Raw genomic sequence first — 144,179 nt, forward strand, 5'->3', positions numbered from 1 at the left:
GTCATCTCTGTATGTTAGGTGAGTATTTCTCAAATGCAATCTTTAAATGGTTAAAGATGATGAAGGTGTGGATGATGGCAAACCACTTTTGGTAACTGAATGCTACTTATATTTCTTTTACGGTGTGCTAAAAGTCTTTTTATGGTGTAATCTTAGAGCAGTTTCATTTTATATGATGAGGTTTCTGAAATGATGCATTCTCTGCAGAGCGCATTATGACAAAAAACGGATGACAAATTCTTTTGTCATAGAGGTAACTTTTACCTAAGAAACACATCAGAACAAAGCACAAGGTGTGAGAAGAGATTAATCCGGTAACATAACTCAGCTCTCAGAAATCCAGCTTCACATTTTTGTATCAGTAAACAAATTTTCAGCTACCTCCTGTGGAAAAAACATCAATTTTCAACATGTCGTAAGTATGATTGAAGGACTGAAATGTGACAAAAGGCTGGAATTGGGTTGTTTTATAATAATACATATGAAGAATAATATATGTTGAGAGAGTCAGTAGAGAATTATATATCTGAGGGAACTGTGAACATATACCTAAAGCTTACAGCATTCCTGCTTAAAACATTTTCTGACATTTTTGCATAATTACCCTCTTTCCTTCCATCCAAAGGTGATCACACCATTTCAATTTCTCTTGTAAAGTCCAGAGTTTTAAATCTTGCCTGGTGATTCTATCTACATCCTCAAAGACCCACCACGATGAGTTACTATGGCATTCCTGTGAAACACAATATCTTTCTAGTACTTCGGACTTTGCGAAGAGATTAGAGGTGGCACACAGAAAGGAGATTTGGACTCCAGCGATGCCTCCCTGCAAAACTTGGACATCCTAGGGGTCTGAATATTTCTGTCATGGCATGGTGGGTACCTTCATCAGATGTTATTTGGGAGGTGAGGGCAACAACTTTACGAGGGCAGCTTAGGAGTTGGTAGCCTTCCATTAGTATCTCATTGAGCGTCGTACATCTTCAGAGAGAGGACAGGGTGAGGCTGCATTTCATTTCTTACTGGGAAGTCTCCCTCAGTAGTATCACCTACTGGGGGTCTCCAAAAGTGCAATGACTATTTCTTGCACATCTTCTCCACAGGAAAAATGTTGTTTTCTCTCATCCCAGTAGAAGTGCTCTCCAGGCAGCTCATCACAAAAAAAGCAGGGAGCCTTATTGTCACTCAGGGGTGCTCACCCTACACCCCAGATCCAGAAGTGGGGTTTTGTCATGAGAAGCTGTTCTCAAATACCACAAAAACAGAAGATGCATATCAAAGGAAAAGAGCATGAGACAGCTGTAAAAAATAATTCTGCAGCTGTTGGTCTCAGTTCCCAGCTTTCTACCATTTCCCCCTACTTCAGAACAGCTGCTGCGTAGACCTTGTGGCAGATTTCCAAAGTCTTCAAGAGAAGCTGTTTTACCCTATAAGAAAATCACAATTTCATTCTTATTTCCAGTTGCAGAAGAAAACAACACCAGCTTCTGGGCTATTTAATCCATAGCCTCCTAAATCCTGAGAAGGCTTTCTAAAATCAGCTGGAATTTGCCATGGAGAGAGTTGTACTCAAAGTTCAGTGCGACTGCAGCGGCGTAACCCAGAGCAGTGAGGACATGAGGCAATAGTGCAGTTAAAACTGCTCAGCTGTGACATAAACATTGCACTTCCCGTACTCTGATGGATGGTAGCCCTTCAGACTACTCAAGTTGGGGGCAAAATCTGAATACAGGTCAGCAGCAACTAACAGAGTGGAGGACCACTGAAATTCTCTTAACTGACCAGTTCCTGCAGGCATTCCAAACTTCACATGCCTCAGATATATCAGTATGGGACGAGAGCAGTAGCTGCTCATTTCATGTGTGATGAGTGATTTTACACTTATTCCTGGTGCTTTGAATAGTTATGCCATCCATTTAACTAATCAGCAGTATCAGTCATCAGGGGAAGGGCCAATGATCAGTAGCAATGCTTTGACTTGGAGATCCTTCTTAAACATTGTCAGTGTCCTACCAGAAGCCAATTACAGGAAGATTATTTATTTCCATAAAATGAGAATGGTGACAGTATGGCACAAAAGGACATTAGCAGAAAAACCTTTAAGGAAAAAATCCAAGATCCTTAAGAATGATGCTAAAAAGGATTGTATGTTAAAGCAGACACTCAAATGCTCCTTAAGAACTGATGCTTATTATTACTTAAACTGTCATTTATCATTACTTTAGGTTTATGATTAACTATTAAATTATAGGATGAAGTATGTTGGAATCATATAGAAACACAATAGACTTAATCTTAAAAATCTTCATTGACAAAACACCAAAAAATACTATTTATATGATTCTGTTCTGCTATAAGGATTTTCAAATGCTACAGCAGATAAAAATGAGAGAAGAGGACAAGAGTGCTTAGAAATGGCAGCTTGAGACCAAATACACAGAAAAATCAAAACATGCACATTAGAGAAAATTATCTGAATGCATAAATTGGTGGCTGCTTGGAAAACAGTCAGGCTTCTCCAAAGTGTCCCAGTGTCATATCCCCAAAGAACACAGAGACCTGTGTTTGTTTCCTCTCTCTGTCATAACAATGCTGAATATCTCATCTTTGGGTAGTTTATTTACTCTTTAATCTCCCAAGTATCTTTCCCTTCCCTTCCCTTCCCTTCCCTTCCCTTCCCTTCCCTTCCCTTCCCTTCCCCTCACTCTTCATTTTCCTCCTTTCTGTGATCTCTTGCTCTTTCCCAGCACCTTGCATTCCCAAAGCCAACATGTACCTCCTACTCCAACACTTTAATACTTTTCCTCATTTGCTTGCCCAGCAGTTTGTACCTCCTTTTGGTCCATCCTCTAACTTTGGCAATGCTTTTGGTGCCATAGGACCATCCTAAGACTTAGCCCAGCCAACCTCTCAGCTGGTCCATACCCAGTTGTCCTTTTATCTCTCACTGCCTCAGTCCTATAAAACCCACAGATAATCCAAAGAGAAAAGAAGTTAGCACCTCATGTCCAAGAACAAAAGAGCATCTTCTCTTAAACAGAAAAAGAAACTGTTGGCCTTGGAAGAAAAAAAAATGCTGGTTAGCATCAGGCAGGAGTTTGCGGAAACTCTGGCAAAGACAGTCATGGGAAGGTGGTGATTCTTAATAGTGAGTGTGATAACGTTTAGAAAGAATAATCCAAAGACACATGCTGAGTAGAAACAAGGAAAATAAAATGTCATTCAGCAAGGGTTCAGCCAGTGATCTTTAACAGCAATGTCTATGAACACGAGTTTGTACTGCAGTGCATATTAGAAAGTGAAATACTTGGAAGTATCATACAGCTTAGAGGTAAAATTCTTCAGAATAGGATTTTATCCATATCTATTAAAGCTTTTGTTATTTCATATTGGAGGTTGTGCTCTGGTTCTGTATGAACAGAACGATGCACTATCCCGACACCAAAATGCAAACGCTCTGGAATAACAGAGTCCTGACACAGAAATTGGAAGGCCCTGAAAGAACATGAATAAAGCTGTAGGGGCTGAATTATGAAGAATAATCCTCTGAACAAAAAAATTATTTCGATGGGATTCTTTTGCTTGTAGCAATGAGAGCAATTCTTTGCCAAGGCACCACTTCTAAATGTTCTGGGTCCCTCTGGGGACTGCTGTGTATGGAACACAGCTAGCTTGTTCCAACAGACAAGGCACGCTGGCTGTCATCGTTGTGGATATGAAATTTATCTTTCTACAAATGACATACAGGCTTAGGAAGCCAGCAAGCAGCCAAGCCTAGGAGGGCAAAACTGGAATCCAGATCCCCTAAGTCAGTCCGCTGCTTTGCACAGTGACCTGCCATTTTAGCTCAGACTAGGTTCTTACACCATCCCAATCCCTGCAGCATTGGCATAGGACTCACAGGACAGCCCAGCTGCTCAGGACGCAGAACTTTCACAAATCTGAAATAAATCCTCTGAAACAGCACTAGCAATTGAGCAATTTGGAAAGCTATTACTCTTGTGCCCCTGTGACCTGTAAAGCTGAAGTCTAAATGAGAGGATGTTCTTAGGTAGCTGTTTGTGTAAAAGGTATTTAAGAAGTCCACTGTGTATTTTAGTTTGTAGTATTTATTAAAAATGAGAGTTTGTAGTTACTGGGAATTCCACCATTGAAAAATGGATGATAACCAAAAGCCAAAATATTGATTTATTAATTTTCAAGTAGCAAATTTCTGTTGAGAAATGAAAAACCTCATAATTTTGTCTTGGTTTGAAATTAACTTGTCCCTTGGCCTTCCCTTGGTACCTCAGATGTGACTCGTATTCCCGTTCTTCTCAATGGTCTGGCCTTCCCAGACAGATTGCATTTGCCTTTGCCTTTGCCCGTGGCCTCCACAGTGCACTGTATCAGCTTAATGACAGGGGAGACTGCCTGACTGAGAGTAATTTGAACTAAGAAATAAAAAGATTTCAAACCAAGCCATCTCAATTCAAGTCAGCCACCCCTAAAATCTCCTAATGAAATAAGTGCGCTTTTTTTGCCTAGGTATTTTTTATTAAGAAAAGAAATCGTGTCATTTTTTTTTACTAGCCTGACCTACATCGAGAAAGAAATGCACCTCTAGATCTTCATTACTGGAGTTTAACTGGAAAGTAAATCTGATAATTTTCCTTTAATCTCTACTTTCTTTTTCAAAAAGATATTCAAAGGAATGATAATTTATACTAAAGTGATGGAAATCCGAAAATTTAAAAGTTATCTTTGGAGAATGACTCTTTTGTCAAACGTTAGTGATTTAGAACAAGTCTGACATAGTTCATATTCATATCCACTCTCTATTAATTTTTCTGTTTCCATTTTTCTGTCATGTATATTACCCAGTGCAGCGGCCAAGTATAGCTTATAGTGTGCTCAGCTTTCATGAATTTTTCCTTTTATGTTCATGATGAATTTATAAAGCAGTTTACAATGAAAATTCATCGTAAGAGAAAAACTTACAAGAGATTTTATGGAGCATGTCAGAAGTTTTACAATTTAAACTGGGAAGAAGTAACTGTGAAGTCATTGCCAAACCCACGGTATAATTTAGTCATCTGTCCACAAGATGCATAAGCTGGAAGAGAAAGGATTTAAAAAAATATTAAAAGAGATTTTCCCCTTCTCAAGAAGCAACAGAAATAAGATGCTGAGATTTGGAGACTACTGCTGATACCAACTCTTTGTAAAGATAATAGCAATGGAATATTGCTGAAGGAATTGATTCATTTGTTTGCTGTCTCCTTTGGTATGTAGACATAGATAAAAAGGAACCATAATACAATGATGGAACCAATGACAGTTTCCTATATGCTTGGAAATCCCCTTCCAAACAAATAGCAGAAGCACAAAGAGCACTGCCCCTAGATCCTTCAGCTAAGTCTCAACTTGAACATGGCAGTTGCAAGGTAGCACAATACAGGAGAAAATACAGTCTCATGAAAATAAGTCATCGGTCAGCTAGAGATTTGTATATTTAAAGCAACACTTCTGAATCCCCAACCATAATCCTCAACCAGCTGTTGCAGAACAGAAAGCACTAGTACAATTGCTCACAGTAAAATATCGTGCTTAATGAAGCCATCCATCTTGCAACAATCTCAGACTCTCAGTGGGTTGGAAACCCAGTCATGGCTGGGTTGTTGCCACAGTCTAGCTCTGAGGTGCACAGGCAATGAGATATTTGCTGGAGTGCATCACCATCATGACTTGATCTGTCCCCAGTTTGATTTGATGCATAAACCAGCAGATAGGAGAGAGGAAAGCTAGATCTCACTTGGGAGGGCTTATGAAGGAGTAGGACAGAAGAAGGGAGAGGAGTAGATTCTTTCCTGGGCAAGAAATTGGGGGACAGTAACATTTTGTTTGAAACTAGTTTTGGAAAGAGAGTGCTATTCCAGAGATCCACGGGATCCAGGTCCACCTGCAGTAGTTTTCCCAGAGCTTTGAGTTTGAGGAAAACAGGAAGAGAGGGATGCAATTTGCAAAGGTAGAGGTCCAACTTTGAATCATAGAATATCTTGAGTTGGAAGGGCCCCATAAGAATCATTGAGTCCAACTCCCAGAACCTACAGAAGTGGGGACCAAATGAAGAGATCTGCTGCAGACCTGGCTGTAGTTTGTGTGACTTGGAAGGCTGGCTGACAGTGAAGTTTGTGCCACAAATGACCAGTACCACATCAGCAGCTGAACTCAGGATGCTTTACTTGACCTTAAAAATTAATCACAGCAGAACTGAGAGTATACCCTTCAATTTAATTTGTTCCCCGAGTGGGTCAGAGAGGACACCAGTAAACCAGAACTGAAGGTCAGGCTTGGAAGGGCCAGCATAAAACCTTGTCCATACACTCAGACTCAGTAACCATATTTGATGCATTTAAGTGGTGGGTACACCTTTTCTGGCACCCTTAACAGAGTATATTTGAGATAAAATGAACCATAGAAGTTCTCACCATATTGGAATTGCTGAAAATGTGCCAAAAAGTAATAGTAAAGTCACTAAAGTATTAGTCAGATTAGTAACATTTTGATTTATTTTATAAAGTTAGAAACATCACCCAAAATATCAACATTTGTACAAATATTTGAAGCCCTTCAGTGAGCCCTTTCAAATGCCTGCACAGAAGAGCAAACACTACCTGCTGTCCTGTATGAGGCTGCAGGGAGCTGTGGGTGGACTGATTTATCCTCTTTTTGAGGTGGGCAGGCTACGTAAAGCACAGTGGCCTCATGGGTCAGCGGGCCGGGCTGCATCCCGGAGTGGGAGAGGAGGAAACAGGCTGTGCCAGGAAAAAGGGTGGTGCAAACTGTTTCCCCTCTGCAACAAGGAGGACGCCTGACACCGTGAGTCAGAGTTCCCAGGGCGGTTTAGCTATGCTTCTCCTTTATATAGGTTGAATTGCTTGGTGGAAAGCCAATGTACTGGGTTTGTTTTAGAGAGAAACAGTTAAATCCTTTTGTTAAAGGTATCTGCTCTGGGTTTCCTTTTGGTTTAGGGTGGTAAAGCTTCTTCATTGTATTATGCAAGGGAGGGAGTAGTTCCCCATAAGCTTCAACAATACTAGTGTTTGAAGGGTGGTTTTCCATTTAGCACTGTGTAACTGTTATATTAGTCAACTTTCCAATTTGCTTGACAACTAAAAAACCCTGCCACTCGACTCAGCCTCTGTGCTTCTTTTCTTGCCATTATCTGTCTCTGCAGTGATCCTTCTGTAATTATGAAACTTTATTAAATGTCTTGGAACTGATAACTTCTCCAATTTTTTGGCTGGTATAGTTTCTCAATGCGTTAATGGTAACAACAGTCTGTGTGAAAGTAAGCCTGAAGCATCCTCAGGCTTTACTATAATAAATATGCTTATTAAGGAGCCATCTACTGTCCATGCACTATCTTCGTATGTATGTAATATTTGGCATATTTTGCCTCTATAATCAGAATTATATACTAGATAGAAATGATGCCTATCTGCCTCTCATGTAGCTCTTAGATTGCTAGCTTCTCCTAAGCAGTACATTATAATACCTTAAGGGATTTGCATAAGTAGTGGAGCGTACTGCAGAGCAGCTTAGAAACACTCTCTGGCAGGAATGGAATAGAAGCAAACGGATGGGCTACAAGGAAATATACAGCCAAATTGATGCTGGGTAGAGTGGCTGCTGAGATGATGACACCAGTTAAAAATATAATCCACCAATGACTCAGCAGCTACTTGGGCAGGTTCCTAACTCTTCAGAATGCTATCGGTTCAAATACCATGAGCTATCACATATGTATCGGCAAAACCACACAGTGAGTCTCATGGTTAGGGCAGGGGACAGAAGAACCCAGGCATCTGTTTCTGACTTAGCTACAGATTTGCTGCAGAAGTCCAAGTAAATTGAACTCTTTGTGTTCCCGTACCTCAGTCTGCAAACTAGAGAAAGAAAAAAATATCTAGTTATGTTGTAAAAGAAAAGCCTTGCCTTTAAGCAGTTAAAGGAAAAGCGAATATGTTGAAGTTAGTCCTAAATCACTAGCTCTTTTTTTGCTGTAGCTACTAGTAAATTCCTCCCCATAAGAAATGCCAAAATGGATTTAAAGTTCAGTCTCTCCTGGAAGTCTCTTGCTTTTGAGAAGGAGGGGAAAGGAAAAGCACCAGCCACATAAAGGCGTTCACTGTAGAACTGCAAATGAGTCTGCACAGTGTTTTATCCTTCACCAGTCCTCTTTGTCTCCTTCTCTTCTGACTGCATTCTTGGAACATCTTGTACATGAATTTATAAGACTATTTGTTTTATTGCCACATTTTTAACTGCATAGACCACATTGCAGCCTGAGAAATTAATTTAAAAGGAATGGCAAACTGTGTTATTTTGGTTAACAACAATTCTAGCTAAAACTGAAAGCTATGTGTTTTTCTCACATTAGATTTTTTTTTTTTAAAAAGCATTACTTTGGCAAAATCAAGACATGAAAGGTAACTGAAAAGTTGAACTGTGTAAAGACTGAAATGCTATCAAGTGGAGTTTAACTGGAAACTATAGGATGCAGCATCGATTACAAGTACTCATGAGTTTTATATATTTAAAATATACAAAAGCCACCTCAGTTTTCTTACCGTGAATAAATAAGCATCTTTTGTAATTTGACAATTATAAGTGAACATAATGAACCTGTTGATAAAGAGAATTAACATCTGTGAGAAATATTTAGAACTTGAGTAATGTTTTTATTAAAAAAAGAGATGGAAGTCGTAAGCTGTGCCTGGAAGAGAGTGTGTATGGGCATCAGTCCAACACCATGGGTGTAAATAGCCCCTTGCAGGTATGATCCTTCCAGGTCTCTCACCTTAGAAGGCAGCGGCACTGCTCATCTGCTAAAAGTGATGGATGTGCTGCTCATCTGATTATCTGAGCAACGGCAGGGGATGGAAGCACCGCAGGCACAGGTCCTCCAGCAATCTTTTTGCACCAGCTAATATTTCAGTTGCACTGGGTAAATTTCATTTTCTGGAAAAAGTGACAAACATCAGAGAACTAATCTAAGTACAGAGATTTCATCAGCAGGCTTTTGGTTATTGCGGACTGCATTATTGGATGACAGGATCCATAAAACTATATTGTAAATAATAAAGAAATTATCAAAATGATATCATTAAAATGACAAAATAGAGTCTACTTGTTTGAATCGTGCAAATTCCCTTGAGATAAATGACATAGAAAATGATTACAGAGAAGAAGCACAGCTTAGACACATTAGTTGATGAATGAAAATAAGAGGTTTTTAAAAATGTATTTAGGAGAAATTAATGGGGAAGGCAAGCTTAGGACCTGCAGGGCTATATTTCATGATGTAAAGACATGTTTTTTTGAGAACATCACTCCAATCCCTAGCCAGAAAAGTTTGTGGGATTGGCATTTTTTTTATAAGAGGATACAAAATATGTTGAAAAGAGTATTAGATACATTTTTCCCATAAATATTTAAAGTAATTTGATGCATCAATTTTATGCATTATTTTCTACACTCATTCCTATGAATAGTACCATTTGTGATATGTTTGCATAAAACAAATTTCACTCTCACTATGAAATATTTGTTGAAAGTAATTCTGAATTTACTTTGGAAAATATTCACTGTAGAAATCTGATAAAAGCTCTATACTCAACCAAGTAAAAGAAATTACCAGGCGATCTCTAACCAATAATGTTAGACTAATTTTTGGCTTTCAAATAGCAAACAGCAGAGTATAAGAAATTAAAGAAAACCTTGTTTAACATTTTCCAGTAAAGCCTACGCTGGAAAAAAATTTGAAAGAAGTGATATTCATTGCATCAGGCTGTTGGAAATTATATGATAGGATGCCAGCAGACAACGCTATTGCTGTTAATAGTCTTCTCTAAGATATCACGGGTGTCTGGACCATATTACTGGTACATAAGTAGATGCTGCTGCACAAAGACACTTAAATTTTATGTAACTGCTAGTTCAGTTTTCCTTACCATGACTGATACATAGTTCTGAGTCTTTCAGATGCAAAGGCATTTTCAGGAACAACCAGCTTTGTAACTTAGTCCTAGATATTCCAACTTAATCCAGTATTTCTTTATTTTGTTGAACTAAGATGTGTTACATACCTATAAACATTAAGATTCATATACACAGAGTATCTGGGAACTTAGTTCGTTATAGGATTCCAGATTCCTATTCAAATCTCAGATGTAAGTGATTCACAGCTTTCTCCAAGTATTTAAGTCCTAGGTCAGAAATGGTGATAGCTGAAGGTTCCTTGCTCTGTGTTACACCAGAGTGACAAGTTCCATGCATATTCAACTTACAGCTTAGCAAAATATGTTAGAGAAATTGTTCTAAAAAGAAAGCTTTGTCTATTAAACTTGCTTAGTCTGCCTGCCTTGCCTGTCCTCTGTGCTTTAGTGCTGTAGAACAGAGGAAGCTCAGCTACCTTTGTTTGCCAACAGGCTTAGATTTTAAATGTGCTTCTGAAAACACTGAACTCTTCCATGAAATAATATTAAAGTTGGCTGAAGAGTGCCTTCTCAGATTGAACGGTTACAATGAACTGGTTAGTGCTTAACAGCTGCATCACTGGAAAAGTATGAAGAATTTAAATGTCCGTGTTGGATCATACTGATATTTTTTGATATGGAAGCATATAACCTAAACTGCATGACTTAGCACAAAGAAAGGCAGCTATTAACAATAAGACCTTGACCTTAGATAAAAAATTGAAAGGCATGGGCTAAATTTAGCCTTTTTATCCTTGATCATAGTTCCCCATATTGTCTTCTACCAAGGCTGAACTTAATACAGTCTTACTTTCCCACCTAACAAACTCTTCTAAGTTTCCCTTTAATTAACAGTTTCAAAAATTTGTCTATCATCCATTGGAAAAGGATAAAAGTGCACATGGCAACATGTCTCAACTAGAATCATTAAAACACCTACTCAGCTAAACTATGCATATGCTTTCTTTTTTGGAGTAGTATAAGGTCCTGTGGGACAATAATACCATTCGCTACTTCTTCTGACCCAGGATGCTCTCGAAGTTTGGGATCTATAGAAAGTAAAAGCCACAGAATTGAATACATCAATTTTCCCAGCAGCCTCATATAAATAATCCAGAAAAGGGAACACTAACTGTGGTTGGATCAGCTTTCAGTGCATTCTTAGGATCAAAGGAAAAACTCTTAAAAAAAAGTTCCCAGAAAATCTGTGACCAATTCTTCTGAAGCAAAACTGCCAAGAGAGGAGAAGAGGAAGGTATCGTCTCCCTACTGGAAGCATACTAATATTCATCATCATTAGAAGGTGAAGTCAGTCCCTACAGCTACTGGGGTACTTGATGATCAGCACTGTTCAGGGTGAGCAGCTGCATCATTTAATCAGCAGAGAGCAGGGAAGGGTTTCCCCCCCCCCCCCCTCAATTTGTATCCATCTCATTAGAAAGGAAATAAATGTAGAAAGAGCTGAGTAAACAGGGATGAAACATCTCTCATTATCAACCCTCGAAGCACAGGACAAAAGTAGAGTCACGAGGACTACAAATATTGTAAGGTTCAGTAGGTGCATGTTCCCTGCGCCTAATTTCTTCTAGCAATCTTTCCACACTAGCCTGCCAAAAACTGTGAGCATCCATAGTGCTGAACAGAGGATACCCTGGTAAGTAAAAAAAGTTATCGGGTGGTAGGAAGCCAGAATACAGCAGTCTCTGAGAACAGAGCTTGAGATTACTAGAAGATGGGCTATAGGAAGCAGGGATTCACAAAAGTGCCTTTTATTGGCCTGTGCCTGACCCAGAGGACTCAGGGGATGGCAGCTGACTTCCATGGGAACAGTTTTAGGCCGGTGTCTGAAGGGTTTTGACTCTCACCAAACCATTTCCTTCAGTGGAATCCTAATGGGAGAAGTGTAAGGTACCAAAACAGTTTGTTGGGTTTTATTCTTCTTTGCTAGAGGATTGCAACCAAGTATAGCAGAACCAACTATAAGCAGGTTTGCTGTATTATAAAATGAGGAATATGACAAACTGGTGATTCTAATCATATGAACATTTTGCTCTATAAAAGCTGGGAAGAAAAATCTTCTAAGAGATAACAAACTCAAGATGTAAATGAGGAGAATGTTAACTGGAAAGGAGTAGTTATAAGAGAAATAAAGTAACAGTCTAATACAAACTGCATGGCTATAGTACAATTTCATCATGCACATTAAGTTTATTGGGATCAGCCTATAAACACAAATCCCTGTCTGAAGACAGGTGCTCATGCCTTTTATAAGGTGCCCTTGGAATCATGAACTTTCTCTGAAACTCGTATTTCATACATGACTTTTTTTTTAAGAAAGTTTTAAGAAGAAGAACCAAAATGATGCATGACTTAGAACTTAAAAGTATTCATTCAGTTTCCCTTAGAAAGTTGTTGCGGGGAAGTATCTTAAAGTATCTTCAGATATTGAAAAGAACATTAGGAGTGAAGAAAGAAACATTTATGCTTAAATCCTTAAGTGGACTCTAGCACCATTTGTTTGGGATGAAAGGTAAACCTGCAGGAACATAGTATGAGCTGCTCCAGATCACACATTTTAATCCCAATTCTATTTTGAAATAATAAAGGGCAATAAACCATAAGTACATTTGTAAAACATTGAGATTGAAAATTTCCTATTGAATCTATTAATTTTTCCTAGATTTAGGTAAGAATTAATTGTGGGGAACACAGAAACTGCTGTTTTGTATCAGGATGAAAACAAAGCCTGTCTGAGACTTCTTCATAGAAAGACACCACCCTGAAACACTCACAGCTGAACATGCACATGGGAAGTGGGAATCTAGTTTCAAGACCATGGTCTAAAGCTGGCTGAGCAGGGATTTTAATCAGGTTCTGTATGCTACATGTGTGACCTGGACACCAGGCTACACTGATTGATCTATGTGGATTTTCACTTTCCGTCTTGCCTTTGCCATGCCCATTTTTAAAGAAAATATGAATCTTCATCAGCTGTCTTTCAAAGTCAAGGACAAGCTCTGCCAGAGCTAAAAGGATGTTATCATTTGCTGTATTCCCTCAGCACCCTGATGACCACTTTTGAGAAGGACAGAGAAGTAGATATAATAGAGTTGTTGGACAGTTCCTGCTGAAAGGGCTGAGATTCCCTACTTGATGCGTATAAATATTTGAGCATGAAAGATAGAGTAAGGAGCAATTCCATCAGGATGTAATCATCCATATGTTATATTGATGATATTTAAATTCCAAAAAATACACTGTTTTAAAATAGAGTGATATTTCTCTAATTATGCTGCTCTGTTAAGAGATATAGTACTGCAAGAAATCAAAATGGGTACTGTCCTGGTTTCAGCTGGGATAGAGTTAACTTTCTTCCTAGTAGCTGGTATAGTGCTGTGTTTTGGATTCAGTATGAGAAGAATGTTGATAACACGCTGATGTTTTCAGTTGTTGCTAAGTCATGTTTAGCCTAAGTCAAGGATTTTTTGGCTTCTCATGCCCAGCTAGCAAGAAGGCTGGAGGGGCACAAGGAGTTGGGAGGGGACACAGCCAGAGCAGCTGACCTAAACTGGCCAAAGGGGTATTCCATACCGTGTGATGTCATGCCCAGTACATAAACTGGGGGGAGTGGGGCTGGGAGGGAACTCCGCTCAGGAACTAACTGGGCATCATTCAGCGAGTGGTGAGCACTGTGCATCATTTGTTTTGTATATTCCAATCCTTTTATTATTATTATTATTATTGTCATTTTAATATTGTTATTATTATCATTGTTAGTTTTTTCCTTTCTGTTCTATTAAACCGTTCTTATCTCAACCCATGAGTTTTACTTTTTTTCCCCCCCGATTCTTTCCCCCATCCCACTGGGTGGGGGGGAAGTGAGTGAGCAGCTGCATGGTACTTAGTTCCTGGCTGGGGTTAAACCACGACAGGTACATATATAGGTATAGACACTAAATGAGGTCCTGAGAATCCTGAAGCCACTTGTGGGCTAAATAGCTGACAAGAAGTACGAAACACTGAAAACACAAATCACCTCCTATCAATTGGTTTCTATTGTCTCCAGAGAAGCAGGACTTTCGCCATTCTTTATAAATAAGCAGGATCAAAGGAACATTTGATTAGGAAATTATTTCCCCCTTATCCAAAGCACAGAATTAGATTTCACATTCTGATTAATTGCTAGAAGACACTAACTGTGAAACAAGAAAACTTGGACTTTGAAGTGATCTCCACCTGTGATTTGCAAGCTTGTTCCTGTTAGAGGAACATGTACAGTGTCCTGAGCATACCTAAACACACAGTCCTCATTTGGCACCACACCAATTTCCATCAATGGAAGTGTTGCCAAATAAGGACTACCATTAGTAAATACAGAAAAAAAAATAAAAATCTGTCAATATGCTCCTTACACTCAACGCCTCATTTTGCTCTGAAAACTTTTGCCTATTTGGGCCTGTCTACTTTATATTTGAAAAAAATGGTTGGTATTGCACTGGCAATTCAGTACAAATGTCAAGTTCTGAGAAATACTTTTAGGACTTTGAACATGGCTGAAAAAAGAGAGGTTTCTAAATTTTCAGTTATTTACATTAAGTTTTGTGGAACTTTTTATATTTAGTATAAACTCACTGAATGTACTTATTACAAAAATCCTTGCGTTCCCTTGGCAATAGCTTGCTGCTTCCCTTTCCATTTCAGCTGCACTTACAATTTTCTGCTCCAATTCTGATACTCCAGCATGTACTCTCCTGCTGCCAGAAACAGAATTGAATCCTACCAGCTGCCTGTAAGGGGTTAGGCTAATGATTTCTCCAAATAGTACAGTCTAATTTAGCAACAATACACTGGCTATATTTTAGCATTAAAAGTATTTTGTTAGTAATGCATATTAATGTCTTTGTTGAGTTTAAGTTGATTTGTTAACTGAGAAACTAGACCCATGTTTTAAAAAGAACATATATTAAAACAAAGTATTTTTTAGTACCCTGGTAATGGGGAATTTTAGGTTATGCTATGACCAGGAGTCTAGAAGCTGTCCATCTTTTTCAGAACAGATCCAGGGTATTTAATTATGTCACATGGGTAAAACTCCTTAACAAGTGTCAACAGGTCAGAGGTCTGGGAGGTATGAAAGACACAGCGACCTTGGATATGCCCCGTTTCTTTCCTCTAAGGAGGTAAAAAAAAAAGGAGGAAAACAGAGCAACTGGGACAACTGATACCTAGTGAAACATATTCTTAAATGTTGCAGACTTACGCATGAGAGCAATCTAAATAGAACCCATGTGCATTAGCATCTGTGTAATTTTTTCCTACTAACTCATTAGCCTCACAAAATGCAGACCAATGGGATTTTGATAGTCAGCCAGCTCATGCATGTTGCCATTACCCTTCCTGTCATACAATTCCCATACTTTCCTCACATATCTGTGCAAACTAACAGAGTGTCTGTGAGTATTTTTAAATCGTTAACATCTATAAACGGTATATTTTAAAATAATACACAGATAATTCAAACTTTTCAAGGAATGTGGTATTTATTGCATGACTAAGCTAGCAAATGCAAATTTGAAAAGAAAATAGCTTCTAATCTAAGTATTCATTTGCTGATGAATTAAAATCACCAAGTTATTCAGCACAATTCAAAATGAAAAAGCTGACATATCATTTATTGTAAAGGCCACGGCTATAATAGGAACGTCATTGTTTCCCTTTCTGCTGGTCTCACACATTCTTTTTAATCTTGATTATTTGTCACCCGGTTAGGGACTTCTTATGGTAATGAAATCCTTTTGTCAGTGATGTAACCAGAGCCTTTTGCTGCATTTTCCCTTCCTACATAAGTTACAATTGCGGTTATAAACACTGTGGAGGTTTCTTCTGAATCACACAATCGCAGATTGTTCGAAGGAGACACACATTCCTGCTGTTGCTAGGTGGCAAATGCTCTTAAAGATTTTGCAGGCTAGAGATTTCTTCAAACCTTTAATCCTCCATATTTATTTTATAACTCACAGTAACGGTTGAAAAAAAAATAAAACAACACAGTGCTAGGATGATAGGAGATTTGAAAGAGATAAAACATTTGGTGTTAAGGCTTAATCCCATCCCTAACTACTGTTCAGTTTAGGACTTTCATGAGGGATGATTATCATGTATCTGCGTACTGTGATGCTGGTCATGCCTTCTTCTAAAACTAGTGTGCTAGCTCCTGCTTAGGACAGGGTCCTAGATATAATGAATAAGCAGCAGACGTAGTCCTTTGAAAAATATACATGTATGAAAGCAGAACTTCACAGACTGCAAGGAAAAAAGCCCCAAATTACTACTTAGCGTCGAGGAACTGATCATGTAGTTGATTTTGCCTGATATGTTACAGCAGCACCAAGAGCTCTGAAGAGTATGTTAACGCATCGATAAATCTATATAGCGTTAGTCTGAAAAGGGTCTTGTACTCTATCATTCCTAGGGTACGATTTTATAAAACTGCATGTTAATTCTGACTAACAGTTCAAGATGAAACTGTATTTTTCAGATGTCCCTTTTGAAATAAGGCCAAATTCACAGCTGCAGCTAAACTGATGAGACTTTTCACCTCCAAAAGCTGTCACACCAACATCAGTGTTAGACTCATGTCCATATACCAGTAATACCAGTTCCTGCAGCTGGAGAACACCAAAATCTCGGACTAGCACAGCACTTGCTTCCTCTTACATGTCTGCCTTGCAGCCTGGCCCTTATTCTCACACCACTTGCTGTGCTCTCCTTCAGCCTCCCCATTTCTCATCTATTCCTACTCCTTATATTTGGCCCCTATACTAGGCTCTCAAAAAATAGTCCTGCTCAATGTATGTGGAGGTTTCAGAAAATTTACTTGTTAGTCTACAAATAAATTCTTCAAAATGTATATAAAATATCCTCATAAATTTATTTTTCAGCTAAATTTAGGAAAACTGTTACAGAGACGACAAAAGGCATTTCCCTGACTGTCCCATCCCATTTACATACATGCCATTAAATTTCACCTTTGTGAGCCAGCCCAGATCTTCTCAGCAAAACAATGGTAAGAATTATTCAGTTTTGACAAATGCCTTTTTTGCCCTAACCTCACCTTTTTTTAGAAAAAGCTACGTAATTTTTTTTGAAAAATAAAAGAATGAATCATTCTGAGACAGACATCTGTCGGAGAACCACAGCAAAGTTTTAAAGTTCAGCATATTCATATACAACCAAAAGCATGGGTCTTACACTGGAAAGTCTTGGGTGACTAGCAGTATCCATTGGTGTAGATCTTGCCTTGCCAATAAAGTCTCATATTATCATTAAAAAAGTAAAATCTTACAGGATTGAAAATTGTTCCCTCACTCTTCCCTACCTCAGACATGCAACTGCTACAACTGTAGGTGGCCTGGGTAGGAAACATCAGTGAAAAGGTAGAATATATTCTTCAGACCCTGATTTTAACGATCTTTAATTCTGATCGGTTGCCTAAAGCTTCCATGCTTTTTGTGTTCAGCATGTCACAGGAAATGTATACTTTATGCCTAAATGTATCCTCACAAATATGCTACTCATTACAGAAGACTCTTGATGGTGCTAGGATTTATGAAGCATACTGGGTCCTTACGCTTCTTGGAGAGCTAGCATAGGTAACTGTACTCTTACGTGCTCTGTAAAAGAGGCAGTCAAACCATGATGGGTTATCAATATCTGACCACCCAAACAAGGTTCCTCATTTTCTTTGTGACAGTCATAGGATCAGAAGTGGTTTGGAGGGGTACCATGTTTGGTAGCATGGCCAAATAGCTGTTAATTGCTGAAGATTTTGACAGCTACCACCCTGTAAACTCAAAGGGAGCCACTGCTTGAAATCACCCTCTGACTGTGTAGGTACACGGGCATTCTGGATAGACATTCAGAATAAAAATTTGGACACTAGCTGTAGCCTTTTGGATATGTCTATACATTATTTTTACATCCCCCTCTTCTTCATGGTTCCTGTAATAACTGTTGTAATCCCATTGTGAAGCTAGCAATTCACAAAATGACAAAAATATATAGTCACTGTAGAGTCACATAAGATGCCTACCATGTAAAAAAGTAATGTTACCTTTGTAAAGTGAAGTCTTTTACTATGGGGTACAAAGTAAACATAGAAGATTGGTTTTATAAAGAAGCGTAATGCGCTTTGGAGTTAATAACCACTAATAATCAGGATTAGACATTTCAAGCAATGCTTGCCTCCCATCTCTTGACATTTCTCAAAAGTCTAAAATTTTTAGTCATCTTTAAAATTACTGATTTCACAAGTTGTCTGCAAAACATCCCCACTGAAACAAAAAGAAATATGACTTTTTCAGATTTTAGAGGAAAGTGGAGGTAATCAAGAGAAAAGTTTAATCTTAGAGTAGATTTCTGAATTTCATCTGGAAAGATGATTGATGTGCTTTCCCCTCCCACACTGCTCTAACTTTAATTTCACCTGGACTAAAGAGAAAGGGAGCAATCTGACACTTAGCCCACTCAGCTCTGCTTTCCAGACTGCAACTGGGAGGTAAGGAAGCAATGGAGGCACTGCTTCCTCTCACCCCTGGATATTTGGGATGTTCTCTACGGGAGGATAAAGACCAATTACCCGCTCTTGGAATTCATCCTCAAAGTGTTATTAATTTAGATAATTCCCATGCCTTATCTGATTCATTATAAGCACACACAGAAAAGTGCTTATTATAAAAAATTACCGAAAAGCCCTCTGATCCCATCAGCTGGCCTTTACCAGTATTTCCTTGTTCTCCCTGCAGTTTGTGTTTCCTAGGCCAATTGCTCTTTGTGGCCAGAAACTGTTAGGCTCCTCTTTATGGCACACAAGTTCAAACCCGTCTTGACTGGTTAAACAGCATCCGCTTTGCTGCATGTGCCTCAACAGCACATACACAACAACTATAACAACCTGTTTCCTAAGGGTTAGACACAAGGTTTCTTCCAGTGGAAAAGGTTTTTGTCCTCATCACTGACCTTAAGCCAGTGAAAATTCCCAGATTAGCAAAAACATTATGTAAACTGTTTAAGTGTTACCCATCTCATTTTGCTTTGAACAGACCGGGGAACACACGTCTTAGCTGGAAGGTTAAGAGCAGGTGCTAGCTAGTCCGTCAAACTGAAGCTGACTGACAGCCTCTTCAGACAAGCCATGGTGCGGGTAGAATAAGATGCGCTTACCCATTAGTACATTTCATATCATTCCCATCAAAGCTAAGAGGCCAGCATCCATGGTCAGAGGCCTAGCTATGCATAAAGGCTCAAAACAGCCATCCTTCTCAGAAGCACCGTCACTCTCAGGGTGTGGAGGACTATGACTTTAGCTTAGAGAAAAGTCTGAGAATTTTGGTGCAGCACCATGCTGGATAGTAATGTTTTCTCCTACAAAAGTTGCTTCAGATAGGAAAGGTGAAGAGCTAGATGAGAGAAAATGGGTTTACCTTCTGTCTGGGAACCTGTCACCAGTCACAGAACCCAAGCGTCTGGGAGATCATGGACAGAGGAGTAGAAGGTGTCATATCCTTGAGTGAAGTCTGGAAACAATATGACGAGGAACAGATTGATACGTTCATAATGCTATGAGGATATACTTCCTTCGCTTTGACCACAGACAAAGTTATGTAGTTAGAAATATAGTCCATTAGGCATTACTCTTGTCCTCTATCCTTATACTTCAAATGTTTTTCAGAAGGAAGGCAGAGCTAAACAGTGGTACCTCTCTAGAGACTGCCATGGCCAGTGGTCCTTACGTCCTACAGGCACGAGGGACATTCTTTTGGGGGTGATAGGCTATTGCTTTCCTGAATCCACCACGTGGGCTGAAAATGATAGTATGCAAAATATTCTAGTGCTGTGCATTGCACATTTAGAGTGCTCCCTCAGAAGTACGTGTTGGCATGCCAAAGGTGTGGTTGCAATCTATCACACTGGCTCATTCAAATTGTCTTAACATAATTAAAAAGCACAATTAAGCTCCAGGCTATCATGTTTGAAGATCTCCTCAAGGTGTTTTCAAAGACGTTTGTCTGCAGCATGCTACAGCTTTTCAATTGTGTTAAATTAAAACCAGCACAACATGCATTCTGTTTGCCCAGCACAGGACCCAGAAACAGAGCATGTGGTTTCCATGTTTCAACTGGAAGCACCTGAAGAGGAGAAGTGGGAGAACTAGACAGTGTTGTCACTAGCACCACCCACTAATGCTGCTTCTCTAGTGAAAACAAAATGAAAGCAGGAAAAGAGTGGTAGATTGGGAATAGGATTTTTGTCTGCAGAAAGGCATTGCAAAGTTCCCACCATTTGTCCAATCTGCGTAGAAAATTATTTTTAAACTGCTATTTTTGCCACCTTCTTTTATACCGAACTCATCTTCCTTTTCAATGTGAAGTTAAAATCTTTAAAATTCATCATTAACCTCTGCTACTAAATCTGCTTTGAATCAAAAAAATGTCATCCCTGGGAAGTCTGATCTGTTACTGCATTGAAGAAGACAGGCAGCCATCTTTGAAATTAAGTGACAGACTTGGCTGAGCACATCAAATTATGAACCATGCGTGCATCCAAGTCTGCATCTGCTTCTAGTTCATTTCTGAACATCTGTAGATGCTGATGACGTAGATAATTTATATTATGATAATGTTCATAAAATAGTCAGTGAGTGGGAATTAACAATTCTGAAGGAGGAAACAACTTCCAGTAGAAGGGGGCAGGGGAAAGAGGGCAGAGGAATGTACTTCTCTCTCTCTCTCTCTGGAATTTCTGACGCTTTGTCTGGTGTATGTATGCTTCAGCTCATATGATCCAGAAGTCTCCTGTACCACTGTATAGTCCTGGGGAGGCTGCAACCACACCTGACCTTGGTACTCTACCAAAACATAAAAGAAAACAACAACTGTTGCCAAAGGCTTAGAATCTGGGTATTGAGAAGTAAAGGGAAGACAAATGACTTGAAAAAGAATGGAAGATGTTGTAAGAAAATGGAAATTTTAGGAGAAAAAACCCAAGAAATCTCAAGCGTGCTCTAACCCACTTTGATCAAGCATGACTAGCTTTTATTTCAAGTCAACACCACCATTTAGATGTTTTTGTACCATGGCAGATTTAAGCCTTCAGTTCTCTCCTGTAACACTCGATGTTATATAAGTTGTCATTTTAGAAAATATGAGACCATGTTGGAAACCAATTTCCTGAAGAGCTAGGAATAGGGTCATATCGTTATCTAGGGTTATACTTGCAGTTCTGGCAATTTTCTTTTTTAATAAATATGGATAACTCCATAGGACTCCAAAGGACAACAAATGCTGTCCTTTATCTTATGTCTAGGTTTCAAAGGACAACAAATGCTGTCCTTTATCCTATGTCTAGGTTTCAAAAGTGTGCAAAAGATGCTTTGTGCAAAAGAAGTCAGAAACCTTTCCAGAGACAAACGTCCTTGATCTAACAACACAAAAAAAAGCCAAAGAGACATTTACAGAGTTGTGCTGTCTGAGAACTGAGCAGTCAAACACAAATCATCAGTTCTGACCAGGAAACCATGTAGTTATGCTAAGAGCAGTTTACTAGCCTAGACCCTAGGTAGGGCTTGTTGGCTGGGGCACAGCACTGCACCGAGTTACCCCAGGTCTGGACTAGAGCTGCTTTGCGCCTTGGTGGTTTGGATCAGGGCCAGAAGAGGTCTGTTCACCTTCCCCAAATTTTGCGTAGACAAGCCTTGTAGAAGCATCAGCTGTATCAAATTCATACGGCCAAGTTAGTTAAACGAGTAAGCACTCACGCGTTAACACTTCTCGAACACAGGTTACAATCACTGAAAGGCAGGAGGTGGGTTTTTTTGTTTTGTTTTTCCCTTTGCTGGGAGGCTGCTAAGAGAAAAGCCGATGGACTTCAGTTTTAAGACACCTCATCACCCCTCATAGCTGCTATGAAGTACGCGAATCGTCGTTTCAACACCCGCCCCCCCCCCGGAGAGAGCGGCTCCCTGGCTGACTCCCCCTCGCCCCCGCACCGGCCTCCCTCACCTCACGGCTGCGACCACCCTTCCCTCACCTCACCTCACGGCTGCGACCACCCTTCCCTCACCTCACCTCACGGCTGCGACCACCCTTCCTTCCCTCACCTCACGGCTGCGACCACCCTTCCCTCACCTCACCTCACGGCTGCGACCACCCTTCCCTCACCTCACCTCACGGCTGCGACCACCCTTCCCTCACCTCACCTCACGGCTGCGACCACCCTTCCTTCCCTCACCTCACGGCTGCGACCACCCTTCCCTCACCTCACCCCACGGCTGCGACCACCCTTCCTTCACCTCACCTCACAGCTGCGACCACCCTTCCCCAGGGTCGCGCCAGCCGTTGCCCCTGAAGCCCACAGGCCGGTTACCAGCCGGGACTCCCCGTTTACCTCAGGGGCCGCCCGAACCCCTCAGGCAGCGCTTAGCCCCACTTCCCTACCCGCGGAGGGACCCTCCGCCCGCCTGCCCGGGGCGAGAGCGACGGAGAAACTCGTCGTGGTAGCGGGGACCGTTCCCGGTTTCCCTCCTCCGCTCAAGGGGAGGGGGCGGCCGCCGGTAAAGCGCGGAAACAGGCGCTGTCGCTTTAAATCCCGTCCCGAGGGGCGTGGAAGGGGCCGTGAGGGGGGCTGAGGGGGAGAGAGAGAGGGAGGGAGCGAGCGAGCGAGCGCTGCGCGCGCGCGGCATCGCCTGGCGCCCCGGCAAGGCAGCGGTGCCCTCGGCGGGCGGGGGAGGGGCGCGGTACGGAACGGAGCGGAACGGAGCGGAGCGGAACGGCGGTCGGCGGGAGCGGAGTTGTCCGGGAGTGGAGGGTGGTGGTCGCGGTCGGGTTCCCCCGCTATGGCCACGTCCCCGTGCAGCAGCAGCGGCGTCTCCTCGTCGTCCTCGTCGGGGCTGGGCGCGGACGCCGGTCTGGAGATCCGCACGCGCTCCGTGGAGCAGACGCTGGTGCCGTTGGTGTCGCAGGTAGAAATACCGCCGCGCGAGCCGCGACCCCCTCACGTCCCGTCCCAACCCCCTTCCGCTCCCCCTCGCAACCCTCCGCCGGGCCGGATTGTCGGGTCGGGCGGCAACGGCCGGTTGCCGCCGGGGGTCCCGCCTCCCCCGCCCCGGGACGGGGCTCGGCCGCCGCCGAAGTTTGCGCTGTGGGGTCGCGGGGTTTGGTAGGCCCCCCCCCCTCAGCCGCGGCCCCTTCCTCTTTCTCTCCCTCCTTCGCGTCCCGGGGTCCCGCCAGGCGAGGCGGGGGCGGTATCCCGCTGCCGGAGCGGGGGTGTGAGGCGGAGGCGGGCGTGTGCGTGTGTGGGATGCTGGCGGCACGTCCCTCTCCCCGAGAAAGACTCCGAAGTTCCCCGCAAGGTCGCGGTGCCGTTGCGTAACGCCCGCGGCGCGAAGGCGCTGAGGGTGTCGGCGGCGGTTCGAGCCCCGGGGATGCCGCCCTCGGGGCGAGGGGCTGCCCCGCCGCCCGAGTTCCCACCCCCCCCCCCCCCCTCGCCTCCGGGCTTGACGAGTCTCTGGCCCGCTGGGGTTTTCCGCATGGGAGCGTTCTGCTTCTCTCGCAGCTTGGCGCTGGTGAGAGCGGTCGGCTTCCAGGGGATTTGGCGAAACTTTTGTGTTTTCGCGGTCTGGCCTGAGCGTTGCATTGATTGGAGCTCTTAGCGTACCCCGGGGTAGTACCCGAATTTTAAGAAGTTTATATGGGTATGCAAAGTGTGTCTTGGTGACCTCTTAACGTGTCCCGCACGCTGCTAAATGAGCTGGGGGAAAAAAAAAAAAACCAAAAAAGTCAGGTTTTCAAGTGGTCTGCTAAGTAATTACATGCCAGCCACTTCGGTGTTGGTGGTTTGTTTTATTTTAGCTTTTTAGTTACAAAACTGGAGTTTGATATAGCCAATAAAACTTTTCTTTCTTGAAAAATAACGTATGAAAACAGCACAGTGTTTGCTCTATAGCATTTTTGTTCTTCGAGCACTGCTTATTGAAGTTAGCAAGTCAAAACCTATCTGTACAAAGTCTTTAAACAATGTGTAACTGCTATACAAAAATAACTAGTCCTGGTGAGGTCAAGTTATGTGTATGCCATCATAGCCTATCTGGAAACAAACTGTTGTAAGCCTCGTTTTGCACTTGTACAGCTTGGGCTGCAGGAAGGGCTTTCGATGGGCAATTGTGTTTCTGTACTTATCATGGTAATTTGTCTTTCTCTGTTTGAAGAAATCGCAGTCAGTTCAAAGAAGCCTATCAAAGGGATTAAACCACTTGTTCCAAGGCAAAGTAAAATTAAAGTTCAATGAATTTTCTACTCCTGAAACAATTTAGAGAGGTAAAATACAGAGACGACTTTCAGGAAGCTTAAGAGCAAACAGAAACTCCTCCAATTGCAAAGCTGAATTTAATTGCATATGGTAAATCCTTACTTTTAATAGATTTCTGTGAAGATGTGCGCATCTTATTCCTCTGGAATAGTCTTTGAGAACAGTGGTCTTTATTTCTCTGTGGATTTGTTGCACATGTAGTATGTCTTGTATGATTTTTCATTGACCACAAAACCTGTGAATGCATCTTCCAGAAGTGCTAAGCATCTTTCACTTCCCCTTTATACAGTGTAAGGTGCCTGAGCATTTGTGAACACTCAGAGCTTACTGTTTTCCTGGTAAAGCGCTTCAGACTTTAGATGAGCTTGTTCCCTTGAAGCGTGAGTGCTGAGCTCCGTTCAGAATCAGGCTGAAGTTGCTGATCGTATCAGCAGTAGCCCCCTACGCTTGCCTGATAAAATGCCCCACTGCTGTACTGCTTTATCAGTTCTGTCTGTACTGTTTCATTTAGATTGTTCAGTAGAGGTCTCACTGGCTGGCTTTGTTTGGGTATTTATGCAGACAGGGTGTTTATAAAGTACTTAATCTCAGAATTTGTTTTTATATTCTGCATAAGCTATGCTTCAGCAGTAATGCTCAGGACTGTTTTTGTGCTTGTATGAAATACACTTGCTGAGGGATTTGTTCTTGCTGTGAAGTTAACCTCACAGTTTACCCTTTTGTTAAAAGCTGAGAAGCGCTATGTGATACTTGTATGCTATTGAAAAAAATAGTCAGAATGTTGCTACTGCTTTTCACTACTTATTTTAAGCAAAGAGGAAACAAAAGGTGCCCTGTTTGACAAACTTGCTTTCAATCTCCTGTGGAGCTAAATCTATTCTCTTTAAGCAAAAGTAAAAAAGGCTGCATTGATTCTTGTTTAAATTCATGTACTGTATAGTACATCATCCTAATTGATGTGTGATACTGTAAAAGTGTGTTTGACCGCTTGCTCTCACTCAGCAAATGTGAGGGTTATTTTTGTTTGATTTTTTTAATTACACTTTGCAGCTTGATTTTTCTTACAGACTGCGTAGTATCAGAGTATATTTGCTTCCAGCAGTGGTATAAGATTCCTGTTTTCTTGGCAGGAGAAGTTACCCTTAGAGTCATTACTGGATATGTTTATTAGTAAATTTGTTTTTAAAACTTAACATTTACAGAGTTAAACAAGGTCTTCATTTTCCCTAGATCTGTTCAGACTCCGATGTGGCCCTTTTCTAATAGTGCCACAAATTACAAGACAGCAGATTTAAGCCATAGTATTAAGCATATTTGCTAACACTTCTTTTTCACTATCTGCATATCTGTACTGTGAAGAGATTCATTCTACAGTATTGTGCAAAGCATGTGGCAGGCATGCAGTTCAGAAAATATGGCTTTTGGGGTCAAACCCCACAATTTTCTTTAGAACAAGTAGAATTCTCCTGAATCGGTGTCTTTAGTTCAGTGTTCTACATGCAAATAGTGCAGCATTCTTTAAAATCTAGACATCTCCTTCACTGCTGCTACCCATTTCCAGTCTAATTATGTTGGGTTTTATTTTTTTATGGAAAGTTTTTGGCAACACAAGTCAGGAAGGGTGTTTAAAGTGGTCAGTGGTGACTCATTTAATAACAAGTCATTTAAACAGTTGAGGAAAGGCAAAGACGGGGGAAAAGCACTTTCCAGGATGTGGCTCCACCAGTGACTTCCTCAGCTGCCAATTATGTACCTGTTTGCTAGTCTAGCAGCAGTTGGGTATCTTCAGAGCTGTAGGTGTCTGTCTGTCTGGATCTGTTCTAAGGAAGCACTCTGAGAAACTGCAGAATAGGTTTTTGTCAGCCTTCACAGTCAGGTACTTGGGAAAAGTTCACTGAGAGGGAACTTTGAGCTTTGTCTGCCTATTTTCCCGAAAGAGCAAAGTCAGTTTTCGTAGTTGAATGTGACATATGCTCCAACATCCTGAGTGTAGACCTGTGTGAATACAGCTAGCTGCTCAACCTTCAGAGCCCATTAGGCTTCATTAGCCCATTTCTCCCATAGGCACTTTGGAGAATGATTGTGTGCCCACATGTTACTCAACATGTTTTTCCAACTTTCTTGTTACAGGAGATTCTGTCAGAGCTTTTGGAATTGGCTTGACCTATATAGTCAAAACAAAAGCTTAAATAACTACAAAAAACCTATGATACCAATGTTTCAGAATTTTGTTATTGTCAGTCTTAAAATCTGCCTGAGTTGACAGTGGTACATGCATTAAGGTGGATAAAACAAATCTGTTCTTTACTATGGTATTGTTTCCTTGCTTTCTCTGAAAATAGCTAAAATAATTCCCATTTCAGTAAACATTATATAGTTATGTTACATAATGTTCTGCCAGTATTCTGTTTTTCCAGAAGTTTCTGGAGTTACGTATTAGAGCCCAAAGAAGTGGTATGACTTTAAAATAGCCATATTGGATGAAGCTAGAGGTCTGTATATAATCAGTTACCTTTTCTCTACTTTTTTTTGGTCAATTACCAGTGGCATCCCTCAGGGACTGATACAGGGGCCGATATTGCTTAATGTTGTTACTAATCATCTGAACATTGGGATGATGGGCCAGCATGTTCAACAGGCATGTGAACTCCCCTACAGCAAGTTGGGGAGTGTCTGATATGCTGCAGGGCAGGGCTGCTGGACAGAGGGACAGGCCAGAAAGGTGATCTGACAGGAAGTTTGTGAAGTCCAACAAAGGCAGTAATACCAAGTCCTGTGTCTGGGCCAGGATAACACCACGCAGCAGTACAGGCTGGGACCAGCTGCCTACAGAGAACCTTTGCGGGGAAAGCCATGGGGGTCCTGGTGGACAAAGAGTTGAACCGGAGGCAGCAATGACGGCCAGCTGCATGCTGGGCTGTTAGCAGGAATGTAACCAGCAGGCTGCAGAAATGATTCTTCCCTTCTGGTTGGCACTTGTGAGGCAGCATCTGGAGTACCATGTCCAGTTCTGGGCTCCCCAGTACAAGGGACAACACTGACATAGTGGAGCATGTGACATAAGAGGGGAGGTTGAATGAAGCGGGTTTCTTCCATCTCAGGAAGACAGGTGTAATGGTCAGCTAGGACCTAGCTTTTATATAGGAAGCTAAGATGGTACTTTCCCATCGGTATTACTTGAATCTGGAGTGATTTTTTTTTTTGTCTGGTCAATGGCAGAGTTTACTGCAGTCTACAACTGCCCACCTAATGGGCAGGTATGGAGAAGACCAAGACAGACTGATCCCAGTCATGTATGGTGGTAGGACAAGAAGCAATGGACAGAAGTTGGAACATGGGAAAGTCTGATGAGATACAGGAAAATGCCTTTTCCAATATAAGGGTGGTCAGACACTGGATAAGGTACACAGAGCACCTACAAAGTCTGCAGTTTTGGAGATGTTCAGAACTAATTGGACAAGGCCCTGAGCAACGTGCTCTAACTGGACCTGGTCCGAGCAGGGAGCTGGACTAGGTAACCCTGGAAGTCCCTTTCATCATAAATGAGTCTGATTTTTTTCATGGAGGTATGTATTATAGTAAAAAGATCTTGCTGCTGAGGAGTGATGGTCAGCTAGGACCTAGCTTTCATATAGGAAGCTAGGTTGGTACTTTCCCATCTGCATCTCTTTAATCCGCAGTGATTTTTTTGTCTGACATTTTGTTCCCTGGTCAGTGTTACAAGATGTTTCTGCAATTGTGTAGTCAGATCTTTACTGTCCTGAATAACTTAGGATCACCGGCAAATTTTCATCATTTTATTACCTGCTTATCTATCCTCCCTCTTTATGATCATGTAGAATAATCTACATCCCAGTGCAGGTTTCTGTGAGACTCCATTGGTCATCTCCCTCTATTAAAGTAAGCAATCATTTACTTCCTGCCTTCCTTCATCTTCCTTCTCATCATTCTGTCTCTTCATGAATTAAATATTCATACAAAGGGCATTCTTCATTTTTTTCAGACTTGCTTGGTGTCCTTTGAAACCTTTGGTATGGACTTTGTTTCCTAGTTTTCTTTCAGCAGAGTGCCTCGTTATCCATGCAATCGGCAATCTCTACAGAGAAATCTGGTTGTTTTGTGAGGCAGGAATTCCTTTAATGAATACCATGTTAAGTCTTTGCCAGTACATCATATTTATTTGGCTGTCCACTACTTCTGTTCTTCCTAATTTTTTGTATTGATTTACCCTGTACAAGTGTCAGGCAACCTCCATACCTCAGCTGCTGATCTAGTTTTAAGCAGGAGGTTGCATGCGAAAGTTGATATAATCTGTTGCATCTTTGAATCACCTGAAATCTTAGTAAATAACATCTAACATTGGCAAGTTGTTGCGGTTCATTTTATCTAGTATTTCCATAGCCTCTTCTGCAGTCACTTTGATTCCACACAGATTCTCCGAGTACATCACATAGATACATTCTGGAGTAGGGATCACTTTACTTTCTTTTGTAGTTGAGCATAAATATGAATAGCTGCTCTGTTCATATTTTCTGTCAAAGGGATGGAGCAGAGTTGTCTGAAGGAAGGAACTGAGTATATCAGGGTTACAACTCCTGAAGAAAAGGACTGTAATAGCTGGTAAGTTACTGTATGTTTAGTGGAACTGATGTTATTCTCCATGGAACTCAACAAGCACGTTCTATCAGAGAGAGACATTCAAGAGAAGTGTAAAACTGTAGACATGGAGTTCAGTTTGCTACTGTTCTTTGACACTGGCCTTTGAATTTTGTCTGTAGGCTGGCAGTGTCTTTGGGGAAGCTGTTTTGTGGTCTTGTTGGCTTGGAAGTCCTCAGGTGACTAGAGACTACTAGGTGGCTCATGTTGTACCCAGTAGCAGCAGAACTCTGAACAGCAACTTGCATTCAGTTCTTCAATATTCTTGTAGACGTGGATCTTAGTATGTCTCCATACTGAAAGATATTTCCTCTGGATGTAGCAAAGGAGCTTCATAAGGCTTATTATTTGGGGGACGTAAGCGTGTGTGGTGCCAACACTGGCCAAAACCAGTGTAGGAGGTACGATAAGTGACATACATACACGTGATACCTTTCAATGAGTGTTCATTTCTTCTAAACTTTGTAGCTGCAAAGCTATATTCAGTCATGGATTTGTCTTAATGTTGTTTTTGCTAAGAGCTCTAAAGGAGAGAGTCCTACATTAAGAGCACGGTTAGACTTCTAACTTGATATCACTAGCTTTTTATTCTTGGAAGTCTACAAAAACGGGGCGGGGGGAACACCACGTTTTCCCTATCTGTTTTTCTTCCACATCATGCATCAGTCTTGTATATAAGCTGCTCTTTGAATGTCTGTAGTTCTAGTATTGTATTGCAGTACAGGCTCATTTCCTACCTACTTTTGAACTTGTTGCTAATCAAATGTGTTCTCTCTTTCTGCTTTAGAGACTAAATAGAAGTGTCTCATGTACTTTCTGGACAGCATTCATAAAATTAAGGAATATGTGTAGTCTTATTTTCTTCCTGAATTTCAGCATTCAGTCCAAGCTCTCATCCATTTCAACTTATTTGCATTCCCGTGCAGCAGATGCACTGAGAGATTTGTTCCAGCAATTCCCTTGGCTGCCTTGTTTCACTAGGCATTTTTTGGTACCTCTAGGTCTTTCCCTTTCCCACCTCTAAGGTGCTAAAGGGTTCTTGTATTTTTGGCTGTTCTTACTCCAGTATGGTGCCAGGGCTTGCACTTTGCCCCTTCTAACTCTTTTTGGAGGATGGGAAAATTTCTTTTTGGAAAAAGTAGAGTAATCCATATTTGTCTTAAACTCATTGCTTTCTTCAGTGCGTCTGGGGGGGGGGGGGATAAATCTGAGTGCACTCCTTTTAAAATGCTTCTTGGGTACTAGCCTTTATCCTTCAGTACTTCCAAAATTCTGGTAACTTGCAAGCTTTAAGAAGCTCTTTCTCCCCTTTACCAGGATTTTCTTATTTGTGAATTAATTTTGTACTCACTTGAGACTTGGCATTACTGTTGAGTAATAAATTATGAATTACGGCGTAGAGGCTTGCGTTGTAACTTGTACCGAGTGAAGCAAACCTCCCGCTAAACTCTTCTTAGTTTACATCCCATACCACAGAGAAACTGTGCCATGGATGCAGAGTCATACACATTAACTGCTGTTGAGTCTGGAAGCATATGGTATGCTGCCTGGGTACAGAGTTGCACCTCATTAGTTTCAATTAGTCACTAACTCACTGACTCTTCTCCTCCCTTTGGTTCCATAGGTATTGTGGGTTAAGTTGTGAGCTTGTGGTTTGTATTATGAATCTTCCACTAGATACAAAGTCTTTTAATGGAAAATGAAGCTTGCAGCAGCTCAACTGTTATTCAGCCTACACTTGGTACTCTGTGCCCCTAAAGGAGCCTGATTCTTTCTCTTTGATTTATGCAGAAAAGTTAATCTTATGAGTTTATCATCTGGCTGTAGATAATGTGATTACTTCAGTCACAGTATCTAGTTGAATTTCTGGGCTGATGTGGTTGCAGGTTTCCCTTTACTAAGGCTGGTTTTTAATTGACAGCTATTTAGTTATTGAAGCTAGGTTGTTATGAAACAGTGGAAGGGTAGTAGGTAATAATTTACAGTTGTAGTTTTTAAGGTATGCTAGGGAGCACAGGAGTACCTTAGAATATCCTAAATAGGAAAATGAAACTTACTTTGTTACATTAATAATTAATGATGTTAATGTCACTAATTATATTCTGCTTTACAAGAAAAATTACACTTGAACATTTTATCACATGAGCAACAGCATTACCATGAAACGGTTGTGGTTTCAGGATTTTTTTTTTGTGTGAACCCTTGGATGGTGAAAGTGGCTTCGAGTTAAGCTTGGCTACTGTTTATAATGTTCAGTACCTTAGTCTTTGATGTGATAAATTAGTCAGACTAACATTTCAAGTAGCTGAAGTAAGATGCTTCATACTGACATAGCTGAAAATCAATTGCTCTTTTTCAATGGAATCTTATCTTTCAAATTTATGAGATCTGATTAATGACTTCTGTATAGATTAAAATTTTTTTTGTAGTTCTCAAGCAGAATGAGTGTTAAATCAAAACTGCCTCACAGTGATCCTGCACAAAAAGAATTAGAGCAGCTTTCTTGCTATTCAGCATTGTTAACAGATGGTTTTAGACAGATTAGGTAGGGAAATCCCCAAAGGATGAATTATGAATTAATGATTGCAAACAACTGTAATTATAGTTCAGTAAAACTGTATGGTACTATGAGCCTATGGCTTTCTGCATGGATTTATTTTGTTTATTAATTCATTGACAAAGCATAACCCTTGCTAGATAGAGCCTTAAATGAAAGTTTTTACTCATTGTGTTGTATCGTGTTCCATCACTAGCCTTGTTTTAAGCTAGTGGGGTAAATGAGTAGTGATGCAGACTCTAGTGCCAACTTGTAACTGTTAATATACTCTAGACACTGAATGGTATGATTTATTGTTTTTATACATAAGATGAATTCTCAAATGGTAAAAAAAAAAGGTTATGCAGTTGCTTTTGTCATAGAGAAACATTTTTGTATTTACGTTTTGTATTAGGCAGAATGGATAGAACCACTTACAACCACACAAATGGTGTGTTTTAAAATAACAATGAAGTAAAATTGTGCTGTAGTAACATAATGTTGTAAACATGTTTTTTGGGGTGGTGTTGTGTGTGTGTCAGAATTGTTTAGAAGGGTAATATTGTCCAAAGTTGCAAGTGCTTAACATGCAGGAGATAGACCAATGTATGTAATGTCCCCTTTTAATTATCAAAGATTCTGTATTGTATCTCAATGTTATATTTAAATATTCTTAAACTTTCCAACTGAATGAGTTTTTGTTGCCCTTGAGCTCTTCAAGGAAGCAATCAGAAGAATATACAGGCTCTTTAACATAAATAAGATAATAGTTCCTGGATTATATGAAGTTTTTGTTTTGTTTTACGCTCCTGTAGGTGGATAGTAGTTGGATTTGCATAGCCTTTTCCAGAGCACACTGTACTTCTCTGTTAATCCCTAGGGCAAGTATGTGCTTTTCAAGATGAAATACCAGGTGTTGCTGTGAATTGAAGTGGTATGTCAAAATGCCGCTAAGGAAGCTGTCTCTAAAAAAGGATGGGAGGAACCCTCCTGTCTGCAACATGCAGTGCGAGACGGATTGAATGGCTGGTATCTGTGCCAGTGGAGCTGCCTGGTCATGGGACTAACAAGCAACTTTTCCTGCATCTTCAGGAGCCAATCCCAACTTGAATAGAAAGAATTCTCAATTGCAGGTGGTATCAGTGTGTTGTCCCTGTTACATCCTTTATTACAACGTCTGAATTTTTAGTTCCACAACAGTGGCTTTTTTTTTTTTTTAATAAGCAGCTCAGAGCTGGCTTGGGCATTGTTTGCACAAGCAGTAGAAGGTTAGGTACATTAACAAAGGCAAGTTGGGGAGGAAAGCCACAATAATAATTTGCCGTTCAGTCTCTGGTTTTGAGGTTACCTGATCATGTTAGTAAATGAAGTTATTTCTGAGACTTGCATCTCTCTGGTGCTGAAAACATGTCTGCATCTGTTTTGACCACATCTGAAAGTACACTTTAAACAATGAACTTCCCTCTGAGTTGGTTTTGTTTACTTAGGCTTGCTTGTGCCCAGGATTTCTAGGTGCAGAATGAAAAAAGGTACTAGGTTCGTTTATGAAATCTACCCATTTGGCCAAGAAGATACTGAACTGGAAGGCAACAAGAGGGGAGGAAAATGTACTGGCTTGTACACCTCTGAAACCAATTGTTTGGTCTGTTAGCTTATGTTCACTTTTTCTAGTGAGGTAGTTGTGCGTTTCAGAAAACCTCAAGACAGCAGTTGAGTTAGAAAGCCAATTCACAATGAAAAGCGCAGTAAAGGCCATTTTATTTTTGGATGCATTTTGTGATAGGTAAATACATAATTTTTGATGTTTGGTATACTTGATGGTCAGAAGAGGTTAAATTGGACTTTCAATTTGAAAAATTATTTTTGCCAGCTCATGTCAAGTTGCTCAAAGGTGCAAATTTCAGTCTGTAAATTTCCATACATCTTTTCAAAAAGAGAAGGAAGCTCAAACTTGCATTGTCTGAAAATGAAGATCTTTATCATCACTCATTTCTATACAAAATTCTGAAGACACCTTTTTGGGGTGAAGATAGGGTAGTCCTCTGACTTCTAAGGCACGTGACAATAAGAGTACACAAGGTAGCTTTCATCGGTGGTTAAGCCTCACTGAGCATTCTCCAATGATCCTTATCCTTCTCTTCTGTGTGTGGAAAAAAGAAGGGAGGCTGGCAGGAGTGCAGGTCAGTTTTCGTGTACTTTTCTGCTTCATATCTGCAGATCACTGGGGATCCCTGATTTTAAGGAGTCTGTGAAAAATGAACATTAAAAAGCAAGTGTATTTCTGCTCTACAATAGTGTTACTTTAGCAACATTATTCAAGTAATTAAAACCTCCACATAATATCTAAGAATCCACACGTTGCAAGAACTAGTCAGCTGTGTTGATTCCTTTTTTTTGTTTCTCTAGAGTTCTTTTTCACAACAACTTGCAGAAAAAGTTGGAAATAATGCTGTCCCACTGAAAAAAAAAAAAAAAAAATCTGAAGTTTCCAGAGTTTTGATTACTTTGAAAAAACCCACAATTCCCCAAACCCAACATAACCCACACTGGACGAGATAAATTGGTGTCATGAAAGTACCACATCTCAGCTGAACAAATTCATCTGTATCACGTTTGGGATAATCATTTACTTGATGGTGTTTGGTTTGGATCTTGAAATTTAAAGGGCCCTTGGTTTTCTAGGAATGCATTCAGCACAAAGAAAGAGTATTCACTACTATAGTACAGTCTTGCTGTGAGTTGAATCCTCTCTTTTGATCTCTTAACAATTCCAAGAATGTGTAACAAGTACATAGCAATGGTACTAATAATGTGAGGTGTGTATTCAAATTTGAAGTTGTGTACACTTGTCTTTCCTGGTAAACTTTACAAAGAGGAGGTTTCGAAGCCTAGGCCTGAAGGAGGTGAAGAGGACTGTTTGCACCCCTTCCAAATAATATTTTCTACGTATTGAAGCTATTGTGCTTGTGAGAAGTGCACAATTAAATGTTGCAGTGTTTTAAAATGAAATGTACAGTTTGCAGTTAACCAAAAATCTGATTACAACTGCAACAGAGCTAGCGTCTCATTTGCGTGTTTTATTCTCATGCCCCTTTCTAGGCACCAGTGTTTGGGTACTGTAGGAGATAAGATGCTAGGTTAGGTATACCAGTGATCTGATTTGGTAGGGCTGTTCTTGTGTTGCTTGTCAACTTGTCCCTGCAGGTCCTGGATTGTTCCTTCTTCCTTTTCAGAGGTGGCTTATCAGCTTGTTAGACACTACATGTGAAAGGTTGCCTGAGGCTCCTCTAAGCATGTTAGCATTTGCCCACAGATAAGTGAACTAGCTTACAGGTTGTTAAAGTAGTTTATTTCATTTGCTTCCCTGAAGGCTTTTGTGAAAGATGTGTACAAAAGCAGTGAGAAGATGCTTTTAAAAAGCCTTCAGGTAAAGATATAGCTACAACAGTCTCAATGCCACAAGCGTAACAGAACTCAGCAGTCTTGGACACGCAGCGTATTTGTACTGCCATTCTAGACACCAATGCATAGGCAGTATGAGGAAAATATGTAAATAGGGGTGGCAGGATCTTCCACTGCCTTGGAAGCTGTTCTTTTACAGAAGTGGTGACTTAGAGTCCTGAATGATGCATTGAGATCTGCACAACTTCTGCAAAAAGGGGTTGGTTGCTCCTTCTGAATAATAAACGTGTAGAAGAAACTGTTCTGGTTCAAGTCTCCATAAAGCAGAGGCAGTTGTCTCAAATAACATTTTTGGGATAAATAGAATGTGGGTTCTTACAGTTAACTAGCACATTAGTAGTTAATGCAGTTGCATTTCATTTTGGTTAATCTTTTCCAGCCTTTGAAAACTTCCAAAGCTGAGTTTCTACAAAGTTTATTTGTGGGGTTTTTCTGCAAAATTAAAACTGAGTAGGAAGATAAAGCTTTCCAATTCTAAAAATCCGCATGTTAGCCAGACTTCTAAAAAATATTTTAGTGCTTGAAATTGTAAAAAATGCTTAGTAAGACTTTCATTTATGCCTAGACAGGCATCTGATCTTATCAGACTTTTGATTTCTAGGGCAGGTAAGCAGGTAATCCTTGTTCACTTCTCAAGATCTCTGAGGCTCGTCTTTTGTGATGAGAAGTCTATGTGACAGTTCTGCTTGTAGCCCTTATGGACTGGATGTCGAATGCCAGCTGCTGCTTCTGTGTGCTCTCACACGTATGGTTGTATTCTGTAGCAGATGTGAGTGTTGGAACAATGTGTCCTGCTGTCTGGCTAAATGAGTCTGAAGACCTGTTTGTCTTTAAGTAGTACACAAGACTAATGAGAGACCGTACCTCAAATGTAATATTAGAAGTTCCCTCCTGCCCCCAAACTCAAGGTAAACTAATGAAAGTATGAGCAGTGTGGCAAAGGGCTTTTTGGCTGAGCTTTCTACATGTCCTATCAAATGCAACTAAACTTTACAGCACACCTTTGTTGTAGGGGTTTGTAGCTTCTTCCCTAGTATGTAGTGCTATTGCACTTTCTTAGCAAAGGCTTTCTGTTCCTGGTATTATGTTTTTTTCAGAAAGGAGTTTTCTACCATTATGAAATTAATGGAAGGTAGAAAGCAGAACATACACAAAATGGAGGAGGAGCTGTGAAGGATGCTGATCCTCATTGCATAGAGGAAACATCTAGAATGTTTTTTCTAGCAGGAAAACCGATTACTGTGAGGCCGTAACAAGGTACTACTCTTGAGAGTCTAAATCATCCGATGTACAATGTGGGTATTTACCCAGGGAGGGAGGTGGGTAGGGTATCTTCCAACATGACTTCTCAGTTTAACTCTTGTGTCTGTAGCAGTGGCTGTGAAATAGCTATGTTTCCCCTGGTTTTATTTATAGTTGTCTATAAATACTTTCCGAAACCCAGTCTCTTAAGTATCACTTAATTCTGTCATGCAAGACTTAATTACACTGATAATAAATAGACATTAGAATATTTTTAGCTAAGCATGCTGTCATAATGCTTCCTGTGCATGAAGCATATAACGACTTAAATGTCAGTATCTGAAGGCCATCAAAAAGCTCTGAAACCAGCTGCTCGAAAACTGCCACAACTGAGCTTGTTTCCTTAAGTATGAAGTACATCTTGATACATTATGGCTATATGTTAGTTCCAGTAAAGTACTTGGCAAAAGGCCATTTTTCTGGGGCTGCTTGTAACAAGTGACAAAAGATTGTAACTGACAGTTTCTTGAGACTACACACTCCTAAACTGATTGTCTCAAATCTCAGACAAGCATTCCATGGAAGTAGTGTAAGAGCTGGCATTAAACAGAGCGTAAGTACCATCAAAAGGACTTGTTTCCTTTCTAGGACCTGATCAGTAAATCCTTAAGTAAACAGCATGTAACGTATTGCTCTTGTTCAGAGAGACTTGCAGGTAATCTTTTCAGCTGTTAACTCCTGCCCAGACACCACAGATGTTAGTGACTGGGTGATACATGATCAGAATGCAACAGATTAAATGGGGAGTTTAGATAATAATGTTCTTGAAGTCACAGGGGTTTTCTTCTTTAAAAAAAACTGTAAGAAACACAACACTGGTAGTTCTGGTCTGGTTGCAGCTGGATGGGCTGCAGGGGGAAACCAATTCTTTGCAATCTGAAATATCCTTTAACTCTGGAAGTTTTCACTAATTCAGTTTTTGATAGGCTCTTAGGGTATCTTTAGAGGAGGTGGTTGTTCACTGGGGAGAAAGTTCCTTGTTAGGTTTCTTGTGGGTCTTTGCTTTTCTCCATTTAACTTGTCCAATTTTATATCTTTGTTTTAAATGTTGTTTAAAAGTTGGGACCAAAAACTCTGCTTATTTTTTATTTTAGAAGCCTGGTTTATTGCCTTTTAATGCTCATTGCTTTATTTGTATCCTGAAGCAAATGGTATTGTATGCCTCTCCCCAACACCCCTCCAGTTGTACTGCTTAGAGATTTTTATTTTTTTTTTACTATTGTCTGAACTGGTTAAATAATCTTTGTGATGCTTATTAGCATCACAGTTTCCTTCAGTTTGTTGCTTAACATACCAGTGAAATTCCTCTTCTTGCTCAGTTAAGATCTTGTTTGTTATTTTTTTTAACTCTGATTATAATTATAAGTTTGATTAAGTCTCAAAAAGCATCTGAAACTGTAGTTGCTATTACCTCTGCTTTTTCGTAACTTTATTTTAAATGGAGGATATACCTGAGTATATACCTGTCACTGTTAACACTTCATGAAGGAAAGAGAAAGATATTTCTCAGTACTAGACATTCCCCTTGTTTGCACAGCAATGTTTTCTGCAGGTGGCGGGTTATGAGAAGCCCATCTGTATCTGAAGAATTTTCCTCATGCCTTTGATGTTAAGTGTTTTACATTATATGTCTAATTTGTGTTTCCAGAACCAAAGGCAGCCCTTTTTCCTTTAGCCGATATATATTTCATATCTTCCTGTATCTCTTTCTTTTATCATGGCTTACCTACTCCAATTTTAGGGCTGTTTGTTACTTACTTTTTTGTAACAAACATCCTATGCAAATTTTACTATATTAGTACAGGCTGTGTTTGCTACCTAAAGTTGATCACCCTTGAAATAGGTGTTACCTGAAGCTCTTTGTCTTGATATGTTTCAAACTTCTTGACCAACTTCTCTTTTAGTTCTTTCACAGTGTTTCTTTTTAACTGGCAATCCATACAGTTTTTGACTTCTCGGGGGGGGGAGGGGGGAAGGTGAAGCTCAACAAAATTCCCTCTGTTCTAATGTTGGGTAGTTACTGTAGTGGCCCTAAGTTAGTGAGTCAGAGAAGAAATTATATTACCTAGCTAAGAGTTCATTATTCCATGAGGTATTTGCAAAGCCTCAGCTGCTGTGTATAACCGTAGGCTTCCAAACAGTTTAAGCTGCATATACAAGCTACTCCAGTGGGTGTCTAGATTACATCATAGAATCACAGAATGGTTTGGGTTGGAAGGGACCTTTAAAGACCATCTAGTCCAGCCCCCTGCCATGGGTAGGGATATCTTCCACTAGACCAGGTTGCTCAAAGCCCCGTCCCACCTGACCTTGAACACTTCCAGGGATGGGGCATCCACAACTTCTCTGGGCAGCCTGTTCCAGTGCTTCACCACCCTCACAGTGAAGAATTTCTTCCTTATATCTAGTCTAAATGTACCCTCTTTAAAAGCATTATCCCCTGTCTGTCACTACAGGCCTTGGTAAAAAGTATCTTCATTTTTTTTATAAGCCCCCATTATATACTGAAAGGCTGCAGTGAGGTGTCCCCCTAGACCCTTCTCTGCTCCAGACTGAACAACCCCAACTCTCGCAGCCTGTCTTCATAGAGACGTGCTCCATCCCTCTGATCATTTTTGTGTCTGGACCTGCTCCAACATGTCCATGCCTTTCTTGTACTGGGGACTCCAGAGCTGGAAGCAGTACTGCAGGTGGGGTCTCCCTAGAGCAGAGTAGAGGGGCAGAATCACCTCCCTTGACCTGCTGGTCATGCTTCTTTTGATGAAGCCCTGGATACGGTCGGCGCTCTGGGCTGCAAGCACGTGTTGCCGGCTCACATCCAATTTTTCATGCACCAGTACCCCCAAGTCCTTTCCTGCAGGGCTGTTCTCAATCCATTCACCCCCCAGCTACATTGGTACTGGGCATTGTCCCAACCCAGTTGCAGGACTTTGCATTTGGCCCTGCTGAACTTCGTGAGGTTAAGATGACACTGGTGATGACCTGCCAAAACAGCTGCTGATTCTTGCTTCACCTTATGGGGGGGGGTATAGGAGGTGTCTTTTTCTGCAAAACTGATAATCCCCTGAGGAGAGTGCTAAAGAAATGATAGAATTGTAAACTTCACCCATGTCTCAAATGAAAGTGTTTCTGAAAATGTTTTTTTAAGACTTCATTAAAGCAACTTAAACTGTGACATCTTCATGACTTCTATAATTTGCATACCTCTACAGTAACATATGGGATTAAAATGCCCTTGATGATTTTTAAGAGACAGTGGGATTCCTTTCACTCTGCAGTGTTAGTTGCATATGCATATTTTCAGGGTTATGCAGAACATGTTTAAACTTCTACTGGTATAAAATGCTGTGGGAGGTAAGCTTGCAGCCAGGACGTGCATCCAACTAGTATTCTATTTGTCTTAGGCCAGTGTTATTTTATATATACTTTTGAGAAGTCAGTAACTATGAACATAGTATTAGCCCTTTGTTTGCATAGCACTGTGTTGCTGTTTGCTTAAAAATCAGTTGAGGAAACAAAGTTATGACCGTCTATCAAATTGGTTTTCTTCACTGTTTGGTCTAATGCTCTCTGTAGGCTTGCTGCCCATAACTAGTCAAGAATTCACCAGCTGGGATTGTTAGATCAGCTGCTCTCAGGTATTTGCTAGTTTGGTATACATAAAGCATCTACAGTGCAGGAATTCAGGAGAGCTGTGTAGTGCAGCTGTTTTTAATATCCATTTGATACTAATCTGAATTTCCACTGAAGTGATGGTAATTGTGTGTTTTGGGGAATGTCATTCCTCCTCTAGAATGAACCTGAAGGTGTTCAGATTTTTGTTTAGTATACTCTATTACCTGTTTTCATTGTAAGATGATATTTCACTGGATGGGCATCAGGGGTTCATAGGCTTTGGGGCTGAAGTTTGGTGAACTAGGGGACTCTTACAGGGACAGATTTGTTGTATGAATTCTAGAAAGTGGCATTCCTTTAGAGCTTGTGGCTTAAGTACAAATTGGAGAAGTAGGGCATATATAAGAAGGCAGTGGGCAGATGATGCATTTCTGTAGTGATGTTTTGTACCAGGACAAAATAATCTTCTGTTCCCATAGCAGTCCTTTGATAGGACAGCACTGTTTATTGGGGTAGTTCTTAACTTTTTCTGGCTTTTTTTTTTCCTTCAAAGTGCTCTATGAATTAATGAAATTTTCCATTGCAGAGAGTTTAATACTGCAAATTTGACTAAACCAGCTCCTGGCATTCAAAACCAGCCCCAGTAAGGTGTTAAAAAACACCACTGTTTTTTTTCTGAATGGTGATATCTGAAGGGTAAGCCTGGGCATTGATCAAATTACAAAGCAGAACAGTTCCTACACTGCTTCCTGCTCTGTCCTTGGATCCAACATGAGCGTTACAGGAACAGCTTCTGTGCTCTGCTGTAGGCTTGACTGGTAGGAGAATGTATGAGTGAATGATGATTTGTGTTTTTTTGAAGAACAGGCAAAGACATCCATGGTTAAGCTGATACAGCTGAGGTGTTCAAACACGTCAGTAATTTGTGTAATTCTGAGATTCTCTCAGCAGACATCTTTGAGCTCTTGGGGATGTGTCTTACAATGCAGTTCTGTGGGCTTTTTAAACCACGCTGCTGCTGAAAGGAGCACTTCTCCCCATCTTTCTCTCTCCAGTCTGTACCTTTTCCCTTTTGCCACCAAAAGTATTCATACAGCTATGCAACGACCTGGACTGGGCAACTGATTATGAGGAAAGCTAAAATAACAAACATCACCTTCTCCACAACTCAGGTTTAACCCACATCAGATAAATTCATTGCAAAAATGAGAGAGGGAGGCAAGGACAGGCAGGACCGTCTTTCTTGGCAGCAATGATGGCTTTTATGCTGGTTTAGGATGTTTAAAACTACAGAGTTCAATTTCTGTCCTGCATCTCACTAGAAAATGGTTATCATACCAAAAATGTAAAACTCCTATACTGTTTGTAATGCAGTTTGTAATTAATTAATTCTGAGTGGCAGGATTGCATACTGTTCTCATGTTTACTTAATGCCTTGGTCGAGAAGCTACTTCTGCAGTCCTGCCTTTCTCTTTGGGTGGGAGAGGGATCTCTTTGTTTCCTCATGTTTGGTGTGTTGGGCAAATCTTCAGTTTCCTGCAGCCTTCATGCAGCCGATCTCTGGTCGGTGTGATCCAAGAAGGAATGTATAGCGCAATGTAGTACCGGGCAGAAAAGCTGATACAGGGTGTGGAGTTCAGAATATGAATGTCCTCACAAATCGTTTTACTGATACCTTGCATCTAAATGGCAACCTTTTTCTAAATTCTAGAAAACGTGTAATTGAGGATGTTTAAGTTATGAGTACAGTGGATAATTTAATGGGGGGAGGGCTTGAATACTTCAGAATATTTCTAAAAGACAAACAGTTCTTCTTTTTGTGTAAAGTCTGCGCCACTGCTCGTTCTTTATTAAAGCAGGCCTTAATCAATTGGGTAAAATGTCATTTATAGAGGCTTATTTCAGTAAAAAGAGCCAAAGCTCCCAAATCCTAGTTGATGAGTGCGTTTAGTTACCTGGCAGTACAAAAACTTTGTAGATTTCCAATACTGGCAAACCCAAGCCAATGTTGATATGTCTACTATTGGATTCCTCAACTTTTACTGTGTCTGTAGTGTGAAAGCCTGTTAAGTGACCTTGGGCAGCTTATTTTAATACTGCAAATGGGGGCGGGGGGGGGAGAATCCCTCAGTTCATTTGAGATGTGAGATAAGCTGAGATCACAGCAGATGAGCAAACTTAATTATACTCCAAATACTTTTTTTTTTTAATTCTCTGAGAAGTTAAATGACACCTCATGACTCAACATTAAATTTTATTAGTGAAGTATGGTAAAAATCTGTTACTGAGTTCAGTTCAAAACTTGCCTCTAATACTGAAGTTAAAATGTCTTCTTGCATACAGTTCTAATAATTAACTCTTCTTGTTCACAGATAACTACTCTTATTAATCATAAGGATAAACCAAAGCGTTCAGACAAGACTCTGCAAGCAATTCAGCGAGTGGGCCAAGCAGTTAACCTGGCAGTTGGAAGATTTGTAACAGTAGGTGAAGCTATAGCCAATGAAAATCATGAACTGAAAGAGGAAATGAGTGTTGCTTGCATTGAGGCAAGGAGAGCAGGTATGTAGTTACTCATGAAATTGTGCTTGTGCCATTCTTGGCACACTATTTTTAGTGTCAGGAATAATGTAAGAACTTTATTTAACTGCTTAACCCTCTTCTGCTGGTTCATTCAAGGCCTGATCTGTTACCCGATTTTGTCACTTACTTAAATTGCTGTCATATTATGGACAGGGAATGGAATTGTGTGTTGGCTTTGATTTTTAGAGGATCTTTTGCCACAAGGAATTACCTGACTGCTCTTTGTTTTATGATGTTACTACAGACAAAGAGCAGAGTGTTGAGAATACAACTTCAGAGTTTACTGCTCTCAAGCTAAAACAGTAGAGTATTTAAAGTAATTTGAGTGTTACGTTATTGAGGTTACTGCGTTCTAAATCTGAATGTCTGAATGAAGGTCAGTGTCAACCCATATTTCATCAGGACTCAGTAAATGACTCATATCAGTCATCTGATGACTCCCCTCAGTAGCATGAAGATTATATCATACTTGCCTTTTTGCTGGATTCAACTTTTGTTGCAAACTTGCTCTGTGTGTGTATTGAATGTGAAGTATAGATAATTAAGTTGCCTGCTGTCACCCTCCTCTCCCCAGAAGTCTCTGTCTAGGCGAACAGTGGGTTACATTCTCTGATACTGTAAGAGAATGTCAGTGTCATGCTAGGAACTACTTTTCTAGATATTCAGTACTATTCCTTGCATGATATTTCAGTGGCTCTTAGTAAGTGTATATTCTTACATCTGCAGTACAGCCTTCAGGAAGACAGTACCTAGAAGAATGTTCCTTTTGTTGTTAGTGGTGGTGGGTTTTTGTTTTTTCTTTCAAATACCTTCAGATCATGGGAAATTCCTTGTTTAAGCAGGTGGAAGTACCTATAGGTGTGACAGGCTCTGCTTACTCCGGCTTTAGGGAGACAATCTTGAGCTTCCGGATGGGGAGGCAAATAAGTGACCCTTCAACACTAATGTCTTGATGACTGCAGAAAGGAGTAGTACTCTACTCCAAGACATGGGTTACTGTACTTAAAATTGATCTGTTAAGTTAAACAGTGGACTTGTGGGTGGGGTTTTGGTTTTTATCTTTTAAATAACTTCAGAAGCCTGAGAAACTTGCCTTTTGCTGTCCTAGCTGGTGTATTTCTTGCTGAATCACTGTGCTGGCCTCAGATTTTGGGGATGCAGTTCATTCTATATGTGTGATTTTTTTTTTTATTTTTTTTTTTTTTTTTAAAAAAAAGCAATCTTAGAAATTAGGCGTGGTACTGAAGAAATTCTCTGAAAATCCCGCAACAATGAGTTGCAATATCTAGAAACATGCTGGTGATGAATGATTGTTTTTGTGATTTGAAGGACTATTCTAGATAAACTTCAGACTGAAAATTCATGGTTGCTCCAGTAAACTTGGCAGCAAACAGAAAGGTCCTAATTTGAAAACATTCCATTTGTTATGTGAAGCATGTGTTTTCTCTTCAGAGATCCAAGTAAAATGCTGACAAGCCAAAATTGCCAAAGTTTATGTCGATAATCTCAGCTGCTAGAGGAGCAGTGCAGTCTGGGTCTCTATTTCTTGACTTGCCAGTTATGCTGTAGCCAAGTGCTTTTTCCTCCCTATCAGTGTATCCAGGAGGAGATCAGAATCTAAAAATAGTCTGCAGTGTTTTCTCTCACCAAATGGCTATACTTTTTTTACATTGTAAGATTTATTTCCTGTTACGCAGTAATGTGCCTCAATCTACAGGAGTGAAGATACAGACTGTTTACTCTTCTGTCAAGCCTCACATTTACCTTGGCATGGGTCAGTTATTCTCTCTTAGCTATCCATTTGAGATCTAACTGAAGACTTACATGGGAAATTCAGTGTATCAAACATGTTTGCTGCTGGTTTTTTGTTTGATGGGGTTTTTTTGTGCCAGTATCTCTGTGGGCTGTTAAGTGTTGGACAAGGTAAGGCAGTCCTTTGTGCAGATAAAATCTTATGGATAACTGTCCTCTGAATTCAGTCTCTGAACACAGTTGATCAAATGCTATTTTGAACAACTTTTGTGTTCCCAAGCAAGCCAATAAAATCTCCTGGCCAATTATAGCCGAGCGTATTGACTTGTAGAAAAGAAGCCCATGTTCTGATGGCAGCAGAAAGCCCTTGCTGTTTAGGACAGAGGATGTTGTAGAGCTGTTCATACTTCTTTTTACCCAATAAATTAGATTGTGCCTCAAAAATTAAAGGGACACTTCGTTAGATGTAGAAGATGTGATTGCAACACAAAAGGATTTAGAACATTAAGCGTCTCAGTTGCTAAGGGAAGTAGGGGGTCTTTAAATCAATTGCATATCCTGCAGAGGCTTTGAAGGATGACAGATGTTGTATCTGTCTCTTGTGAAGGGTATAATCAGTGATCTGAAGTGTTTCAGACTTGTTATGACTATTTCCTTGTAATAAACCTTGTAATTTGATTGACTCAAAATAGAATCATAAAATGCTGCAAAGGGTCATGTAGCAGATTTTGCCTAACATTAGTCTTGCACTGTGTCAGTGTTTACAGTGACAGTATAGTAGTGGAATGTAACTCAAAGAAGCACATTTTTAGATACCCATCTGTGATTTGTTCTTTTTTTTTTTTTCCTCCGAAACTAGGCAAGACTGGTTAATTTAAAAGAGAAAACACATGTCAAGAATGAGTTAGTGTCATAACATTTTCAGTGTTCTCTGCCAGTTGACTGCATAGCCCTAAAGGAAGACATGGACTAAAATGGAAGCAATAAATAGCGCTCTCCTGTTTTTTGCCTTGTCTTTTAGTACGGAGAAGGACTAAATTAAGAAGGAAAACAAAAAATTTAAAATGGATAAATAGAATCACAGAATAACTTAGCTTGGAAGGGACGTTTAACTCAAGAATTGAGGCTGTGCAATTTCTTTTATGCCTCTTACAGTGTTTGACCACCCTTACAGTGGCAGAAGTATTTTCTTACATCTTGTCTGTTGCTTTTTGCCCTATCACGCACCTCTGGGAGCAGTCTATCTCTGTCTTCTCCATATCCGCCCATCAGGTAGGTAGTTGTAGACTGCAGTAAACTCTGCCATTGGCCTTATCTCCTTAAGATGGAAGAAACCCGCTTCCTTCAACCTCCCCTCTTATGTCACATGCTCCACTATGTCAGTGTTGTCCCTTGTACTGGGGAGCCCAGAACTGGACATGGTACTCCAGATGCTGTCTCACAAGTGCCAACCAGAAGGGAAGAATCATTTCTGCAGCCTGCTGGTTACATTCCTGCTAACAGCCCAGCATGCAGCTGGCCGTCATTGCTGCCTCCGGTTCAACTCTTTGTCCACCAGGACCCCCATGGCTTTCCCCGCAAAGGGTCTCTGTAGGCAGCTGGTCCCAGCCTGTACTGCTGCGTGGTGTTATCCTGGCCCAGACGCAGGACTTGGTATTACTGCCTTTGTTGGACTTCACAAACTTCCTGTCAGATCACCTTTCTGGCCTGTCCCTCTGTCCAGCAGCCCTGTCCTGCAGTGTATCAGACACTCCCCCAGTTTGGCATTGTTCACACACTTGCTAAAAGTGCTGGTTCATCATCCAGGGAACACTTTTGATGCCTTGTATCAGTCCCTGAGGGACACCACTGGTAACTGACTGCTGTTGGACTTTGTACCACTTATCACCATCGCCAAGCCCAACAGTCAGGTCCATTTTCTACCCACCTTATTGTTCACTTACCCAGCTCATATCTTCTGATTTAGTTATAAGGACACTATGGGAGATCATGTTGGAGGCCTTGCTAAAGTTGAGATACACAGCATCCATTACTTCCTTTTCTAGAGCCAGTGTCATCTCATTATAGAAGGCATTCAGGTCGATAAGGGACTATTCACCCTTGTTGGTCTGTGGTGGCTCTTCCCGATTGCCTTTCTCTGCTTCATGTGGTAAAGGCTTCCAAGATGATTTCAATAATACTCCTGGAGACTGACATGAGGCTGACTAGCCCTTAATTGCCTGAAGTTTTCTTATTACTCTTCTTGAAGATGGGTGTGACAGTTGCCTTTCTATCACTGGAAATCTGTCCCAATTGTCACAATCTTTCAGACATCATAGCAGAAATATAGTGACACTGAACTGCTCCTTTGATGCTCTCAGGTGTGTCCCATGGACTTGTGTATGCCCGGGTGGCTGCAGTAGTCCCTAGATCAGTCTTTTTACCCTAAGAGGTCTTGTTCCTCATAGCTTACTCCCAGGGCACCATTCCTGTTCTGTAGTTGCAGATCTGCAGGCAGAGAAGGAAGCCTTTGTTCTCTTGTCAAAAATCTCACGTTTCTAGGGCTTGTCTGGAGCTTTTGACAGGCAGATGTTGCAGCTCTTTCCGTGTTCTCCAATTACTCTTTGACTAGATGCTTCACTTAAGGCTTGATAATCATCTTCAAGAAGGTGAATCCCACAGCATAAGAAATGGGATCACCATGTTGTGCATTCTTCCTTGGTTACCAAAAGCACTTTACATCTATTGTAATTGTTCTCTCTGTGTTTCTACAGCATTTTATGTTGTCACATGTATTTTGAGGTCAAAGGAAGAGATGGGGGTTAATCTGCTGACAAAGTTGAACAGTTCCAACTGGAGACTGGCCTGAACTGAAATCAGTTTGACTGTGGAGAAGGCAATGGCCAATCTGTTTTGCTGTTAAATGATCTCCATGCCTGACTGGAGACTTACACTGACAGTGAAGCTGTAGGACATCTGGCTGCCCTCACTGTTTGGATAATAGCTGTACTTTTATAATTCTTCCTGCTTCTATTAATTTTCAGGCCCTTCAGCTGTGGAACTCACCATGTCAGAACATAGTCTGTTTATCATATTTGCATACTTACACTAGAGAGACCTTCTGATTTTTTGTAGCATGGCTTTTATGACCTGGCCTCGTCCAAGCAAAAGTACTGGGCATTCTTTGCCATAGTGCAATACCTCTTCAGGCAACTTAGGAGCTCAAGGGATTACAATTGTCAGAGGAGAGAAATCTATACATAAACACTATGAAGTGTGGAGCTCTGTAGTTTGAAGGACTGTCAGGCCTTCCATGTTTCACAGTATTTGTGTGTGTTATTTCCAGAGTAATAATACACCTTCAGCTTCCTCATATGGGACCTCTGGCTTTATCAGGCTTTTGGAGTATCTTGTCTGCTTAGGTGAATTACCTTAGTTGAGGTTTTGAAGATGAGTCATAGGGGACTCGATCAAATGTTCTAGATTTTATCTTCAAGGATGATCTGCAGGTTAGATGTGGGTTGATCATCTTGTCTTGCATGCCAACAGAAACCATGTCTCGGAGCTTGCCTGACTTCAGTCTCCCTGCAGTCGTCCTGTGGTTGTGGAATAGGAAACTGCTCTATGCCTTTCCTCTATTGAGCTATTATCTAGGGTACTCCAGAAGATTTAATTGGATAGGGGCCTGTGATTTTTTTTCTCAGACAAGGAGATCCACTGGCTGCATTGGATTGTAGAATTTTTAACCACATAAAAAATAAGTGGTCAAATAGTCTTATTTAACTATTGCTATATAAAATGCTAGTTGAATAAAGAGATGCTTATGAACTGAAAATCAGTGCTTCTTTGCCTTTTTTTCTCTCCTGTGTCTGACAACATACTGTTTGGTGGCCCTCCTTTGAACATAAGTGCAGTAGTCTCATTATAATGCTTCAGTCCTATAAGTTATAAAATTACTGTTTGGAATGTCTTTATTCTTCATGCCTGAAGACTCCTACAGGAATAGGAAATCCATAAATTATAGGAATACTAACTGAAGTTTGGGAAGTGGAGGGGAATTTGTAGTTCTTCCTTTGCATTTCATTCCTTCAGTGCGTTGATGCTGCGTCGACACTGATTTGACTTTTGCTATTAAAATTGGCAAAATACCTCCGATGAATGTTTTCTCCCTTCACACTCCCCAGCTCCACCCCCTCCACCTCAAATATCTATAGACTACTGTAGGAAAATCAGTGTATGTTACACATGGAAGAATGAGGCAGTATTGAATAATAGTCCAAATTTAAATATGGAGAGGGTGCCACCAACAGTCAGTAGAAGGAAGTGAAGTGGAATAAAAAGTAGGTAGCTCTGAAACTGTTGCTCTATCCATCAAAGGTAAAAGTTAAGAATGTTTAATGGCCCAGTATCTTTCTTCTAAGTATGAAATGTTAATTATTTCTTTCTTCCCTCTAGGTGAAACAATTGCACAGCTTACGGACGTGGCAAGCTTGGATCATCCAGAATCTGATAGCCACATAACAATCTTTACTGACAAAACGGGTGTGGTAAAAGCTGCAAGGTTGTTGCTTTCTTCTGTCACAAAGGTGCTGGTGTTAGCAGACAGAATTGTTATTAAGCAAATTATAACTTCCAGAAACAAGGTATTTTTAGCTTCTTTTTTCTTTTGTTTAACTGACACCCACAGTCAATGCAAAAGAGTGGTGGTAAATGAAGTGGTATTTTCATTGTATCTGTAGGGGAAGTGCAAAATAAAGAGGTAAAAATGAATGTCTTGCACGTGTTCAGCTATCAGATACCTGAAAGGGGATAGCTGTAAGTCAAGAGGAATCAAATAACAATTTTCAGTGACTTTCTACATTTTTGTGACCTGTATTGCACTATTGTCTTAGTATACTGGAGAAGATACTTCTTATTTAAGTTTGCTGTGAGGTGGAAAGTGTGTCTGTCAGTAAAATGGCCAATAAAAGCTTCTACTTGCTAAGCACAGGATGTTTGTACAAGCAGAGCATTATGAATGTATCTAAGGCAAAAAGCTGTGAGGAATGCTGATAAAAGTCTGTGCCAGTGAAGCGAGTTTTACAGATTTAAAGTTTTTTGTGCAGTTTAACTTATGTCTTGAAACTTAGCTTGAAACTACTTGGTTGATTTAAATAATGTATGAAGGCCCATTTAACCTCACATGTAATCTATTTCATGTACTGCACTGTCTTGCCTGTAGGATATTCTTCCTTTTTTTTCTCCCCTGATGTGCTAAAACAAAAATAGAAAAACCTCATGTTTGAAAAATGAGAGCCTGATAAGGCCTGGGTTTTTCCATTAATTTTCAACTTGTAACCCAGAGCAGTGCCCCTCTTTCCTCTTTTGACTCCTCATGCTATCTCTCTTCCTTTCTCTCAGTTTGCTTTCCAGACATGCTCTTCTCTATTTTGCAGCTTCTAGATCCAAGACACTTAGTTGAGTCCAGGATTCAAAAACTACCGTAATACCTGCTTCAGTCTGGTTTTAGACTTAGCAGCACAGCAGTCTTAGTGCTCTTTTCTTCTCTTAATGGTTGGTGAAGGTGGCAGCTGTTTTATCAATATTAATTTGCTGAATTTACCTGCAGCTTTGGTCTCTTCTTGCACTGGAGACCCAAAAGGTGCATTTAATACCATTTGCTGCCTTTTGTGAGCTTTTCTTCTGCTGGCATCTGCAGGCATGCAGTGATCTGAATTAATTTACTTTTCCAGAAGTGGCTGGTGTTAACACAGATTTGGCTACAAAGCAACTGTGCAAGTGTTTGTATCATGAAGGGATAAGGAGGGGTATTATCCTTTCAGCAGCAGGGCATGGTTTATGATAGTCTTTCATATATATGAAACCACTGTCATATATACAGTGATATGAATATAGTAAGCATAGGTGCAAAACTTATTTTCAAGGTATTTAAAATGAAGTCTCATATTCCAGCGTAAGTGTGTCTGATACTGCTTGCCGTATCTTTGTGGTCTTTTGGGTTTTACTGCATTCTTTCTACGCATAATCTACATGTGTTTGAGAATGTCTGCTTCTGTTTATGAAACCAGTAGAGCAATTCACATCTCTAGGACCAAATTAAACAAATGATGGTGTCTCATACAGGCATACCCTGATATTTACAGAGTACACTCCTGAAAAGTGTGTCAAGACACTGGTATGATGGATAGCAAAGCAGTTCTTCCTGTAAGAAATACTGTGGTAGAGGGGTGATGTGGGCAGGGACTTAAGAAGTGCACACAAATACTCAGAGACAGTGTAGTATAATACGGTGTAGAGGATGGAAAGGCAGGAACAGGATCATGAGTACTGCCAACTGGAGCAGATGCTGACTTCTTAAAGTGGGTCACTGTTCCAGGCTGAATGCTAGTATTAAAATTTTAGTGCCAGTTTTCTTGCTGCCTCTTTCTGGACGCCTTCATTTTCATTTTCATCATCATCTTCCTCATATGAATCAAGAGTAGTTAAGTCAACCAAGGCCAAAGGACAGAAAAAAAATCCAGCTTAGTGGTTGGACATCCAATCTCATAGACTGATGAAGTGATTGAGATCTTCTGGAATGGTGATCTGCTCCAGAACCCAACCTCTGGTTGATGATCCCAATGATCCTGTCTGTTCCTGTTTCTCCATCCTCTGCACCATATATACTGTCCTTGTGTTTTTAGATTGTGTGCATTTCTGAAGTCCCTGCCCACATCTTTCCTACCTTACAAAATTTGTTTTACTGTCCATCAGACTTAGTCACTGCATCAGTGAGCTTAAAGTCTTGCTCCGCTTACTGTCATTAGTGAGGTTAGGAGTGCCAGAACAGTGAAGAGAGAAGTGACAGACTGGGGGGTATTGCTGCCCTGTGCGGATTGGATCAAAATATGGATGTGCCCTGAAGTGATGTTAGCCTATGACCGCTGTCTGAAAGGTGACATTCATAGTGCAGCAGTAGCTGTGTAATACTATGTTCTAATTTAGATATTAATAGGCACTTAAAGCCTTTTTTGATACATATTTTTAACCTTGTATTTAAAAATACCTTTTACTGTGTGCTTCATGTTGAAGAAAGTTTAAAATGAAAAATTATGAAGACATCGCAGGTATTTTGCATTTTAACAACTTCTTGAATAAGTTTTAGACAAATTTAGAGCTGTCCATACAGTTTCTCCCTGTATGTAGTTTCTTGGAATGTCAGCTCTGCCAGGAATGTCCAGAATTGTTAGCTGTAATGGAAATGCATGTGCTTTCACTGAAGTTTTTATTTGACAAGAGATTTGTCATGACAGCAACACTTGCTCTAGGGTAACTGTAACAGAGTTGCTTGCAAGCAAGACCATACTCATGAAGTACTACACTTGCTTAAACCAAGAACGATTGAGCATAATTACTATTATTTTTTTATCCATTCTTAAAAGAGAAAGTTAGACCTTAACTTGTATGTTTTCTCCTTTCTCCACATTCACTTTTCTACATTCTCGTTTTCCCAGTCGTGTGGTTCTCTGTTTCTTCCACTCTCATACTGCTTTTTCACATCTCCATCTTTGTGCAGCTTCCTTCCAAGTCCTTTATACCCTAGCCGTGCTCATGCATCAACACCTGAATTATGGAAGTTCCTGTTTCTGCAGCCTTTGCGGAACTGGCTGCATAACATAAGATACTCTGGCAGATACTGCAGTCTAATATTGCATGATAAAGCAATGGCGGTTCCAGAGTACTCACAGGATTTAGTGAAACACTTGATATACATAGATTATAACTCTGAGGTTGAGCAGGTGCTCTATTACAAAAGAACGGGTGCTTTTAGGAGGTTTTGCCTGGGTTGTAGGAAAGGGGTTGTTTGTCATAATCAGGTATGTAGACTGCTTTTTTAGTTGGGGGGAAGATGCTTTTGGCATAGGAAAGGAAAAATATGTTGAAGTTTCTCCCTTTCAAGTACAGTTTGTTAAATTTTCATGCAGTATCTTACCTCCAGTCTGAAACACAATAAATAACTGCTTTGACTGTCTTCCCTTCTGAAGTCATTTAATGGATTTGAAAGATCACTTTGGGATTAGCAACTATACATCTAACCTGAAAAAACCTAATGTTAATCTCTGTAATAAACAATATTGTAGTGACTTCAGCAGGATAGCTTCAGTAATTTATAAGCTATATGATAAATTTTGCTGAATGTTTTAAAAAATGCTAATTTCGCATGCTTTTATGTATCTTGAGTAAAAGTAAAAGCTTGATACAGCTTGGGTTCATTTAGTTCTTTGTTTTATATAGAGCTAATAAAAATCTTCAGAGTTAGAGTAAGTTATTATGGAAAGTATAAAACTACGTATTAATTCAATTCTAACTTTTTTGTTTTGTGGAATGCTGTTTTTTTCTTTCTTTTTTTTTTTAATGCACGCAGCCTTTAGAACACCTGTCTTGACTGTGCAACTGTGGTTTTAGACTTTGAAAGTTATGCATCTGAAATTGAACTTTGAAATTGAGAGTTGCAACATAAGGATATAATTTGTATATTAATTTCAAGTACTTACGTTTTTAAATTTAATATGATGGTAACATTTTTCCTAAATCTGGAAACTGAATCCTGTAATACTGTTACTCTTGATACTAGGAAGAGCGAGGAAAATGTTTTTTGAGGGTTGATAACAAATGACTCATTTTGAATGAAGCATGATTATTAATTTAGACTTGATATCCAGCTGTTGAGTTATGAATGCTCAAATAGTAACAAAATATATACATTTTAAACAACATGATTTAGAAGTGTCTGCAAATAATAATATTCCTAGTTTAGTAATAATGTTTTCTGTTTAGCATCTGGATAAACTACAGTATTTTCCCTTATCTTGTAGGTTCTTGCAACAATGGAACAACTAGAAAAAGTCAGTAGTTTCCAGGAGTTTGTACAAATATTCAGCCAGTTTGGAAATGAAATGGTAGAGTTTGCCCATTTAACTGGAGATCGGCAAAATGTAAGTATTAATAAAAAACTGTGAGAGATGTTGTAAGGTATCATTTTCATCTGATTCACTGGAAGATTTGGGTTCTTCTGGGATGATTAACTATATCAAAACAAAACAATTGCTGGTGTCCTGTCTCTGATACCTAACTTGTTCTCCTTGCTCCACCCAAAGGACATCTTTTGATTTTAAAGCTCAGCCTGAGAAATATCACTGTGTTTGTTGTTTGATCTGCATATCTTCCAGAAGCCTGGGTGCATGTTATTTGAGATGTCCTTTGGTTTCAATCACTGTCTTTTGGCTCTAACTTTTCTGGCTTGTTACTCTGGTAGAGAATTTCTGTTGTTACTTGACAGAAACATTTGATGTTTGCACATAGTGAAGGGATTTGAAAGCTGAGTAATTATTTTAGAAAACTCCAAACATGAAATCTTTAGATCCTAATAAAGCATTTGCTTGGTGGGTTTTTTAATTATCATTATTATTATGGAATATTTTTCTAGGTTTAGATCAAAACCTTCTTATGTTGAGGTAATAGATTTTTGCTTCTCACATGTAGCTACTATTTCAAAGTCTTTCATTCATGCAGGAAGCTTTTTGCTGCTATTTCCATGTAAATAAAAGGTTTGCTGAGGCTTAAGCTTCTGCTGTGAGCTCTAGTTGCTTCCCCTTGGCAATCAAATCCTCCATTCAGAACTGAACCAGGGTCTCGTACAGATATACAGAGTCCCTAATAGCCAGCAAAATTCAGAATTGAATTTGTATAAACAATTGGCCAACCTCATGCATCTCCTTTTACTGTTGACGTGTTCTGAGTCTACTAAGTACATGCTCAGTATCAAAGAATCAGTTCTGGAAAAGCTACATATAGTTAAAGGAAATACTTGCTTGGAAATGAACTCTCTTTATTTTTCCCTGAAATATTCATAGCAGTTGTTCCTTGGAAGGAGAAAGGTGCATTACTAGTAAGTGATATTTTTTCCAACTATTTTTGGGTTTCAGTGTTAACTGGTCTTTGGCTCTCCCCTCCTTGCCTACGTCACTCTTTTGGAAGGAGTGTTTCATTACTGCTTTCTAAATTGTCAAGACTTTCTTGATATGCTCACTTTACAGTGTGTAGGCTGCTATGTGACATTGTTAATTTTATTGGGAGGGAACATACCTCGAGGTATTTTTCCTTAGTTATAATAAGTATGCTGGAAACTCTTGAGTGTGGTCAAAATTATCAGAATGTAATGTCAGAATTTCAGAAATGAGCTGGTTTGAGGGGTTTTTTTTGTTGTTTTTTTTTTTTTTAAAATGCGATTTTGATACTAAAGATTTTCTGTAGTTGCTAGACAAGATTTTTTTTTTTTAATAAAAATGTCAAAACAGACTGCTGCTGTGATTTATCTGGGGTTTGTTGGTTGGTTTTTTTTTTGTAATCTAGGGTAAATTAGGATTAATTCCATCCTGTAAACTGTTCGCTTTTCAGCTGCTCCCATTCAGTTGCCTGTTTAACACTGAAATAGCACTCAGCTATCTTTGCGAGCATTGAGATGATCTTGGTTGTAGCTGTGTAAATTCTTCCTCTTGTTAGACTGTGTTACATGTTGAGGGATTCATGTCTTGCCATCTTTCCCCCCTCTTCCCCCCATCCCAATTTGGACTCTAAATTCTTCCCTTTTGAAGGACTTTTCTGGGGATATAATTCAGTTTTGCAGGTATATCCCTCTCCTTGGAGAGTTCTTGAAAAGTTTCCGTACTCAGTGCCTTTCTTCAGAGGAATTGCTTTTTTAGCCTGTTAAAACTTTATTACTGGTATGTAGTAAATATAACACTTAACTAGACAAGAGATTTATTTTACATTTCCTTCACTGCAGTACAATGAAAAGCTAGTGTTTTCTGTCCCTGCCTTACCCTCCCCCCATTTCAGAAAATATTTTTGTCAGCTATTCTTTTCCCCTCATTTTTCTGTTTTATGAATAATGTTATATGATAAAGATAGCAAAATTAGTGACAGTTTACATAACATGCTCTGTATCTATGAGATCTTCCTTCTTTGAAATCTGAATTGAATAGAGCTGAGAATAAATGCATAAATTAAAATCTGTCTGAAAAGCAAGTTCTAGATCATGAGTTTGGCTGAAAATAGCAGTTGTCAGACAGAAAGAGGCTTTCTCACAGCTCATCCATCTGCAAGAGTGTTTCCTTTTTCCAGTTTCACAAGCAGTTAACATTTTAGATACTGTGTAATATTCAGGTCAGTTTTTCTTTTGGTGTTTAGGATTTGAAGGATGAGAAGAAAAAGGCTAGAATGGCAGCATCTAGGGCTGTTCTTGAGAAGTGCACCATGATGCTCCTAACTGCTTCAAAGGTGAGTAAGTATGAGAGCTCTTGCACAACTTGGATAAATCATAGAGTATGACATCTGGCAGAATAGCTGACTCTTCTTTCTCAGACCCACTTTAAACTTCATGCTAAAGAAGGGTGTAAGAGTAAAGAATGAGTACAGGAAAATCTTTATATTCTGAGTAACGTTACGAATTCTACTTAACACAATAGCAGTTTATCAGAAAGAATTTATCATATTCTAACACATTGTTTAGACTTGCCTGAGCAGGAAGCATTCATTTTGCTCTACTGCATGTGTACCCTTTCATAATACTTACTTTGCTTTCTTTAAAAAGACTTGTCTGAGGCATCCAGACTGTGAATCTGCTCGTATAAACAAAGACGGAGTTTTTCATCGGATGAGATTAGCTTTGGAACAGGTAATAGAAATTGTAACTGACTCTAGACCAAACGGAGAAAATGAAATGGTCCCCATCAGCATATATTCTGGCATCAAAGAATTCAAGGTAAGAGTAGAAATAGCATTGTTTTCTACAGCCTGATGAATTGCCTCAAAACTAGAATTTTGAAGAAAAAAAAGAATATTAAATTCCAAATGGTGCATCTGCATCTTTTCAGCAGTGTTAACTTAAAGAACTGTCCCAAAATGTTAGAGAATCTGACAAGAGGTGATTATAATTTCATTGTCGTTGCCAAAATACACCTTCTGCTACTTGCCATCTCTTCCTGAATCAGAATGAATTAAGAACTCTAATGTTTTGTTGAGGTGATACCTTGAATAAACTTAAGTATCAAGATACTGATGAGAACTTCACTAAAATAGTTGTTGAAGAATTCTTGCTTTGTAATTGGTAATATTTTTAAAACTGTACACAAAAATACTCATCCATACATTTAAAAGAGCAAGCTGTCATTCAAAGGAAATGTTATGAATTGAAATCATATCTTGTAGCTCAGTTGATTTTTCCTGATAAAGGCTTTTCAAAATTTCATAGTCAGTTAAGAAGAGTTAATGAACAACCATGCCTTCTTTCTTTGGAGCCTATCACTTTGATTTTCTTATTATTTTTATTTACTCCCCCTGCCTCTTTAGAATTTGGTTGAAATTTTTGGAAGTGCCTCAAAGTATTCAATTTGCTACATGCAAACTTTTAGAAAAATACTCCAAATAGATGATATGGATGTGGAAAGATCAAACCAAATCTGAATACACAATTAATTTCTGAAATTTGCTGCACTGAACTTTTTATTGACAGCAGTAGGCAGTAGAACAGTAATGTATTTGCTGTTACTTCTGATAAGTGGCCAGTAATTTGCTGATGGTACTACATTAAAAAAAAAAAAAATCCCAAACCCTAAACCAGAGGTCTGGGTACAAGCAAATTGTTGGATTACTCTGAAAATAAGTGAATAATAAAAAAAAAGCACTGAGAAGAAATATAAAATGCAAAATGATGCAGCTGCTTTCTGCATTTGTGTCACAACTGTATAACCACATAAATTCTCAAGGAACTGATATGCTTCTTTTTCAGAATAAGGTGGAGGGTCTTCGTGAGAATCTTTATTTTCTCTCAAAAGAGAACCTTTCGACAATGCTGGAAGTTATCCTGGAACATACGGAGGACTTCACAGACTCTGCCTATACCAGTCATGAGCACAGAGAACACATTTTGGAGCTGTCTAAACAGGCTAAAATGGAGCTAGAGCAGCTGGTTTCAGTGTGGATGCAAGCTGTAAGAGCTTTTTAGCAAAGTAAATCTTTTCACCTCTACTTTGGCAAGAAATTTTTAATGCAGTGTTTCTTCTGGTCTAGGAGGAAAGAACTGTGTCTATTCCTCATAGTGAGAGCTGATCAAGGAAGCCAGAGTTTGTTTTGTGCTTCTGCAGCTTCAATACATTCTGTCTTCCCCCTGCCCCAGTGGTATCGTTTCATTGATTCTTTGATGGTTAAATTAGGCCACTAGTGGCAGTAGACTAATTTTAATGAAGCTGTAAGCGGAAACAAGAAGGCAAATGGAAGTATCATTGCACAGCCTTAAACAGTTAGGTCTTTTGGTTGAGTAGTTCAGAGACTTCAGTTGTCCCATGGCAGTGACCACAGTGTCTGTTTCTTGTTTTCAACAGAATATTGAAAACACTTAAAACTATTGATAAGGTTGAAACTATCGCAGTTCTAATAAATGGACTGTTTTTTTGATCTTATGGAGAGAGGAGAGAGTAAAGACACACTAAGACTTACAGGCAATTTTTTCCTTTTTACAAGATTTAAATGATGGTAGTTTTCCTTTTTAGAGAATAAGCACATTAAGCCTCCCTCGTCATTTGTCTTCTTCCTTGAAGATCATAGAAGATATATGCAGAAGGAGGAGGAAAAGCAGAGACGGAAAATGCAGTTTCTGTTTCTGATCCTGACTTAGTTTTTTCATTCTTGTTCCTGGGGAAACGTAGAGCATGAAATCTTATCGACCCTCTGAGATATGGCAGATGTGTACTAGTATAGGATACTTAACTGAGTGTATTACTTAATGAGAGAGCATTTTTGTTCCTTTTCTCCTCTTTGAATCAGATGCTGCAGTCAGGTGTTCTTAACGCAGTAATGCTGTCTAAAGAGCATATAAATCTTACTGATAATACAAACTTGTTATTACAAAGAAGACACATATAGGATGTTAATTGCATAGAATCCCCTAACTATAAGAAACTAAAACTGTGTTTAGCTTGGTGTTGGTGGTTAGCCCTGGAAAGCAAGGCTGTGTAAGCACTGCTCAGCAATAGCTAACACATACCTGTGTTACCAACACTGTTTTTATCACAACTCCAAAATAGCACCATAGCAGATAGTATGAAGAAAATTAATTCTGTCCTAGCCAAAACCAGTACACTTGGGTATTTCTAAGCTCTCTTACTGGTGGAAAATGATCACCTCTAAATAATTTATATGCTACATTTCAAGTGATAGAAATGAGAGCCTAGTACAGAACTATGCATATATATGATCCGTGAAAATACTTGGGCGTGCACATGTGTGCTTATGCATTAAGTATTTTCATTAATAAATAACCCAGCCTAGCTGTGACTGAAGATGCAGTAAGCAGATAAAATAGTATCAGCTCACGGAGGTGGCTTTTTAGTTTCAGCTAAGCAGCTTCATTGGAGGGTGGATATTTTCTGAGGGACTTAATGTAATTCAAGCGGGATTGTTGATTGAAAAAAAAATTATCATGCCTTGGGGATACATGAATTGAGGGATGTGTAGAGCTCTTAGAGCACCCAATTATCTCCCTTTGCACTTGCCATACTTCCTTTTAGCAAGCGGAGTAACTGAGTCTTCAGTGAAGAGTGTATTTTAAAACAGAAGTGTCTTGTAACCTAGGTCAAGTCTAAATTAGACTGACATCACTGATCTGTTCTGTTTTGTCTTATTGTATGTTAATGAAAACTACCTGGAGCACAACAGATAATCTAAGGCTATTGATTGAATCTTAAATGTTTCTGAAATCCTTCCTGTGTATGTTCGAGCTCATAAGATCGCAAGCTACTGTCTCATTTTAGGTTTTCCTGTAATCTTATTTTGGCTAGGCAATTCCTTCACTCACGTTTTTTTAAAAAAAAAAAAAAAAAAAAAAAGTTGCACATAGAAGGAGCAAAAATGTGCACATTCAATAAGTAAAAGAAATAAAAAGGATATGCTAGTGAGTGTAAAACATTATGCTCCTTGTGTTAAAAGTGATTTTGTGATGTTACACTTCTACAAACATTACATAAAGGAAAGCATTAGATTTGAGGGACAGGTAGCTTTGAGACTTAGAATGGATAAGAATACCTGAGAAAATTATCATATTGGCTTGGGTGGTTTTTTTTTTTCCTTTAAATAAAATGGAGGGTATGTGTGTCTATACCTACACACATTTTGGGTGTGTATGTTTATGTTAATTTAGACTCTGAGGGGCTAATTTTTTCTCAGCTATGGCCATGTTAACAGTCCCACCTAGGGATAACTGTTTCCAGTAGGTTTTGGAGGACAATGCAAAATTACTGCTACTTAACTCTTCTCGCAGTGTATGTCTCTTGACATTTGGGTTGTTCCATACATAGGTGCTATTTGCAGAAGTGGGAACTCTGTCTTGAAGCTACCTCAACAAAATGTTGTTAGCTACTGTACTTGTTTAAATTGAACAATGATCTAAAGACTTACAAGAATGCTTTAAGTAACTTTTTTGTAATTCAGTGTAGAACATTTGGTATAACACTTTAGGTACCACTTCATTTTAAAAGGGCGTTTAAAAAAAAATTTAAAAATGCCTTAAACTGTTGCTCTACTTCAGGATGTTTAGACAGAAGATTTTTGGAAGTTGTAAGGCTTAAGAAAACCCTTTTCCTGAAAAAAAGTTCAGTGAGGTTTAGAAATAAATTCCTCTTGAACAGAAACAGTCAATTAGCTTGCATCACTATTATTTTTAGATTTGATTTGGTGATAAAAGTTTCTATAAAAGAATTTTCAAGTAGAGTATAAACAAGATGTGTAAATGAAAACATTACATCTAGAAAGAAAAAGCTGTCATCTACAGCAACTTGAAGTAATGACACATGATGTGAACCTGGGTTTTGCTGGGTTTTTTGTGTAATGTTTTGTTGATTGCTTTCTTTGGCTTGTAGCAAAACCAGAAGACAAAGGATCTCATGGAAGACTTGGAAGTAGCCATTTTAAAAACATGCCAGTGCATGAATGAACTTAAAAGAGAGGTAAGTCTAGTTTAAGCAAGCATAAACTGAATAAAAGCTTGAATTTCTTACTTGTATGTGAAGTCGTAAAATAGGACCCTGTACCCCAAAAGGCTAGTATCTGTTTATAGACAAGAGTAGCTAAATCAGAATTATATCAGGGATCTAGCATGCAGTTGTATTCTGTGTCCTTACTTAGAACTGATGAGAAATCTGTTGGATACGTACGCTCTTTGCTAACTCTGACAACAATAAAACAAGAGAAGTGTTTGGAAATAAGTACTGTGTATATAATCATTACTTCAGATGTAAAGGCTAAACTTTCTTTGGAGATGCATGCATCACTTTTAAATACTTTTTCTTGTAGTGTGTGCTTAAATGAGTAATTACATTTGTTGTTTGTTTGTACTTAACCTGTTCTATTGATTTCTATAGCAGAAATGTGTTATGACAGTGCCTTGTACTCAGGTATTTTTTTAGACAGTTGGCAGCTGCGTATGTGCCTGTTGTAAATCATTTTTTCCCTAAATGCAAGCATGCTGGGTGTCAGCTTACACATGTGAGATAGCTGCCTCATTTGGTACCTGGGATGCACTTGCTGATCAGGGTCCTCCCCTGCCACCCCTACGTCTCCCTTAACGGGTAGCATTGCTGCCTTGTCTGTTGCACAGATTTGAGCCAAATACAGAATTACTGGTTTCTGGCAGCTTCCAAAATATTTGCAAAGCATTCGGGTATCTTTTCAACTGCTTCATATTATTGTTCCTTGAAACAGATGAAGAAATGAAGACCAAGGACAGTGAGGGTTTCAATACTAGGCTACAGAGCAGTGTAAAGATGTTAGAGAAGTATAGTGGACTTGCTTAGACTGAGTTCTCAGCTACTGTGACTGGAAAACCTTGACTGCTCAAAAAATCACGCTGCATATTTTTTAATAGAGGCAAAATGAGAAATTTTGGCTTCTAGATTATAATTCCTGCAGCTGTTCTGAAGATTTGAACAGTGCTTTGAATCCATTTCAGTTGCAGTTAAGTGCTTTGCGCTTCTGCTGTCAGGTAGTGTGTTGGGCTCCCAGGAAATGGAGGATACATAATTTGTGCACTTTTCGTAATAGTTTTTTCTTTGGTCACCATTATGTAGGAAGTCAGTAGCAGAGCTTTTCTGGAGTGACATTCAGCTGCTTTAACTATAAGATCATCCTTTTCGAGTAACATTGTTCCTGTGTGCTGAATGAGGAGGAAGGGTTCCCAGTCAAAATAGTATGCGACTAAGTAATTGTATGGATCATAAAGCCAAAGGTGGCTGGAATATAGTATATGGCAGAAGACATTAATATCTTGTATTTTCTTGCAGCTCCATAAATGTAAATCTTACCATGTTGTCCTACCCACAGGTTTCTATTTATGAAAATGTCATGCAACAAAGACTACACATTTACCACACTTAAGTTAAAAAATTGTCAGGTGACAATAATAGAAAATTACCTTCTGTAAACCAGCTAACAGAGGTGGCATAAAATACAAAATAGTGGGTTACCTATACCCTGTGATGCAGCTCCATATGAAAAGCAGTGCAGGTGAAAACATAGCACGCTGTTTTAGAAATTGCGGAGCAAATGTGAGTGGGTGTAGATTTCTAAACTAACAAATCCTAAGTTCTATATGACTTGATTTGGTGACCTGTAGAGTATGAAAGCTTGCTTAGTAAGAGCTTTTTTAAAATGCACAGGATTCATGCTACTTGTAGAAGTAAATCTAGAGTACTATGTCATTTTTGTTGTTCTCTGTGTAGTGACTGGGTTGATCCCAGAGTAGCCATGCTTCTGTAAGTGGCTGAGGAGGACTGTCCTGTCAGTCTGACTCTCGGTGCTGCAGTTTATCAGTCAGCAACCAGGATCTCTGCTGGTGAAATTTAAGTATTGTGACTAATTAAAATGGTTTTGAGAGCCTGGGTGGCTGAGAACACAAGACAGCTTTGTTAAAAGTAGTTATTTCCCATCTCTGTCACTTTATGGAAGAAACAAAAGGTATGTTCCTTCCTTGAGATGATTTTCCTGCTAACGATCAGAAGCAGCATTAAGTAGAAGTAAATTTCTTTTTTGGATCAGGATGAAAAGAATCTCTAATGAAAAGGTAATCTCTCTGTAGCCTATATATAAATGAGAATTGCCAGTTCCTACTCTAACATTGCAAGCCTTGCAGATGTCCTTTCTTCAGAGCTGACTTCATTTCTGAGATTAGTGGTTTGTGCTAATTTTTAATGGCATGCGAGCAACACTATATAAATAGTTTATAACAGGTTGTCAAAGTTTTTTGTTCTTTTTTCAAAAAAACAGTCGCAGCAGGTTTTGAGGCAACAATTCAGGTTTCTTGCATGAAATTAAAAAACAAAAAAAAAACCCAAACCCAAGCTCCTTAATTCTGGACTGCACAGGAACTACTGCCAGGGGAAGAGGGTAAAAATAGGTAGAGTCCAGTGGAATAAAAAACCCCAACATACCGTTCTAGTAAACATTCTCATCTCTACAGAGTCAAGGCCCACCAATGTCACAATTTCAAGCTCGTTGCATTCATAAGAACTTGAAAAATAACTTTCTTCTTGAACAGCCAAGTTTGTTGTATATTCAGTGCAGTCCAGCAAAGTGAGTGTAATATTACAAGACTTACAATAGTCCTATGAGCATAAGAATGCTCTGCTGTTTCTGAAGAGGTTGCTATTTTGTTTTTCCCGATGTTTTTAAAATGGGGCTGATTACAGGGCATAGGTAAACCTACTATGACTACTCACTGGGAACTAGCAGCAGCTGTTGTCAGGCAGAGTCCTTCACAGCACAATTTCAGCAGATCCCTAGGTCTGAAAGTGTATCTGGATTTAGGGATGTGTTTCAAGGGGGAGCTCCTTGCTTGTTGGGAGTACAGGCAGAGTGTTTGAGGCTTCCTCAAGACCCATCTCTGGCTTCAGTCTCCTTGCAGAAAAGATGCTTTGTGCTTTTCTAAGGCTGTGTCACAAGCTGATTGTATTCAAGCTTTTCTTTGCATCACTGAGAATTAAATGTATTCATAGGAACTTAATTTTTAATATATTATTAACTCAGGTGCTGTGTGGCTTTGGTCTGATTCACACAGTTTAATGTGTGTTCTTCATGAGAAGTGGCCATTGTGCCATGCTTATGCTGAACTTGGTGCCTCATGAATTCATGCACCTGTTTTTTTTCCCAGCTGTAACATTATCAGAAAGCAGCAGTGTGATAACTTCATGTCATCATTTTACCCAGCTGCTCTTTTGTTTCTCTCCATATTTGGTTGCGGGGTTTTGTTTTTTGGGTGGGTTGGTTTGTTTGTTTTTGGGGGGGCTTTTTTGGAGTGCAGTGGATTTTATCTTGTACTTTGAATAGTAATTGAAGAATTAAAGCCCCAGATAATATGCAGGCTGTATATGAGCTTTCATGGCAGTAAATTTTTTGCTTCTTGGAAAAATCAATCTCTTAAGTTTATTCGACTTGGTACTGGATGATTTTTTTTTTCCTTCCAAGGTTTATCTCTCTCTCTTCTTTTAATGCTACTCAAGGTCCACAGTGCAGCAACATCTTTGGCAGCAGATCTGCTAAAATACCATATGGATCATATGGTTCTCAAAGCATTAAAAATCACAGGAGTAGAAGGAAATCTTGAAGCTGTAGCAGAATATACTTGCAAGCTATCAGAGCAGAAAGAACAACTTGTTGAGGTGAGTTCAAGACTGCTTTAATTTTTATAAGGCACTTAGAAAATGAGTGGCCAGATTTGTCTTAATCTATTCTTTAGGAAGGCTTTGGTCTGTGTTTTTGTAACTTTTATTTTATTTTCCTAGTATACTGTTGAATTTTGTATTGTTCTTGGTAGGGTCTGAACCAGAGGTGTCACTGTTGCATACAGTTGTTATAGAAGGGATGTACAGTTGTACTCAATTCTCCTCCTGTATCTAGACTAAATCTGAAAAAAATAGGTTTCTAGATACAAGTAGAGATGATAGCCTTTTTCTTTCAAGCAGTAGGCTTCCAGCAACAGCTGACTCCAAAGACACGTTTTAAGAATGCTGGGAATGTAAGGTTAAGGTTTTTTTAATGCAGTGAACTGGACTGTTTTGAAGATCTTGTGTAGTTTTTGTCAGTCAAGAGGGCCACAGAAAAGCTTTTCTCCTTTGTGAAAAGCAGCATGTATGTTTCATGTACTAATACATTCATGGTTTCGTATTGTAGTATTCACACATGTGAACAAATAGAACTTCCAAGTCTACAGAGAGATCAGGGCTCTTAGGAGTGCCTGTGGAGAGGATGCCTGCCACGTATACCTTGTTGCTCTTTCGTCTGACAGACGAGCAGAAGTAACTGTACCAGTAGGAGACATACAAAGATATATCATTTTGATCTGGAATATGGTGATGCTAGCAACTATACTTGCATGGCATCTAATACTCATTAATTAAAAATTCTAATATCATATGGGGCTTGAGGATTCATCCCAGAAGTATGAATATGCAGAAGCAACACCCTTAAGCTTCTGGGAATGGCAAATCAATGCTGTGGATTTTTAACTCCAGCTTTGATGTTCCCTTTTTCTGTGACTAATTAGTGTTCCAGTGAGACACTGTTTTTTTTTTTTTCTTTTTCCCCCAGCATAACCATGAGGTTAAATAGTGTTTGTATGTGAGGCCTTATAGCATTTCTGATGATGGACAGTGCAGTTAGTTTCATCAGTGCTGTCTCTGTCTTTTAAATTCTCCTTTTGATCTGAAAACTCTTCTCAACCCAAAGTGCACTCTTAATATTAATTTAAAAAAAAAAATTACTACATTTTGCTTAATGCAAAAGGAAGCGGTATTTCTTCCCTAAATGAATTTGATGCTGATTTGCTCAAAGATAATTCAGTCCCCTGGATGATGAAAGCCTAAATTTTCCACATGGTTGTTAATTGCCAAGTAAGCCTGTTTTGGTGAAGTAATTTATGGTACAATTTTTCCAAGTTCTGTAGGTGTCTGATTACTTTCAGGTTTGTTCAGTCATAAGTATGTGAAATTGTTGTTGTTTTATTTTTATTTATTTATTAAGACTTTTTCTTTCTCTTGGTGATTTTCTACACATTCCAAGTCAGGATTTAGCCCTGTTTTTTATTGTAAATGCTTCCTGAGAAACACCCAGTTGTGTGGTCCCCAATAAGTTTCTGAAAGGACTATAAATAACTTTGTGTGTGTGTGTGCGCGCACTGTTTTTCACTATTAATTAAAGAATATTTTTTACCATTATCTTCTCTTTAAATTTATAAAAAATATTTAGATGTGTCGCTTATTGAGGCATGTTTCTGGAACTGAGCCCCTCGAGATTACTTGCATACATGCAGAAGATACGTTTCAGGTCACTGGCCCACAGGTATGTTTAGCTTTTATCTGGCCACTTCTACTGGGCATAAATCAATAAAAATTACTGGTATGAATTTTTTGGAGACCTAATGTTGAACTGTTCAAAGCAGTCTAAGAAAGAGTTACACTTTAATGTTGGGTGGTAGCTAAAAGAGTGCACAAGGAAGATCATCAAGCCTGCAAATGTCAGATGAATACACTAAAAAGACATAATAGTAGCAGTTTAATTTTGTGTTTTGGTTGTGAAGGCATTTGTAAATTTCTGTGCAACACTATGTGCTAGGACTTTCAGTAGCAAATACTTTGTTCTCTGTCTAGATAATTTCTGCTGCAGAAACACTGGCATTACATCCATCTAGCAAGATTGCAAAAGAAAATCTTGAGGTGTTCTGTGAGGCCTGGGAGTCTCAACTGAGTGACATGTCTATGTTGTTAAGAGAAATCAATGATGTGTTTGAAGGAAGAAGAGGTAAGAGTGCTATGTAGAAATAAAAAAATGCAGTTTTCAAAACACGTAGTCTAAGAATTTTAAGTGTGATTTAGGAAATACTGTTTTCTTAAGAGAAGAACGCAGTTAATAGTCCCACATCCCATATGGCAATGTGGAATCTAGGTGGCAATACACAAATACTTTGTTTTTTGTATAGGTGTCAAATTAAGAGTGCTTATTGGATTCTTTTCAAAGAAAAACAGCTAAAAATGTAAAGGCCTGATGTGTAAAATTAGGTGTGTTTTAACTTTCTGCGCTGTGATTAGTTCCAGCAAAATCAAATGGAACTGTTCAAAGGACACAGAAGTATTCGACACAGCTCTTTGGCAGCAGTGTCCAAATATTAGGGGTGCAGGGCTTTCATCCCACCTTTTGGTTTGTCTAGGACCTATCAGTTCATGACAATCAACATATAACTTGAATTGTGTGACATGTTTAATTCATTTCCTGTATTTCTGGAAAATATATATACATATATATATATTCTATACTGTCAGCTTGCCTTGTATTCACTTCATAATGTAGTGAATGTAGTTATTTGATTTTTAAACTGCTGTCCTTTCTCCTGGATGGAATCTCTGACGACTCTGCACAATCTTGGGATATTTTCTCTGGTTGGTAAGTTTATTGGTATTTGTACAACATGTAGAAGAAAACCTTGGAATCTTAAGAAAAAAATTCTGTGTTTACTTTTAGCATAGGGTAATTTACCTTTAAAATGGAAGCCATTTTGTTTTTCATTTTTGTCTGACAATTTTTTTTCAAACTATGTCTTTAGTGTAGCCTGTCATACTTCTTGCGGCTACGTGTTTGTTTCAGTCTTTCAGGTATAATTGCATACAGATAGAATGTAATATATAATAATAAAGAATGTCTTGTATTTTTAAGAAAATCACTCAGGTTTAAAAGTTTAGATTTAGTTAAATACAGGGACTTCATTTTTTTTGTATCTAAGATACAGAAAAAGTAAATCCTTATTCAGGTTAGATGACACTTTATCAATGATACAATATTTCATCTTGCTATTAACGTGAGACCTTTTTTCATTTTTAGAGTTTATTTTGTCAGTTTAACTTCCTATACTCGATCAGGTTTTTGTGTGAACAGTTCTTTTCTGCCAGCTTTGTTGTGAGGACAGTAAACAACCAACTACAGAGCAGTGATATCTTATATTGTTGCTGCTGGTTGCTAGGTGAATGTATGAGTGAGCCTGAAGACTTGTAAAGGGAAAGCATATATTGAATTTCTGAGTGGGTTTACAATAATTGTGTGTAGCGCAGGTTATTGGGAATTTGAGGTGTTTGAGAAATAAATTATTGTTATCCTACTTGTTCTTCCACCTTGGTCTGGAATGCCATATAAAGATGTGTAGCTATCAGAGATCCTCTTTATGGGCCTTTTAACTTTCAGTGGTTTTTTTTGTTTGTTTAGGGAGCCAAGGACGTACTGACTTTCTTTAAACATAGCATTAAATTGTATATAGTGCAACTTAAACTATGGTATTACTCTAACATTAATGTGTTACAAAATATTTGGAATTTGTGGGGCTGATCATGCAGTATCTGATTTTTTCATATTCATACAATGGTCTAGCAGGGTTGAATTTTTATATATGTGTGCATGTGTGTGTATACATATATATGTATTACTGTATTTAAAAATAATAGGATGAGAATCATGCAGCCACAGCAAAGCATATACTTGGCTCTCCAAACAAATAGTTCTTGAAGTGTTGCCGCAGATTCCCAGCCTCTCCTGTAGTTAGTAACTTTTTCCTCTTGTGACTGTTGACAGCAGGTAACAGCCATTTTCTGCAAATGGTACTTTTCAGTTTCTTTAAAGCATTATTTCACAAGGCAACCCAATGTCATTGCTTGAAGGAGAGAGAAGAGAATGGGTAGGTGTAGCTGAGCATGTTGGAGGCTATAGCGTGTGTGGGCCTGGGTGCAGTGAGGACTGTCTTCTCCTGTTTGGCATAGCCAGATGAGTCTGTTCTTGTTAATGTCTCAGTCTCTCTTTCAGCATAAAGTGTTCCGATACCACCATTGGCAAGATAGTAAGCATAGCTTCTGTTCTTTATATGGCCTCAGGTGTGTTAGGTCTTGTATTGCCAAAATGATGCTTAAGAAATCACGTCTTTGTTTTCCTTGTCTTATGGCCCAGCCCAGTAAAGGACTTCTCTCTGAATCTGGATTGTTTTGTATTAACTGTCAGTTATCTCCTTAGAAATAATCTGGTCTCCTATATCCACCTGTCTTCTACAAAGTTTTCCTCTGTATTGCGGGCTGATCTTTTTTTTGTTTGCTTGTTTTCTCTCGTTGGACTTCAGAGTGACTCTTGTCAAAAAAAAAAAAAAAAAAAGGAAAAAAATTTCACCCAAATACCTACACCTTTTTGCTTCCAGAAAATACCCTAAAGTTACCTTGCCACTTTCAACATTATTTTCTCCTAGAAAACATGACTGATGACCCAATAAATAAATTAAACTAAAATATTTGTTTGCTAAGAGATTAGAAGAGTGGCATTCACAAAACTTCTGCCTCCAAACACAATGAAGTTTCACAGTATTTTACAAGATTTTATTCTTCTTGTAACTCACGATACTTGTCTTAATGTTGAGGTTGGTAAAAGTGTCTTTATTTTACAGACTAAAATGTAACAAGTGCTTTATTCCTAGTAGAATTGTGATTGCGTGTAACAAGATAGAATTACAGTAAGAAGGTATATATTTTTTTTTCTCCTCTGTTTAAAAACTTGTATTTTTGTACTACAAATTTAAATGTTTGGCTTTGTTAGCAAGTTCAGAATACAGCTCAAGAGGCAAAAATTGAATGGTGACTAAATGTGCTGGACACATCAAATAAAAGAAGCATTTTTCTGATTACAGTAGATTCACATTGTTTATACTCATTTCTTTATTTTTATGAGCAATTGCATAACTCCATATCCAGTGTTTCTTTCATATCAGCAAATTAAGTATTTCTCATACTGAGGCCAAAACTCACATAGATAGAGAGCCAGCTTTAGCTTGGAAGTGAAGCAATATTTTACTCAATTTTAATGTAATCGCACCAGATCATGCCTAAATTGAAATGAGCTTGGTTTGGGGAGGGGGGTGCACATGCATGTAGGGGTGGGGGAGGTTGACAAGCACACCACAGCTCAGTGACCCTCCCATGTATTTTGAAAATGTTCCTGTGCTGTGCCAAACTGTACAGCGAGGTAGTGTTTGCCTTTTTTTGCTTAATCCTAAAACACTTTGTCATGGTTTAAGCCCAGCCATCAACGAAGAACCATGAGGCTGCTTGTTCACTCCTTCCCGCCCCCTCCAGTGGGATGGGGAGGAGAATCAGAAAGGAGAAAGGGGAGAAAAAAATAAAAATGGAACCTCATGGGTGAGGTAAGGACAGTTTACTGCAACAACACAAGAAGTTACAATGACAACAATAGTACTAATAAAAGAATATACAAAACAAGTGATGCACAGTGCAACTGCTCACCACCCAGAACCTGATGCTCCACCACTTCCCCCACAGAGAGTGAGTGAGAGACCACCCCCCAGTTATATACTGAGCGTGATGTCACATGATATGGAATAGCCCCTTGGCTTGTTGAGGTCAGCTGTCCTGGCTGTGCCCCCTCCCAGCTTCCTGTGAAAATTAACTCTATCCCAACCAAACCCAGGACATTATCCACCCCTTATTCTATACCATCTACATCATGGCCAGATCCTACACTTTCCAATTGATCACTGCCACTTTCCCTGTCTTTGAGATATAGATATATATAGATAGATAGAGATATATATGTACACCCACCCATAGCATTCCCTTAGTCTATGGTCCATCCCTCTACTGTGTCCATCGATTTTATTTAATCCATGACTTTGGGGCTCTGTCTGTCATAATAGTCCTTCAGGGTAGGAGAGATGGTGTTGGATTGTTGCCTGCTGCCTCCGGAGCTTGCACCTGGTGTGTTTGGCACAACCCATGCCCGTGGTCTGTGGGTTGAAGATGTTGATCTTGAGGAAATTGCTGGGTGCCAGTTCAAGTTCCATCACTGCTGCGCTTTGCTCAGTTTCAAAGTCCATCCTTCAGTCATTTGGGTAATTCTTAAGGTAATACCATTGATATGGCATATAGCCACTATAGATGTAAAGACATACAGTGGCAGGGTTATTTAGCAAATAACATCACCCAGTCTAATTCACTGGCTATTCTCTCCCAAAATCAAATCTCCTTGAGGTACACATCGAACTTCCCCATCCTTCTGCATCACCCACCAAGTGCACTCAGGTCCTTGAGCAAAAGCAATCCCGCAGGTGGGTTTGTCTTTGCCCAAGGCAGGACTAACCCAGACTGTCTTCCCTAACATACTCTTCGTGCCCAGTACATGGACTTTATCTCCTCCTACAGTATGTGGAAGTCTTGGTTGGGCAGGGCCAGCCTGATTGGCAGATCGTCTAGTATTAACTGATGAGGTGGCTTTTGCTAAGTGTGTATCCCAATGTTCGAAAGTGTCATCCCCCATTGCTCTCAGTGCAGTCTTTAACAGTCCCTTGCATTGTCCGATTTTTCCAGAGGCCAGTGCATGGTAGGGGATGTGATATACCCACTCAATGCCGTGCTCTGGCCCAGGTGTCCATGAGGTTGTTTTGGAAGGGAGTCCTGTTGTCTGACTCAGTTCTTTTCTGGGGTGCCATGTTGCCATAAAACTTGTTCTTCAAGGCCCCGGATAGTGTTCCTGGCAGTGGCATGGGGCACGGGATAGGTTTCCAGCCATCTGGTGGTTGTTGGCACCATTGTAAGCACATGGCGCTTGCCTTGGGGGGGTTTGTGGGAGTGTGATATAGTCAATCTGCCGGGCTTCCCCATGTTTATATTTCAGCCATCGCCCTCTGTACCACAGGGGCTTGATCCTCTTGGCTTGCTTAATTGCAGCACGTTTCACATTCATGTATAACCTGTGCAATAGTGTCCATGGTCAAGTCCACCTCTCTATCACAAGCACATCTATCTGTTGCATCTCTTCCCTGATGACCTGAGATGTTACGGGCCCACCGAGCTATAAATAGCTCACCCTTATGATGCCAGTCTAGGTCCACCTGATCCACCTGCAGGTTGTTTTGATGTTCTTCCCTGATGGGGTCTTTTTCCTTCACACCTGACGGAAGTCACCTCCAGAGGCTGAGGACTTGTGTCTTTCTCTCAATTGCCTTGTCATTGTCCCCTTCCGTAGGCAGGGAACCCAGCTACTTGGCTGCCCTACCCTCTAATTCCAAACTACTGGCCTCATTATCCCAGCATCGGAGTGGCCAGGTAACAATGTGCTCACCTGGATGGCTGCCAAAATCTTTTTGCATATCGTGCAACTCGGGGATAGAGATCGGGTGATTATTTCGGGTTCTGCCTCTTCCTCCTGTTCTCCTGATGACCGTGGTTCACCTTCATCCCTCACTAAGCAAACTGATTTCTTTGTGTATTTCTTCTTCAGTATAGGGGCGACTGATACTGGCACAGGTAGGTTCTCTGGTTCAGCCGCAGTGCCTGTTGCTGGGGTTTGAGTAGCCACGGTGCCTGTAAGTCTGTTTTCCATCCTTTCCCCTTGAGGGTGCTGCATCATATTGAGCAGTGTTTGGTAGATACTGGCCAGTGCCCAGCACAGTGTGGTAAGTTGTGTCTCCCTGGGATAGCCACAGCATTTTCCTTTCAAATATTCTACCACTTTATCAGGGTCCTGTAGTTGTTCGGGAGTGAAGTTCCAAGCCACTGGAGGTGAGAAGGTCTCTAGATACCTGCCCATATTCTCCCCCATGCCATGCCACCCATGAATATCCAGCCTTGGGGCAGATCTCTGGGTCGTATTCTTAAAAAAACTTTTTTGTAGTCCTAAACAAGACCTGAAACACATTCAGGAGTCACAGCAGTAACAGCATGCTGGCTTGCACATCCCAAGGATAATCGGAATTCTCGAAAGCTGTTGTAATTACCCTGGAGCAGGAAGGGGAGGTGAGCAAACTGGAGGAAGTATCCCCCCTGACTTCCCCATAGGTTGGGTGCCATTACCAATAAATTCAGATAGAAGGCGCCCAAGGTATAGGAATGATATCAGCGTTGCATACAATACCAGCTCATGACCAGTGATGTAATCATTTCAAAAATCGACGTTACCCAGTATAGCAAAATGATAATCCAGATCCCTCTCCCAGAGGTGATAAACATCACCGCAGGGAATACATAGAGCATGTAAGAACTTACACAACGCAACCATGTGAACAAATGAGCCAACGTGACCAGCGACTATTTAACTAATATAAGAAATGTGTATAACAAGTCTGTTTTAACACACTCTGGCCAAATCTGTCGTTATCTCAACCCTTCATGCCCCATGTTGCGTGCCCAAAAGGACTGTCGTGGTTTCAGCCCAGCCAGTAACAAAGCACCAAGCGGCCCCTCCAGCAGGATGGGGAAGGGAATCAGAAAAGAGAAAGGGGGCGGGGGGGGGGGAAATGGAACCTCCTGGGTTGAGATAAGGACGGTTTGCTGGCACAACACAAGGAGAGAAGTTACAACAAAACTAGTACTAATAAAAGAATGTACAGAAAGGAGTGATGCACAGTGCAACTGCTCGCCACCCCATCTCTCACTCCTTGGCTGGTTGAGGTCAGTTGTCCCGGCTGTGCCCCCTCCCAGCTCCCTGGCCAAATTAACTCCATCCCAGCTGAGCCCAGGACACAGGTTTTAGGGTGATGGGGGGGGGCTGTTCTGCACAGGGTTGGTGCTGGAAGGGGTGGGGGTCCCGGGGAGGGGGGGGGGATCAGCCGCCGAGGGATCAGTTTGTTCTCAGAATTGCTAGTTTAGGTTAGAGATTTAAGTGGGAGGCTCTTGCACTTTGAGATGAATCACCTAACGAAAGTGCCTCTCATTGATCCGATCTGCTGGATGTCAGCCAATCTCTCTTTTTTTTTCCCCCCTAACTTTTTGGTTTCAACATGCTGGAGAAGAATGTGAATAATCCCCAGATTGCTCCCTTGTAACTTGGTCAGAAGTGAGAGAGTGATAACTTCCTTTTCGGCCCTCCCCTTTTGTTTTGCCTACTTAATTTGAGGGGAGTTAAATGATCATGAGGATTTGGGGGGGACGTAGTTGATGAATAGGGGATACAGATGAGAACTTCAGAATTTAGATATTAGAGTTCTAGAAAGAAGGGTGAAGCAGGGATGCAGCCATCCTACTCTCAGATAAGAAGTGAGATCAAAAGCAGGATTTAGAAGTTGAAATAGAGATATTTTGGAGGGAAAAACATGATTGGAACTACTGGAAAGCGGAAAATTGGAAGACAAAGAAGATAAAATATAAAAATTAATTTTAGATTTTAGAAAAAGGAAAAACATATTAGAGAAAAACAGTAGGAAAAACAAAGGCAAACTCGAATAAATAAAAGGAAGTTCATAATATGCTGAAAAGCCTTTTGCTAGTAAGCAAAGGTCTGACTTACAAAGTAAGGAAATTAAATACCTGAAGAAGTATATATGTGTGTTCTGTTACTGGAGTCAGATATAAGTTCTGTGATTATACTGATGTAATTAAGTATTTTCTGATGAAGTAGGATTATCTCTGGCCTGAGTTGATCTGCTCCTTTGAAAGGTCTGGTATCTGTGGGTGCAGTGAGGTGGTTTTTTTCTCTGTGTGTTTTTTGGGGTTGGGTTGGTTTTTTTAAACATTCCAAGAAATTAATAGTGAGATCCTCTTTCTGAATGTGGTGAGCAACCAAGCCTTGCAAAGCCAAATAATGGGAATTGCTTGAAGAGCAAAAACTTTTTCTTTCTTATTTCTGTTCACCACCTCTTTCCATTTGGTTTCCATAATTCTGAATGCCCAGCTGGTGTGTGCGAGTAGTAAGTCCTCTCTTTACACATCTGTATGCCATTTGTTATGTCAAAGCTTTCTGTGTTTGAACTTTTCTTTTTTTTTTAACATAGCACAACAGGTTTTTACGTAGCACCAAGGAGATCTTTTATACTACAGAATTTTAAACTTACAAGTTCCCTTTTGTTCTTGGTATGTCTTACATGATTTCTTACATGCCCTTTAGCTGATGTTTTGATATATAGGATGTAGTAAATCACTTCTCATCATTTGTATCAGTCTTTAGTGAGAAATCTTGCTTGGATGCATGTTTGGGTAATTAATATCTGAATAACTCTGCCTTCTGAAAAAAAAATAGTTAGGCAGCTTGTGCCCTGATAGCTCATTTCATCTTTTGCAAAACTGGGTAGAGGAAGGAAGAGGTGATCTTAAAAAGGAAGAATTACATTTTTCATACTTATCAAGAGGGTTGAGGGGCTCTTGTCAACTTACTGAAATCTGTTTTTTAGGAGTCAGTTGCCTAAACATAGGGCTCATGATCTTTCTGTGGTGTCAGGAGATAAAGAGCATACTTTCAAAAAATGATGAATGCACAAGAGAACTGCCTTTTGAGGACTCAGAATGAAATTTCTCTAGGAGCTGATACAAGAGGAGGAAATAGCAGTTGTAGGGTGGTTTGTTGCTTGTCCTTTATCTGTGGAGATGCACCATCTGTATGCAAACCTGGTACCGATATCCATTATAGTAGCCCTTTGTTTCTTCATATAAAATCTATTTTTCACTAGTTCTTAAGTTTTTTATTCATTTTATTTTAATTTTATTTCTTCTCCTGAATCTGTTGTAATAAATGTACGTCTTCATAGATAATTAAGTCTTCTGGTAACTGGAGCTCTAATCCTAGGCTCTTAACCCAGGCACTGTTTCCTCTTGCCAATAAACTCTTCTTACCCACTTTTAGGTAAGACCTAAAAGGATACTTTTTTTTTCAATTTGTTTTGCTTAGACTTGGAATATCTGAGGCTCCTGGGACTATAAGAAATAATTCAATAAGTGTGTAAAATGCTATAGAACCTTTTTCTTCATAAAATACTGTGCATGTGGGACACGTGTAGTACGGTACAACATGAGGGTTTTATTGGCATTACTTAGAAAAACCTGCCTAGGTGTTTCTCACTAGTGGCATTGCCTACTCCAAATTTTAGACCATCCAACCGATGCCAAGAAAAGCCTTACATGGAACTACCGTTGTATGTGCTGTACTTTGCAACAAAATGAGTGCATGTAGCGATAGCTACGCAGTCATTGGAGAGAGTTTCTTTACTTGCTTGTGGATTGCATGCAGGGGACTAGAAATTCTATTGAGAGAAACTGTTCAGAGGAGCTTTCTTAACTGCCAGTTGATGAGAGCTAAATTCCAAACAGTATAGAGTTCTTGGCTTGTCTCTCTCTCTGGAAGTACGAGACAGAGAGGGAGTCCTCTGCAATATTCAAAGAGGAGGAATTACAGGTAAGTAATTTGCTTTTAGAGTACTGCAACTTAAGGATGGATGAAGTAAGGCATGTGATTCCATTGATTAAAATCTGCATACAAATTTTGGTGTAAATATGTGTGTTCTTCATAGGAGAGAAGCGTGTCTACCTATCACTGCCCAGACCAGGGGTAAGTTGCTTTTGGGATTGTTGTATTTACTTTATATCGGCTATTAACTAATTGACTTCTTCCCTTTTCACACCTTGATGAGGACATAGCAATATCTTGGTAACATGCATCCTGACTGGATGGCTGACAGTAAAATACCAAACTTTGTCAATTTATTAAATGAATAACAAACTGAAAACTAGGGTAACTAGTTACTTAATACACTTTAATCACTTTGATTGTACATGAGCCGTAATTCCTGTTCATTAATATGACATTTTTTACCACGTACTCAACTGTCATGCTATATAATAAAAAAATGCATTGTTACTATCAAAACAGTAAGAATATGGTGCAACATACTGAAAATAAGTCTCGGTAATCTGATTTTTTTAATGCTGTTGCCCGAGTTGACCTATTCGGAACAAATGGACATGTTCGAGCCTGTTGTAGGCTCTTCAAATAATGGGTTCTTGTTTCCTTCTTTGATCTTAGATGTTTTTAATGCAGAGAAAAAAAGCTACACTGAATGTCCAGGTTTAGTTATGAGGTAATTAATATCCTTAGCTGATTATAATTGATACTACATTGTTTCTGAAAGCATCTGTGTATTAGGAAACCTCCTAAACCTTGTCAGTGTCATATAATCAGTTGTTTGATTCACTTGCTACATACTGAATCTTTTCATGGGTAGGAAAAAGGGGAAGGATGGTCTCAGAAGTTACAGTAAGCTCTAGCTTGTTTCCTTCTCTCCTTGCTTTCTTTCCTTAACCTGTAGTGTTGACGAATTTGGGTGTGAAATGATACCCTGTCTCCATGTCTCCCATTGTGCAATTCTGTGACTTCAAACACAATATGCTACTTCTGACCCTTAATGAAAAGAGAAAAGGTCATACATTATAAATCCAATCTACAGATTTAAATAGAATATAATGTTAGACTGGGTGAGCATGGGTGAATGTCACAGTTATGGAACTAAATATTATTGAGGCTGGAAAATAGATTGGTTCAGTGACTTTTGATGGGGTTTTTGTCCCTCACTGGTTTGACTAAGCTACATAGCTTCTGGACATCAGCCAAAATTTAAAGAAGTCAGATTGCCACTTATTGATTCATATGCCTTTTAAAAATACTTTCAATAAGAACTTTGTTCCCAGGATTTAGACAGTTCTGCTTTGTTGTTGTTTGAAAGGTTGCTGCCTTCTTTTGGATTTTGCTATATGCATGGTTTTGGGGGAATTATGATTAACATACAGTTTGAAAGTAGACAGGAAATACAGGTTATGTCCATAAGACAACAGAGTTTCTTCACAGAGTAATTTCTTTGCCTAACTATATGCACTAACCTTTGGAACTGCCTCTCTTCCCAGTGCTGTGACTCTTGGTACTACTGCCTCTTCTCTCCCTACTGCCATCACAGAGGTCTGCTGTGCCTGGCTAACGCCCACGCTGTCCCTGCACAAAAGCCACACTGTTCCTGTCGATCTAATTAGATTACATATTTGGTTACGTCTGTTTAATTGTAACTGCTGTTTGCTGGTAATGAGTGGCATCCTAGAGTTACACCGTAGTTGAGGACAGAGCAGTAGTGATGATTCATGTGTGTGCTTAATGCACAGGTGTGTTTTTCTCTATAGTATTAAGTGTCAAATCATGTTCTAAAAGCAAAATAACTGCTTATCTGTTTTTTACCAATTGTCCTATTCAAACAGTGTAAGTGAACACTAGAACAGAGAAAACTACAAATCTGAAAAATGTTCTGAGTTTCTTTAGTTATTGGTGGATTGAAAAACTTACCTGTGCTAGAGTGCTGGGTTTCTTGAACACCCTTCACTCAGCAGCTTAAATATTTGCCATACCTTGTAGCCCAAAGTTTGTGTTTATGTACAAATCTAGTTTGGCTTTGTGTTCCTTTCTTCTTTTGAGACTCTGCCTTAAAACCAGCATTTCTTGAATTGCATTTCTAATACACTTAGGTCAAACTTAAATGGCAATTAGGAGTATCAGTTCTTACACCTTTTACTAAATCTTTCAATAGGAGATCAGCATTTCTAATACACAGGCAAAATTATGGTTTCTAATCTGGGTAGTCATTAATAAGATTCAGAATATTTAAAAATTTTGAGATGGGAAAAGAGAAGTGGCATGAAAGCTAAACTGAGCAGAAAATTGCAGTAGGAACTTCAATAGTAGTATTTTATTTTTGCTCAAACTCTTGAAGTGAGAGATGGAGACTGCACCTGGAGCTTATTTCTGATGCTGTTCACAATGAATAGTGCCTTTTTTTTTTTTTTTTTTTTCCCCTGGCAGGCATTACTGAGCTTAATTTGCCCAAGTACTTCCACTAATGAATAGCAGCTCTTTTCAGATTCTCAGACAAGGATCTCAGTCCTGCACTCTTATCATCCAGCCTCCTCCAGTGGCTCACACCTCTCCAAGTTCTGACACCAACTTTGTACTTTCCATTCCTCTGTGCTCCCGTGCCGTTTCTGAATGTGGACTGTGGCTGCCATGTTTGTTAGTTTTTGCTGTCTTTGCACAGTGACAGCACCAGCACGTGAAGTTAAAGCCAGGAACTGCTACTCTCTACATGCAGATTGATTTGAAACAAATCATGTATTACTCTATATGTGTTACACAGTTGGCAAGCTCTGCCTAACCAGATAGTCCAGTCACATCAGTACCACTAATTATTAGTTAATCTGAGCCAATATCTGGCTTGTAGCCAGACTGGTATTTCAGATAGCTCATGACTTAAATAAAAGAAGGAAACCCATAAAAAGATCAAAGTGTCAGTATTTGTTTCCAGCTACTTCAACAAAGGGACACAGAATAATGAACTACATCATCACACTAGCATTTACATGGGTTGTACCCTAGATCAGCTTGCTAAATCAACTTCCAAGTCCCTGTTGTATCAGTATCATCTTTGATGGAAAAATCAGTGCAACAGTACTTGATTAAGACTGTTTATTTAGTCCTAAGTATTACTGAGGATTTAGAGGGTAAGGGGAAGAGATGGTACTGCATGAGGAAGTGGAGTCTGTGAACTGTGGAAGAGGTCTTTCCCTTGAAACTTTAGGGTGTCTGTAGGCATAGACCCTGTTTGCACATGTCATTTTGGGAGGACAGCCAGATCAGAACAGGTTCTCAGCTTCTACTGAGAAGTTTGAACTCCTGGAACTCTCCTGCAAAGCCTGCCTCTGAGTTTAGAGCCACCTCTTATGATTTGTTAGTAAAATGATTTCTATTTCCTTTTATTTAAAAATATTATTTTTTGTTTGAAACAGAAGCATAATGCAAATCTGAAAGCATTAAAGCCAGTCAAACTAGATACTGAGGTAAGATGCTATCATTTTAGTAAAAAAACTTTTTCTTTTTTTTTTATCTTGTCTGAAGAATGTGTTTTCAAATGCCATAACTACGGTTACCATTTACAGGAACAGGCGAAAATTGCAAAACTTGGATTAGAATTGCATCTCCTCACATCTGATGTGGATTCTGAGACAGAGAAATGGGAGGATCAGGAGAATGAGATTGTGCAGCATGGACAAGGCATGTCAAGTATGGCCTACTCCATGTATTTATTTACCAGGTAATTACACTGTATGCAGCATGTTTTGGTGGGAAGAAGAGCATTAACAGTGTTTATAAGAAATAAGACAATTTCATTTCAGAGTATAATAATTGAGACACATTCAGAAAGGAGCTTTAATATCTATCCTTACGCTTTATAAATTCTTGTAAATTTCTAAGCTGTTTAATAATAAAATTAGGGGGTTTTTAAGTGCTAAACATCTGTTTTGTTGCAGAACAGCTATTTAAATATCTCTTGGCTACGGAAAATATTTTAAGAAGCATGTTCATAAATACTTTTAAAATTAAGAGAATTAAAGCACAGGTATATAGCTAGATTAGAATTACTGATCTTTGCTGTACTAAAAGGTGTTCTGAAACTTGTCCATGCAATGTCAGCTTTCTTATTTGAAGAACTCAGGGGGTTTTTTTATAAGAGTTGAGATTATTTCTTACCTGCTAGTCCAGTAATACTCAGTATGCCAGAGACATGCATTTCTGTCCTTGTTCAGCTGATGAGAGCTGAACCATTGATAATTTCCCAATAGTGCTCTAGCCACGGAGGTGTTTATATAATACTTTGAAATGCAGTTCCTGTACTAAGTTATTGTTGTGCATAGTATCTTCTAAAAGAGTGATATTTTACAGTTCAGTGGTGTGAATGAGCATGAGAGAGAGAGAGAAATACTATAAATTGTGCAAGTAGCAGGCAAAATAATCTGCAGTCTATACATGGCATATATTCTGCTTTCATTATTTCCCACAGAGGAGAAGGACTTCTGAAAACTACTCAAGACTTATTTCATCAAGCAGAGGTAATACATTTTTAACAACACAGGAGTTAGGCACGCTGAGTGAAGAACGAATTGGAACTTAACTCTCTGATTCCTTACACATAAGTTCAGTGTACCATGAATTGACTGGCAACTGTAGATTTTAAGCAGCCTAACTCTGGTATGTACTTCCCGAATGCTAACTTTTCACTGTTCCAGTAGTAGATTAAGACAGCGTTCATTAAACTGACAGATTCCAGCTAGGGGTAGGAATAGCAAACTGGCATTATGGCAAATATAGTGGACTTCAGTGCATTAGTAGTATTTATTGTGTCAGTTAGCTCAGTCCCTGATAGTCTTAACGGATGCTCCATCCTGGTCTAAGCAGCAGTATTTTCATGGGAAAGAAAGAAGGTGTAAACATTTGAATAATGCAAACACAAGACAAGGAGCCAAATGAAGGAATGTGGCGTGGTATTTCCAAGATATGTGCCTGTGTTTAACAGGAGACTGGTTATCTTTGTCAGGACAATAAAAAACCATGGCAGGTGTCATCTACCTACAAAACCCTTGTGAGCTGCTACAGTGCAAAAAATAATTGGAGGTCAGGTTTTTTTATACGTAAAGGTAAAGCCTTTAAACTTCGCTTATCTGGGAGAATGGCAATTTGTAGTGTAGCTTGTTACTTCAGAAGTCACTGCAAATGGCTGACTTGTTAATTACAACTGTAAACAACTATCACAAATATTTCCTGCTTTTTACTTTATAGCACACGATTTACTAAAACAACAAGGAAAAAGATCCTTATCTTTCACTGTGGTTCATTTTGTTACATTTTTTCTCCCCCTTTCAGATTTTTGCTACAGAGGGCACAAAGCTTGCTTCAGCTCTTCATGCCTTTTCTGATCAGGTGATGTATGACCTCTCAAACAGCCATTCAGCTTATGACACTAGTCATACTGCTTAAAAGCTGGTTGTGCTGTCTTCTCCATTAACTTAATATCAGAGTTTTTAACACAGAGTGGTTTTGTCTTCCTGAAACACATTTCAGGTACATGATGATGACAAACCTTTGCTTCTGTTGGAGGCTGAAAAACTGATCTCTATGTGCAAGCAGCTCCAGATAACAGCTAAAGCTTCTGTTCAGGGTAAAAGTGCTACATTTACGAAGGTAAGGCAAAAATTATATATATTCCTGAAAGTAAAACCTAACTTGTTTTGAAATATAGTAACTTACGAATTTATGCTCCTGTTAAAATATGAAACAGTTCATGACAGCTGAACATCTTGGATTGAGAGAGGACCATAAAAATTAATAAGTACAAAATTTTATGCTGTTGTGCAAGCATTTTTCTGCTGTGCAATATGTCATCATTGGTGTTCTTTATGTAGAAGAGGAATTTACTTCAACTTGAAGTGCTGTTTTGCACTTAGCACTTTTTGAGAAGCTGATGTGTGAAGTATAGAGGAAGAACAGCAAGAACTGTTCCCTTTGCTGCAAATGTTTTATCTATTGGGACATCCATCGGCGATGACTGTAATCCAAGCCATTTACTGCACTGTCTTGTCTCAGGAAGGGATTTTTCTTAGCGTGGGTGCTACTGTTTTCTAGCTTTTTTTTTTTCCTTTTTCTTGTTTTTTCCCCACTACCGGAGAAGGGCTTCAGTGACATTTATCCAGACCTGACCCCCTCATTCACGCTGAGAGTTTGATAGGAGGCAAAATATGGTACACTGGCACCCAGCATACATGGAAGCCTGCCAGTGGATAGCTTGGATAGTATTACTCTACAGGCTTATATGAATGTTTTCTTTAGGGAGCATGGATATCTGTTATGTATAACTGGCCTAGTGGCCACGGACAGATCATTGATATTAATGTTTTAAGGAACAGTTTCCCTACCCCTAGCTTATCATTTTTAGAGTCTTAAGAATCAGTAAAATAAGTAATAGGATTTTTTTCTTTCCTGCTACTAAAAGTACTGAAATTATTATTTGGGTTTTGGATTTCACTGTTAGTGAAAGAGTTTGCAGAAATGTTTCCCAAGACAATGATGTTCCTGGACTGCTCTTAAAAAAAAACAAATGTGGACAGGTGTCCATAGGCTTCCACTACTTTATGTTGCTTTTTGCTGCTGAGAGCTCTTTTCAAAGAACTTCTGTCAACATCTCCCTCAACTTACTCACTAGAGAGAGGTACAGGAATCTTATCATGCTGCAACTGAGAATTTTCAGCTGAATAATACGAGATGGAGTAATACTGTATATAATAATACTGTAATCCACTAGAACTTCATTCAGAGAGATATGCACTGTAATTAAGTGTACCTCACTAATAAAAGACTTCAGTGATCAAAGTATTAATGAGGGTAATTTGTATTTCCACCACTGTAATAATTATTGTTATTCTGTTGTTATTGATGCTTAACATAAATGTAACAAATTCCAAACCCCAAAGACTCTATTATTGAAATACATGCTTGCTTCTCAGTAGGTAGAGAGTTTATTCTGATATTATTCATATTTGTTACAAGTAAATATGTATACAGCTACCATAAAAGCTTTGGCATTGTTACCATGAGAAGTAGATCTGCAAACCTTAGCGGGGAATAGAGGTCAGGCTTTTTGAAGAACTTTTTAAGTGTCCCTGAGCAGCAGTATGATCGATGTGAGCAAGACTATTTCTGTGCACCTGGATGTTTGTTTCCAATGAGCTATGGAAAACATGTTTTCAGTATTACAGCAGGGACTGAAACTGGCTAGAGCATCCAAGCCACTCAAAACCAAACTGAGCACCTCAGGACTACTGCTTGATTTGGTTTACACTATCTAGCTAAAGTAAATGGGAACTCCAGTCTGTTTATACAGAGTGATGTATCACTACATAGAGATAACAGGCTATCAAACTAATGTTTGTTGAGGACCCAGACTTTGTGACCTGTGCTGGGTTAGACTTGAGATGTAACTTGAGTGCTTTAAGATTTAGCTAACTTTTAGTGTAACTCGTACCAGGGTAAGGCTTACATGATGCATGGCTTTCTAAATCATGCTGACAGGACATAAAACAAAAGGAAAAACATGAAGAATTGTGATGAATCATACTTAGATGGTAAGAGCTCCTTTCCAAGACACTTTTATTACTGTTTAATATTAAATTATTATTAGTTCCTTCTCCTGGGATGTGTGTCATGCCCTTCTGCTTCCTAGCTCAAGTCTTTGGCTAACAGAAGGGATGCTGTTGCCTTATGTGTACTATATAGAGAAACTCAAAAAAGGTAGGCAAACCCTTTTGATTAGAAGGGATTTATGAAGGACAAACATTACCTATTCAAGTTTGAAACAGATTATCATCTCACGCATTGAACAATTGACTAATAAAAGTAATGAGTGGTCTTATGCTACTCTTAATTGTCTTGTTTAGGTTGATGCATGTATTCTGAAAACAAGGAATGTGATGACTCTGTTGTGCCAACTTCTTCCACTTTGCTGCAAATTACTGAGAAAGGTACTTGGTTCATCTGCAGTATTTTAAAGTTTTTTTTGTTGTTTTTTTTGTTGTTATTGGTTGGGGTTTTTTCCTTTTCTTTGTTTTTAAGAAGTCTTTTTTTTTTTTTTTTTAATATACAGAATAAAGCAGGAAATGGCTGTCTTAAACCTGCTCCACCGTGGAGAGAAGACAGAATGCGAACTGGTACAAATGCACATACTCCAGAAAGGAGAGCTGAGACATTTGGCATCAAGTCTTTAGAAAATCATGTAACAAACATGACGTTTTTAGAGAGCAAGTAATTACAGCACTTAGAAATGCAGGAACTCCCATTTGAAAATAACACTTGCTGAATTTTCGATATTGCTTTCATTTGTGGAAAGTCAAACCAGGTTAATTTGAATTAAAACTGTTGACCTTTGTCACATCTAATAGATGTCCCATTACTTAGCAATTACACCACCAACTAGCCTAATTGTTACGTATTTTTATAATGTGAATGCCTTTCCTATGCTCACTATTGATGCCGGTTTTGTAATTAATGCTTATGAATGTCTTAATGGATGTTTCAACCCAAAGATGCTGCTAATAGACATTTTATATAAAGAACCTTGTGCTGCATATGCTATATGTAACACTACTGTTGAAGTCTGTAAACTCATCTCTGGCCTATTTCAGTCTATGTATTTGATAAAGCAGAATCAGGAATATAGTCTGAAAGGCTAAAGCACTGAAATGTGATCTTAGTTACAAGTTATACCTGCAGTGAAGTAGTTCTAGGAAAAAAACCCTCTTTCAATAGCTGCACCGCTGAATTTTAATCTTGTTGACATGATTCATAGTTCCAAAAGTGTATTTCTAAGTGATTAGTATTCTTGACTCAACCCCTTTTTCTTTTACCATCTTTATTTGTAGATGGCAGTTGTTGCTTCCTTTTTTATTAAAACTTACTGAGCAGAATTTGAATTGCATGTAGAAGCACTGAACTGTTCTGTAGACTTTACACTATACCATTTAAAATTTAAGAAAATACATGACAAAATTCTGTACAAAGGGCATTATTTGACTTCAGGATGCCATGAAAATACAACCTGGTGTGAAATACATATTTTCAATTTTATCTGCTCTTTGTACGTAAGCTTCTGTTGCATTTTTATTTTCAATTCACCTTTGTCAAACTTCATATTGTATTAGTTTAGCTAAATTAAGTGACGGCTAAGTCATACGATTTTTCTGTACGTATTATGCTTGCACTGAGCAGAAGCAAAGCTGCCTGTGGAACATAAATACTCTCCAACATATCGTTCTGTGCTTATTTAAAAAATTGTAGTACTAGAATTCAGAGAAAAAGAGAAAGCAAATTTTAATATACAAACTATTTGAACTGGTTTATTCTTGTATGAATCAAGTGTTTAAGTTCCACTTTTAAAAACAGGCTCTAGGCCTTTCAATACCATGAAAGTTACAATGTACAATAGAAGTAGCTTATTTAGTATCAAATACAGATAACTGTATAATTAATTTCATGAAGAAGAATTAAGACGTTTCAACAAAACTTCCTCGTACTCCTTCTGCGTCAGAAGTCCTTGAGTTATACTCTTGCTTTCTTCAAATTTGGGTAGAACCACTGCGATGTATCCCTCGGTTGATGGCTAAAAAGCAAGACTGAAGTTAGCAGTGAAATAAAAGTTAGAAAATAAAAAGCAAGAAAGTGTCTTACCTTTTCTTGCAGAATAGCGGGATTGCTAAGAATGTTTTCATTCACTTCTATCAGTCGCCCTCGTATACAACTGCAAAAGTGTTTAGATTCAGTCGAAGTGCATGGTATGTCAAGGTAAGAAGAAAAAGGGAAAAACCTTGCCTATAAATGGTGTATTCCTCTCCATCTGATGAAGATATCCTGCACAGAGGGGCGAGTTCTGTTAAAAACTGAGCTCCCTGCATTTATAAAATAAAACAAACATATATACATACTTTTAATTACACTGGGCTTTTTAAGGTATTACCATCAGCAACTTAAGTTTGTAAGCTTCTCAGAACAAAGCAAGGGAGTGTGGCAGGTACAGGTCGTTGCAAGTTACATAGTTGTGTTTTGCTACAGAAGGGAAGATGTCAACTTAGTTACGTGCACAAATTGAATAGCAGCTTGTTAAGAGCTTACAAATTTAGTCACAATTAAGTTTCTTGCGGAATAACAGACTTGTAGTTTGAGCAGATTAAAATCAGGGGAGAGAGGAGAAAACCAGCACTGTTGATTTCAGTATAACCAGGTTAAACTACATGTATTTGAAAACCTGCCATGAAACACACTGAACTAGCCCATCTGCTACCTCAGTCTGTTTGAGAAAAACAGTAGTCTCCAACTCCTCGGCATTTTGGTGGAAACAAATTTTTATCTTTTCAGGGATGTTCAAGTCCCTCTGTACACTATGAAAAAATTGATTAACAGGGACTGTTAGCCTTGGTTTGAGCAACACCGGCAACCAGCAGTGCTGCAGGAGTTCTGTGAGACCCTGGCTGGGACAGAGAGACAGGCACCTCCTGAGAAAGTTTAAATTCTTCAGCTGTGGAGGGGCTGTTTTAAAATAAAATGCAAAGGTAACTTGGTAAGTTTCTATCCTAGAAAGGACAGAAAGTCTCAGGCAGCGTGAGGGATTAAAATGAGAACTAACCAAATCAAAAAGCCATACCCTTTTTGACTTCCCAGAGACCTTATTCTGGAGTCTGCTACAGTTGGCACTGATTTGGTAATTAATGCTTTTAATTGTTTTTCCACTTTGAAGAAGAGGATGGGCTTCTGCCAAGGTGATGACACAGATTCTGCAAAAAGAAACATCGTTATTATGCTGTAGTTGTGAGAAGCCATGCTCTTACGTGGTCTAAGCAAGCTCCACAACCTCCTCCGCCTATACTGATAGGATTTAAAACTGATACTACTTCAGTTGGGCTCCTAGTCTAAACTGCTAGCAAGGCTTCCAGTGTTGTGAAAGCTGTTGTTTATTTTCACTCTTCAAAGCAGAGTATTCTTCCCTCTGTAGTTTAGCAGGAAAGTTAAGCTGTTGGTAGTTCAGCTTACTGCAGCAGGAGTCACAGGACGGGCACTTAGCAGGCTCGGGGAGGAAGCAAGGACAGACAGGTCTGGGTGACAGCGTGGGCTTGAGTAGGGTAACCAAGAACACAAGTTACCTGAGCTAATGAAGGATAATTGCTGGCTGTACATCAAAGACAAATTTTAGTTTCCTGCTTACTTATAAAAATGTCAGATACAGGATTAAATCGGACTCACTTTCTTCACAGCATCTTACCCGAAGTCTGCTGTACCAAACCTAATGAAAATTGCATTCTGACCTAAAGCAACCCCCACAGAAGGTGCTTTATTTTGAGATACTAGACTGGATCATCAAAAGCAGTACACTTCTTAAACAGAACCACAGCTTTTAAATAAGCTAGAGCTGTTCTACCTGTTGTTGTACCCCATGGGAGCATACTTGGTTCACTTGTCTGGTGATAGCTGAAGTAGATACTCACTGGCCATTAGTGGGGAATAGTTACAGCAGCTGAATCCTGTGGTGATCTGGGCTTTAGTTAACCTGCTGCTTGCATTTTTATCTTTTTCTAAAGGAGGGTTATTTCTTGTCATGAAACTGGAGAGTTTGCGACAAGCCCAGCTGTAGCGACTAGGCTTACCTTCATCCCTGGGCTAGAACCATGCTTAATGCGCAAACATGGAGACCCCAGAACTGCCAATAAATGAACGGAGATGAAGCTATTCTGTTTAAAACCTAGAGCAAGGACCAGAATTAACAGAACAGTAACTGTAGAGAAACCACGGCACAGAACCCGATCTTTCCCTGCGGGTGCTGCATCCATCTCCCCACACCGTCACATCTCTTTGGAAGCTCTTGCCGCACAGCTCCCCGCGAGAGGGAGTGGGATCCTGGCGAACGCTTTCAGCGTGCCCCGGCAGCTCAAAGGGGCCAGAAAAGCTACCTCCTCTTGACCCCCACCTCTTTCTAAGGGGAAGATGACAAATCATCTATTTGAGCTGTCATCTATTAGAGCCGAGACCTGGTAAAACAAAAAAATCAACAGAGAATTTTACACTGCTTAGAAATACTAAACTGAGCCACGGCCCCATACATAAGACAGAGCGTTTGGCCAAGCTGCTGTAGCAGCCAAGGGCCCTGATATTTCAGAATTCAAAATAATCTTTATAGACATTTGACCGAGTGTTTATATTTTAATTTCCTTTCTTCCATATCAACAGGATTTAAACTGTTGTTTATATCAGACAACTGAGACTAACAACTACGCATTTAGCATTGAGCGCAGATGCAAGGGTGGCCTTTCTTGCTCCTGCCGTTGTACCTGCTCTTCGCAGGTACTCAGGTTTCTGTTGCGAAAGAATGAGAACACAAACCGCATGGAACAGCCCTGGAGAAGCCCCAGCGCTGAAGGCTGCGGCGAGGCGACGGTTCTGCCCCGCGCCAAGCACGCCCTTCCCGTTACGCTGAATTCTTAACAGGAGCAGGCAACCCACTGGGAACAACAAACGCCGCCTCATCTTCCCTCAACACGTGAGCAACTGGCACTGCCAATTTTTGTGCAGACAGTAAAGTTCAGTTCCGTTCTTCCCTCGGGGACTAAACACCCCAGAAAGGCTCGCGATGGCATCAACCCACCCTGCGGTCAGAACAGGCTTTAGCAGGGGGGTGCAGGAGCTGGGGAAGGGAAGGTGTGTTATTGAAATCCAAACCAGGTACAGGGTTGATTTATTCCAAGTGACTGGATATCCAGCTACGTCAAAGTTGCATTCACTGTCTGTAGTACACAAATGTAGAATTAAAAGCAATTAAGTTGTATATAGAAAAAGCTACGTGTTTGTTCAAATTGAGCCAATTAATTTCCTAGAAACCAAGTTAAACAGACTACTTCTCAATGTCCTGACGGAAAAGCCTTTTGAACTGTTGCTCTTCTGCTGTTGAAGATGACGCAGCGGGCCCTTTCTGCAGGAAAGGATGCAGGGACGCCAGGGCAGCGCTACAGGGGCCGAAGGGGCCTTTTAAAAACACCTGCTGGGCGATTTTGGGGAAGAGGGGGGGAGAGTTCAAGCTCCACTGTTGTTATTGGAGTAGTAATTAAAAGGCTGAGATTTGCCACCCTCCTGCTATCGTGCACCCCTCCCGCTCCAGGCGTTTCAGCAGGAGTGCTGCCTGCTGCTTCCTTCTCCAAAAAAAATAAAATAAAAAAAAACCCCGAGGCTCCCCAGGTGTCGAGAGGACGAAGGCGGCCCCCCCCCCCCCCCAAATCCAACCCTCCCCGGGGACCCCCCCCCCCCCCCAGCACCACTCGCCTGTTGGAGTGCTGCAGCACGCAGAAGTCCTCGCACGGCCGCCCCTTCACGTCTGCAACAGGCCACAAACACCCGTGACCCACCGGCCACGGCCGCCCCCCCCCCCCCCCGCCCCGGGCCCGGCGGTACCTGTCTTGTACCAGCGCGTAAAGTACCGCTCGGCGCCGCCCGCCGCCATGCCGCCCGCCCCGCCCCGCCGGCGCGCCGCGATGACGGACGGCGGCGAGCGGCGCAACCCGATAGAGGAGGGACGGTCCTCCGGTCGTCCCCGTCCCGTTCCGGGTCCCGCCGCCCAGGAGGCGGGAAGAAGGCGCAAGGTGAGATTTTGCTTTTTTTTTTTTTTTTTTTTCCTTCGGGAAGCAAATTCCCGCACAAGGCCGTGGGTTTTACCAACCGTGAGGAAACTGAATTTGGAAATCGAAGAGGTAACATCACTCAACAACCAGCGTTTGGTTCAGTGTTTTATTTTCTCCAGCACGCAGCAATACAGGAATAGCTACAGTGATCCTAGGTGCACCAAAAAAAGGTATTTTTAAAAATAAAAGCACATTTTCATGAAAACAGGTTTCTGCTGCTTGCTTGTGGCAAACAGAACGACCCGGTTCTTCTACAGAAATTTTAACTGTGCTGGTCTCTCAGGCAGCAGGAGAGCCACTCTGAATTCCATTTTAGCCTTGACTGTGTTTTATATAAATGCAATTGAGCCACATTCCTGCAACACACCTGGCATCGCTCTGACTGCCCTGGCCACAAAGGAGCAGAGAAACCGTACCAGCACCTCAACCCACAGGCTGGGCAGATGAGAATTTCCACACCTTTTTTTGACTCTCGACTACACACAACACCTTTTCTGTACAAATACAGGCCAAAAACATTAGAAGAACATGTCAAAAAAACCAAACAAAACCCAAAACTTTTATTGCAGCACCGTTTGCCTATTCTGTTTACCCGCATCTAGCACAGGCACTAAATAAGGCAGCTGTAACAGCAAATGAAATTAAGGTCTGTACCATAATTAACACATAGACAGATACACAAAACAGGGACACTTCCATTTATCAGCCAGAATAGCCAGGCACGTTACAAACTGAGGCAGAAAAATATACACATAAAAATAAAAGGCTGCTTAGAGGCTCTGCCCTATTCGTTTCCCAAACTGTGAGTATTTTCAATGCAAGTACATTGCAACAGATGAAGATTCTACTTTATAAGGCTGACAAAGAAAAAAAAAAACCAAAACACCCACTTTTGTCATCTTGCTGGTACAAACCTACAGCAGACTTCAGTCTGTAGTCAATTACTAGTTTGGACAGCTGTCCATCATGGACATCTCTCCCTCAAAGACCAAAGAGCACTGAATGGGTGGGATATGCTTGCGTCTAGCTTATCAAACCATTTCTGCCTACATGCTCTAAAGGCAATTTATTTTTCATGTTGCTACATTAGCAATGTGTTTTGATATGCAGATATTTTAATGTCAGTCAATTACATTGGAAGCCAGCCAAGAACCCAGTGGAAACACTGACTGAAATGTGTAGGTTTATCTCCATCATTTAGACATTGATCTTAAAATCTCTTGGGCAACACTAGGCTATGTGCCTGCTTCCTATGTCATACCAAGCACATGGACAAAAGAAGTCCAGCTGAACTAGCGGCTATTAAGGTTGTAGGCTAACAGGAACCACCAGTAAAAAATTCCAAGTGAACTGAGCTCACCCAAGTCTGAAATACCTCATGACGAAAGAGATGGAGCATGCCTGATTTCTGTAATGGCCAAGGGGGGGGACAGAAGGCTAAGGACTCACGGGCACACTGAATTTATGGTGGTTTACCAGACTACTGGTAAACACAGTGCCCAAGCCCTACAAACCCCACTAGGATGCAGTGAGGTTGCATCTCAGATACTGCGTTTCAGCAGAACAGAGCTGTGATGAACAGTTTGGAGGGAAGGAGGGGAGAAATCTTACTGATTTTTTTGCCCAGGTACACATCTTGCTCGTGAGGAGCAGTACAGGAGCATGAACTGAGGCACGTCAGCTCTGATGGTGATTATTATCATTACCCCAGCAAAGGCAAGACTCATTTAGACAGGTCAGTGTCCAGTCAGACCAGTCCAAAGGGTGACACATTCACCTGCAATAGCGAGACATCAGGAAGAGATCTCCAGAGGAAAAGCAGCCACATTTTGAGAGATCTGGAATGAGGTGGGACCGCCAAGACGGGAGGTCAGTATAGGAAGATGCAGTAGTCAAGAAATGAAAAATCCCGTTTTGACAGGCTTAGTGTGTGTATGTGTGTCAGCATTGCGGTTGGCGTGGTTGTTTTGAACTTACTTGTTTTCTAAAGAAAGCAGTGACATGCACATGCCAGAAATGAAACAGCTTTCAACGAGCCAAAGATTATGGTATTCAAACACCCGAGGTAGCAAAGAAAGATGAAGATCAGCAGGTGGGTTTTAGGTAGAGTTTAGCTACAACAAAGTCAAGAAATGAACATAGCATAGGTAAGGGCAGAAGTATCATAAGAGTTCAGACTAACTTCAATTTTTTCACTTTTTCTTCAGAGAGTTCAAATAAGCTAACAGTTTAAGAGTGTGGAAGTTACAGAAGCAACGGGTAGATCTACATCCATTTTTCATCACACTCAGAGATATTACTAATTCCAGCTTGGGAACACTAGAATATTACTGCTATAAGAAAAGAGTAAAAAGAGCACAGGATGGGTGATTAAGGAGATGCTATAAAAATGTAGCAGATGGCTATCGTACCATGGCATGACTCCTCTGTTCAGATGTGTGCTTCTGACAAAAGTCTAGAGGCTTAATCAAAATGCAACAGCATAGAATAAAAGGCACACAAAATATAAAGTGCTTGATGAAGGGAGGGAATGCACCTATGTTTTGTCAGTGTTCCTGTTACAGATGAAAGCCCAACACCAGAGTACCTTCCAGTGATGGAAACTTAAACTGGGGAGGAGGAAAATGAGTGTTTCCAAAAGAGAAGTCCATTCTTCTCCCCAAACCCCTGCTCACCAAGCAAAGAGATACAGAAGTTCATACACGTGCAGATCTGGGCGAGCTGGTAAGACCCCACCACAGCTGAGTGCTCCCCTCGGGGCACATTAGCAGAGCTGAAGGAAGTATTCCTTTCTCTACCCCCTGACTTCAGAGGAGGCAAGGAACAGGATTTCATCACTGCGGGCAGAAGATTAAATCTCAATCTCGTTAACCTGCAGGAAGACTGAAGGAGGAAGAAAAGCTAATATGCCACTAGCTGCAGAACCTTCTGTGATCCCCATTTCTTAACTAGTGGAAAAACCCCTCAAAACCTCTCAATTCATTCCAGGCATCTATTTCTGAGGTGATAAGAGTAGTTTTGGCTTTCATTGTATGAAAGACCACCATAGGCCAGGCTGTTTTAACCTGTCAGACGTGGTGATATGAACATTTCCTCTTTGTTCAAGCTTCTTATTCAGCTGATGATTTAAAACAGTGGTAAAGCTGGATCAGAAATAAGTTCTAATTGTTCTGTTTCTGAGATTTTTAAAGCTAGCTAGTTAAGACAGCATAAATTCTGTTACTTATTCATTATATAAAAGTTGTCTAATGTTCACCTTCCCTGCAAATGCATAATTTATTTATTTTGCCATTGTCTTTTTCATCCTTCTCCTTCCTTCAGTTACTTCCAGGGTGGTTAAAATATTAAGACTGTAAGCTCAAACTACATACTTACATATACACTTATAATTATCCTTAACATGCTGTTTCCCTATATATGCTGTCAAAGAAATTTTGCTATTTTGGACTTCTCAGCTTTAGTTGTTGCAAAGAATAAAAGTCTTTTTGATGGAATTCACATATATTAGAGCTAGAGCTATGCTTTTACAATCTAATAGCTGTACTTTGTTCCTGATTTGAGAAATCAGTGAAGCGCAACTCACATCAGAGGGGATGAAGTAAAACATTTGGTGCAAACACTCAAAACGGGATTTCACGAGAATTTGTTTGGAGTAGAAACCAACTGGGATAAGACACAAAGAATCCACAAGCTATTGAGAAAAGAACCACCGCAAAAAGGATGGAGTGGACTCATCTGCCACTCCGTGTAAACTAGGTGGATGCAGAAGAGATGAGTTTCTACCGATATAAACACGTGCTACCCATTACACATCTTTTTCTTGTTTTACGCTGCTCACTGTGCTTTGTATCTACTGATTTTGATTGTGCTAAAATAAAAACCACTGTCGTTTTATTTCTTTAAACCAACAAAAACATTGAAGTAAAAAAAGTTACATATAGTTACATACAGTAAACAAATTTACTAAAAAAAACCAACCCTACCCCCCCTCCCCAACAATACTCCTTTAATAGATTTGGCACTTTCACCATGTTTTACTAAGTACAACTTTCCACAGTACCACACGCATGCTAAACCCTAAGTGGAAAAAAAACTTTACAGTGTTCACTTCTATCGGGGGAAAAGGGAGGGAGGGACACAGCAACAAAGCACACGAATAAAAATATCTAGTCTATATCAAACGTACCTCTCCGTTAGGGGAATTTAATAGAAAAAAAACCTACCACTTATAATTTAACACCAAGCTCTCTTCCTGGCAACCAGGATTATAGGTTTATGCTGAATACAATCTTATGTTCAAATACGGAGATAAGCAGCATTATCCCAAAACCCAAGAGAATCCCAGCATTCTGTAACAGGAAGTACCCCCAGCGGCTACATCCATGATCACTGGCATCGTTGTGTAGCATTTCAGGCACCTAAACAAACAAGACAATGTTAAACGCCTTCAAAATAAACAGTTACTTCAAATGCAGTTCTTCAACCATGAGGCATGAGGTAGCAGAGCCTTACTCCTCTAGTCCTTCCTGTTGACTGCATTAATGCTACTCCTTGAATTAGCTGTCACTCAACATGAACAACATTATCAAGAGTCTACTTTTGTATTTAGAGACAATCTGCAGTGTTCCAATTTCTAATGTTTTCGTGATAATTATGCTGATGTCTTAAGCCAGCCATTTACTCAAGATATGATTATTTACCAACTGATTTAATCAAGCCACACCAGGAATTATATCCTTAAGAAGACAGTTAAGCTTTCACAAACATACACCAAATTCTTTATACTTCTGTACAAACATACTTCTGAGGTACAGTACAGATTTTAATACAATTATGTCTTTGTCCCAAGAAGCAGTAATGATTTAATACAAAAGCTGAAGTGCATTTGGTGGCGCTGACAGTGTGCAACTTGCAGTCTTACTGGCTACCTGCTATACTAGCCACTGTCAGAAGCAAATTTTTTACTGCTGCTAACTGCCTTTAACAAGGAAGGGAGAAACAATCTCCATTACTACAGTAATCTAAATAAATGTTCAGGTGGAAGATTGCTTTTAACTAAGCACTTGCACTGCGTACTCATCAGCGCCTTCAAGCGCAGAAAAAGGTGACGGAGAGAAAATGGAAGAATTTATTTTGAGATCAAAATAAAATTAGCATTAATTCTTAACTATGTTATATAAAATTCAAGTAGGTCTAGCCACTTACCATGTCCACAAGAGCCACATACATGAACAGGCCAGCAGTAAGTGCAAATATCCACATAGAAACATTGTCTGCATAATGGCCGATAAGAATCCCAGTTGCCATTCCAAGATAGGCCAGCATAGCTGACAGAGCATTATAAAGCACAGCTTGCTTGACAGTCATACCAGCTTTTAGAAGTACAGCAAAGTCTCCTACAACAGGGAAAAAAAAAAAACAACAAAGTTTTCATCCTCAGATAACTATTGCAGTATTCATGAATTCTCCTCTTACTTACAAGATTACTAAGCTATTTTTATACTGTAGTCTGCCTTATTTTTTTCCTTCATAACATCACAAATCACTGGGGGACAGAAAATGAAAAAGCGCACATGAACAACAACACAGCAGCAAACATTGTAAGTTTATAATCTTAAAGTCTTAGGGTTTTTGGAAGAAGCAGCTTTTAGTGTAGCTTGCATTTAAACCAACGCTGTAAAATCCTGCAGTACTTGATATGCATGAGCATTCCAAAGAAGTTTCTAAAATAAAATATTCCCACTTAATCGCATAAAGCAATGGTGATGATTCCATTTATTATCTTGTAACTGCTCTTTGTACTTTAAGTCTAGCTGTTTCATAAATTTAGAAATAATTTCTTCATTAATTTCTGTAAATGATCCTTAAAGTCTTATTTTTACTTGAAGGAATGATAAGACTACCAGCCAGAAGCAGGTTTTCCATAATTCAGAATAGAATTTTTTTTGTTGTTTAGATAAATTAGATCTAAACCAGAGTAAAATAATATAAGCTTATTATTTTGAAATAAAATGGATTCTATATTAAAAAAGTTATCTCCAGCTAAAGTAAACAAAAGCAATCTTCAAAGCTGAGTTGAGTAATTTGTTACAACAGCTTTTCCCACAAGATATTGCAATTAAGATGAACTGGTACGTTAAAAACATTGTTTTGCATTAACAGAATGATCCAATTTTATCCCCAGCTCACTTCAGCTAGTCCCATTTGTTTCAGTATTCCTACACCACTTCATGTCCTCTGTTAAAGAAGGTATTTCTATCAAGTTTTCTGTGCTGATTAAAGGAGCATGATTTAAATTTTTAAAGATTTTTCTTGCTTCCAAAACCAATAGAATATTTGAATCTAAAATTATCAGATTCATAACATGAATGTACTTTGTATATTTGTACTAACAACATTTAGTAAATGTAATTAATACAAGTTCCACGATTCCCGTGGAATTTATATTACAATGAACAAGACTCAATTCCTCCCACGTCATAAAACCAGCTGTGTTTTCTCCAGAGTAATGTATTTCTGTATCAGGTTATTGTACAGACAGATGAATGTATCAAACTGTTTAATAAATAGTTCGATGTATACACATACTGGTTTACCAGCTCCATTAAATGAAATTGAACATTCTACTCTCTAGGGAATTAAACCTTTAAAAAGTGCAAGCAAACTGCTCTTTCCTCATTCTATACACCAGGTATGACTGTGTCCATGACAGCTAAGAAATACCAGTTGCACATTCAAAATGACTCAACAATTGGAAAGATCAGCTTCATTCCGAGTTAAACTAAGCAGCTACACCCTATTCTCACATGCTGCCCTGCAAAAGGGCCAAATACTAAACTTACACTGTAAGACACATGTATTCCCATGAGAAATTATGGTTGTGAATTTAAATCACTTGAGCTTGAAAGACAAACTATTTCCAGGAAGATTTCTAAGTAGTTCCAAGTTTAATTTAGAGCTACAGCAGTTCTTTGCAAGACTTAATGAAAAAGCAGCAAGTGTTATGCAGAAAGGAGTTTGACTAATTGTGACCTGCCTTTTAACAGCACAAACACAAGAATAAAATTAGAGAGAGATGTGAGAAAAGCAAATTCTGACATGTATTCTCCTGCAATTCACAATTTATGTTGCTAAGGAGAATAAAAACTACAATTGAACTATACCAAACAAGTTGTAAGTAACTGCAAGAGACACTTGAGTTTTAAACAAAGTAGCTGAAATATTTAGATTTTTAAAAAGGAAGATTAACTCAATTATGAAATAAACAGCCTTTAAAAGTATTCTTGGGTAGACAATCTGACACAGATGAAGTTTTTTACTGTGCCACAGAGTGAAATCACTTATAATTCTCCAGAGTGCACCTGTAAGTACTTATACCTGCAGCAAATGGAAATATTGGAGTCTTACCTAGCTCATGAGGTAATTCATGGCAAAATACAGCCACAGAAGTGCTTAAACCACTAGATAACCCTTCAGTAAAGGCTGCTCCTATGAAGAGACAGGGAAAAAAACAAAAACAAAACCATTACTCCATATTCAGACATGACATGCAGAAGCATTGTTGCATATGCTTGTATCAGATTAGGACATTAGTTTCACTCAATTTTTTCTTATGCTTGTGGAACCATTTAAACTTTAACTGAACAGTTGTTTATGATTCATAAGTTTCAAAATCAGAAGCAACATAGAATCCTCCAATTAGTCAAAACAAACCAAATCTCACTATCTTATTTCTGAACTAAGCCCAATACCTTTCAACAACACAACCCCCTCAAAAAAATGCAATAAATGGAAATACTGTCAGAAAAGACACTTTTTTTTAAAGATACAAAGGGAAGAAGGCAGCTCAACCGCCTCTGAGAATGTCGTGGTTTAACCCCAGCCAGCAACTAAGCACTACGCAGACACTCGCTCACTCCCCTCTACCCAACCCTCCTGGTGGGATGGGGAAGAGAATCGAAAGCAAGTAAAACTCATGGGTTGAGATAACAGCAGTTTAATAATTGAAATTAAAAGTAAAATATAATAATAAATAGTAACAAAAAGGAAGATAACAAAGAGAGAGTAAAATATAACCCAAGAAAGACAAGTGATGCACAATGCAATTGCTCGCCACTTGCTGACCGATGCTCAGCCAGTCCCCGAGCAGCAATCTGCCCCTCCTGGCCAACTCCCCCCAGTTTATATACTGGGCATGACGTCACATGGTATGGAATACCCCTTTGGCCACTTTGGGTCAGCTGTCCTGGCTGTGTCCCCTCCCAACTCCTTGTGCCCCTCCAGCCTTCTTGCTGGCTGGGCATGAGAAGCTGAAAAATCCTTGATTTAGGCTAAACATTGCTTAGCAACAACTGAAAACGTCAGTGTGTTATCAACATTCTTCTCATACTAAATCCAAACCACATTATACCAGCTACTAGGAAGCAAATTAACTCTATCCCAGCCAAAAACAGGGCAGAACAGTCAGACTCTGGAAAAAGGGAAGCCAATTCAACAGTAAGAGAGGCTATATAGTCACATGAAATCAGCAGTGAAGGATTGTGAATTCTAGGCAGCTTGCACATAAGTGAACTATCATACTTTAAGTGTAGGAAAAAACCCACAAAACCACCTTGAACTAGTCCAACAGTCCTCATCTTTCTTGTTTTCTCCACTGCTGTTGCTTGCTATTCTTTTTATTTGACAGCAGCTCAGGAGGAAGCAGCACACGGCAGGGCTGAAGAGCTGAACCGCAGCTCACACGCCGCACGGGAGGTCCCCGGCTGCTGGGGGAGTCTCACTGAGAGGTGCAGCAGAACCACGTCCAGCTTCCTCTTCAGCTGCTACCAGGAGCGTGCCAACAAACAAGATGCTGCCAATAAGCAAAGAGGTATGAGGCCACGTCGCAGTAGTTGGCACGCAAGGGACCCAGGAGTACTCCTCACGGAGGAAGAACTACAATGGAGAAGAGACCACGGGAGACAATCCCCTCTCTCTGCTGGAATCTCCACCCCCAGTACTCCAGCAGCCTCTACCCAGATGTAGCTCCTGAGGGTGGACACTGCTATCCAGGTCTTCATCTGCAAGAAGCGTCTGATGCTCCTGCCTGCAGTGACAACAGCAGCAGCTTTACCTCTGTAATGTGTGCTGTGGCAGCCAGTGAAGGAGACGCAAGAAGTAGCGAGCAGGCATCTTTGGATGAGCGATAATGAACAGGGGACTGAGAAGGTCTTCAGAAGAGGTTCTACAGAGGCAAGAGCCCAAGCCCCTTCAGACTAAACAGGAAGGCAGGACCGAAGCAGCACTGGAATAGGAAACATGAACTCCCAAGATGGGTAAAATCTGAAAATGGCAAAGCCTGGCACCAGGAAAAACCCTTCTCCCCCACTTGCAGCTGCTAATCTGAAGAACATGGTCATGACCCTGGCAGCAGCGAGAGGATGAGTTCTGCCTAGCCCAGAATATTTGTTCAGCACATCAGGTTAGGGCCAGCAATACAAAAAGAAAGGAAAGATTTTTAGTGATAGGAGATTCCCTCTCGTGCAGGATAGAGGGCAGAGGCAGACCTGCCAACCAGAGCTACTGCCCAGGGAAGTCCTTTGCTTCCCTGGAGCCTGCCTTGATGATGCTGTGGAGATACCACCAAAGCTCATTTGGCCTGTCATTGATAGATACAGACTGCCTAGAAAAGACAAACACAAGTGTTTTTTTTTCTTGCCTATCTATATAAAGGAGTTCCTTGACCGCACAGAGCTCCAGTATAAAACTATGTATGAATGCAGTTCCTTGTGTTTATTGAGTCTCTTGGTGAAGATCAGAGTAACACTAGGAATATGGTTACAAAACACCTAACCAAGAAAACGTGGTGGATAAGGCTACCTATGAACAACCACATAAGACATCACCATTCACGTGAGAGTTTTCAGCTGTGAAGGTAATAGCACTGGGCACACAATCCAGGATGTTCCTTAATTTGGCAATGGTTTCCCAATACAAATGATACAAGACCCAGCCAGTATTAGAGTTCTACTTGACCTGCTGCTCACAAACGAGGAAGAACTGATGGCAAATATAGCAAAAAAATGGCATCTTGAGCTCCAGTGAGCATGAGGTAACTGAGTTCAGGATACAAAAGAAGGCTGGGAAAGGAAGACACAAAGTTAGGACTCTAGATTTTAATGAAGCAGACTTTGACTGACTTAAGGAATTGCAGGTTAGAATACCCTGGGAATCAGAGGAAAAGTGCCCAAAAGAGGCAGCTGATTTGCAAAGTACGCTTAACAGAGCGCACAAATGAACTACTCTGACGCACCCAGCTAAGCAGCGTGTGTCTCAATGAATTAAGACTCCAAAAGGAAGCACACAAGAAATAGAAACAAAGATTGGCAACAAGGAAAGATAAAAGCAGTGGAACAAAAAGGAGGAAGACCAAAGCCCAGCTGGAGCTAAGACTAACAAGACACCAATGATAACAAGAAACAGTTCTACAGCAATGCTAGCTGAGAAACAAAGTTCAGGAGAAATTTGCATCTGCTGATGGATGGGGAAGGGAACCAAGCAGTAGACATAAAAAGAGGCTGAAGCACCAGGACTGCCTTCATCTCAGTCTTCAGAGACAAAGCCAGATTGCAGATCCCAGCACCATTCCAGAAAGAAAGGGACAGCAAACAGCAGAGAAGCAACAGTTTAGAGATACGCAGAAAAAAATGGAAACGCTCAGATGCATCCTGGGATGAGTCACCATCCCTGGAGGTATTCAAAAAGCTTGGAGATGGGGTACTCCATAACATAGTTCAGTAAGATGGTTTAGTGGGCATGGATGATGGTTGGACCCAATGATCTTGGAGGTCTTTTCCAACCTAAATGATTCTATGGGACTCACCAAAGGGTGCTGACAGAGTTGAGCGATGGTAGACTGCAGCCTTGCAGTCACATCTATGGAAAACCATGGCTACAGAAGACCCCAGTGGAACTCTGGGAAAAGGACAACATTATTCCCATCTTTAAGAAAGACAAAGAACAGGACTCGGGGAACAGTCAGCCTCAACTCATTTCCTGGAAAGATCATGTTGAATATCCTCTTCAAATTCCTCTCCAAATGCTTGACCCAGCTTGAGGAAATAACTGACTACAGAGATGGCAACAGCAGTGAATATAACAGAACTTGACCTTAGTAGGATTTCTGACACTGTCTCCTACAGCAGTCTCATCTGGGAGCAGAGGAAGTACAGGCTTGACAGTTAGATGACTGCACATTGGCTGGACTGCTGGGCTAACAGGGCCTGATGGTTGGCTAGTAACAAGTAGAGTTCACCAGGACAAATACTGCGACTAATTTTCTTCAGTATCCTCACTAATGACCTGGATGACACGAACTGCACCATCAGCAAATTTTCAGATGACACTAAACTGAGAGGCAGGGGGGAGAAAGTAAGGGCTGAGTTGACACATCAAGCACAAGAGCTTTAGACAAGACAGACTGTGGTAAACTTGAAGACTAGGCCAACAGAAATCTTATGAAGTTCAAAGAAGAAAAGTGAGAAGTTCTGCACGTGGGGCAGAACAACCTCAAGCATTAGGACAATGTAGGAACTGACTGGCTGAAATAGCAGCCTTCTCAAAAAGGACACAAGGATAATGATGGACAACAAGTTGAATATGAGCCAACAGTGTGCCCTCATTGCAAGCACAGTGAACCACAAACTACATAGTCTTAGGAGAAGCAAGGCTAGCAGACTAAGTTCTTATCCCCCTCTGCTAAGCATTGGTGAGGCTGTTCCTGGGTTTTTCTGTCTGCTTTGGGGTGCCCCAGTTCAAACTGGATATGAATACTGTCCAATAGAGGCTGACAAGATGATCAGAGGTCTACAGCATAAGGCCTAAAAGCTTGAGGAAGCTGGGTATATTTAACCTCCCTCTCCACCACACTAAGGGGTGGTCTAACAGCAGCTTGTAAGTACTTTTAGTGCAGTCACAAATATGAAGGAGCATAACTCTTCAAAGTAGTGACAGATGACACGACAGGGGGAGATGCTGCAAATCACAATTTGGGAGCTTTGGGCTGGACCATAAATAAAACTTTCCTTATTAAGAAGCAGTAGTGCAACACTAGAAAAGGTCAGCCACAGACATGGTGGAATCTCCCCATCTGTGGGGATTTTCAAGGCTTGGCTGTGCAAAGCCACGACTGACTCAATCTAGTGTTTCCAAGGGCCATTTCAGGCAGAGGGTTCAACTAGATGACCTGTAGAGGGCACTCGTTTCTATGACTCTGTCTGTGAAGTCCAATTCAGATGTGCACAATGTACAAGATGAAAGCGATTTTGACTTGAGCCTTCAGCAGGAGTGTTTTCCAATGCACTCTAAAACACTCAGTCATAGGAATCTACACAGTAATTAACAGGGAAGTGACAGGAGTTACTGCTACTTGACTAGCAAAAGTGATTATTAGCGAACACTATCAATCTTTTCTAGGTACCGGTCTGTTTCCCCCACCTCCAAATACTACTTTATAGTTTTGGAATCAGATTTTGAGAGACAGACAGGATAGCTACAGTTATCTCCTACTAAGACAGGAGAATTCATCAGCATTCAATTTGGCTTCAGTTTCTGAGGAGGCTAGATAAGTAGAGGAAGACAGAAGGTAATTACGTTCTCGCATGCCTGCATCCTCAATAATCTACAAGTTCCTCTATGTTACTGTCTCTGTACAATGTTTTCCTAGTCTTATCACTTGTTAGAGGAAAACTAAAAATACAAGAATCCAGCTTAATCCCACATGGTAAATCTAATTTTGGGACCACAAAGGCAAGCCAGACAAAACCTAACCGCTTTGCAAAGTACCTAGGTGGCTGATATGGCCACATACTGTATGGATACACAGCAGCCAAAGTACAAGCTTAAATAACAGGAATACCTATTTGTCACTGCTAAGAAGTGTCTTGAAATATTAACAAATGAAGACTACATTAATATATCTGGTATTATCCCCTCTAAAGAAGTTGATTTAATAGTGTCACTGTATCTTAAAATATACTTTTAAGACATCACTTCTCTCAAAAAAGAGCTAAAGAAAAAAATATATACGCAAGATTAGTGTAAAAAGTGTTCTGCATTTTAGTTATTTAGTTGAAGCTACACAGAAAAGTTCAAATCACAGAAGATCATTCTGTACAAATTAGTCAGATGCAACTGTTCCATGCTTTAATAGAAAAATAAGCACTTTTAAATCTTATTCCTACAGAATTAGGACAACAGATTTGAGGATTCTTCACAGAAGCATTCACATCTTTATTTAAATACAGGTAAGATACTATACAAGTAGTATCGGCATCCTCACAACATCATCAAATTGATGTTTTGCCATAATACTTTTGAGCACATCCAGAACTGAAGGAAACCCACATTTCCATTAGCCTGAACAAGCTACACAGCAGGACTTCTAAAAGCTATTGCTCTCACTTGTTCAATAAGCCTTTATTAACCTTCCTCACACTTTTCCCTTCATAACTATAAAGTCATAGCTCCTTCCCAAATCTCCCTAATGCTAAGAGGTAATTGATTCTGCATGTCATTTGTATGCAAATCCTCCTCCTTCTACCACATTTTCACTACTGATCTGCTTGGAAATTTACATTCCATGCTTCAACTTTCATCAAAAGTGAGATTAAATCAGAAGGTCTCTTCACATTATACTTTGAATTGACTGAATCTGAACAACTGCAAATACTGCTGTGCAAAAATAGTTATGATTGGGTTTTCTCCTCAAACAAGAATGAACTTGTTTCTACAATAAAATTTACAGAAAGACTGATACCACTGAACTGACCCCAGTATGCTATACGAGCTGGAAATTAATTCAATACCTGCAAAGATTAGTCTTAAATACTAAAGTCAAGATGACGGAAGACTAGCATAAGGACTGAAGATTACTGATTTTACTTCACTTTCTATGACTGACTTTAACCTTTTAAAATACCTGTAGTGTAGCTCTCCTAGAAAAAAAAAAGGGAGTTCTCAAACCTGACCTCCCAGCCAGAAATCCAAACCATAACATTCAATCTGTTATTTTTATGATAAAAGAAATATTTTCACTGAAGCATTGTCAAAAAAGACTGAACAACTACAACATGTAAGGGAAAAACAGGGACACGAACAAAAAAAAAGGAACAAAAAGATAAATGTTCCATTTACATGTAAAATAACTTTATACCAGTTTAAATTTAAAAAAAACTCAAAAAATTGACTATTACACTCAACTTTAAGAACAAGATTTTGAGCAGAGTAAGACTGGCATTTAAGAAAATAATTTTTTTAAAAATACTTTTCCAAGAAGAGAGACTGAGCCTGTTTTGAGACCGAGTACAGCATACTGAGCATCTGAAAGAATCTACTTACGCTACACACCTTTAATTGATGTAGATAGTCTTAATCCAAAAATCTGCATAAAGGCAACATATAGTGACTTTATTGGCATCTTCTCCATGAATCATATTTCTGACAGGTAATAGCTAACTAATGTCCTATTAATTAATGCTCTACTCACACATTCCTAGGATACAAAAAGCAGCACAGACCTTCTCTGGAAGGTTAGTATGAGCACTAGGAAGAACTGCAATGCTGCTCTTTAGTGGATGGGAAGATCTGAGAATCTGGATGTGACAGGACTGCTATGCAAAAGTGTAAAAAGCACCTTAGAGAACACAATGCCTTGGACCAAATTAATTTTACAGTAAAAATGAATGCACGAATACCTCCCACAGTGCAAAAATCACACATATATATTGCCCAATCCATTTGGGTAATCTTCAGGCTAAAGCAGATTGAAACCAGGGTCCCATCTCCCTACTCACCAGTTGCTGGGGAAACTTACACATGATGTGTAACCAGGGCCTAGTTTAGGCAAAGCCAGATGTGCAAAGTACAGAACCTGATTGTGCTGCCTAACAAGAGAAGACGGAAGAGAAAAAGATACAGAGAAGCCAATGATACTAGTGGCCTGACTGAAGTGGAAAAACAGTTACTTATGTGACCAAAAAGACAAGCTTGTCTTAAAAAAATAAAAATTGCTAGGCACTTGCAGGCATTGAAATACAAAGTCAGCTCTAAGTCCCAAATAGTGTTTTATAAGCCTAGCTTTAGTTTAAAAAAAATGTTAGCTTTAACTTTGCTAAAAGTAGGAAATAAAGCAAAGTTTATAGATTTCCTAAAGAAACATAGTTGTAAGCACATAATTTCTGTTTCATTGGTCACTGATCTCCAGGTTATTAAATGAGATTTCTTATTTATTCAGAGCTGCTATCAGATAAAAGTTCAGGCTTCAAAGAGCCACCAGTTAAGTTCCTAATAAAGAGGTAAGTGACAGCAAGAAGACTTTATAGTCCTCACATACAACAAAGCTGCAGTGTCCAAGCTAACACTTACCGATTGCTAGGCCATCACTAAAGTTGTGTAGTCCATCTCCCATAATCACCATCCATGCCAGAGTTGCTATCCCAGCATCCTTCAGTTCTTCACGCGAGTAGCGCTGACTGTGACTGTGGGGATGATGGTTCTGATGATGATGGTGATGCAGAATATGATGGTAGTCATGGTGATGGTGACTAAGATGATCTGTCTGTCCTAGAGTATCATGTAAGTGAGAATGACATTTGTTTCTACAGCCCCTGGACACATATTCATTTTCAACTTCTTCTTGATGAGAATGAGCTATCATCACTTCTTCTTCTTCTTGTACCGTCGGCTGCTGAGAAATGAAGGGCGATGGATCTTGAGAGTCTGTCCCTAGATAGCCCTCAGGCCCTGTTACAAAAACCCAGAGTATAATGTTACACATTTTTAAAATCACCTAGGCAGCAAAGATACAATAAACAAGTTAAGTGATGCAGTAAAGAAAAAACTAGTAAGTCTAGAAGTTGGGAATGATGCCCCAGCTTCTTGTACCAGAAGTTGGTTTTTTTTTCCCAAGGGTTTCTACAACTTATTTTTCTTTAATCAGATTTCTGAGATAATTCCTGATAGATCAAAATAAGAAAAACTTTTAGTTTCTGTCCCCTACTACTGAAGCACCCCCTACGTTATGGTCACAAATGCCTCCGAAAAGGTAAAAAAGCTTTTACTCTAAGACCCAGTGCAATTTAAACAAAACAGCATAAGGCTCTATGTCCCAGTTTCACAGCATGAAGGCTGTTAGTTCAATTGCCTCAGAAAGACAAAGTGCCTGGAAAGCATATGCCATTTATTCGTCTTAGGACTGGTGAATAAGAATGCAGAAAAGGATTATGTTATAGATAATTTTGGAAACTCCTGTGATTTATATAAATACTGGAGCTTAAGTTTGAACACCTGAAAAATAAACACTCCAAAATAAAGTCATCAACACAGACCATGAAACATCCTCATATAAACATCAGTGGCACACTAAGGTTAGTTATTTTAACTAACTCCTAAAACTTGCTAAATTCTTCCCCTGCAATTAAATGAAAAAATACACTTTTTTTTCCCCGCATTACCAACAACTCTTTCATTAGTTATAAAATTATTCTAAAAAGCTGAATGCCTCTTTTAGCTACAAGAGCTAACAAGTATTTAGTGAGGTATGTTTTGGCTTGCAGCATGATCTTGGGGACACATGACCATCTGCAGTCCAAATACTTCAAGTAGCCTCTAGGATTTTAGATTATCAACCTTATAAATAAATACATACTCAAAATAACAAAATCCAGACTCAAGATATACAGAAATCTAAATAATGGATCACGCATATAACATCTAACGCTCTAAAGAGAAGTGTAGAAGCAAGTAGGTACAGCTGTATTTGCAGCAGGCGTAGCCAGAATTGCTTCACAGAACGTCTTCAACTTCTGCTGTTAAATCCAGAAGTAAAAGGCTTAAGGTTTCAAAACTCTGAATTCTCTACTTCCAACCTATCGATACTTTTTAAAGGAAGGCAGCCAATACAGCTAGTCGTCTGCATATCAATGCACAGATGGGTTTTTTTGTGAAAAGAATTCAACTAGGTAGTGATCCAACCTACAGTAAGAAGCAGATCTATGAGCTGCCATCAGTCAGGTGTTTTTTAAACAGCGCTGCCACAAAATAATGACAGTAAGTACAATATTACTGAGACTTACGATCATCTGTATCTAACTTTTCTTCGTTCGCTGAAAACTTCTTACTTTCGCCATCATCTTCATTTTTTTTCTTATTCCAAAAGAAAATACTGTAGTTATGAATATTTTACTTATTTTTCAGGATATACATGAGCAACATTATATTCACAACATTTATGCAGCCTGCACAGAAAGAGGACAACATGGAAGCCATATAAAGAGTACAGAAGAGGAACATCAGAAACTCAGCTAAGTACAATAAGATGACAAAGGCTCCTCAGGCTCCATAGGAGAAAAACAAACGAAACCACACGCATAAATACTCTACATTTTTGCATGTGGATTAAGCAGAGGGGTTCATCTGAGAAGTTATTCCACTAATTCTTTTCCATTCTAATGCCAGCATAATGTTTTTTTCTAGCGTACTGAAGGAAAAACAAGTAAAATCTCTAATCATTGCTCACTAATGTATCACAATTCATGATCAGTGACTCAGCATCTAGAAGGGTGTAACTAGTCTAACGGGAAATCTATTCCCAGTGGCTAAGAGGAGGACACAGAAAATACTTGCTTTGCTTGGAAATCTTCATGTCCTCTCTTGGTAAATAAATTTAACTAGAGAGAAGCAAAGTGAGCCTGTAGCTCGCAGTTAGTTTAGCTTCAGTATAAACCACGCCAACACAACCTCCTGTGACCAAAGTCAAAGAGCTTACATGGCATCTGCTCTGAGACTGCTGCCTTAACGACCAATTTAACAATAAAACTAAACAGAGATTATCAGTCATTCTGGTACCCTAGAAACCAGCTATTTTTAAGCTAAGTAATTAGTAGTTTACTAGCTTTCTTCAAGCAAAGTTTAAGATATTGCCAACTTTTACTGTATCTTTTTTTACTGAGTCAACTTTTACATCATTTTTTATTCCTGGCTAGACTAGTCTTTAAAGAACTCAGTTACCAATAATTGGCGAGTTACCAACATTTATGACTGCTAAAATTCAGTTATTATTTACCTTCCACATAAAAACCAGCATAGTAATATGAAAGCTGTATTGCTGCTCTTTTGGGAGAGAGAGAAAGGAAAGAAATGAGGGGCTTGGCAGACTGTTTCCAAATGGAACACTATCTAATGAAGTCATTTTCTACAGTGCAGTTGGATGCTTATTTAGGTAAGCACTTACTGCCACCCTTACCCGTTTTGTGCAAGTGCCCTCCTCAACAGGAGTACAATAACTGTACAAGGCCATGTTACTTCATCCAGTTTGAGAATTAAAATAATAATAAAAACAGTTCAGATAGTTATATAATTGCCTTGAGATGTCAGAAGGAAGTCAATAATGAACAGTAACTTCTTAAATCACTCTGTTAAAACAAAGGGTGCAATTGGATGTTTGCTTATTAAACAGTTCACTGTGGTGTCAAGCCTGTACTATACATATATATATATGTCTGGTTACGAAATAGCTCAGAGCTCTTCTGTAACAGGACCACACAAAAAAGTTACCATGTAGCTTAAAAGTATACGTGTCACTAATATAAATGTAATTATAACACTAATCAAGTCAGCAATCACTATTAAATTCAGACAGATATATGATACCCCAGATTTTTTTATAAGTGTATTCAGAAATGATCATGCAATACTATATAGCTTCAAAATAATAGTTTCTCTACCTTTTTCTTCTTGTCTTTAAACTGCTTTATTAAAGTGATCAAATGCTCCACTAGAAACATGAAATACAATCCTCCAAGGGCTGTAAGTCCCTTCCATGTAGAATCCAGGTAAGCACTCTCCTCTATACTTTGAAAAACAAGATGTTTGAACATAGAGCCTTTGTTTTGTTCAAGCAGAGGCTTTTCGTGGTGATGGTGATGGTTTCCATGAGACTAAGGGGAGAACCAAATGCGGAGAGTCATTATATTCAAAAGAACTGGTAACATAAGAAACATAGAAAGTATTCTTCACGCTCTTTTTGTCAAGTCTGGAGTTGAGACTTGACAATTTTCATGGGGTAAATGCTCTGGTATACAAACCAAAAAAAAGAGAAGAAATCTGTTCACAGGAAAAAAACACATTGCAAGGACTGAGAGTAGGCCTGGTATTCACCCTCTTGCTGAAGCTACATGCATACTGCTCAATACAAGATGTACAACTGTCCCCACAAAAACTCCTGACACCATCAAGGAAACTGCATTTTAAGTAGTATAGCCACAGCCAGCACACCAATTACTTTCCCATCTAAGACAGTTCATAGATGTCAAACACCTTTTTCTCGAAGGAACTTGGCAGTAATTTCCTTCTTTAAAGGAAGCCTGACATTCTTCCCCTCCTCACTAGCTACTGATATGTTCAGAATCGAAAAACTTCTAGGACACCTCATTCACACACTTCGATTTACATAACCTCACACAGCAAACGCAAAGTTAACTGAAAGGAAAAAGAAGAACCCAATGAATTACAGGCAGGGCTCAGAAACCACCACAGGATCCGCAGTCCTTTTTATCCATCTCATCTGAAAGCTGGAACAAGTTACCTTTGCGGGGCAGGGGTGGGGGAACAGGGCGGGGGGTGGGGGGGGTGGGGGGAATGTCTGTTCAAGATCTTCAAGAAAGGTAGAAATTTAGCAATCATATTCCCATTTTACTGTCCATATTACATAACAGCAATATGTAACTCCAAAGTCTATCAAGTAACGTTTTCCCAGGACTTCAGAAATGCTTGATTCTGATCAAAAAATTACAATGGATAAGCAATCAACACAAGTGGCTGTTAACAGAAAATAGTGGATTATCTATCCCACATTTAAAGTGTACAGTGAGAGATTTCCGCTATCTATAAAGTTCATTAAACTGGAAAAAGAAAATAAAGAGGCAGCATTGCAATAAGTGACTAAAAACATTTATGCAAATTATTGCACGCAAGGAACAATGAGTGATTTGGCAGCATATATGACTAAGAACAGGAAATAGATTGAGGGATAATGGTGTGAAGTTCTTACACTGCAAGGACTGTGAAATGAATAATACAAACAGTTTCAAATGGGAAACCTTTCCATCAAATAACATACCTTACAAGGTTGAGAAATGACTCATCAAATAGGTATTAATTAATAGGGATTAAAATTATCACTAAGAAGTACAGACAAGTGTCAAATTCTCTGCTTTGAAATAATGAATGAAACAGTAATTAATACTTACATGTGGAAGGAGATGTAAGAACGCATCTCCACTCAAAGTCCCCACAGCCAATGCCACAAGAAAACTTAGAAGAAATTTGAAAAATACGCGATTCATCAGTGGTACCAATATAACACCCAGTAAGGAGAGAAAACTGATGACAGAGATGGATATAAAGCCACCAATCCAAGCTGATAAAAAAAAAAGAAAAAAAGAAAAAAGTAACAAGAGTAAATAACAGCTTTATGAGCTTTTGTTTGCTTAACGTTCCTGTTATCAAACACTCCTGATCATTTGATTAATCAGATGTTAACAAATGGTACGCCACAAAGATTTCTCTCTAGACATGGTCAAGTGCCAAAAGAAAATTACAAATTTCTTTCAACTTTGCAATATGTTTCTCAAATTTATAACCAACATAAATGGGTTTCCAGTAAGCTTTTATTCCATGTTAAAAAAAACAACCTACCTATTTGCAGAGAGTAACTTTTTGGAGCAGTTTCAGCTTTTTCACTAGTTGCATGGACTATGCAGTATTTGCCATCAATCTGATTAATAAGAGCTGGACAGAGGTAACTAAATTCTGTAGCAGTCAACAATACTTGAGTGCCTATTCCATGGGACTGCATCAGTTTTGACGCACTGGAGCACTGTAGAAAGACAGATGCATTAAAGACTAACCAGAACCAAAATACCATGATATATCTCAGGAGGACTGCACATCCTATTTTAATTGAAATGCAGTGGCACCACATGAAAACAGCTATATCAACGGTAATTAAGAACTGTACCTCCACACCCATCTTCTGGCTCAGACAGCTAGTTTGGGACTCCTGGTAAGATGACGCCTAATTATCACTCATTCTCAGCACAAGGGGTCAGATGCTTTTCTGTGCAAATAGAAAAAGCCTAACACTTTTCACTCAGTTTGAGAGGCCACACAAGGAAGTAGTAACAAGGTTAAATACCATTTTATAGAAGTGATTACTATGGAAAGTCTTGTACAGAACGTGTTCTGCATATGGTTCCTCCAGTAGAGAGTTCCCCACCATACGACGTAAGGCCTTGCTGGGTTTAAGTAACAGTAATACTTCTGCTTCGACTATGCAGAACACAGTAACAACTTGTGAATTCAGCACCTACAATCACACACTACACAACACCCACTCTAAATTACCTGGCATGGCTGCATACATTAAGAACCCAGAGAGACACTTGCTTTTTAAAGCCTTTAATGGAGAAGGATCTGATTGTGTAAGGAAACTGACTACCACAGAACTTTAGACTTTATCGGCACTAATTTTTACTATTTTAAAGTAATAGATAACATTTTGCAGCAATCTTTTTTACCGTTGGTCTCTACATACAACTTCTTGAAGAAGATGGGGAGGGAGGGGGTTGAAGGAGGAAAGTGCCAGTTACCTCCCTGCAGTTCTACACTATCTGCTATAGGATTATCTAACACTTGTGAGGCAGCTCTGATAAGAATGACAGTATTTTAACTAGATTTCTTTACTTTCACCACATTATTAGGTAAACAAGACAGATTCTGGCTTTAAGGCAGAACAGCAAGTTTTAGATTTGCAGTGTTTTTCGTTTTTAGTAATATTTAAAAATAATGTATAAATAATAAATACATAAACCCAAGTGCATGTTTATACTTAATATAAGTACATATATCTCTTTAGGAAAAACTAGAAAATTAAAAATAACTAGATTGCATATGTATTTTCCTCTGAGCTTGTGAACATAACAAAATTCCTTCAAAATGTTGTTTCAAGGAGAGTCATCTGTATGTGTTTTGCTATGAGTACCGTTACACTGCAAACAGTTAAACGATAGGCACCTGACAGATAAGCCATAACAACATTCCAGGCAGATCTGGATTTCCAAGAATACAGAAGAATCAATCTCACCTCTTGGGTATTTTGGTTTTTCAGTTTAGAATACAGGTAACTTCCTCTTTCTGATTCCTTCAGAAAAGTATGAGATTCATTTGCCTTGCTGTTAGCAAGCCAGGTTGCATTGCTGCCCACTGTGACATTAACAGCTTTAGAGCTGGTCAGACCTAAACGAGCAACCAGCTTGACTTCTCCAGGTTGCCCATGCTGTAATTCAGAGTGGCCACCTGTGGGAGCAGCGATGATAGATGCTGTTATTTCATTAACAGTGTTCTTGCTGCGTACAAAGTTCTGCCGATGTTCTATATTCTCTACTTTATGAGGCTCCTTTGAGTGACTGTTCCTGTGGTCTTTGTTAGCATCAGATTCATGGTTTGGACAAACAGCCTTCTCAGAGTTTTTACTCAACGAAACATGATTATGATGAAGGTGATGATTGTGGTCATGATCATGGTCTATTTTAATCCTTTTCATTTTATCTATACCTATGTTCTGGAGCAGTTTTCTAAACCCATCAATCGACAGAGAGTTGTTTTCTCCATAACGATTAAAGAGTTCTTGAAGGTGAAACTTCTGTATTAGTCCTGCCAAGTCAATATTAACACCAGCCGCCTTTTCTGGAAAAGTTCTCTCCGATGTATGCACAACAGTAGCCGTCTCCACTCCATGATGATAACTTTCACACAGTAGTAGGGAAAATGATACAAGGAAAGTGACCGATACTGTACTTGCCATTGCAGTTTCTTTTTAGCAGTAAAAAATGTCTAGAAAAAGAAGAAAACTTTAATGGTTTGCACAAAACTGAGCACATCTTCCTCTGTAATAGATGTTCATAATTTGCTTAAACAGAAGAAGCCCACAACAAACCCAGCTCAAAGTATCAATGCAGTAAGAGAAGAGCCGTTTAAATTTCTTACACATCCACCATTTTTCCCAGATGTGTGGCCTCAGGCAACAGGAGATGAAGCTGCATACCACAGTGAGGTCACTGGTCGTGAACACCCCCCAGGTGTAAGCTTACCTTTGTTTAGCTTGGCCTGAGTCAGTTTTCTAACCCAAGCTAAACAATGAGAGCATCCTCAAGGGTGCACCAACTGAGTTCTAGGTTAGGCTTTTCCTATGCTTAAAAGAAGCCTTATAATTTCACTCTTAGCGAGGAATAAGTAGTATAAATTGTACGTTCCTACTTAAAAATCAAAACTCCCAGCCTTCCATCACTGGATTTCCCAGAGCTCTTGGCAAGGCAGCAGGGTGAGTTTTCGAGCACTCCACAGGAAATGTTTTTTATGCCGCCACGTTCTATCTGCGTTTTCACACCGCGATGGTACTTCTCCTTTCAGGAGGCGGGCAGAGCGCTGCCACGGACCAGACGCCGGCAAGCGTGAACGTTAGCGCGGTTTTAGTCCATAAATACTCTGGCAAGGCTACGAATTAACGGATAGTCAGGCTGCCTCGGCCCTTTTTCTGGGAGGCGCAGAGACACACCCCACCCCCCAGTTTTCAATAAAACTACAACCGTCCTTAAAAACCCAGCACCACCGCCGGCAGCCGGGGCAGCGCCGGTGCTCACGGTCCCGGTTGCAGATGGTACCGGCGGGAGGCGGTGTCCCCGCAGACCCAAGCTCCCCCACAGCTCCGGGGCTGCGGCCCGGCCCGGCCCGGCCCGGGGCCTCCACCCAGCACAGGGCGGGAGGGGCGGCCCCCGCCGGCGTGCCGGCCCGTCTGGGAACGCTGCCTCCGGCTGCCAGCACGCCTACCGCCGCGGAAGGAGGAGGAAGAGAAGGAGGAAAAGGAAGAGAAGGAGGAAGAGAAGGAGGTTTACCTCACCCGCCGCCGCCGCCGCCGGACCCTTCCCCACACGCGCGCGCCAGCCGCTCCCCGCCCCCTTCCTTTCCTCTTCCGGGTACGGCGGCCGTCACGCGCCTCTCCGGCGGCCAACGGGGGAGCGGGGGGCGGCGGAGCGCGTGGCGGCGGCGCGCGGGCGGCTTCGAGGCTGGCGCCGCCCCCCCCCCCCTCCCCTCCCCTCCCCTCCCCCGGCGCCTGTGAGGGAAGATCCCGCCGTCCCCATCCCCATCCCGATCCCGATCCCGATCCCGATCCCATCTGCCGCCCCTCGCGGTGCCTGCGGGGTCCCGGGGGTCTGTAGGGGCCGCTTGGCCCGGCCCAGCCCTCCTCAGCCGCGGAGGAGGAGGAGGAGGAAGAGGAGGAAGGCGACGGGGAGGGGGGGAGAGATCTCCTGAGGGCCCAAGAGGAACCGTGGCGGCCGGGGAAGGGCAAAGAGGGTGAGGGGGGCTGTCCTTATTTCCGAAAATACCGAAATTTGGGTTTAGTGGTGTTTGGAAGATGGCGGTTCGTTGGGAGGTGTGAAATACTGCCGGGAGAGTTAAAACCGACCGTAGGTGGGAGTCGGAGCGATGCTGCCTGAAACGAGAAGTCATCCCTGGGCTCGCAGCCGTGGTTTAGGAGAAGGCGCTGGGTGTGGTAGCGTCCCTTGGCGTCTCGGAAAGGGTTTTTGCGTGAGGACTCCCAGTCTTGAGAGGAGTAACGTGTGTGGGCAGGCAAGGACTGGAAGTGGACTGACTGGTTGTAAACAAGGGGTGCAGGTAAACAGCAAGTGACGTCGTCTTTCGATGATACTCGTTAGGGTATCGCGGCGAGAGCTCTTTGGTTGAGCCTGTCACAATTAATGATCTGGCAGAAGAAAATTAAACTCTGCGCGCAAGTGGACAAAGAGACAGTAAGAAAAGGCAGATCACCTCCGAGAAAGGCTTGAAACTTGCTGAAAACAGGTTGCTTTCTTCAGAATAAGCATACTGTGTTTTTCAAATGTTGCTTTGCTGTACCACTTGACTGGCCATGACCCCATGACCACTGTATGTCCCAGGCCTAGGCTCTCTTGTGTTTCCTCTCCCTTCCTCCACCACTTCCAGAGTTTTAGTTTCTACCATCACATCGATTGATATTGCTAGTACAGTGGGTGCAGTTTTGCTTACCCATCCCAGCTGGCTTTGGAATTTGGCCTCTCTTATGTGATCGATTGCCAAGGTTTTTCAGCTTGCTGGAGTGTTAAGGCAGCTCTGAATCCTGCCCGAGGATCTGACTTTACTGATGGCACCTGAATGTTACGCCAGCGACTTAAACTTAACATCCAAACCATTCTCAGCCATCTTTCTCCTTCTGCTGTCTGCTGCTCTTGACAGTACCACCTTGCTTGCCAGTCAGGAGGTGACAGATCTATCTTCTTTACACCTAATGCCTCTAACTCTCCGACTGAATTAAACCTCTTTGTTTGTGAGTTCAGCTGACTGAAGGACAGAAGGGAAGTATGTGTTGCGAACAACTCCAGCAGCAGAGAGCAACACGTCAGAAGGTTAGGGACTTATTCCATGCAGTAGCTTTTGAAGTATTGAAAAAATTCAGTGTCCCTCAACCTTACTCTTTTTTTTCCCTGGAGGAAGAGAGGGAGGCTATAAAATGTAGGAGAGAGTGGGCTTTTTTTCTTTAATGCTAATTCATTTTGCATTAATACTGTTTACCGGGTGCCTTTGTAATATTTCAGTAACACAACATTTATGCCTAAGATGCTGATGTTAGGCATTCGATTGTTGTAAATTTTTTTTTTTAATCTTTTCAAATTACAGCTGCTAAATGATTGAGCCTGTTTTTCTAGCCTCTTGAATGCATCTGCTGTCTCTAGCTGTTTCATTGTGTCAAATTTGCAGTTACCTCACATCTTGTCAGGGTCATTTGTAGATGTAAGTGTCAGAGCTTAGGTCTTACAGAACTGGTCTTCAATGCTAAAATGCTCTCTTTTTTTAAAAAAAAAAAATTTTAATTTGAGTAGTTAACATACATCAGCTAGGCAAAAAGAATCCACCCTGGTAAAAACAATCCACCTAAAAACATATTTGCAGTAAAACTTCAGGTCAGATCTGGTTTACGGTAGCTGAATTGATCTCAGTAAGTTTATCTCGTGGTAAAATTAGAGCACTTTAGTCATTTTTGCTCTTTCAATTAGCTAGTGACTTAGTCTGAATACATGTCCAACCATGAGCTCTGGAGTAGCTGTGATCATGTAAAACAAGCATCTTGGTGTCCCCTGTGGATGGTTAATGAATGTATAAAAATCTCTTAACCTGTGGACGAACAGGAAGCATTATTTAGAGAGTCAGCAGAGAGCAAACTGGGAAGTGGTTCGACTGCTGTCTTAATCCATCATGGGACTACATCTTAACTACAGCGTGTAGCTCCAGGCTTTCAAAAAGGCTATGTTGAGAATTGAAAAGATCATCCTCATTGGGATTTTTTTGTTTATTTTTTTCTCTTCAGAAGGGTTTTTCAGGAGGTCACAGCCTTTTCAGCTTGGAAAAGAGATGAATGAGGAAGAGTACAATGGAAGTGGAAAAGTTCATTAAATAATACCACCTGCTTAACTGTTGTGACTAGCGTTGCACAAAAATGTCTTGATAGCTTTGCTGAGTATGTGTCAGGGCAAATGCTTTAAAACTTACCAGTTTGGGACCAGTAAGGAGCTGGCTGTTCATGGAGTTCTAGTCTCTTTGCGTGCAATTGTTACCTATTGCAAGGCTTCTTCGCAAACGTGTTGTATGAGCCCAACATTACACACTTAATGGACGTGATGATGAGTAAGTGGGCAGGGAGGTGGCCCTTAGCATGGTGCTGAGAACCACTCTGCTGTGGTCATTCTGAGCTTCTACCCTTGAAAGATTCTTGAGATTTGAAAAGTTTAGTATTTCCTTGCCTTTTAACTTTTCTCTGAGAACAGCTATGTGATGAGAAATATTAAATGTTGTTTAAAATAAAGGAAAACTCTGAAAGTTATTACAAAATTATTATTACAAAAATATTTGTTTTAAACTACAGAGCTGTTGCCACACAATTTCTGAACAGGTATAACCTCACGCAAAACTCCCATGTTTCTTCTTTAAAATCTCCAGTAATCTTTTTATTCTATTAACAGCATTTCACAATTGCAAAGAAGTCCCCAAAGCAGCAGTTCTATTGAACAAATAGTTAGCAATTGCGTATTTGATGGTATTATACTCTAAGTCCTAAAGATATATTTTCATGTAGCAATGACCTTAGTTCATGTGTGTTCTATGTTGGTTTTCAAAATACTTAGAATTATATCCAGAAAAAAATAGTATTACTAGTTACGTCTGCTGAATGGCTGCAGATTTTCAGCAACCTACAAGTTGAGCTTTGGAGTCCTTTTAATTAGCATGTGTACAAAGCAGTCGTTTCTTAAGTAACAAAGCACGTATAAACACATATCATTCAATAGAGATGCTAGCAAGCAGTACACAAGTCCTTATGTAAGAATCTCCAGGACCTTCTACTGTGCTCCTGTCTCTCTTTAATGGCTTATTCTCATGTCAACAAATTCTTTTCCATCTCAGAAACAGATAGGTTTTAACAAAAGAAACAATTATTTCGTAGCAAGAGCATTAGATCCTTTTGTGCTGTGCTTACCTGCACAAATGGCTGGGGAAACACTAGCTGCCAGGGTAGGGCTTTGATTTGTATCATTTTCTTACAAATCTTGGCTATAGTCGCAGCATTTCAATTTAGACCTGTTTACAATAATTTCTAAAGAATAAGACCTGAAATGATTGAAATAGTAAAGAATAGAAAAAAAATACTGAAGTTACGCTTTTTTTTTCCATGCAGAACATCTTTTACCTGTAGCCTGATCCATCACTTACTGAAGTCCGGGGGAAAACTCCTAGTGATTTGAGGATGTGATCACCAGGTATTTATAAACAAAGACCTTTACAGTTTGGGTCTGTTGCAGTTCTTGTTTTCAGTAATTTTGATTGTATTTTGTGTTCTTCAATGCTTATGATGTGTCTAGAATATGAATATCGAAAATTATTTGTAAACTGTTAAGCTTTGCTTGAAAATGTAACAATAACACAGAAAAGTATCTTACTGTAAGCTGCACATGACGTGATCAGAGGCTCATTGCCGTGAGCACAGAGGAGCAGTGACTGGCAGTGAAACTCCAGTGACCTAGTCAGGGAAAACACCCTGACTTAGACCTGGGGCTGTCAGAGGGGGAGGGTCAGCTTCATGTCCAAGTGTGAAGCTCACCAGACTAGTCAGTGGAAGAGGCCCCCTGGGTCGCTACAGACATCCCACTGCCCTGAGTGGGACATTGGAGTCATTATGGGATGCAGGGGTAGAGGTTCTTGGGATTGTGCAAGACCTATTATAAAATGTTTAGGGGAGGGACCAAGCTGGGGAAAAGGAGGATCAAGGTGATTTGAGGAGGAGCAGATGTGAGAAGATGGGCAAGAGGTGACAAAAGGGGCCAGTTGCAAGGCTGTTGGTCAGTATGCTTCTCTGTCCGTGCGTGCCCTGTATGTGATCACTGCTGCTTCTCCACTCTTGATCCTGAACTCCATTTGTAACAGTTTTCATGGGTGAGGGTCTGTCTGTTCTGTGTGGATGGACATCTAAGTGCCAGTGGCTGGAGAAGGGACTGGGGGTCACAGGGGCCCATGTGAGAGACTGAAAGAGTTAATGTCTCAAACATTGTGGTGAGGCAAGTTCTGCATAAGGACGAAATCTGCATGACAAGGAACCCTGCATAGCAAGGAACCACAGGTGAAAAGAAGCTGATCAGCGTAGATCAGTAACAGGACATCAGCAGCTGGACTGGGAGGGCCTGCCAGAGGGTGCACAGCTCCCTGTTCTGATACACTGTTCTGATATGCTGAGCAGGGCAGCTCACCCTGCATGGCAAAAGATCAAACAATGGTCATGTCTGCAGGGAAGGAGAAGTTACTCCCCAAACAACCCCCAAGCCCACCAACCCATTTCCTCAAGGTTCTGAAAGCACAAACCCTGCATGACACTTAATTAGGCTAATAAGTTCGAGTGCCTGCCTGAAGGAGTGGCAAGGATGATAAAAGGACACAAACTGAAGCCCCAGGCACACATACACACCTGCACTGGACCTTTAGACCAATGCTGGGCCTGGGACTGGTGAAATATTTCTCTTTTCTTTTCCTCTGTCTCTGTCTCCCTCTCTCTCCTTTTCATAATCCCTACACCTCATCCCTTTAAGACATAAAATGGTTGACCAAGTCTGGGACTAGGAGTGGATCCAGCCGCCCCTAGGCTCTTCTCTGAGACAGAGTCTAGAAAGCAAGGGGGTCCGCTCTGAACCTCATGACTCAACAGGAGGGATCTCCTTATTCCCTGAACTGATGTATGTGGTTACCACAGGTTACACGGTTTACTGAGGTAGTTCCATGCCAATTCCTGTTGTGGGAAGCCCCGCCACCTACTGTTACGCCTCCCAAGTTCAGGCTGCTTCTGCCATGAATAAAATGTTTAACTGATCAATTGGTGTTGTTTCACCTTAATTTAGCCCGAAGGAATTCTGAACTCAATATGACTCCCTGGCCTGTCCAGTCCAGGTTGTAACTGCCCATGCTTCTGTGATACCAGCAGCTGGAAAGACTGGCATGTGTGGAGGTCTGACTGCCAGCAACTGGACAGAGGGCCAAGCGTCATAGGTGTCTGTGTGTCTGGAGCGGCAGCAACTGGAGAGACTGGAGTGCGTGCATATTGTGTGGATGCATACATCAGTGTGTGTAATTGCCAATGAACGTTAAGCTAGACTAGCAGGTTAGTAGGATACGAGGCTTGGGAGCCAAGTACTGGAGCATCCATAAGCCTGGGCTGCACACTGGAGAGACCAGAGCACCCTGAGTGTTGGCTGTGGGAGGGACCAGGAGATCCAAGCCAGCTGTCAGAAGGACCCATGGGATTGGGGGACCCTCTGCGAGAGAGCCTGTTTGCGTCTGCCTTTGTGCATGAGCTGTCTGTCAGGCCAGGGGATTCAGGGGGCCAGGTACCAGATTGACTAAGGCCAGTTACCAGAGGGAGTCATAGCGTGCGTGTCAGTGTGCACGTGTGTGCACGTGCACCAGGGGGTTGGGGTGCCAGCAGCCTGTGTGGGGCTATGGGCCTCAGGGGCTTCTATGTCCAGATGCCAGCAACTGGAGACACCAGAGGATCCAGTGGCCAGTTACTGGACAGATGGAGTGTCTAAAAGCAGCTGCTGGAGGGATCTGTATTGGATCCGTGTGTGTGTTACTTGCTAACAGGCTTTCATCCTAATCAGCCAGACCCGGGAACGGGATGTGGCTGCTGGTGCCGTTGGTGATTGTGTGAGGGCTGCGTTTTCTGTGTACTGTGTGCATCCCCACCTATGGAGAAAACATGCTCAGACTTGCTACTGTCTGGACCCAGAGCAGCAACAGCCTGGCCTGTACTGGATAATAAGATTCAGTAACCTCTAGTAATTATTGTCGTTTGGGTATTGTGGTGGTATTAGATCTAGACACAGAAAGGCTGAGTTTTCAGGGAGGAAAAGAGTATAAGCAGCAGCAAAGTGTGCTAGAAAGTAATATGGAGAAAATGAGTAAGGAGAAAAAAAAAAAAAGAGATAAACACTCCAGAGAGACTTATTCAGAATTGTAGAACAATGCACTTTGTTATATAGCAAGGCCATATATATACAATATACACAATACAATACTATACAATAATTTTGTACATTATTGTAGATGCTATTGACCAGAAGATGCTGAAGGAAGAGAATAAGAGCATATATTCATGCATGGCATGCTTTTTAAGTAGCATAAGTTATTATGTATCTTTACAGGCCAATCTACAACATAATTACAAGGTATCCCAGGATGCAGATCCTGTTCCTTTGTGCCATAGGAATATAATAGTTAAAGTGTCTGAGTACAGTTTATCATCTGGAGCTTAGCGCTTTTATTTATTTCTAAAAGTTGCCGAAGATATTCTGCATCATAGAATGTGCGCGTTTTATGTGTGTCTAAAACACAGGGGTAGCAATTCTTTCATCAACAAATTTCTGCTTAATTAGAAATAGTTATATTTGAATAAAACAGAAGTGGTAGCATACTCATTTATTTGCTCCTTTTTTCCTCATTTGATTGCGTAAATAGAAGCCTGAATCTCAAACACCCTGCCACAGTTGGCAAAGGTGGGCTGCAAATCTTATTGGGATGGCATTGGGCTTTTTGACACTCATTGCCTTCACTTCTTTACCTGAGCCAACAATGCAACATTCACTTGCAATGAGAAAATTTCATGTTAAAAAATGATGTTGTGGTAGCAGCATATTCTCTCCAGTTTTAGGTGCAGTGTCCTGTTAAAAGGATGTTGCACTGGGATAACCTCTGTTGTGGCTCTTTTATTTGGGCTGAACGCAGTACTGGATTTATGGCTGGCCACCTTTCCCTTTGACACAGTCTGCTCATTTTTTGCCCTGCTTTGCTTTGTCATAACAGAAAAATGATGGCACTTTAGTTTGTGTATTTTGAAAATGTATTGTAATAATGGAAGTCATAGCTTCTTAATGTACTGTTGGAATAAATTTTTAGTGTTCATGTTCCTTCGCAAAGCTAGGAGAGTTAAGAGCTGGATTCAGAAAGCAAATATGAGCACAGCAGTTTTTGCTGTATTTTAGGCTCTCTGCTGGATACAGAAGATAAGTGGAAGGCATGCATTCAGGAAGTTGTCTTTCTAATCTCAAGTTTAAAATCAAAGTTTTCAAACCGAAATGCCTTTGAAATCACTGAAGCTAATGGATACTCAGCATCTCAGAATCTAAGGCCACTTATTTACATTCTTCAGTCTGCATCTAGAGTTCCCATGCCAATTTAAAAGGTTGTCTTTAATGAATAATGTAAGCTTAAATTCTGATCAGTAAAGATTTTATGACTGCAATTAAGACAATATTTGAGCCCTGTTCTGACACAAGGGCTAGATCACAGATGCAGATGTTTACTGTATAGTCTGTACGTTAAAATTATTGCAGTATTTCTCTCTGGCACTTTCTGGAAAGAAATAGCAGCGCATGTGTTGGGTAGATCTTGGGACATGCCACAACTGCATGTTTATGTTCTGCAGAATAGGTAGCGTGCAAAATGCATTGTACCAATTGTACATAACTAGGTAAAGTCTAGAACTGCATGTAGCACTTCTAACACTCTAGATATGCAACATCTCTGCAACTACTTAGCATGTGCAGGGTTTCTAGATGTCTAGCAGCACAGCTCTAATGTTCAGGACTTCCTGTAACATTTCTAGTAGGAAAAAAGGAGATGTGGGTAGGAGACCTGTTGTTGGCCTCAAGTCTTGCCTGTTTTGATAAACTGGTACTCTGGTGTCTTCACTCTTGTTAAATTATTGCTGTTTTCAGGTGTGCTTTTTTCAAAAGTGTGCTATAAAAATAACCTCATACAGCATATGACAGATGCCACAATAATGTTTAGGATTATTGTCATTCTGGTTTCTTCTGCCTGCTATGTATTAAATTTGGATGGTATAATATCTCTTGTGAAATAGAACACTAGTAGATAACCTGAAAATGTGGCACTGCAATTTTTTTCCTATCAAACTAATTTCCTTTAAACCTGTATGTTCTTGAAGCAGCATCCATCAGATCTTGTCAGCAGCACAATGAGGCACCTACTGTATATTGTCAGTGGAATACCAATTAGCCTTTAATTTTACCACACGTCCAATCAAAAGAGCTATTGCTTTCACATGATGGCAGAAGGTCATTAAAACAAATGATCTTGCTGCCAGACAATGACAACAAAACCACAGCTCAGTAAGTAGTGTATCTGTTATTGGGCACTGACAGGACACTAAGTGCTGTGCTACACTCGCTTTTTCATTCTGACTTGTTTCAGGTGATCTGATGGCCTGAGAGCTGTAGCTAAAACATGCTCTCCTAACTTAACCTTTTAAGATACAGTATTATTTGCCTCAGACATACAAGTACACAGGTACTTTTAATGTCATAGTTGTCAAATTCTGTAGCTCTTCCTTTGCTTTCAGCTGTTGCTTGCAGTTTTAGTTCTTAACAGTCCCTTCCAGAAGAAACAGCAGCCTGTGCTTTCGTACCCTGAATGGTGGCTCTTCAACCCTGTGAAAATGAGTGCTGGTGGATTACTTAAGATGTCACAGTTTGGCTGGGTTCAGTCATCTGGATTCTTTTAAGTTTTCACTTCATATTCTGCCGTGAACCATGACTGGTTCAATGCTTTCTTCTGTTTGGGACATCAGAGAATTTCCAGTTTCTAGCTTTCTCATATTTCTCATCTTACTCGGTTTTAAACTTTCTTCTTGTAAGATAGTTGCCTGTTTTCCATTCTTCAGCTTGAGAGCAAACTACTTTGCAAAATTTGAAAGTAATCCAGTTACTACTGTATAACTGGAAGGTGCTGTTCATGGTTCTGAGTCAATCACTCAAAGTTACTAAAATGCATTAATGCTTTTACATTCAAAAAAATAACAAAACTCTACATACTGACAACAGATACTATTTTCCCTACCACTTATGCTTTCAGGATGTCTGTGAAAAGTAAAATAGAGAAACAAAATTGGAAACAGAGCATGAGTGACAGCAAAAAAAATCCTACTGTATATGTAAGAATTTCAGTCCATGCCTTTGCCATTTTTTTCTGTGCTGAGTTGTTCCACTGGTTTTGCTCAACAATACCATCAACACTGAGAGCTCCTGCAGAGATGCTGCACTGGTAGCAATCAGAAAAAAGGATTTTTCTGCTTACTGCACAGTAGACTAGGCACCTAGTTTGTGATTTATTTTTTTTTCTGTTTTGTTTTGGTTTGTTTTCCCCCAGAGTATGCTTTCTGATTAACTTCTTGTTAGAAAGCAAAACTTGCACTGGTGGTAAGTGGTCCCGTGAGAGGTTCTCGGCCTCTCTGTAAATCAGGTTGCAAGTGAGCATCCAGAAAATGAGCATTGTGTAATCCTTGACCAGATGACCACATCTTTTCCCCCTCCTCCACAGCTGAGGAGAGTTTATTTTCTTCAAAGTGTCACCAGAATGTTTTTAACAGGGGAAAAAAAAAAAAATGATGTAGTGGTTACGCAAGTCAGTTGTAGTCTCCGAGCCTCCTGATAATAAGCAGATATCTTCATAAGTGGTGTCCTGAGAAAGGGTGCTGCCTCCAGTCTGCTTAATTCACCAAATGCAGAGATCAGAGGTTTGGGTTAGCAACCTACAGATATATGAAAACCATTGCCTATACCATCTGCTCCAACCGACCCCGGGAGGGTATCCTGACTTGATGGAGTGGAAACCTGTGCTAATGTAGTGCAACGCAGCTCTAGTAAGTCTGATTTTTCACTGAGGTATATTCTAAAAGCTTTACTTGAAGCCATTGATCCAATGCCCAAGGATTAACTTCGACTAACTATTGCAAGTTGGTGACAAGATGGAGCAAAAGTGAGACCTGAAGTGAGAGAAGTCCTGTCCTCCAGGGAGAATGTTTTAACTAAAATGTTTTAACTAACAGTGTAATTGTGGGAAAAGGAGAAAGGTATTTTTTCATTATCTTGTGTCTCACGCTGCCAACTTAAATTTGGTGGATTCAGAAAAGCCTTCAGGTATTCTCTGTGCTCAGTCTCCTGAGCAGTTACAGCTTAAATCATAAAAAGGGGAATGGAGACATGTAAGAAGTTGCATGAAATGTATTTGGTGTAGAGGACTTAATACCCACCTGTTGTGAATTCGTGAATCCATATAGAATTTTGTTTTCTAATGTTTATTTTAAAGCCTTAAAGTACTGCTTATTTAATCTTGTCTTTAGAAACAAATATCAGTGTTCGTGTCTTTAAAATACAGTTCTAGCTCTTGCAGTTCCAGGGGGAAAAAAACCCCAAAATTTGATTCCATGTGCTTTAGTATTTCAGAAGTGAGCAAGGAAAAGAGAAGGCCAAAGATTACTAATCATAAGTATTAAAAAACAGTGAGCCAAATGCTGAAAGCGAGCCTGAATGTCTTAAAGTCTCTACCCTTTCAAGATTAATATAACAATAAAAGTTACCTTCTGATATCAGAGATTCAGCAATCTCTGTTTTCAGTTTTTTTGCAACCATGAGCCCAGAAACTCAAACCAGACTTTTTTCAAATAACTCAAAAAGCTGAACACCAGATATTTCTGGACCATATTTCACACTTTATCATGTATTTCTGGACTCGTGATAAAACCTCCACAACTGCTAGTGCTGCAGTCATCAGGCAGAGAAGGCTCCTATAGGAAGACGCAAAATGCAGAAAGACCTAATACTGCATTTAGAGCAATGGTTGCTGTATTATTTCCTGCAAATGCTTCCCTCATCACTTTGTTCTGTGACCTGCATATTCCGGTCTTCTTTTCTAACTACTTTCTACTCCTTATACAAAGGCATTTCTTCACCTGAGTCTTTTTAATGAAGGTTAACATACCTGAAAACAAAGAAAATATTCCTTGCACATGCAACTGCTGTTTTTCTTTTCAGGAAGTGAGAAGGAAAGCTGAAGCTTTACATACTTGAAAACAACCAAAATATTCCATTGCACATGCAGCTGCCTCTTTGGGCTAAGTTGGCGGGACTGATCAAGAGGGCTTTAAACTAGAATGAATGGGGGAAGGGGATACCAACAGCATTGCAGTAGGTAAGCAAAGGCTTGACATGGCATCACCTGAGGGTGGCGATGCTAGTGGGAACATTTGCACTGCTCCTGGGAGTACAGAGGGCTGAGGAGCATATCTGAAATGCTTGTACACCAACGCACGCAGATGAGAAACAAACAGGATGAACTGGAAGCATTGATTAGTTCTCAGGGCTATGATATCATTGGTATTAGTGAGACTTGGTGGAATGAGTCCCATGATTGGAGTGCTGGGATGGAGGGCTACAGGCTGTTCAGGAGCGATAGGCAAGGCAGGCGAGGTGGAGGTGTCGTGCTATATGTAAGGGAGAGGTTTGATTGTACAGCCCTTACAGTTAGTGATGATGTGATTGAGAGCCTCTGGGTGAGGATTAGGGGGATGGAAAGCAAGGAGATATTGTAGTGGGTGTCTGCTGCCAATCACCCAGCTAGGATGTAAGCACTGATGAGTTATTCTGTAGACAATTAGGAGAAATTTCTGGATTGGTGACCCTTGTCCTTATGGGATGTTTCAACTTCCCAGACATCAGCTGGGAATATCATACTGCTGTGACAAGCAGGTCTTGGAAATTCTTGAAGCTTGTAGGAGGTAACTTCTTGTCACAGGTACTCAGTGAGCCAACTAGGAAAGACGCCCTCCTAGGCTTGCTATTTGTGAATAGAGAAGGACTCGTGGGGGATATGATGGTAGGTGTCTGTCTTGGCCGCAGTGATCATGAAATGGTTGAGTTTAAAATATTCAATGTAATGAGAAAAAAGGACAGCAGAGTTGCTACCCTGGACTTCTGAAGAGCAAACTTGAAGCTATTCAGGGAGCTGTTTAGGAGAGTACCCTGGGAATCTGCTTTTGAGGGTTTAAGAGTCCATGAGTGCTGGTCGGTTTTTAAGAAGCACCTTTTGGAAGCACAGGGACAGGCAATCCCATTGTGTTGCAAGTCAAACAAGCAGGGCAGAAGACCAGCTTGGCTGAACAGGGAATTCCTCATGGAGCTCAAGAGGAAAAAGAAATTGTATGATCTCTGGAAGCAAGGTCAGGCTTTGCAGGAAGATTGCAGAGCTGTGGTTCATATATGCAGGGAGAGGGAGGTGCTGTGTTGTTCTGCCTGGTATCCTGTGACAGGGCATGTGCGAATGGTTCAGTGCTGCACCAGGGGAGGTTTAGACTGGACATTAAGAAGCATTTCTTTACCAAGAGGGTGGTCAAACATTGAAACAGGCTTCCCAGAGAGGCGGTTGATTCCCCAAGCCTGTCAGTGTTTAAGAGACATTTGGACAATGCCTTTAACAACATGCCTTAGCTTTTAGTCAGCCCTGAAGTGGTCAGGCAGTTGGACTAGATGATTGTTGTAGGTCCCTTCCAACTGAAACAGTCTATTCTAGTCTAGTCTAGTGTATTCTTCTTTTGGACAGGAGAGAAGGGAAGGATAAAGGAGACGTCCAACAACGTAAGATGTAATACTGAAGAAAAGTCATGTTAGTAATGCTTAATTAGTTTGTAGGCAGCTTTGTAAAGCACAGCTACAGTGTTGTATGGATGGCAGGTACAAACAAGCTCTCTACGTTCTGAGTAAACAGCACATGAGTCTGCTCTAGTCCAAAAGCCGGAGAGCACATTAGCAAGTCACTGAGTCGGAGCTTGTCTCTCCAGTCTTCTCAACTTACTAGTTCAGGTTTGGTGCCAGATACTAATGCAGTTACACATATGTTGGCAAAACCAGCTTGCATCTGCCCACAAGGTTATACAAAGATAAAAAAGAAACTTCTTTATGGACAGTCCATTTCACATACTACAAATTATGCTTAGTAGGTTTGTGATCTGAAGCAATTTGAACAGTCGAATATGTAAGTATGCAGACATATATACATACATACGTACATACATATAAAATGTGTTGCTGAGAGGCTTAGCATGATTTGATTGAAGATGTAAAGGTATTAGTTAATTTGGCGGTATCCTCTGACTGTAGGTAAGATCTTCCTGTCAGCTACATGAGCTGCAAGAGAAGGGGTTAACCACTGAGTCATTATTACTGGAAATTTGTTCCAGCACCAAAATAATGGAAGCCCTAGTGTTTGGTTTTGTGCTTTCTGGCAACAGAAATTTGTGTTGTGCCTTAGTCAAGAATCAAACTGAGGGGTAGGGAGGCGTGATGGTAATAATGTCACAAAACTTGTCAAGAACTTGTTGCTTGCTAAGTAGCCATAGAGATGGATCAGACCATTTACTTAGAAAGCATAAAATAAGTAAAAGGTTATAACCTGACTACCAAAGTCTGATAGTATTCCCAGGCCCTACACAGCTTTGTTCCACAGGATTTTGATCAAGCCTTTTGCAAACAGGTGTATTTTTCCTTCACTTTTTCTTCATGGTAGCCACTCAGTTACCTGAGGTCTTTGGTTGCCTATTCGCATAACAGCAGGTTGTGGACATCAGTCTTTCTCATACTTACTAAAATAAAGTAATATAAAACAGTGTTACCAAGTGGAAGAGGGAGAAAACTCTGTTGGTAATAGAACAATGACAACCAAATGGCATTTTAGAATATAGCATTATTTATGGAATATCTTAGCTTCCCAAATTTTTCTGTAAATAATGTTGTTAATCATGAAGTAACTCATACTTTAAGGTGTTAATTTTCACTTTTCTATGATGATAATTTTGTGCCTGAATGCATACTCTACTAAGTCCACGTAGGATGATGTTCATTTGAAGCTGAGGCACAATGTTGGGACAGATTCTCAATAATTATTGTTCTATATATATGTACTATTCATTCTAATTATGGGCAGCTGAGAATGCAGCTGCAAAATCATCATATCATTCAGTATACTGTTAGTATTCATTACTGGTGAGGTCTTTTAATTTTTAGAATACAGTAGTTTAAGCTCTCTATATTCCTTGTGTCTCTCCACAGATGTTTTGAACATAATTTTCAAAACCTAAATTTTACAGACTCTGGACACAATATTTTTATATTTAGGGTCTTTTTTGTGGAAAAAATAATAATTTTTGAATTAAGTAAATGCTTATAAGGACATGTATACAAACATTTTAACAAGGCAAAAGCTTATGATTAGGAACTGACAAGCAGAGACTTTAAACAAGTCTACCATCTTCCTTGAAAACTGATAAATAGCAAGCAAAAGCAGAAGAGCAGCCTTAAAAAATTACTAAGTTTGAAAGCTTTAAAAATGGTAAAAGGATAATGAATTCTTCAGACCTGAAGGTATGTTTCTCAACAAGACAAAAAAAGACACATATTACCTACTGAAGAGAAGAAAAAGAAGCTGCTGCCAATCTTTAATATTTTGGATACTGTATTCTTGTAGAAGCCTTAGTAGCTTTCCATTGTTAACATCTAAAATTCCATTTTCTTTTTCTTACAAATAAATCTAAAAGCAGTTTATCTGTGGTGTCTTTAGCCACATTTGCAATAGTTATTTTGACTGAAAGTTTCTTCTCTGCTATCACAGAAAAAAACATAGCTAACAACTCTCTCCTAAAAACATCATTCCCTTTCCTACTGTTACAACTATATAATTTATGATGTCACTATGTAGAAAGTCTGATGGTTTTAACACTTCATACTCTAAAAGGGACGAAGCAATATTCTTTTCCTTTCAACCTCTTTTGCTCCCAAGACAGTTTTGCTGTCATACAGTGTGTGTGATCCAAATCTCCAATTCTCAATTCTGTTGTCATTTTCTCTCTGTATATTTTTATATAAATAACAGTTTTTGTGTCTTATAGATGGCACTGTTTACTGTTTCCTTTGAAGCATATCCTGTCTTCCCAAAACTCTTTTCTCAAGCCTAAAATCTGCTGATTTAAGTGAGCAATTTTTATCTTTTCCTTAATTTTGCATCATTAAAAACAGGGTTAGAAGCCATAGCAAAAAAGATCTTCATTAATAAAGATCATTCCAAACTGTAAAATTCACAAGATCAGTTACACAGTGCTTGTCAGGCCGCACCTGGAGTACTGTGTTCAATTCAGGTCCCCACAGTTCAAGAAAGACGTGGCCTGACAGGAGAGGGTCTAAAGGAGGGCCACGAAGATGATCAAAGGGCTGGAGAACTTGCCCTGTGAGGAAAGACTGATGGAGTTAATCTCTCCCTGGAGAGGAGAGGGCTAGGAGGGATCTCATCACAGTATTCCAGTACTTAAAGGATGGCTGTGAAGAGGATGCCCTTTTTTTTTTTTTTTTTTTTCAGAAAAAGAATTTGTTGAAAAATTCCTGCCTTAGTCTAGAAGTGAGTCAGAAGCTTGTAAGGTTTTTTTTTGGTGCCTTATCAAACTAAATGTAAGCACTGTATTTCCAGTCTTCAATATAGATAGTTTTTTAGAATCATATATTCAAAATTTGCAAGCATATCTTTATTTGAACAGCAATTGATTGACATAATTATTTCATTACTGCATAGGCATTGTGATAGAAGGAATAGCAGCCTCTAACTCAGTTTGTCTAGTGCTTTCTGTGTTAAAAAAAAAAGGCTATAACTTTAACAGCTCCAATTCCATCATGATTAGCTGCACATTTTGGAAGCTTGGCAGCAAAGAGTCTTTGGGTTAGAGAGGTGCCTTTTACTGCCATTATAAAAATTTCTATAGCATTGGCAGAATTACAAACTGTCAGGAATCATAATTTTTTCCATGTACTGTATATTGTACAGATCAGGGTTTTTCACCTCCTGCCAAAACCCTTGACATCTGATAGCACTGCATGCATATCAAGAAGATATCCTGAATCTTCATTCCATAGAGAATTCAAAGTCTGAATGGATCCTGGACAAAATGAATTTTCTCCTCTTTAGAAAGTCTGTGGGGAATAGGAACTGATCAAGTAATAAATTCATTCTGTACCTTACTTTATGTCTTCACTATGATCTGTACCCTTTACTCTCCCTTTTAATAAAAATGTCTCTTACTTCACAAAGAATATGCACAAGCTTGAGTGAGAAGACATCTAGTATGGGTACGCGAGCCACCTGTGAAGTTACACAAGGAAAGCACTGCTTAAAGATTTTTTGTTGTTTAGCTCACTGAAACAAGACTTGCCAGGTACAAACAACCCTTTAAAAAGGAAAAAAAAAAAAGTAAATCTGCCATGGCTTGGAAACCTCTCTTTGTGGATATAATAAAGAATTATTGAAGGACTCCATCAGAACGTCTAACAATTTGATCTCCTATCTTAAACTAATGGTATCAGAAACCTCTGCAGATTTCCCAGTTTATATTCTACTAATATTTATTCCTCTAATACCAAGATGCTAAGTTTACTGATAGGAAAAAATTCAAAAAAAATTAGAGAGATAGCAGGCTATTATAAATCAATCTGACATTTAGATAAATCTGAGCTATGCCAGTCAGTGCATGCATCACAGCAAACAATTTCTATCTGGTAGCATTACAAAAATTTGGTCAATAAACTTGGAATAATAATAACTTGAATACAGAGTGGATTTTGTGAATGATAGGATTTGATTTTCATAATTGTTGTGAAGGTGTCAAGAAACTGTAGAGCTGTCATGGCAGTAGGAGCTTATGGCATATACTGATGTATTTAACAGGTAGGATCACTGTTAAGTAACTGAAGCTGGCTGGCAAGAAGTAGGCAAGGGAGTTCTGCAGATTAACTGATGTGAATACAGCAGCCCAGGCTTGTAACAAGGATTAAAACCACTTGTAGGCAGATCCCACCGCCTGTTTTCAGCAGGACCACAGCCAGTTTACTGTCATGAGGAGGGTGCAGCATTCTTCAGAAAAACACTTCTGTACCTAACAAGTCTTCTAGAGATTCCTTGTGCTTCTTTACATAACAAGACAAGATGCATGCAGTTTTCCTTTATACGCATTTGTATGTTAAATCAGTGATTCCTGGAAAAGTTAGGAAGAAAGTATTAGTATTTGGACTGTGACAGCAAAGCAATCAAATGTCTAGCTACTAGTTACCAGTCCAGTAGTTGTGAAATAATACGATATAGAAACAAACACCGTAAATGTAGTTCTGGGAGACAGGAGTGTGAGAAGGATGACTAAGATCATTTAAAATGTAAGATGAATTTGTGCAGCATTTTGAGTAAATTCTTAACCCTTGGCCAAAAACTCACCAGTTGAAAAATCCTTTCTTCCTCCTACCAATTAAGTTTGTTATTTATAAAGGCACTTCTGAAAAGATGTAGCTTGTCTTCTACACTGGTTCTTTATTGCCTGATATATTTAACATATTTTTCTTCTCTGGAATGTTCCATCTGAGGTCACCAAATAATTTTGTTTTATTTAATTAAACCTTAAAAGTCTCATTTAAAAGTATGTACTCTGGCCTACAGAGTTGATTATGGATAAATTGCCAGTTATATGTGGACACAGAGAGATTGAGAGGTGCAGTAAGTTATTTTTTGAAAGTGTCCAAGCAGCAGGGACACTTAATTTATAGAGTTCAATGGGAGCAACAGAGGTAACACACTGAGGTGCATTTGAAAGTTCAGATATGCCCTTCTCTGCCTCTTTAGGGTTAGAGTTTCAAAAATATTGATGTGCTGAAGTGAAATGTCTACTGATATCTCTGCCATAACTCTGTGCGAGACAGTAGTAGGTCTCCAGACAGTTTGTGACAAGATCATGCTTCTCCAGAAACTCAATGCTAACTGCTTCTTACAGAAGAGCAAGTTGTATTCTTGTTTGTTCTTAACTTTTATGATCTTTCCTGTGACTACTTAACAGATGCTGGTAACAGCTATATTTAAAAAAAATAATCAGAATTTCCTTGGATATTTTTAGAGGCTTGTTCTTCACCCACTTCATCTTCTCAAAGAATTATGAAAGATATTACAATAATTAAGTTTATTTTCCAGGAATTTCACTTAAATAGCCATGAATTTCTCGTTACCTGTAGTGTATCAGCACAGACTTTGTAGCAGTTTTGATAACTAAGATACAGCCAGACAAATACAAATTCCTAATTTAATTCCTCACACTTTTTGATTTATGGGTTTTGCAGGCTGTATGTATTTGTATTTTTAAAACTTTCTTAAAATATAGAAATTAACTCACATAGGAAAATGAGGAAGTGATATTATCCTTCTGCATCTACAGACATCATTCTCTTCACATTAGTCAAGGTTTAATTACAGTGGTGAAAATTTTTCTTCCTACACATAAGATAATGCACATTTTAATAGGTCTTATTATTTGGAAATGTCTCTTGATATTCAGTGTTTATCATAATTTGACTAACTTTACCTCATTCACTAAATTCAAAATCCAGTTGACTTTTTCCTAGTCTTTTTGTTGCTTCAGCTTCCAGAGCTTAAAGTACTGAAGACCCTTCATCTTTTATTTTTGCCTGTATTGTAAAAGTTAAGCAGGCATTTGATTGACTGTCTCTGTTTAGCTTTGACTGAGGCTAAAAAAATGAGAGACCAAGGGAGCCCTCAGAGCATTGAAGTCTGAACTTCCCAGATAACAGAAAAGGATGTGTTATTTCTCTCTGAAATGTAAGGACTAGTTGCTTCAGTGAACTGTTTTCAAAAGCTAGTTTCTGAAATGTAACTCAAGGAGAAGTATAAATTATTCTCTCTTCTGACATTCTCAAAAGGTTAAATTGGAAAGGAAACTGTGCCTGTGTCTGAGGTTCTGGTAAATGGAGGGGGAAGACAAAGGCTGAAATAGGAATGTTGCTTTTAGTCAATACAAGTTTTAAGTTTTGTAGTGCTTTCAGTAAGAAAATGCTAAGTATTCAGAAACATGTTGCTTTGATTAAACCTGGACTGCGAAAGTGAAAATATTAAGTAATTGTGTGGGTTTTGTAAAGCGACAGTGGAGACAGGACATAATCATACAGCAATTGTACATGAAGCAATTTTAAGACAAAAGGTAGCGTAATTCATTTCAGTGTTACATGGGCAAAATCAGTACAAGTGGAAGAAGGTCTGAGGAGGTGGCCCAGATCTTATAACCTACATTCTTTATAGTCCTCAGTGCTTACAGACGTTTACATACCCGACTCTAGTTTAACACCAGCCGCTCCCTGGTTTCATAGGAAATAAAGCTTCTAAATATAAATTCAGAGCCTTAGTACTCCTGTGAATCTGGTTCTGTACTTCCCACTATATTTGAATATCTGTAAAATCAATATTGTCTGCCTTGGTTTTATCTCATTTCAATAAGGTACAATGATTATGAGTCCCTGTTGTGGAATGGCGATGATCCGGTTAAGGGATTTCTCAAAGATTAAAGAGTAGAAGTGATATCTCCAGATAACCTTACTAGTAAATTACAGTGTAGCTTGGGGAGAACAGTGATAAATGTAGAAGTAGGAGTTTTTAAGCAGTGCAGGGAAAGCAAGTGATAAATGGGCTATTGTAATAGAAATACCGAGAAGTTGTATTCAGAAAAGTAAAATAACAACTGGTGTTAATTTAGTAATTCTTTCTTGCAGCTCAGTAGTGTATATGAGTCACTTTCTACATTTCTCACTTGAATCCAGCATTGCCACTGACAGTTTGTCCAAGCACATATTTGTTTAATCACTTTTTTTGGCTGAATTTTGCTCAGCAAGATTGTTCATAGAAGCAAGAAAGATTACCTGAGTGTGTGAGTCATTAAAAAATGAACAGAAACTTCATTATTTCTTCTGTTGGTGTTTAATTAAAAATAAAGTCCACTTGATTGTTTTCATTGCTATTTCTGCTTTTTTTTTTAAATATGTCATGGGTTTTTTATGCCTTCTGCTTTTCATGTTTTACGCTTTGAATCTCAGGTGAAATATGTCTGATATTTAAAACAAGGAAAATAATCTTAAATTGCATTTATGTTTCTAGAATTTCTTTTATTCTTTGCCACCACTAGATAAAACATTTTTGTGTTTACTATGATTGCAGTGTCATCTGTAAGTATTAAATATACTCAGCTGATACTTTAGTTAGCTTCTTATTTTGTCTTTTCATCACATCTATATATAAATCAGCAGTGTTAAGTTTACAGAGTCAAGATTTTATTTTAGTGCTCCCATGATTTATAAGAATTTAATTCATTTGGTAAACTACCTCATTTGTATACATGCTGTATAGTTTTTAATGCCATCAAATTGCAGATCAGTTGCTCTGGGTTTCAATTGTATTGGATTCACTGAAGCTTTAACTATGCACCCTAATTATTTAGAGACCCCTTGTGGGTTGTTATGACCTTGATTACTACAGACACAGGCAGAATTACAAGCATAGAAAAATCATGTACAATATCTAAGATAAAACCAGGAAATACGTATCAATGAAATTACACAAAAATTGAAAATGGAAAAGATCAGCCCTGTATGCCTGGCAATTTAATCCTTGACCTTTTCTTTCAGTATAGTTTTGAATACACCCAGTAAAGGTTTTTCCACTATTTATTGATGGGAACTATTGTACTACCTGAGAGTGTATAAATTCCATCTACATTTCATTTTTGATCTTATTATTCATAGAATGGTGATGTAAGTGTTAAATTAGAAACATTCAAAGTCGAATTGGCTTAAGAAATTTTAAACAAAAATGCATCACCAAACCTCGAGTTATTCTAAACCATTATTGCCACAGGGCTGCCTGAATGTGTACTGCAGCATTTCCAAAGCCTTACCTGGTGGCAGGAAAATTGCAAATTACCTTCTGGGGTCTCCCCAGAGGTCTCAAAGAAATTATAGAGAGAAAGGTCAATTCTCCTGAGAGTCCACCGTAGGTATCCATAAGGTAGCATTATTCAGAAGCACTCTCAGAAAACAGGTACCAAGCACAGTACTCTGAATGAGCTGTTTGTCCAACAGTGCTTGAAATCCTGCTGTTAACATAGTCTGTCTGTGTGTCACAGTTATGCATTCACCAGGGGTCAGTAAGTTTAAGTATTCTGTTTAAAAATAACTAAGATGATTTCCGCACCTGGAAATGTGGGGAAAGAGGATGCCACTGCTTTAGGTGGGGTTTGTAAGAACTTCCCGCCTTACCAGGAGACTGAGACTCCACCAAGACATAGAAAGTCGTAGCTGCCTACATGTCTCTTTGGAGGCCTCTCCCCTCTCCTATGGAGGATACTTCCCACCTAATCCATAGTCAGTCAGTTTTACTGAGGTGCTCAGTAGGCAGGGCATCATCAGAGTTTGCTCTCATCCTTTGCTCCAGCTTCCAGCATTGTTTATCAGGGAAGCTCCTCAGATGTGGGATCAGAAATTTGGAGGGAATCCTGACTGCAAGCAAAAAGACCTGTCCTCACTTATGAACCTCTGTTAGAGCCTACTGTTCCATCAAATACAAATTCATATTTGTTGCAATTGCTCTTCAAGTGTGTCTAGAGAAATTGAGGGAAAGTTTATCTGGATAAATGTCTCCGTAATGGTACTTTTCCCTTTGCATACACAAAGGAAGAACGGAGCTCTTTTAGCTTCCTTCGCAGGACGGGCTTTTGAGAAACTCTGGTAGGAAGCACTCGTTTGCATCTATCTCCTCAAAAAAATGCATCAGAATCTTCTTGTTCCAGTAGTCAAAGCAAGGGTGTGTTCCACTGGTCAGCCGTTTTCCTCTTAACATTAGCTGATCTCAGCTAGGGGATCTCAGGTAGGCTTACTTCACAGTGTTTGTCTGAGAGAGTTCCAGTATTTGTTTCGTTACTCCTCTGCTTCTACAACTCAGCTGTTGTGTTTGAACTTTGCACTCAGAATGCACATATAGTCACATTCGAAACAGCCAGTTGCACATTGTACATTTAAAGGAAATGTAAGCTTTCATTAGAGTCACATTTGCAACTCTGATCAATGTGTTGCTGGTCTTTTGCCTCTGGTGGTTATTCTAAAATTTCTTCTCTGAGGGTGTGTAATGGATTTTCTTGTGGCCTGCTTATAGCCTGCTGTGGATGTCTGAGTTTCCTCTGCAGGTTAGGTGAAAATGAATTTTAAGAACTGTCGTTTCTTACCTTTTGCACTATTTCTGGAAGTTAGATGGTTGCATCAGAATGTCATGATTTTGGGGGTGGACTTTTTTATCTTTTTTTCTGGACAGGTGGATCTCTAGCTCACAGGTTAATAGGAACCATGACCTATGTATAACCAAAGAAATTTATCTACCTAAGCTGACAGATAGCCTGAAACAGCTGCTTTGAGATGTGAATTGCATTGTTTATGGCAAGGATTTACCAACCCCAAAAGCCACTTCTCTGATGTCCCCCTTTGAGAGAATGCTGTGCATGTGGCCATCTAAACCTAAACACCAAGGAGCTAAGGTGAGAGTCTTTCCTGTTGCAGCTAAGGGGAGAAGAATCAGATCATTCTCTTGAGAAGTGTAAGTAGGAATGCTTTCACACCTTCCTTTCTGGGCAGGAAAGAGGTGTCCTCTGTCAATGTCAAAATCTTTCCTGAGAGTAGCATACTAGCTATTTTCAATTTGAGAAATTTGATCATCTACATTAATGCAACCTTTCTTAAGGTGAATAAAAGTCCAGTTTCTCTAACATGGTTAGCCAAAATCACATTGAAATTCTATACATCTCTTTCCATTTAATGTCTCTAAGATTTAGTAGAACATGTTTAATTTACAAGCATTAAATTTTTTTTGAATAGTTAAACTTTGAGCTCAGTTCTCATAATAATACACGAGGAATTTAAGCAGATAAACTATTAATACTAATGGGATTAATTCCCTAAGAGCAAGAGAAAAAAACTTCAAGAGCTGTCAGAAAATACCTTCTGCCTTCATAATGTAATTAAATTGTCGTTAAAGTTGCATTATACGTTGTTAATTAAAGGGGAAAAACAGCACTAACATCACCAATTAGTTTTTAAATAATATTAGTTTGAAGAAAATACCTGAACTTCAATTTCCTTTAACCAGACGTTTCAAGCAAGATTCTCCTAGGTCAGAGAGGAGGGCTATAGGCAGCATCCTCTTCACAAGCTGTGATCAGTGTAGGAACCACTAAGTCACACTCATGGAGACTATTTTAAGGGCAAATATAGGATACGTTTCTGTCTCTGTTATTAAAAAGGAGCAATGTCCTACATTATTTTCACAACAGTTTAACTGATTCAAACTTTCTTTGAATTTTTGGGGGGTTATTTAAATTTTTGAAGGCCAGAGTGTAAACTCTTTGAGGCAGATATTGCATGCTGCTTTGTGTTTGCACCACACCTACTATACTGTGAATTCAGCCAGGATACAAACAGCCTTTGAAACTTGCCCCAGACAAGTAGGCTCAAATTGAGAGATACGTATAAACTCCTAGAGGAGACCCTAAAAAAGCTCCTTTGGGGAGCTCCCCTTCTGTTTTGTATACGCTTACAAGGATCAACCCAGTGACAGCACCTGCAACAGTCTTTACAAGGATACAAGCAAGACTAGGGGGATTTTTTTGTCACTTAGAGTTCTGTACTGTCACTGACTGTGGGAGTCATCTTCAATGTAAAATTGATAGTATTAGCTGTGTCTTTAGTGGATTTATGGAACAGCTATTGCCTTGTTTCTGGATCTCATACAACTTTGTTCTTGTCTTTGTGACCTGCTTAGTGCCACAGCTATTTCCTGACTGCTGTTCAGTCTGTAGTGGAGCTGGGGACTGACCCATTAATTTCATTGAACATTAAGGTGAAAACATTGCAAGCCTTAGAATCTGATCAGGAACCAGTGAAGAAAGTCCGGGAGGCATTTACAACAATAGGTTATTTTCATTAGAAATTTCTATTTATCAAAGCCAAAATTTTTCATGGAAATGTATAAGATTCAGAGAAATTTTGATTAAGGAAGATGATATAGGTGTTGCATGGCATTTCTGATCTGATGGAAAAAAGTTCAGGTCCTTGCTCTTTTCTGAGTCAGGCTCTGTTTATTTTTGTTTCTGCATTTTTTTTTCCATATCCAGGTTCAGACCCTGAATTGGTAAACCCCACCAGTGCTGGGGAGACAGGGGAGACAACAGGCTAGACTAATGTGGTTAGGTGCTTGCGTGGAAAGAATGACTGAAATTTCCTGCAAAACCAGACATGAATTAGCATCTCTGTAGAAAACTGATGCAGTCTGGCGTGTTGGATTTGAGTCCAGTGCCCCCAGGGTCTGTCATGGGGGCTGTGCCACTGAACATCTGGAGGAGGCAACGGAGTACTTGATCCTCTAGTTTGCAGATGACACCAAACAGGGGGGACCGATCGATGCGCTCACAGGCAGGGCTGTTATCCAGAGCAACCCAGGCAGGCCGGAGAGATGGGCCAGCAGGGACATTGTGAAGTTCAGCAAAGACAAATGCCAAGTGGTGCACCTGAGAAGGAAAGAAGCCTTTGCGAGAATACCGGCTGGGGTCTGAATGGTGGGGGAGCAGCTCTGCGAAGGAGGACCTGGGAGTCCTGGTGGACAGCAGGCTGGACATGAGTGCCCTCCACCTTTCAGATGGGTGAAGGGGAGGGACGCAAAGTGCATCTCCGCCAGCCACACTTCATAGTTGACTCAGCTGGTAGCAGGATGTTGGATTAGATGACCTCCTGAGGTCCCTTCCAGCATGAATTATTCTATTATCATGTAGCAATCCAGTAGACCAGAAGTGGGCTGGCAGGCATCGTGAGGTCATCTGCCACCTCCCAGAGGCCAGGATTTTGTAAGCCAGGGCTGACCACATCCCCTGTCTTCTCGGAGGTAGCCCAGGAGGGCTGCAGCCACGGGGCAGATTCCCAGCTCTCCCTTCCTAGCCCTCCTTGGGCCCTGTGACTCAGTGAAATGGGCAGAAGTTTAACTCCTAAATCTTTGCCTTCAACCCATACGTACTATGTTTCCATAGTACATCTCATCTGGAGCTGATAATTCATATACAATTCAATACTGTCTCCATTTGCTGGTTTTGACCCTGATTGAGTTTCACCAGTATGGTGTTTAAAGCAAAAATGTGACTCTGTCACTAGATACAGAGAGTAGGAAGTGGGGAGAAGAGTTTTAGGGGATAGATGCTGAGTTCAGCTTTTGTTCGTGTTGAATTTAAAAGTTTGTCAGGTAAAGATGTGGAACTTGGGAGAAGAAAAAACTATTGTTAGAGAAGAAAAATCTGTGAGAACGTAATTGAAGTGGGGGCCAAGAAAGGAAAACTGTGGATGAGACTGGTGTACCACAAACCAGAAGATAATAAGATGTTGAAAACAGTCATCATTGAGCTGCACAGTTGAAAAGGTGTGCTAGAGAGGACTGTGCATGACAGAGGAACTTGAGTTCCTAGGTTTAACTTCTATTCCTTTGGACAAGTGCAGCAGCAGGACCTTTGCTAGTTAGGTTTAGTTTCTGCTCTGTTTAAGTGAAAGTTAGTCTAGATTAGAGACTACCACAGATTGAGTAATATAGGCTGTCTTGGATGTCACAGGTGGTGGCATCACTTGGCTTAACTGGGTGGTGGGTGATGTTGAAGCGGAGTTAGTATTGGTCTCAGTCACTGAACTTTGATCTAAGAATTTGTTCTTGAAATCATAGAGTCCTGACTAGCCATTACAGTATGAGAATTGACCCAGATCAAAAAGATTATTAAGGAATGTGTCTTTCTGAAGGATATAATTTGTACTATGAATTGCTTAAAAATGCTAGGTCCTTAAAAAATAAAAAAGGTCTCCTTTTTTAACTTTTCCTTTAAAAAGCATGGGTAATTTTCCAGAAATAATATATCTTGATAGCCCAGCAAACTAGAAAAATGGAACTTCTGCAAATATACTGGATTGAACATCTGTGCTGAGGAATAAGGTTCTGCAAAAGGGAAAATAAGAAAGTGCCTAGGAAGCAAATGCGTACATTTAGCATAATAGGGTCTACATGTAATCTATATCCTAGTCACTTCTTCTCTAAGATTACAGACCTGAAATGTATATTCATAAGCTTTCAGGCAGTGCCTAGTACAATGAGATTATGAAGGTACTTGATTCCTCTGAGTACTACTGCAATGTAAATTTTAAATTGTATTGAGATAACTGTGTGAAAGGACCATTGGATTGAAAAGTCAAATATTGAAAAATTAGAAAAATCAAAAATTCATGCTTTCAAGCCTCAATGTACCAGTTTAACCCCGCAGAGCAAGGACAGTATGCAGCTTCCTAAGTCCTAGTCTCCCGTGACCTGTAAGGAAAAGTCAAGAGGTCTCATGGCAAAGGCTGTTGAACGCTTCAAAGGAGCAGATGTCCTTTGTGATGGTGAGCACGCAGGGACCAGCAATGGGCATGCCATTTGTCTAGTGGTTTAACTGTATGTTGCAATTGCTATCTTATACTTGTGTTGTGATTTCAGCATATTGCTGTCTCACACTTCTAAATCAAAATGGTGTGTAATGCCAAATATATCAAATGAGTAAACTCGGTGTTAAAGCTTTAAACCCTCCTTGTGTGGAATATCTAAACGAACTTGGTGAGAGATTGTTGGACTCTGACACCATGAGAGGTCTGGAAATAGTTCAAATGAGGCAATTTCATGCATTATTTATAAATGCATTGTAGCATCCTGATAGCAGATTCTGCCCAGTAATAATACATTTCTGAGGTATGCATTTTTTTTCATTGCAATGTGGAACACTTTGTTCTAGAACACTACATTTTTCAGGACTTGAATAAGTAGTAATGGGTCATATAAACTCATTAAATAGACTGGATTCAGCCATAAACTCAGTATTTGTAATTCCACACCAAGGAAAGTAAAGCCTTTTGTGAAATACTTGAGAACAAAGCAAAGCATTATTAGACTACTCCTGTTTCATAACAGTCAAAATGATTATTCTTTCACATATGAAGTGTGTGACCAAATGAAATAGAAACTAAATGATACATTTCAGGTTCTTGTCCAGATACAATCTAAAATGATGTGTCTGAGAGCTTCAAATATTTATCTGGGCTAAGAAACGTATGAAATGAAAATAGAGATTGTCTCTCCAAATGGTTACTCCTTTGTAGCTTGTTTGGGTGGTTTTTTTAGTGTCTGTCATCTTAGCTAGACTACTCATTTGGCCAGGTATTGGAAATACCTAAATAAAATTGGATTTATATCAAATAAACACTTTTTGCCTCTTTCTCTGTGTGAGTATTTTTCATCACTTGCTGTAGTACAGCTTAACAGTCACAGGTTTTCTTTAACATCTCCTATTTATTTTTCTAAGATCTATTTAATATAATCCTTTATATCCATAGACTACAAGTGAATTTTCTTACAAGGACTAGATTAAACTTGGTCTTGGCCTATATCAGTGATTGCTGAACCAAGTAGGATAAATTGAAGCATAAATTCACAAATCACAGTCAAATCAGCGTCACTTTTTTTGAGAACTTTAATATGTTGGTCACATTTACCCAACAAACCACTGGTGATTTTGGATAAGGTTGGGTATTCGGTACATTAATATTCATTGAAAGTATATAACCTTAATTAAAGTACGTAAGTGTAATTTGAAAGTATGTAAGTGTAATTAATACTACAAAAAGTTTAGAAGCTACGATGTCACAAGTGCAACCATGGCTTCACAAACTTTGCTTAGAAAAGAAGTCACATTACTGTGATAACAACAGTTACTACTAGTAAGTCACATCAGTTGTTGTATGTGTTGAAAAACCGAGCTGTTGAAAAATTTTAGTCATAGTAATAATAAAAAACTTCTTAGCACATCATTAATAAGGTGTTTGGAAAGTTGATTCATAAATAAGCCCTTTAACCTGACCATTTGGAATATTCAGTGGCAGAATCTCCTTCTCTCTTTCATTTCAAAGAAATCTCAGTATATATCAAATGGATCTTTGTTCCTTCATTTGCTCTTTAGAAAACATCTTTAACTACACCTGGAGTGCTGCCTATATAAATAACAAACATATATATATTTCTGTATATATTTGTATAAATATATATATATGTCCATGTAGAACAAACCAGCAGTTGAATAATCCACAATATCCAAGTGAACAAGTTCATTATACTTCTGAGAATTGACAAGTGACTTTTCAGATGAGAATATAGTATTTTTTCTCCTATTCATTAAAAAGCTCATAAATCTTAAGCGGAAATATTCACTGTCTCTTTACAGGAGCACTTTTATTTTCTCTAGTTATGAGGCTAATAAACCTGTCAGCTTAAGACAGATTGACTGTTGGCCATGGATAAGCAGAAAGTTTCCCCAGCACACTTGGACATTTGACCAGGGATCATTTGCAACTGATCTCTATCATCTCTGTCTTCATGGAAGAACTATACTGCAGCATGGTGTTTCCACCTCTGGGTGAAGTGGTTTGATTTCTTTCCGTGAGCTCTTCTAAGGCTCAGTCTCCTTGTTTTTCCTCCTGGAGTAATTTTTTTTTTTTTTTGCTTCCTCAGGGCAGCAGTCCATCACTATTTTTTTTTTCTTTTTTTTTTCCTAACAGGCTAAAGGTTGGCATTGCTAAAAACTTACACATGCTATTATCGACCTTCATATTAATTATTCCTTATCCATTAATATTGGTTAAACATAGTTATCCCTGGGTAAGTTAATATGCTGCCTGTTAGCATCTGCCAATGGGCTGCTGTCATAGTTTGCGTTTGGCTTAAATACATGGCACCATTACTACTGAGGAAAAAATAAGAACAGTTACAAGTTTTCCATGTTCTCTGCTTCTAAGCAGGAAAAATACTGTTGCTGAAGAACAGCTGATTTTACCCCATCCGTTCTATCAATTATCTGAAGAAAGGAATGGCAGATGCAGCGAGGGAAAGAAGAAAGTGGCATCTAATTCCTGAGTAGTCACTGAAAAGGGTTTTGCATTTCAGTTGAGCAAAAATTGAATAATTTCAAGTTTTTGTAGCACAGCAGAAGAAATGCATTTATCTAATTGTGCCCTCCAAACACAGCTCTGTAAAAACACTGTGAACTGAAAAATAACTTGAATTAAGTCATTTTACAGAGATGAGCACTGTTCTCTAATATTTTCTGCAATGTAATACTTCTAATGAAATTTGAGTATAGTTTTTACCCCCAACTTACTAAAATTATAGGGGCACCCCAAAAGACAAATAAACCAATGTAGTTTGAAAGGATCCAAATTATATAGCTGTTATTTCTGTTCTTTAAAACTACACATGAAAAATTAAATCAGCATGCATCAGAATAAAGAAAGTAATAAAAGTGAAGTGGAGCATAACATTTTTAAGGTGAAAGAAAACTGAATTATACTAACTGACCCTGACCATGTACTGGGACAGACAGCAACTCCTGAAGAAGATACATGTCCTATTTGAAAAAATCCAGAGGAGGTCATTAAAAGATTAATGAAGGTGATGTTTTAATGAACTTTTCTAAGAAGACATTAACAGTGGTAACTTTTAGAAATATAATTTCCTTTACGTGCAGCAGGCTCAGTGCCTGAGTATCATCAAGGAACACTGAGCAGAAGCATGTGACCTGTGACCAGCACCTGAACTGTGCCTTCACTGAATGAGAACTTAGACTTAACATGCTGCTTTCCCCATGCCCTGCTTAACAGGTGAGCAAACAGAACAGTTCCTGATTTTGACTTGTTCTAGCATCCTCACAGGTTCAGGAGATAGATGGTTGCATTGCATGGGCAGTGATACCTTATATTTTTGTTTACCAGAAGTTGGAACATGGATGCACTTCAGATTCTGGAAGGATTGTCTTCTACAACTGCCCATTCTAGCCCTCTTTTCTTCAAGGCTGCCACACACTGTGGGGCTGAGCAGAGAGTGATGGAGAAGTTCAGTGCAGGAGTGGACTCCCCATGGAGTTAGCTGCAGTGTGTTCAAAGAAGAACAGATGATGTTAAAGGTTTAAGCCAAAGATGAAGTCATCCTACATCTTCCACAGCACAGCATTCTCTGTCTTCTTTCCTACCCACTTTCTCCTGCATCGCTTTGCACAGCCATCTCCCTCTAAAAGCAGATACAGTGGCAACATGAAGGGGCAATCTACTTTTTTTTTTTTCTCTTCTGCTAAGAGCTGCAGCATAAGAAAGAGTATCTTAGGTCTTCCTAGTTGGGGTAGTGGAAGAAAAGCATCTCCTGCACATCCTTTAGTGGGGCTGGTGAGCAAGCTGAGTAAGTATGAGGATTTTAGGGTACATACCATACCTACCCTCTCAACAGTAATGTGATCTACCTTACTATGGCAGGGGCATATAGCAGTGCTCTGCCATAGCCATGCAGTATCATACATAATTGCCATGCCTCATAGTGGTTAAGCAGATCAAAATCCCATTAGCTTTATAGCATAAGCAGTACGTATGACTCTACCTAAGAAAATGT

At 39.8% G+C, this 144,179-nt stretch overlaps 3 protein-coding genes across 6 annotated transcripts; 1 reads left to right on the top strand and 2 right to left on the bottom strand.

The window, feature by feature from the left end:
* The first annotated feature begins 22,798 nt into the window (after nt 1-22,798).
* On the top strand, nt 22,799-84,913 carry CTNNAL1 (catenin alpha like 1). The gene is made up of 19 exons (XM_075022770.1): nt 22,799-23,040; nt 42,330-42,519; nt 48,727-48,914; nt 53,127-53,246; nt 55,501-55,590; nt 55,904-56,074; nt 57,101-57,301; nt 60,225-60,311; nt 63,858-64,016; nt 65,602-65,694; nt 66,003-66,153; nt 75,665-75,702; nt 78,972-79,022; nt 79,122-79,276; nt 80,024-80,072; nt 80,884-80,940; nt 81,082-81,201; nt 83,451-83,534; nt 83,657-84,913. The coding sequence occupies exons 1-19, from the start codon at nt 22,915-22,917 to the stop codon at nt 83,816-83,818; spliced, it is 2,292 nt and encodes a 763-aa protein (XP_074878871.1). The 5' UTR covers nt 22,799-22,914; the 3' UTR covers nt 83,819-84,913.
* ABITRAM (actin binding transcription modulator) lies at nt 84,878-89,125 on the bottom strand. 3 transcript variants are annotated; one of them, XM_075022775.1, is made up of 6 exons: nt 88,999-89,125; nt 88,870-88,921; nt 86,207-86,336; nt 85,378-85,454; nt 85,237-85,306; nt 84,878-85,168 (listed from the first exon to the last, which is right to left on the bottom strand). In XM_075022775.1, the coding sequence occupies exons 1-6, from the start codon at nt 89,045-89,047 to the stop codon at nt 85,040-85,042; spliced, it is 507 nt and encodes a 168-aa protein (XP_074878876.1). In that variant the 5' UTR covers nt 89,048-89,125; the 3' UTR covers nt 84,878-85,039. The 3 variants fall into 3 exon arrangements, with proteins under 3 accessions (XP_074878876.1, XP_074878877.1, XP_074878879.1); XM_075022776.1 differs by lacking the exon at nt 88,870-88,921 and having other exon boundaries at nt 85,378-85,416; nt 88,999-89,076; XM_075022778.1 differs by lacking the exons at nt 88,870-88,921; nt 88,999-89,125 and having other exon boundaries at nt 85,378-85,416; nt 86,207-87,197.
* A 192-nt stretch (nt 89,126-89,317) lies between these two features.
* SLC39A6 (solute carrier family 39 member 6) lies at nt 89,318-113,861 on the bottom strand. 2 transcript variants are annotated; one of them, XM_075022772.1, is made up of 10 exons: nt 113,785-113,861; nt 111,406-112,154; nt 109,959-110,139; nt 109,511-109,680; nt 107,987-108,199; nt 106,337-106,406; nt 104,628-105,005; nt 96,633-96,713; nt 94,431-94,621; nt 89,318-93,643 (listed from the first exon to the last, which is right to left on the bottom strand). In XM_075022772.1, the coding sequence occupies exons 2-10, from the start codon at nt 112,123-112,125 to the stop codon at nt 93,491-93,493; spliced, it is 2,157 nt and encodes a 718-aa protein (XP_074878873.1). In that variant the 5' UTR covers nt 112,126-112,154; nt 113,785-113,861; the 3' UTR covers nt 89,318-93,490. The 2 variants fall into 2 exon arrangements, with proteins under 2 accessions (XP_074878873.1, XP_074878872.1); XM_075022771.1 differs by lacking the exon at nt 113,785-113,861 and adding an exon at nt 113,213-113,282.
* Nucleotides 113,862-144,179: the final 30,318 nt, after the last annotated feature.

Source organism: Buteo buteo, chromosome 3 (genome assembly GCF_964188355.1).
Source record: "Buteo buteo chromosome 3, bButBut1.hap1.1, whole genome shotgun sequence".
NCBI lineage: Eukaryota > Metazoa > Chordata > Aves > Accipitriformes > Accipitridae > Buteo > Buteo buteo.

Excerpts from the sequence above, each read along its gene's own strand:
- CTNNAL1 (XM_075022770.1), top strand. The coding sequence starts at position 22,915 with ATGGCCACGTCCCCGTGCAGCAGCAGCGGCGTCTCCTCGTCGTCCTCG. Across the intron at positions 60,312-63,857 it reads TGAATGAACTTAAAAGAGAG|GTCCACAGTGCAGCAACATC; the intron begins GTAAGTCTAGTT and ends ATGCTACTCAAG. Across the intron at positions 79,277-80,023 it reads TCCATGTATTTATTTACCAG|AGGAGAAGGACTTCTGAAAA; the intron begins GTAATTACACTG and ends TATTTCCCACAG.
- SLC39A6 (XM_075022772.1), bottom strand. The coding sequence starts at position 112,125 with ATGGCAAGTACAGTATCGGTCACTTTCCTTGTATCATTTTCCCTACTA. Across the intron at positions 105,006-106,336 it reads AAAGTTAGATACAGATGATC|GGCCTGAGGGCTATCTAGGG; the intron begins GTAAGTCTCAGT and ends TTTTTGTAACAG. Across the intron at positions 94,622-96,632 it reads TGAATTACCTCATGAGCTAG|GAGACTTTGCTGTACTTCTA; the intron begins GTAAGACTCCAA and ends TCCCTGTTGTAG.
- ABITRAM (XM_075022775.1), bottom strand. The coding sequence starts at position 89,047 with ATGGCGGCGGGCGGCGCCGAGCGGTACTTTACGCGCTGGTACAAGACA. Across the intron at positions 85,455-86,206 it reads TCTCTGGGAAGTCAAAAAGG|GGAGCTCAGTTTTTAACAGA; the intron begins GTATGGCTTTTT and ends TTATAAATGCAG. Across the intron at positions 85,307-85,377 it reads GAGGAATACACCATTTATAG|TTGTATACGAGGGCGACTGA; the intron begins GCAAGGTTTTTC and ends ACACTTTTGCAG.